This window comes from Schistocerca cancellata, chromosome 3, assembly GCF_023864275.1.
Source record: "Schistocerca cancellata isolate TAMUIC-IGC-003103 chromosome 3, iqSchCanc2.1, whole genome shotgun sequence".
NCBI classification, from domain to species: domain Eukaryota; kingdom Metazoa; phylum Arthropoda; class Insecta; order Orthoptera; family Acrididae; genus Schistocerca; species Schistocerca cancellata.
This window is the reverse complement of record NC_064628.1, coordinates 717476699-717620877: the sequence shown is the minus strand read 5'-3', so window position 1 is coordinate 717620877 and position 144179 is coordinate 717476699. Positions and strand designations below refer to the sequence as shown.

General features: G+C 40.5%; 1 protein-coding gene and 2 non-coding genes across 7 annotated transcripts; 1 reads left to right on the top strand and 2 right to left on the bottom strand.

Annotated features, from left to right (window-relative positions):
- Positions 1-40516: 40516 nt before the first annotated feature.
- LOC126178659 (U6 spliceosomal RNA) lies at positions 40517-40623 on the bottom strand. The gene has a single exon (XR_007536543.1). It is a non-coding gene; the product is annotated as a U6 spliceosomal RNA (small nuclear RNA).
- Positions 40624-40629: 6 nt separating this feature from the next.
- LOC126178667 (U6 spliceosomal RNA) lies at positions 40630-40732 on the top strand. Its single transcript, XR_007536550.1, has one exon. It is a non-coding gene; the product is annotated as a U6 spliceosomal RNA (small nuclear RNA).
- A 9117-nt stretch (positions 40733-49849) lies between these two features.
- LOC126175729 (calcium-independent phospholipase A2-gamma-like) lies at positions 49850-128631 on the bottom strand. Of its 5 annotated transcripts, XM_049922672.1 has the most exons (10): positions 128095-128507; positions 127085-127490; positions 102313-102450; positions 100965-101119; positions 92230-92348; positions 91945-92150; positions 85885-86076; positions 72455-72656; positions 50813-51111; positions 49850-50579 (listed from the first exon to the last, which is right to left on the bottom strand). In XM_049922672.1, the coding sequence occupies exons 1-9, from the start codon at positions 128148-128150 to the stop codon at positions 50855-50857; spliced, it is 1731 nt and encodes a 576-aa protein (XP_049778629.1). In that variant the 5' UTR covers positions 128151-128507; the 3' UTR covers positions 49850-50579; positions 50813-50854. The 5 variants fall into 5 exon arrangements, with proteins under 5 accessions (XP_049778629.1, XP_049778632.1, XP_049778627.1 ...); XM_049922675.1 differs by lacking the exon at positions 128095-128507 and adding an exon at positions 128514-128631 and having other exon boundaries at positions 49850-51111; XM_049922670.1 differs by having other exon boundaries at positions 49850-51111.
- Positions 128632-144179: the final 15548 nt, after the last annotated feature.

Genomic DNA, 144179 nt, shown 5'->3' with positions numbered 1-144179 from the left:
TGATCCAGTTGCGGGATCTACTAAAAATAATGTCTTAGGATGGATCACTGTTTATACACAGTATGGTCCCTCATATTTTTGGAAAAACTTCTGGGTCTCTTTCTTCGGAGTCGAGCTTTGAAGATGTTTTATAAGGACAGGTCATCGATTTGGTATTGAGATTCTACAGCTTTTTCGTTATGCTTACTTACTCTTTGTTGCACTTTCTCAACTAAATTCTTAGAAACTATTTCTAATTCACTTCATAATTGACACCCAGTTGTTCAAGCCAATTAAAATATTTAATTAGAGGTTCGCATATAAAAGGTTTGTCTATAACTTCTAAAAGTGTCATCCCAGTCAATAAATGGGGCAACTCATTTTTGTTGCCCACAAAGTATGGCAGTGAATACGACATAATTTTACAATTTCCTTCATTACTTGTTAACATGGGTTTGACAAAGGGTTATACTTGTATATTAACACTTGTCAAATACCTTCCCATGCTAGGAATTCTCTAAATTCATTACTGACAAATTGTGGTCCATTATCCATAAGAAACCATTTTGGTTTACCTACTTCTAGGAAGTATTGTTGTAAGCAGTGTATAACTGTTTGTGTAATTGCTTTTTTAATGAGATATAGTTTAATATATTTTGACCAGCATTCTATGAAAACCAAAATATATGTTACTCCTCGCTTTCCTTGTGGAATTGGTCCAAAAAAGTCTGCTGCTGCTGTGAGGTCGTGTAATGACTTAGGAATAATAGGATACATTTTGTATTTCACATGAACATTATTCAGTAATAAAACTTATTCATATGGGATATACATTTTTTGATTCCAAAGCGTCCATACCCTGTGTGAACATACCGTTCAAGTTCGTCTTCCATTACTTTCGGAATACATAAATGCCAATGCTGTGGTGTTACGCTGTCTCTCCAAAACAAACTACGATTTATAATTTTTCATTTTTCTAATTGATTAAGAGGTAATGAATTCTGGATACACACAGAGAATATTTCTGTGAAATAGGGATCATGACAGATATTTTCTGTTATTCTTTGAGCCATTTCCTTTACTCTGATGATCGGATATTCTGCTGACATAAAATTAATAGGAAAAATAACATCAGGTCCTTCCGTATGTTTCAGTTCTTCCATTCCTATGGGTAGCTTAGACAAAACATCAGGTACAATATTTTCAAAACCTTTTACGTACTGTATCTTAATATCGTACTCCTGTAGGAAAAGCATCCATTGCATTAGCCTACTGTGTAGTAATCAACTACTCATCAGAAAGGATAAAGATTGATGATCTGTATAACTATGTATTTCTGATGCCCATACTAATGTTTGAAACTTTTGAATACACCACACAGTAGTCAATAGTTCCTTTTCAGTAGCTGTGTAATTTAGTTTGTGCTTATTTAGGGTATGGTTAACAAAAGCTATGGTTCTGTGTTCTACATTACTCAGATCCCATTCTCCTTGGAAACGTTTGGCAGCAATACTGTAATCAGATGCATCTGTTGAAATTTTAAATGGTTTGCCCATAACTGTATGAGGTAATATGGGTGCCTCAACAAGCGCTCTTTTAACGTTTTCAAATGCATCATTTGCACCTTGATCCCAAGTCCATGGTACTCCCTTCTTTAATAAACATAAAATTCTTGGGTCATTTAAATCTTGACCTCATACACATCATTGATAGTATCCAGCCATACCTATAAATCATTTTAATTGTCTTACATTTCTGGGGTGTGGACATTCTTTGATAGCTTTTATGCTTTCAGGGTCTGGTCTAATTCCCTCTACCCCTCCAATATGCCCCAAGAACTTAAGTTCTTGGTGCTCAAAAAACGATTTTGACAGCTTCACCATAATATCTTTCTCTTTAAATTTTTTCAGAGTCTTGCATAAAGTTAGACAATCTTCTTCCCAAGTAGCTGATATTATTAGAATTTCATCTACATACATTAACAAAATCGTTCAATAAGTCTCTTCCTAGTGCTTCATCTAATGCATATATAAATACAGACATAGAGATATTAAGTCCAAATGGCAATACGATGAAATGATATGATTTTCCATCAAATAAAAAGCCTGTATATTTTTTGGATTCTGGATGTAATTTTATCTGCCAATATCCCATAATCAAATCCATCGTGCTAAAGAATCTTGCCTTTTCAAATTTGGACAACAATTCATCGATATTAATCGGTCGGTCTCTCTCCGTCTCTATACATCAATTCAATGTACAAGTGTCTAAGACTAACTATGCACTGCCTGTAGCTTTCTTTACCATGACCAGAGGATTATTCATCATACTTGAACTTCTTTCTATAATATTATTATCAATCATTTTGTTAATCTCATCCCAAACTGCTTCCTTCAAACTCAGCAGTATTGGATACGGTTTGCAAAAGAATGGAGTGTCATCTTTGATTTTGAACTTACAGGATACAGTCGCTGATGTTACCTGGACAGAAAACAGTACTTCATACTCCATTAAAATTTTATATAAATCTTGCCTTTGTTGATCGGTTAATACCTGGGATTCATTAACTTTGTATAATATTTTTAAAAATATGTTATTAACTACAAAAAGTTATATAGAAGGGTAATTAATCTAGCAAAAGTATTAAGTAATGACAGACTAATTAGGAAGTCAGACAATAAATTAAGTACCACATGGGAAATTGTTAAAAGAGAAATAGGAAAAAGCTCTAAATAAGAGGATATTGTACTTAAATCTAGTGACAACATTGAAATAAAGAAGGAAATCTTGCCCAATTGCATTAACAACTACTTTCTAAGTGTACCTGATAAATTAAGGAAGAGCTTTACCAAAGAAGAGAAAACAACACTAAAAGTAGTCAGTATCATAATAAGTCCCACTAATAAATATGAAATATTGAAAGTAATTAATGGTATGAAACCCAAAATGTCTGCAGGACTGGATGAAGTGCCAATGACAACAATGAAAAAAACCACCTCACAAATCTTGTAACCACTGGTACATATTGCCAATTTATCATTCAGTGAATGTATGTTACCCCAAAGGCTGAGAATTTCTAAGGTTAAACCATTATTCACAAATAGGGATACACTTAAGATAGAAAACTATGGACCTATATCCCTCCTTCCATCTTTATCAAACATTTTTGAAAAACTGATGAAAATTAGACTCATAAGATACTTTGACACTTTCATTCTTCTAAACTGTAATCAAGGTCACACACAGAAATAGCTATACAAGGCCTATATGGTAGAAATTCTTAGAAATTTAGACAATAACAAATGTGTAACAGGAATCAACCTAGATCTTTTCAAGGCCTTCGATAAAGCAGATCATCAAATTCTCCTTGACAAACTGGAAACAATAGGCATCAGAGGAATTGGGAGGAAATGGTTTGAATCCCATCTCCAAGATAGAACTCATGTTGTGGAACCTGCAAAAAATAACGTGGGTATCTGATGCTAAGAAAGTGGCAGTAGGTGTCCCTCAGGGTAGTGTTCTTGGTCTCCTATTATTCCTAATCTATATAAATGACATTGAAAGGACCAACAGATCATAAAAAATTATGTTATTTTCAGATGATACAAGTATAATTATAAGTGATGACAGCAAATCCTTATTCACTACAGCTGAAAAAGTTCTGAAGAATGTGCAACAGTGGTTTTACACTAATAAGTTAACACTCAAGTTAAATAAAACAAATTACATACAGTATGGTAAAGTAAATGACAAGGATGATCACCATTTTTCACTGAGTGACCATGAAATGGAGAAAGTCTGGTCCACAAAATTTTTGGGCATGTACATTGATCAGCTCTTGAGCTGGAAGGACCATGTCACATACATATCCAAAAAACTCAATTCAGCATGTTTTGCACTGAGAATAATTTCTAGAGTTTGCAGTGAAGAGTGTAGAAGATTAGTATATACAGCTTATTTTGATTCTATTATATCCTGTGGAATAATATTCTGGGGTGCAACTAAATGTCGCTTGAGGGAAGTTTTTAAATTACAGGAAAGGGCCATTAGAATTATTACACACAGCGCTCCACAAACACACTGCAAGCCCTTGTTCATGCAGCTAAACATACTTTCAGTACCATCTTTGTGCATATTAAAAAGCATACTGCATACAAGAACACACTTGAGTAGTTTACATGTAAATTCAGATCTTCATTACTACAGTACACATATCTGTAAGAATCTGCATCTGGAAAGAACAAGAAACACAAAAACTCAAAAACATGTGAGCCACTATGGAATAAAGCTTTATAATGCTCTGCCACTCTGCAGCAGGGGTACAGAAAATAAAGGAAAATTTAAGTCAGAATTAAAAAGGTATCTGATAAATAAATGTTTTTATAGCATAGAGGAATATTTTGAATTCTTAAATCACTAACTGATAGTTGCATTGTCAATAGCAAGTTGTTCTCATTGTCAGTTCTATGTCTCGTTTATATTCTTTTAACTCTAAATTATGTGTAATATGTGTTTTCCAAAATGTACTAAATATATATAAATTCATCGCATATGGTATCTACATCTACATTTATACTCCGCAAGCCACCCAACGGTGTGTGGCGGAGGGCACTTCACGTGCCACTGTCATTACCTCCTTTTTCTATTCCAGTCACTTATGGTTCATGGGAAGAACGACTGTCTGAAAGCCTCCGTGCACGCTCGAATCTCTCTAATTTTACATTTGTGATCTCCTTCGGAGGTATAAGTAGGGGTAAGCAATATATTTGATACCTCATCCAGAAATGCACCCTCTCAAAACCTGGTGAGCAAGCTACACCGCGATGCAGAGTGCCTCTCTTGCAGAGTCTGCCACTGGAGTTTGCTAAACATCTCCGTAATGCTATCACGATTACCAAATAACCCTGTGACGAAATGCGCCGCTCTTCTTTGGATCTTCTCTATCTCCTCCGTCAACCCGATCTGGTACAGATCCCACACTGATGAGCAATACTCACGTATAGGTCGAACGAGTGTTTTGTAAGCCACCTCCTTTGTTGATGGACTACATTTTCTAAGGTCTCTCCCAATGAATCTCAACCTGGTACCCGCCTTACCAACAGTTAATTTTATATGATCATTCCACTTCAAATCGTTCCTCACGAATACTCCCAGATATTTTACAGAAGTAACTGCTACCAGTGTTTGTTCCACTATCATATAATCATACAATAAAGGATCCTTCTTTCTATGTATTTGCAATACACTACATTTGCCTATGTTAAGGGTCAGTTGCCACTCCCTGCACCAAGTGCCTATCCACTGCAGATTTTCCTGCATTTTGCTACAATTTTCTAATGCTGCAACTTCTCTGTATACTACAGCATTATCCGAGAAAAGCCGCATGGGACTTCTGACACTATCTACTGGATCATTTATATATATTGTGAAAAGCAATGGTCCCATAACAATCCTCTGTGGCACGCCAGAGGTTACTTTAACATCTGTAGAAGTCTCTCCATTGATAACAACATGCTGTGTTCTGTTTGCTAAAAACTCTTCAATCCAGCCACACAGCTGGTCTGATATTCTGTAGGCTCTTACTTTGTTTATCAGGCGACAGTGCGGAACTGTATCGAACGCCTTCCGGAAGTCAAGGAAAATAGCTGGTTGGTTGTTTTGGGGAAGGAGACCAGACAGCGAGGTCATCGGTCTCATCGGATTAGGGAAGGACGGGGAAGGAAGACGGCCGTGCCCTTTGAAAGGAACCATCCCGGCATTTGCCTGGAGCGATTTAGGGAAATCACGGAAAACCTAAATCAGGATGGCCGGATGCGGGATTGAACCGTCGTCCTACCAAATGCGAGTCCAGTGTCTAACCACAAGGAAAATAGCATCTACCTGGGAGCCTGTATCTAATATTTTCTGGGTCTCATGAACAAATAAAGCGAGTTGGGTCTCACACGATTGCTGTTTCCGGAATCCGTGTTGATTCCTACAGAGTAGATTCTGGGTTTCCAAAAATGACATGATACGCGAGCAAAAAACATGTTCTAAAATTCTACAACAGATCGACGTCAGAGATATAGGTCTATAGTTTTGCGCATCTGCTTGATGACCCTTCTTGAAGACTGGGACTACCTGTACTCTTTTACAATCATTTGGAACCTTCCGTTCCTCTAGAGACTTGCGGTACACGGCTGTTAGAAGGGGGGGGCAAGTTCTTTCGCATACTCTGTGTAGAATCGAATTGGTATCCTGTCAGGTCCAGTGGACTTTCCTCTGTTGAGTGATTCCAGTTGCTTTTCTATTCGTTGGACACTTATTTCGATGTCAGCCATTTTTTCATTTGTGCGAGGATTTAGAGAAGGAACTGCAGTGCGGTCTTCCTCCGTGAAACAGCTTTGGAAAAAGGTGTTTAGTATTTCAGCTTTATGTGGGTCATCCTCTGTTTCAATGCCATCATCATCCCAGAGTGTCTGGATATGCTGTTTCGAGCCGCTTACTGATTTAACGTAAGACCAGAACTTCCTAGGATTTTCTGTCAAGTCGGTACATAGAATTTTACTTTCGAATTCACTGAACGCTTCACGCATAGCCCTCCTTATGCTAACTTTGACATCGTTTAGCTTGTTTGTCTGAGAGGTTTTGGCTGTGTTTAAACTTGCAGTGAAGCTCTCTTTGCTTTTGCAGTAGTTTCCTAACTTTGTTGTTGAACCACGGTGGGTTTTTCCCATCCCTCACAGTTTTACTCGGCACGTACCTGTCTAAAATGCATTTTATGATTGCCTTGAACTTTTTCCATAAACACTCAACATTGTCAGTGTCAGAACAGAAATTTTCGTTTTGGTCTGTTAGGTAGTCTGAAATCTGCCTTCTATTGCTCTTGCTAAACAGATAAACCTTCCTCCCTTTTTTTATATTCCTATTAACTTCCATATTCAAGGATGCTGCAATGGCCTCATGATCACTGGTTCCCTGTTCTGCACTTACAGAGTCGAAAAGTTCGGGTCTGTTTGTTATCAGTAGGTCCAAGATGTTATGTCCACGAGTCGGTTTTCTGTTTAATTGCTCGAGGTAATTTTCGGATAGTGCACTCAGTATAATGTCACTCAATGCTCTGTCCCTACCACCCGTCCTGAACATCTGAATGTCCCAGTCTATATCTGGTAAATTGAAATCTCCACCTAAGACTATAACATGCTGAGAAAATTTATGTGAAATGTATTCCAAATTTTCTCTCAGTTGTTCTGCCACTAATGCTGCTGAGTCAGGAGGTCGGTAAAAGGAGCCAACTATTAACCTAGCTCGGTTGTTGAGTGTAACCTCCACCCATAATAATTCACAGGAACTATCCACTTCTACTTCACTACAGGATAAACTACTACTAATAGCGACAAACATGCCACCACCGGTTGCATGCAATCTATCCTTTTAAACACCGTCTGTGCCTTCGTATGAATTTTGGCAGAATTTATGTCTGGCTTCAGCCAGTTTTCCGTACCTATAACCATTTCAGCTTCGGTGCTTTCTATCAGCGCTTGAAGTTCTGGTACTTTACCAATACAGCTTCGACAGTTTACAATTACAATACCGATTGCTGCTTGGTCCCTGCATGTCCTGACTTTGCCCCGCACCCTTTGAGGCTGTTGCCCTTTCTGTACTTGCCTGAGGCCATCTAACCTAAAAAACCACCCAGTCCAAGCCACACAACCCCTGCTACACGTGTAGCCGCTTGCTGCGTGTAGTGGACTCCTGACCTATCCAGCGGAACCCGAAACCCCACCACCCTATGGCGCAAGTCGAGGAATCTGCAGCCCACACGGTCACAGAACCGTCTCAGCCTCTGATTCAGACCCTCCACTCGGCTCTGTACCAAAGGTCCGCAGTCAGTCCTGTCGACGATGCTGCAGATGGTGAGCTCTGCTTTCATCCCACTAGCGATACTGGCAGTCTTCATCAAACCAGATAGCCGCCGGAAGCCAGAGAGGATTTCCTCCGATCCATAGCGACACACATCATTGGTGCTGACATGAGTGACCACCTGCAGATGGGTGCACCCTGTACCCTTCATGGCATCCGGAAGGACCCTTTCCACATCTGGAATGACTCCCCCCGGTATGCACACGGAGTGCACATTGGTTTTCTTCCCCTCCCTTGCTGCCATATCCCTAAGGGGCCCCATTACGCGCCTACATGTTAAAACAGCATGTAAAAGAACAACCCATTAATTCAATGTTTTAATTTTCAACATATTATATAATGTTAATTTTATGTGTCTGATAGAAATTTGTAATTTTCTGCTGTGCATATTCTGGACAGTATTATGAAAATTCTTATATCATGTACATGATGCAAAGGATGATATTAAATGAAATGAAATGAAATATCAGTTCAGTGTGTTCCTTGGGCCACATTATTGATCTTTATTGACAATTGTGCTGTAGCTGTTAATCGTAGACACTGAAACTCAGTTGTTTGTTTTCAGATGTAACTATCTGTCACTAATGGTGTCCAACATCTTCTGTCCCCTCTACCAAAGTTTCGTCAAAGTTTGAGATGACTTTAAACTCTAATAACCAATCTAAGCCAAACAATACACCTCTATTAATATTCTCAACTATTAATAATGTTTGATGAAATAATATATTTCCCATACTGCAGTTCACTTGAGTTTCATATTTCACAAGTTTACTTTTGTTCCTGTTATACCGAATATGTGCAGTCTAGTCACTGGCAATAACAGTAAGTGCTGTTTATTCTGCAGCAAGTTAAAAAATGCATTTGAGATGAGTGATACCTCACTTCCCGAATCTATAAATATGTTAATCTCAGAAGTTTCCACTGTCCCTGGTATTATAGGCTGTGGGTTATTAGTGGCTGAGATTGGTTCTTCAAGTAGCAACCATTCCTTTGTGGGTATTCTGTGTGTAAAATTAACATACTTATATGGAATAAGGCCTCCTAATGTATCTCTACGACCTGGGCCCCAGCCCTGGATCCAGGTCGAACAACATTTTCCTCATTATTACCAATTACAGGTTGGTTACCAAAACGAGATACTACCTTCCCTTTTTGTGTTCTTTGGTTACTCAGTGCAAATTCTTGAGAATTTACTGGATCCAAATTTGAATGTGGATTCTTCTTTTGATAATTGCCATTCCAACTTTTCTTATTGCACTGATGTACTTTTGCTATGTTTGCCTCCTGCTTTTTAAAGTTATTCCTACCATTCCTTATATAGCTTGAACTTTCACCTTGGTGTATAGTTTTGTTGCGGTCCTTATTTATCGCATCAAGTGTGTCAACAAAAGACAACAACTCATCTATCATTTTCCAACCACTACATAAGATGTCTTTTCTCGCATAGATGTGCAATCGTCTAATTAAAATACATACCAATCCCTCTTCTTCCATTGGCTTATATAAATACTTTGCTTGTATTAAATGTCAATTGAAATATTTCCTCATAGTACCCCATGTATTATTGTGATATTTTGGGTCCCATAGATCTGATATCAACTTTTCTTGGGCACTGGTAGGCCAGTATTTCTCTTTAAATTTCTTTTGAAAGACCTCCCAAGAGGAAAAATTCTCAATATTGACAATTGTGCTGTAGCCCATTCTGAGGCTTCCCCTAGAAGGTACCCCACAGCAAATTCGATTTTCTTAGAATCTTCCTAATTTTTTGGTAATACTTTGTTAAATCTTTTTAAGAAATGGGTCGGTCGTACATCTCCGTCCAGCTCAAATTTAGGGAATTGTCTAGATAACCCTGAATTAGCCCCCCATTGTAAATCAGTCATAGCTTCACTATTTGACACCACATTAGATGATGTTAACCTTTTTTCTACTTTATCCTGAATAAGCTTGAATTCTCTCCGCAGGTCGTCTATACCCTTCCTGGTATCACCAAGTTCGGAAGACAGAATAGGCAGTACATTTCCAGAGGTTATTCTCAACTTTTCGATCTATAAATTCTTCAAATTGTTCCTCCAAACTATTTCCATTTATGACATCAGAGTACGTTATTTTCTCTTTGAAATTTCTTTCTACATTATATACTCATGTACTGACACCTGTAATTTGTGGCTGAATAATCAGTATTAATTCATTATTCTTATCTGCACTCTCTTTCAAAGTATTCAATCCCTGCTTTACAGCATTAAACTTAACATTGCACTCATTTTCAAAGGATTCTAACTTTTCATTAATTTCGGATTCCACATTATTACATCTGTCTTCAATGTTAAATTCTAACTTTTTTGATAAATCTTGGAAATTGTCATTCTGTTTCTGAATAAGGTGAGTAAACATTTGATTTACATGAGTGGTCAAGTAATTAGTCAATTTGTTCTTTAAATCTATTTTTAAATTCTCTACTCTTCTATTTAAAGCATCAAATTCAGTCTTAAGAGCACCCATACCTTCGCATAGATTACTAAATTCTTTGCTTTGCGAGTTGGCTTTGGCATTTAGCATACCTATATTTGTCGCTTGATTATTTAGAGTTTCATTCTGGGCATTCAAAACTTTACTCTTTGTATTTAATTGTGAATTTAATGAGTTTAACTTAAATTCTGAGCATTTAATTGAGAATTTACCAAACTTAGAGTCGCACTCTGAGCTTTGATTAAATTTACCAACTCAGCCCAGTCAGGTGTTTCTTTGCTAAGTCTCATAGCCATAGGGGGTTCTAGAGTGTCCTCAACTTGTTGTTGTATATTGTCCATGTTTTTATAGGCTTTAGCCCTAGTAAGCATTTAAAACTAACTTCAAATACTATAATTACACAATAAAAGTTCACTCAACAGGATGTACCACTTCGAACCAAAGTAATGAAGTTTTGTTTCATGCTCACCCAGCGTAAAAGTCTCATTGTGTAAGTGAACAAATATAGAGGCAGGTCAGCACAGGTGAACAGCAGCTGGCACCGGCGGCGTCGGATGTAGGTTGGTTTCCACGTCTGCATCTCCGCAATGTGTACAAGAGTGGTATACTCCCCGCACTGGATCTTCTTGGTTGAAGTGTTCTACGTGTATTTCTTCTTACACGAATGCGTCAAAATATTCTTTGCTGTTTTATAGTTGTGAATTTTCCATGTCTTCACTATTTTTCATTCAAATTTTGCTTCATTGGATACTTGAACATATTCCAATGCCTCAGAGTAAATGCGTTGTCGTGTTATGGTTGATTGCTAGGGCAACACGTAACAACTTCTTCTCTAGTTTTTGACTTAAATTTCCCGCTTTCTCTGGTCCTTTCACACAGGTCACCACATTCTAACATTTTTTATGGCAATTTGAAGCATCAAGTAGATGTACAAACTTCCCATTCCATTTATAGAGGTGACTTACTTGAGATTCACAGACGATCTTCTTTGCTGGCTAGCTGGCTCCTGGTAAACTCTCTTGACTTCGTCTCCGTAGAATGATGCTAGGTATGGGAATATTTAAGCCTCTCTCTTTACTTGTGAAATAAGTAGATATGCAAACTTTACTTTTCGGTAACCAACAGTATATTTGAACTCAACACAGAATAAAATTCTTACTTTTCACATACATATATGACTTCCAGTAAGTCACTCACTCCCTCCAATGTCAGAAACAAATTTAATTACATTTATAAAAGAGCTGGCTTAATAACCATGACTCTACTTCACATGAATCATAAAATAGGTCTTGCCTCTACCAACGCTGGATTAAGAGTTTACAAGATTACTTTTTCAACTGTTCTTCTTTGACATGACAATAGTCAGAGACACAATAGGCACAGAGCTGCATAAAAACTCCATGGTTCTTCCTCTAAAACATCTATGGATTGCCTGACAAGTACTTGTCGGTGCCGTTCAAACGTCGTGTCTACTTTCTTCTCGTGGCTGACTTTAAACCTGCACACACAAACATGTGATCTGCAGTAGGTAGAATTTTACCATCCCACACTCGTAGCTAGAATATCGTGTGTGCGAGACAGTAGAAGGCTGAGTGGTTCTAGAATTTACACAGAAATTCTCAAATCACTACAATAGCTCTTGGAGATTCCATACTTATTGTTGTGGTTGGCAGGAGAGCCAACACCGTTTTACTAAAGGAGGCCGAAATGCACGCGTTTTAGCTCACGCAGGCTGGCGTGAGGTCTGGAACATGACAAGGAAATTAGAATTTAGAAAAAACGGACATAGCTGGTGGAATACTTAACTTTAATCCATTAATGATGAACGTCCGTCTTGACGGTACATGATTCACAATATCAATAGTAACTGAATATGGCACCTTGCTAGGTCGTAGCAAATGATGTAGCTGAAGGCTATGCTAAACTATCGTCTCGGCAAATGAGAACGTAAGTAGGCAGTGAACCATTGCTAGCAAAGTCGGCTGTACAACTGGGATGAGTGCTAGGAAGTCTCTCTAGACCTGCCGTGTGGCGGCGCTCGGTCTGCAATCACTGATAGTGGCGACACGCGGGTCCGATGTATACTAACGGACCGCGGCCGATTTAAAGGCTACCACCTAGCAAGTGTGGTGTCTGGCAGTGACACTACACTTATCAACTGATTTTCTTGCAACAAAATGTTTGCATTAACATCAGCCACATTTGTTTCCAAGGCTCTCCCTCTTATAGCATTGATAAGGTCTGCCACCGACTTCCTTAATAGACATTTGAAACAACAGAAAATGTGTTCTTTTAGATACTTACAGTAATATTATCTTAAAAAGATGGCAAAAACCGAATATTTTGCAAAAATGAAGTTGAATGATATTATTTATAAACCTGACATAATAAACACAATAAATCTGACCAAGAACCAACTGAATATGTTTCCCTGTGGGTATTTACAGTAATATTTTCTTGAAGATGTAGAATTAAACACACTATACTGAAAAAAGCTGTGCATAGTGATCTCAAATATTAACCTACAGTAACTTAATGGTATCAAACAATGGAAATTCCAAATAGAAATATCAACAATGTAGAAAAAGATAGGTTGCTACTTATCATAAAGAAGACATGTCAAGCTGCACACAGAGACAATTAAAAGACACTCACATATAGCTTTCGGTTGCAGCCTTGTCAATGAAGAGGACACACACACACACACACACACACACACACACACACACACACACACACACACAAAGCAAGACCTCACGCACACACAGTCACCAACTTCAGCATCTTGGATCAGTTTGCAACATCACGTAGCATGTAAGCAGCAACCCAGAGATGGTGAGGAAGTGGCAGAGTAAGGGGAAGGGATAGTAGTGCATCGGTGGGGAGACAGACAAAATTCATAGCAGTGAGCATACAGAATAAAATGGAGGTACTTTTGTCACAAATTGTATCACTTTATTAACACAAAACCAGTACACAATATGATACAAACATCTCAGTCACAAGTGCACAGTAAGACAGTAGTGAAACAGAAAGACTAAGAGATACACTCATTCATTGAGATCATTCAGTGAGATCAGTTTGGCATGGCCACATCAATTTTGGTAGTCAGTATGATGCCACAGAGTGTGGAGCATCAATGACTGGATGGGAGGGGCGCCCTACTCCAGAACGTAATCCTGCAGGGGTGCTGGAGGGCAGAGAGGCCTGCTGTAGCAATACTTTAAGCAGGTGACTAGATATCAAATTCCATTGTGAAGGTCAGATGTTTGTCCTTGTGAGGCCACATTGGTATAGGTGGATGCAGTTGCCAGTTGTCCTCTTACTCTTGGTCCCCCAGTACCCAAGCTGGCTTGAGATGCTAGATGGAGACTATTGATCATTTATCATTAAGCAGGATGGAGAAGATTTGTTCAATGCCTTAAGCATGAAAACTCACCTTACACAGTAAGCATGATGAGGCAGCATACAGATGTGAGTAATGTGATGTCTGGATGGTAATGCTTCAGTCCTATGCTAACTGTGACACATCAATGCTGCCACCATGGGTCAGTGCCACCTTCCAACCAATCCGTTGCTTTGAGCGTGGTACGCAGTTGTGTGCAAGAGTTGCACTTCACACAATATACACAGTTCTTCAAAAAGAAGTAATTCAAGATTAAAAATTTAGCACAGCATTGAGGTATCAAAAACAAAAGGGAAGCTTGCGCAGAGCAGAATCAATGAAATGCTGCCAAATCTGTGCCACCTTTTTGAATCCAAACAGCATGTACAAAAATTCAAACAAGCCAAAAGGTAATTATAACCATCTTTGGAATGTCTCTATGGCTTAGTATCTGTAAGTAATCAATTTTTGGCAGTTTATAACACTGAAGACTGAAGCACCTGATAATGAACGAGAGAATCTCTTATATTCAATATAGGATACCAGTCGGGAATGGTTCGAACATTGAGGACTCTGTAATCTCCACATATCTAAACTGTACAGTCTTTTTTCTGAACCAAATGAACTGTGGAAGCCCATGTGCTGTTGGAAAGATCTATGATTACCTTTGTTAACAATTCATCTATGGCAGATTTCAGTACCTGTGACTTGTTAGAGGACAGTCACTGTGCCTTGTAAAAGATGGGAGGTCCTACTGTAATTTCAGTTCTATGCACTGTATCTCTCTTAATGTCATGGGTGGTAAGAGGTTGGGAAGCACTAAAAATACATGTATGAGAGTCTCCATTCCTGAGTGTATTATCTCTAAGCTGTCGGTGTGTTGTTGATGCAGAGGGAAGTTTGTTGTAGAGGGTAGACAGCATCACCCATGATTATATCAGCTGAATGACTCAGTATTGGACGGTTTGCAAAGCTTCTCTTTGAAAACAACATGTGCTCTCATCACCTTTAGGATTCACCAAGTCTAAATCCAATAAAGCCTGGGTGAGCAATCCATCAACATATCTAAATTCATTGTCATCCTCGCAATTGTTAATGAAGTTTCCTAACCTCATCTGTAGGTTCCTCGTGTTTCCTCAAATTCCAATGAGGATGAAGTCCTCTAATGACAGTTAATGTTGCTAATAAATATATGAAGTTTTTAATGATGAAACTGATGTTTAATATCTGCCAGTTTGATGCATTCTTCGCTCAGTATCTCCTCCAACCCAAGACATTTCCTTTTGGTGTCCATGTGTAGTTTATTAGCTGCACCCAATTGATCATTAAGTGAAGACTGTAACTGCTGTAGCTTGCACACAGGGGATCTAAATGCTTCTGCAAGTTGTAGAACAGTCCTAAACAAGGTCTTCTGATCATACTCTGATGCTATCACTGTCTGTTGAAGAGCACTCCTTTTCTCTCAAATGACACAAGTGAAAATAGTTCCCAAAACTGTCCCTAACAGGGCATCATTCACATCTGCTTGTATGGGGGTCCACATAAGAGACTGACCATTTCCAACATCAATATTGTGTACAGAAGAGCCATAAGTTGAAATAATCAAATGATTTGCCACCTTCACTTGAGGTGAGAGATCTGCAGCATGAGGAAGGATAATGGTGTTTTGAATCTTGCTGATCTCGGAATCTGGGTCAACCAAAAAATATTTGTTGGTACTAGTATTCAAGTTAGAGGTGAATTTTGTGGACAGATGTTGATTCAAATGGCTCTAAGCACTATGGGACTTAACATCTAGGGTCATCAGTCCCCTAGACTTAGAACTACTTAAACCTAACTAACCTAAGGACATCACACATATCCATGCCCGAGGCTGGATTCGAACCTGCAACTGTAGCAGCAGCGCGGTTCCAGACTGAAGCGAACTAGTTTGATTCACATGGTTGGAGTTTTGGCTTACTTTCATAATATCACAAACTCTGATGCCTGATGGAGATCACGAGTGGCATTTTGGTGCTTGCGTGGATCAGAGTACTTAATGTGCGGCAGCTCTGAATCGCGTGTGGAACCAGCACCATCGGGCGATCTATTGGTACTGGTAGCACCCTGAATGGTGAGTGGTGATGGTTGGTTTATTTTTGTCCACTGATTGTGCTGCATCTAAGTTGCCAGGAGTCACCGATGTCTGGTGGGAGCAGTGGAAGTCTTGAGATGCCTTCAGTCCTGCTCAGCCACTGCCCACTGTGATGAACATCAAGATGCCTTAGACAGCTCTGTAGGTATCACGTCATGAAACACAGGATGCAGTCTGCTGTGCTTGGTAGTTGCCTGCTATGTTGAAGCACAATATGGCTGCCGAGAACACATTCCATTCGTGACTGCTGGGTCGCAAGAGTATTCGTCTTGCAACATGAAAACATAGTCTGCCATCTGTAATTTAGCCTCTGGTGTGAGTCCTCCATTACACATTAAGAGCACTTGAACCTCTTGAGGCAGTATACTTGCTCATTGGCTTGCTGAGTATTGTTTGATATCAATGTAGGATCCATCAGAATTCGTTGATGGCACCAAAACTGTGAGGGTGTCTGTCCATTCCTGTGCTCCGAGATTTGTTGCTCATGTGACTTGCACAGTCTTTGAAGTAATGCTATCTGTCTCAGATTTGTTAAAAGCAGGTGGTGATAACAAAACATCACTGATAACAAAAGAATACTCTTGTATGTGACACAGTAATGCAGAGTATTCTGCTGTATTCTCAATAATGTTGGGAATGGAGAACACCAAATTTACAATGGTGAACCAGGTTTGTGGTTTCAGTAACACATGCTGATCAGCAAAAACATTGCTGGAAAAGTGTGCATTTGGCACTAACTGAGTTGATCTGGGGCTACCGTTGGGCTAACCCTATCAGTCGGCCATGATGAGGTAAAAAACCCGGAAATCTTGTGGTGTGGTTGAGCCAGCCAAGCTCCACCTTGGGTGAGAATGGATTCATCACTTTCAAAACCAGAGCAGAATCTCATGTTGAATTGAATGAAATGTCCTGTAGTGCACACAGGTATCAGTCTTTGTTGCTTCTCTGTCACAGGTTAGTCAATCAGATCCATGGGAGACAACACAGAATGTCACCATTAAGACTGTACATAAAATATCATATTTTTTTCCGAAAAATATTGATGTATATTGGCAATATGCAATATATTGTTATCAAAATGGTAATATTGAGTACTGATATTTTTATTTTACATTGTATATTTATTCACAATTTTTGGTAAATATTTGACATTGTTCTTCTGAAATTGTAGTAGAACATAATTTTACTTTTGCTGTGTGATGGAGTCTTACTACTTTTTGAGTTTTCATCATTTCCAATCTTTCTCTTTGACTGTGTGAATCAAGTACATGTGGCACAAAGAAAGTAGTCCAATTGCACTGGAGTGTGACAGTGTGCATGGAATAAGAAGATTTCTGATGTGAACAAATAGTACACCAGTTGTGTTGAAAAACAATTTTTAACACAACTAGTGTGCTGTTTCTTTACAGTGGCATTTTAAAAAAACAGTTATCGAAAATGATGAACAAAAATCTAAATGATGACGAGAGTGGTCTTCGCAGAGGGTGAAGACATGTTAGGGGAAATGCTAACATAATTGGCACTTGGCTCTACCAACAGAAACAACAGCATTTAGCTTCACCATGCAATTTTGGCACTGTAGTTGCTAGGTCACTGGCATTGACAGAAATGAAAAAAACAGGGAAGTTGACATAAATAAAGTGTTCCGGACAAACCCAATATGTGACAAAACCGAATGATGGACCCATTAAACGGCTTTTATTGTCCACTTACATGTGATTGCCGTTGGTAACAAAGTGGTTATCGCCAAGTGTTTCATGTTCCTTTAAATTATTGCTCTAAGGGGGGTAGGCAGGCTGCTAGGTTGTTGATGTACAGAATATCTAATAATAAATCAATACTTAAATGTACAGCACTAAAACTCGTAGTATATTTACAGTGTGCAGCTGATATTTTTATAGGCTGGTACGACGATATGTTTTTGGTTGATATATTGATCCTTTTTTTTCGATATATTGAGAGCCAATAATGACTTTATTATTAGATATCGATATATCGGATTCCCGATATTTTTAAAAATATCAACAGCTCTAGTCACCATATGGACTCTACATACACATTTACATTTGTGAGAAGAAGGTTGTAGCCAGTTTCACTAGCAGCTTCATACTTGGGTGGCTCCATATTTGTAGAACTAGGCAATCTGTGAGAAGCACAATCAAAAATGGCGAAAGGTCCTAATAACCTTTGATGGTGATATCTATTGTCTCAGTGGGAAGGTAGTGCTGCTTGTTTTGTGAGTTCATAGAAAATATATTGTTGTCATGAGTCGTGAATGTGGGAACTTCGCAGTGCTGAGTATGCAGATAGTGTCACCGTGAATTGTACCTCTTTATTAATACAAATCCACACAAAAAAATACAAGACTTCAGTCATAAGAGTGTACAGCGAGACAACAATGAAACAGGAATACAAAGACAATAATCAATACAAAGAGACACACTTGTGCATTGTTGTATGTGTCAATTCTATATGTCTATATCAATTTCAGGGGTCAATACCACCACACACTCTTTAGTCAGCAAAATGTAATGTTTCTGCACAATCAACAACATGTTTCAAGTGACCCAAACTTTACAGTGATTTGAAAATCAATATTTCCAATACATAACATGAGTCCAAAATTCTTTCGTTGTTCAGTGGTCATTGAAGACGTAAGAGAAGTTATAATTTAAAAATAAACCATGTTTACACTATTAAATCACAACAATTAGTGGTCACTCCTATTTCACTAGCATTTTTTGCAAATTTTCTGATCACTTTTAAATATTTTAAGCTAGTACTTACATTGATAATAAATTGTATCCTTTAATTTGAGGGCATCAACAGACTATCAAGTAAATATTGTTCAAGTTGCAAAACGTAATTATGGCCACCCATTGTTGCCAGCACAAAACAAAACAAAACACTACTAAACTGTTGCAAGTTACCCTGCCATCTCAAGTCTCTCCTTTTATGGTACTTTATCAATATGAATTGATGGACTGACTGATTTTTATTCGGTCCCATTTGATCATACACTCCTGGAAATGGAAAAAAGAACACATTGACACCGGTGTGTCAGACCCACCATACTTGCTCCGGGCACTGCGAGAGGGCTGTACAAGCAATGATCACACGCACGGCACAGCGGACACACCAGGAACAGCGGTGTTGGCCGTCGAATGGCGCTACCTGCGCAGCATTTGTGCACCGCCGCCGTCAGTGTCAGCCAGTTTGCCGTGGCATACTGAGCTCCATCGCATTCTTTAACACTGGTAGCATGCCGCGACAGCGTGAACGTGAACCGTATGTGCAGTTGACGGACTTTGAGCGAGGGCATATAGTGGGCATGCGGGAGGCCGGGTGGACGTACCGCCGAATTGCTCAACACGTGGGGCTTGAGGTCTCCACAGTACATCGATGTTGTCGCCAGTGGTCGGCGGAAGGTGCACGTGCCCGTCGACCTGGGACCGGACTGCAGCGACGCACGGATGCACGCCAAGTACCGTAGGATCCTACGCAGTGCCGTAGGGGACCGCACCGCCACTTCCCAGCAAATTAGGGACACTGTTGCTCCTGGGGTATCGGCGAGGACCATTCGCAACCGTCTCCATGAAGCTGGGCTACGGTCCCGCACACCGTTAGGCCGTCTTCCGCTCACGCCCCAACATCGTGCAGCCCGCCTCCAGTGGTGTCGCGACAGGCGTGAATGGAGGGACGAATGGAGACGTGTCGTCTTCAGCGATGGGAGTCGCTTCTGCCTTGGTGCCAATGATGGTCGTATGCGTGTTTGGCGCCGTGCAGGTGAGCGCCACAATCAGGACTGCATATGACCGAGGCACACAGGGCCAACACCCGGCATCATGGTGTGGGGAGCGATCTCCTACACTGGCCGTACACCACTGGTGATCGTCGAGGGGACACTGAATAGTGCACGGTACATCCAAACCGTCATCGAACCCATCGTTCTACCATTCCTAGACCGGCAAGGGAACTTGCTGTTCCAACAGGACAATGCACGTCCGCATGTATCCCGTGCCACCCAACGTGCTCTAGAAGGTGTAAGTCAACTACCCTGGCCAGCAAGATCTCCGGATCTGTCCCCCATTGAGCATGTTTGGGACTGGATGAAGCGTCGTCTCACGCGGTCTGCACGTCCAGCACGAACGCTGGTCCAACTGAGGCGCCAGGTGGAAATGGCATGGCAAGCCGTTCCACAGGACTACATCCAGCATCTCTACGATCGTCTCCATGGGAGAATAGCAGCCTGCATTGCTGCGAAAGGTGGATATACACTGTACTAGTGCCGACATTGTGCATGCTCTGTTGCCTGTGTCTATGTGCCTGTGGTTCTGTCAGTGTGATCATGTGATGTATCTGACCCCAGGAATGTGTCAATAAAGTTTCCCCTTCCTGGGACAATGAATTCACGGTGTTCTTATTTCAGTTTCCAGGAGTGTATTATGTAAAAGTGTGTACTTGTAATATATGACAGGTCAACTTAACCTAATATCTTAAAATATTTGACCTACATGTTACAATATAAAGCATCAAATTGACAATACATACATACATACATACATACATACAATGCATACGGTACATATTTCTCTTGATTAACATTTAGATCTTAAAGTCAATCACATACAACAATATCTTCAAGTGATTACAGCACATATACACAAGTAATAATAGCATTCCTATTCTTTACACATATACTCCTTTACACTATGAAATTCTTTTTCAATTAAGTAATGCTTTAGAAGTTTCTGGAGTGTCTTTTGACTAATACTGTCTTTCAGGGGTGCCAACTTATAAAAAATATTGGTGGCATACTGGGGGTCTTGCCCTGGGCAATTTTCTAAATTTTAGGTGAAAAATGATATGGTCCTACTCAAGTCTGGATTATCGTTAAGTAGGACTGGGAGTGGTTAATTCTCAGACCTGTTGCGACCAAACACATGATTTAAACAGTACATACGTGCATAAAACTAGAAAAATGTAATCAACCAAGCAACAAGCCCAGAATACTACAACTGATGGCTGTAAGCTACCAGGTAAATCTGCTGCAGGTAAGACTATTAGATGCCCAGAATTATTTTACTTTTTAAATATTAACAGATGTAGATAAAGAACTACAACAAGATAAACATTGAAGCAACAAGTAGCAGGTGTTACTATCTCACTGACAACCAGACCTGCTGCAACCCAACATACACATACACAAAAGGGGCTTAAACTACAACAATATATATTAAAAAAGCTAAAACTATGTAATCATCCAAGTCGCAAGCACAGAGTACATCTGCTAGTGGCTGTAAAACATTTGGTAATACCAGTATTTTCAACTGTACACTGATTGAACACTCAACGGCACTCTGTTGAAAGGGTCTCTTGTGGCTTGCCATTAAACAAATTGTGATTCAACGGTGCATGTTAATAACAACAGGAAATATCAATGGTGCTCTGTTGAGGGGTATGTAATCTTGCCAAGTTATTAATAATCACAGAGCAATGACATATTTGGTAATAACAGTAATTTCAACTGTATGCTCATTGAACACTAAATGTCGCTCTGTCAAAGGGTTCCTCTTGTTGCTTGCCATTAAACAAATTGTCATTCAATGGTGCATTTTAACAACAGGAAAATTTGGGGAACACTATGAGAAGGCCACGACATGAATCCCCAAGATGCGAACTTGCAGATCAAGTTGACAATATACCATTTAATGGTGAACACACACCCACAACACAGGCAAATTCAAACTGTCAAATGGTGAGCGTCACTCTACCAGGAAGCAAAACAATCCCACTCCCGAAACGTGGCCATCCACGCAAGCCACCTGCCACCAGCTGCCCACACACTAGTACGTCCTCTATCTCCAAAAGCCGCCAGCGATCACACGCTATGCAAATGACCCCCTCTGGCGATGCGCCAGAGGAAGGAGAACACGGCTCAATCTCCTCCTCCAAAGATGAAGTCGGAGGGGGGTTCTGATGTTAGGAACTTCCTTATTCTGTATAAGAAATAGTAATAAATAATAATATTGATGCTGTCACTGTTGGTTGGTATTATTTACTGGCAAAGTGCAACCTAACACTAGATTGCTATCCTGTGCAGCCATTTTTCAGTATGACTTGAAAAGAGAGAGAGATTATTAATTGATAACCGATGAGTCAGTTCTCGACTGTTTTCAGGAGATGTACGAATTGATTACACGAAGGGGTTTTCTTGATTGACCTTTTGACCCGGATTGCCTTCACACAATCAGAATCTTTGATGAAAATACCTAAGGGACCTATTTGAATATGAAAATGGAAATGAAAGCAAATTAGTGGAATTTCGCAAGAAAAAGATTACCAGATCGGAAACTGAACACATTAGTGGTCTCCCAAATACAATTGAGACACCGTGATAAAGAATGAACCTGTAACAGAGCTCATATACATTTGAATATCATTTTTGGTTAGTAAAAGAAAAGAATAAGAAGAAAATTACTACAGCATAAAATATTAATACATTTTGAACAAATTAGCTTTAAACTTCTAGACATTGACAAATACACAATAAATTCATGACTTACATCTGATATTTATTTTGTACATGGCACAGTCCAATAATCGTTGCTCTGTCAGTCCATTCCTTCTTAAAATTAAATGTCCTTGCGTGCACGTAAATACATTATATCTTCACCTGAGTTATCGAAATGTTTGTTTGCCATTTCACATAACTTTTACACAAAATAAAAATACAACTTGTGGCAATGCTATGTAGTACGTCTTAACATGTCAGTGGCCAAAAGTGCAAGGGATAATGAAGTCTCTATAATATTTCTTAACAAGTGATAGATTGTTCTTTCCTCTGTTTTGCAGCTTCTTGCTATCAAGTGCTGCGGCAATTATTTTAAATATCTGCACCCAGCAGGTCATAGTGTTTATTTAGGGTATTTAAACACTGGACACATGTTTTGGTATAGGTGCACATTAAAAAAAATATTTCATCTCTTTATTCTCATGCTGTGATGCTTAGCGTTTTTACGAACTACAGTTCATTGGCTGTCCTTTTCTTTTATGACAAATATCTCATATGTATCTGAAATCCAATAATATTACAGGGGGAATGGCAGCTTAGGCTTTAATTTGACTAACATGCACCTGAATGAACCTATTGTTAGCAAGGTTTTTAACCAGGAAGTTGACCGGACCCAATTGCTTGCAGACCTGGAATGGACCAATAAAACGGGGGGCTAACTTAACAACACTAGGTGCTCACTTGGTTACATGGGCATTAAAGTTACATAAAAAAACCTGATCCCCTACCTTTATTCAGACTGGGACCCTACCATGGTTATAGTGCTGAGCTTGCTAGAGGTGTGCTCGCTTAATACTGCGCCTAGTGTTCTCCCAGTTGTGTTTAATTTGATGCGGATCCAAATTTGCTGGTAAGAGGTCTTTGATATTCCACAGATTGGCTAAGGGAGTATTAATTGGTTAAGGAAGCATGCGGGAGGCAGGGGTAGCAGCGGAAGCCTCATGCTGAGCAGTGTTAAAAGCAAGATTGAGCCATGGCAATGAAGAATCCCACCTGCTCTGCGCGTTGGAATGATAAATAATTAAGGCTGCCTTTAGGTTCCAGTTAACACGCTCAGCAAACGAAGGCTGAGGATAGTAAGGTGTGGTGGTAACATGTTTGATGGCATTATTAAAGCAGAACCTGTGAAACCCTTCTGAAATAAAGCCAGGTGCATTGTTGTTAACCAGGGTCTTAGGGGGACCAAAGAGGGTAAAAACTTTAGTAAGATGGTTAATGGTGCTGCACATCATAATCTCACTGCACGAGGGAGGAGCCATGTGAAGCGGCTAAAGGCATCCACGATGACCATAATATAGCAGTTCCCATTCTTGGTCCTGGGTAAGGGTCCCACGTGATTGAAGAAGACCTTATCCATGGGGTAAGTTCTTGGTCGGATTGCAATAATCCATGATGAATGTTATTTCCTGGTTTCCCAGTTTTACAGGCCTCACATTGCTTAACTAATCGACAGACATCCTTATACATCGGGGGCCAGGTGACATGCTGGCTTATTTTGGCAACTGTTTTGGCCACCCCTAATGTCTGCCTAGTAGTGAAGTATAAAAATACTTAAAGGTGGGCTGAACAGCACTCTGGGGCAAGCAACTCCAATCCTGATTGGACCTGCCGAACCACCGACATAGGACTCCTCTGTGTAAGATACAACAGTGGACCTCCAGGCCCCAAGATGGGCTCCTGCAACTGTTGCTCTTTGAGGTTAACAAATAGTTCAGGGATCTCAGACAGGACAGTTCCAATGAGGATAGCATTCTGGTAGGTGTCCTTCTTAATATCTTCCCCGTTCTCCTCAAACATGCAACTCGGCGCATCAGTGATGTGGTTCTTGGCCCCTTTAATATGATGAATCTTAATAGGAAAGGCCAATATGCATATCGCCCACCTAGCAATATGCCCAGTTTTTCTGGGCCTGGCTAATACCCAGCTTAATGCCTGGTTATCCGTCTCAAGGTAGAACTCCCTATGCTCAAGATAGAATTTAAACTTCTCGAGGGTGAACAAAACAGCCAGAGCTTCACATTTGTACACAGAGTACTTCAATTCAACCTTGGACAGACACCTAGAGGGGAAGGCAACAGGGCGTCCATCCCCTTCAATTTGCTGCAGGAGGACGGCAGCAATGCCGGTGCTTGACGTGTCTGTCTGGACAATGAATCGGTGACTGAAATCAGGGATGGCCAAGACTGGGGGTTTGGTGAGGGCAATTTTCAGGGCATCAAAGGCAGCTTGTTGGCTCTCTCCCCAAATAAAGCTCACCCCTTTCTTGCGTAAGTTGTTAAGTGGGGCAGCCAGCTGAGCGAAATTTGGCACAAACTTCCTGAAATAATTGGTCATCCCGATGAAACTTGCAACGCCCGGTGGGTGGGGGAAAATTTCTAAGACTGGTGGTCCACTCCTGATCGATGCAGATTCCTTCATGAGAAACCAAATGCCCAAGGAAGGAAATGTATTCTTTGGCCAAGGTGATCTTGGATGGTTTAACTGTCAGACCAGCACCCTGAAATCTCTCCAGAATGGATTCCAAATGATTTAAATGCTCATCAACGGTCTTACTGTAGATGACAGCATCATCCAAATAATTATAAAGGAATTCAAACTTGATATCACCAAATACACCGTCCAACGGGTGAGATAGAACAGTGGCTCCAGTCGACAATCTGAACGGCCCTTGGTTAAACTCAAAAAGATTCCAGTCGGTACAAAACCTGGTAGCCTTTTTGGATTCTTCCACCAATGGAATCTGATGGTATGCCTAATTCAAGTCAAGGACAGTAAAATACCTAGCGCTGGCAAACCAGGTGAAGTGCTTATGAAGGTCAGGAATGGGAACGGACTCCAGAACCACCTTCTGGTTAAGTTGCCGGCAGTCGACAACAGGCCAGTATTCTCATCCCTGAGCCTTCGGGACTAAGAACACTGGGGAAGTGTAAGGGGAGGTAGATGCTCTGATAAACCCATCACACAACATAGCTTCGACCTTCTGGCATAGGATCCGCATTTTAAGAGTGGATACCCGGTAGGGGGCTTGGCGCAACAGGGCCTCATCAACCAAGTGAATTCTATACTCTATCCTACTGGTTATTTCCAATCTGTCGGTAAGAACATCAGGATAACGTTGGAGCACCTCGAACAGTTGTTGAGCTTTGGGCCTCTGGAGGTCACTGAGCTGAAACTCAGATGTAACCTCGTTGACCAGCGATGGGCATTGCTGACTAATCTCACAGGAACAAAACCCTATTTTCTGGTCACGGCAAAATTTAAAGAGAAACGTCCTGCTGTTGACGTCAAGGATAAGTCCAGTGTGCTGAATAAAATCGCAGCCAAGAAACAGGGTAACAGGAAATTTTCTCACCAAGAGTAGCTGTACCAGCCAGGAAAAATCCACCACAGACAACTTGATCCAAACTTCTCACACCAGAGGCAGCCTTTGTCTGTTAACTGTTCGACACCTCTGAAAAGTGGGAGATGGGGGTGGCAACTTACAGATCCTATGAAATTCAAGATACCAGTCCAGATCAAGCAGCGACACAGCGCTTCTGGAGTCAAGGAGACCACAAATGGGCTCCTGCTTGAGTAGAGCACAGACAAAGGGAAGTTTCGAGGAATTAGTTGTTCTGACATGAGCACAGCCTTTTAGTAACCTAGAACAATTGTCCCCCCCCCCCTCCCCTGTTTCCTCTGGCGCCATCGACCTCTTTTGGCCCCATGCTGCTCGGGGCAACTCCTGACGAGATGGGTGTCAGATCCACACCTGAAACACCTCCGATGAGGCAATTGTGCTAGCTCAGAAGAAAATTCAGGTGCCCTGATTGCGGCGCTAGTAAGGCCTCTCTGCTCATCAGCAACCCTAAGGGCCTCTATAGAGGTAGCCATCTCAGATAAGTGGGAGTAGGTAGTAGGCTTCCCAGCGAACTGAGCCCTTGATCGATCCTCAGGTTTCATCCCCTGCAGAATAACCTCCACACTACACTGTTTGGCAACCTTCATACTTAAGGCACATTCAGCAGTACAAACTCGGTCGATATATTGTACTAACGGTTCAGATGGTCCCTGAACACGCCAATAATACAGGTGCTCCAATTTGTTGCGGGCGTGCAGTGAAAGTTTAGATGTAATAATAGTCCACTGGAGGCAGTCAAGGGTAGGTCATTCTCGCAGTACTTACAAGAAGATCCCAGACAGGGTCCCCACACTTAGCGGATACAACAAACACAAAATGGTAGCTTCTGGCACCCCTAACGCCTCAGCATGTAACTGGAGACACATGACCAACCAGATAAAATGTTGAATTTTGTCAATACTGTCAATGGCGACCTGGGTGACATATCGGAGAAAATGCATGACCGGGTTGGGCAATATGGAAAATTGTACGATCACCTCTCCCTTTGGTACACCTGCATAACTTCGAATTCTTCCTCTATCCCAATAGTACTGACTTGGCTTGTAACTGAGTAATTCTGCTAGCTAAATCATCTCTCTCTTCCATGGATTGCTTATCGGTTTGCATGGAGCTAAGATCACCTGATCTAGCCTGCCAGTGACAAAGTTAGGCCTGAATTCTCGCCCTTTGTTTATGAGTGACTTGAGTACTCACCAAAAAATTCAAGCTCTGCTCAAGCTGGTCAACAGCCTGCTCAATCAAAGGTATAACTTGGTCAACCTTCCCCAGGATGTCAGGAGAAATAACAATTGGCACGTCTAATGTAGCCCACAACCTATTTACTAACTCGGTTATGGTCCCCTGGGTTGTCTGTTGATGAATGGCGAGCTCATAATGCAGATAGTCAATTTTTAAGTATGACAACCCTGGACAGCTCCTGGCGGCCATGCTCGTATGAAACCCAACATGCTCCACTCGTAACCCGGAAAAAACCACGTTCTGCTACCATTGATTAGGTCCTACTCTAGTCTGGATTTATTGTTAAGTAGGACTGGGAGTGGGAGGGCTAGGCCAAGTTCCAGGGGATGAAGCAATACAGGCTCCGGCAGAGATAGCGGGTGGTGCGCCTCCAAATAGGCAACTCTTTCAATGCACATACATGCCAGAATTACAGGGTACAAGATCATGGTTGCGTGTAGAACATCAGAAACCAATGTTGGCCCTGCAATGATCAGAAATACCGACGTTTCTTGTCTTCCCAAGCCTTAAATTGTAAGAATGTATATAAAAGGATATACCAAAATTATAGTCACTATGCAATCAAACCAACAACCGGGGCACAATTCTCAATAATGATAGGTTAATTCTCAAACGTGTTACAAAAATTTAAACAGTATGTACATGCATAAAACTAGAAAAATGTAATCAACCAAGCAACAAGGCCAGAATACTACAGCTGATGGCCGTAATCTACCAGGTAAACCTGCTGTGGATAAGACTATTAAATGCCCAAAATTATTTTACCTTTTAAATATTAACGGACATAGATAAAGGACTACAACAAGACTATCATTGAAGCAAGAAGTAGCAGGTATTACTGACAACAGTAATACATAATCTCCAGACCTGCTATGACCCAGCATATGCATCGCTTTCGTTTGGTAAGTCAAATCATCTTTGTATATATATATATATATATATATATATATATATATATATATATATATATATAAACAAAGATGATGTGACTTACCAAATGAAAGTGCTGGCAGGTCAACAGACACACAAACGAACACAAACATACACACACAATTCAAGCTTTCGCAACAAACTGTTGCCTCTTTCCTGATGAGGCAACAGTTTGTTGCGAAAGCTTGAATTGTGTGTGTATGTTTGTGTTCGTTTGTGTGTCTGTCGACCTGCCAGCACTTTCATTTGGTAAGTCACATCATCTTTGTTTTTAGATATATTTTTCCTTCGTGGAATGTTTCCTTCTATTATAACTATATATATATATATATATATATATATATATATATATAGAGGGAAAAGAACACAAACATACACACAAAATTCTAGCTTTCGCAACCAACGGCTGCTTCGTCAGGAAAGAGGGAAGGAGAGGGAAAGACGAAAGGATGTGGGTTTTAAGGGAGATGGTAAGGAGTCATTCCAATCCCGGGAGCGGAAAGACTTACCTTAGGGGGAAAAAAGGACAGGTATACACTCGCGCACACACACACACACACACACACACACACACACACACACACATATCCATCCACACATATACAGACACAAGCAGACATATTAAAAGGCAAAGAGTTTGGGCAGAGATGTCACTCGAGGTGGAAGTGCAGAGGCAAAGATGTTGTTGAATGACAGGTGAGGTATGAGTGGCGCAACTTGAAATTAGCGGAGATTGAGGCCTGGTGGATAATGGGAAGAGAGGATATATTGAAGGGCAAGTTCCCATCTCCAAAGTTCGGATGGGTTGGTGATAGTGGGAAGTATCCAGATAACCCGGACGGCGTAATACTGTGTCAAGATGTGCTGGCCGTGCACCAAGGCATGTTTAGCCACAGGGTGATCCTCATTACCAACAAACACTGTCTGCCTGTGTCCATTCATGCGAATGGACAGTTTGTTGCTGGTCATTCCCACATAGAATGCATCACAGTGTAGGCAGGTCAGTTGGTAAATCACATGGGTGCTTTCACACGTGGCTCTGCCTTTGATTGTGTACACCTTCCAGGTTACAGGACTGGAGTAAGTGGTGGTGGGAGGGTGCATGGGACAGGTTTTACACCGGGGACGGTTACAAGGGTAGGAGCCAGAGGGTAGGGAAGGTGGTTTGGGGATTTCGTAGGGATGGACTAAGAGGTTACGAAGGTTAGGTGGACGGCGGAAAGACACTCTTGGTGGAGTGGGGAGGATTTCATGAAGGATGGATCTCATTTCAGGGCAGGATTTGAGGAAGTCGTATCCCTGCTGGAGAGCCACATTCAGAGTCTGATCCAGTCCCGGAAAGTATCCTGTCACAAGTGGGGCACTTTTAGGGTTCTTCTGTGGGAGGTTCTGGGTTTGAGGGGATGAGGAAGTGGCTCTGGTTATTTGCTTCTGTACCAGGTCGGGAGGGTAGTTGCGGGATGCGATAGCTGTTTTCAGGTTGTTGGTGTAATGGTTCAGGGGTTCTGGACTGGAGCAGATTCGTTTGTCACGAAGACCTAGACTGTAAGGAAGGGACCGTTTGATGTGGAATGGGTGGCAGCTGTCATAATGGAGGTACTGCTGTTTGTTGGTGGGTTTGATGTGGACAGACGTGTGAAGCTGGCCATTGGACAGATGGAGGTCAACGTCAAGGAAAGTGGCAAGGGATTTGGAGTAGGACCAGGTGAATCTGATGGAACCAAAGGATTCCTTGAAGCTCTGCCTGGACATCAGGAATGGGATTACCTTAACATACTTTGTATGTATATATATTAAAAAACAAAGATGCTGTGACTTACCAAACGAGAAAGCGCTGGTAGATAGACACAATAAAAAACACACAAACACACACACAAATTTCAAGCTTTCGCAACCCACGGTTGCTTCGTCAGGAAAGAGGGAAGGAGAGGGAAAGACGAAAGGATGTGGGTTTTAAGGGAGAGGGTAAGGAGTCATTCCAATCCCGGGAGCGGAAAGACATACCTTAGGGGGAAAAAGGGACAGGTATACACTCGCACACACACACATATCCATCCGCACAGATACAGACACAGGCAGACATATGTAAAGGCAAAGAGTTTGGGCAGACATGTCAGTTGAGGCGGAAGCACAGAGGCAAAGATGTTGAGTGACAAGTGATGTACGAGGGGCGGCCGCTAATTTCAAGTTGCCGCCCCTCGTACATCACTTGTCACTCAACAACATCTTTGCCTCTGTACTTCCGTTTGATTCCCGGCTGGGTCGGGGAATTTTCTCTGCCCAGGGACTGGGTGTTGTACTGTCCTCATCATCATCCTATCATCCTCATTGACTGCAGGTCACCGAAGTGGCGTCAAATTGAAAGATCAGCACCCAGCGAACAGCCTGCCCGACAGGGGGGCCCTAGCCAAATGATTAAATAAATAAAATTAATACAATTACACAATGATTACTGTAGGCAGTTCACAGTTTAAGGTTAGATATATATCACAACAATAATACAATTTATCTTGTTTAATATTTTAGGCATTTCACAACATTGAATTAGGTATGTGTGCTTGTCAAACAGCAGATACTTAATCAGTGTACTTTGGATAAATAAAACTGACAGTATGATAATTATTATACAAAATACAAGGTAACAATATGATGGAAATTTTAAGTTTTACAAATTCGTCTTAATTGGTAGAGGAATTTGGTTACAGAGAAAACAACTATAGACAGGCACAAAAGGTTTAGAATCTTTAGTTCAAGAAAATAATGACTACATGAGCTCCATCTGCTTCTGATGGTACATTTTTGGTTTTTGAATATAGTTTGACCACAGAATGTGATACCCCAGATTATTATTCCATACATGATCACACACTGCAAATGTGCATGTTACATCTGTATCACTGTTTCTCTTTAAAGCTTATGTTCAGTAACTGTAGCATATAACAGAAAGATGACTGATTAGTTTCTAGAGATTGGAAATGTATTCAATTTTAAATCATTCTGCAGATATATACCTAAGAGTTCCATACTCAGGCAATTTTAAGCTTTTGTTATTTGTTATTAACGATTTGTCATTTGTTTCCTTTTGATGGCACATGTGAAAGTTCATGGCCGTAGTGTTAGTTTTTAACGTGCGCACGCATGCACACACACACACACACACACACACACACACACACACACACACAAAACAAAGTGTGTTAGTTCTGTTTAGCCCTTTCACTAAGTACTGCTGTCAGCTGTGAATACAGTTTTCTGTTTTGCATGAGTAAGAGAAAGAGGATTGTCATTAATGTAGATCCTTGCAGTTCACCATATTTTATCAAAGAGTTTTCTGATGAATATGTTGTCCTTTTTATCTTTCCAGTGGTTGTGTCCTCTTTAAGAACAACTTTTTGTTTCTGGTTAGTAAAACATGATCTAACTGAATAATCTGAAATACCTTTAATTCCCCCACACACTTTGGACAGGCCCAAAAATATTTCAGTAGCTGTTTCCAATTCATTTATTGCTTTTAGATCTCAAGCTGACCACCACTGGACATTAACATTGTAAAGAGACAGTTATAAATATGTTTGGAGTGTTTTAATGATTTAGCTGTTCCTAAGAATAATAAATATATTTGGTGGAAACACGCCATAAATCAGACAACAAGCTTTTTAACTTCATATTTATTGCTCTAGAGGTGTGTCATAAATTTCTTTTCTCCAAAGAGAGAGAAAACTTCAAAATGATATGATTCTCTGCAAAGGGACTGTCATTGAATTTGTTGTTGTTGTTGTTGTGGTCTTCAGTCCTGAGACTAGTTTGATGCAGCTCTCCATGCTACTCTATCCTGTGCAAGATTCTTCATCTCCCAGTACTTACTGCAACCTATATCCTTCTGAATCTGCTTAGTGTATTCATCTCTTGGTCTCCCTCTATGATTTTTACCCTCCACTACTAAATTGGTGATCCCTTGATGCTTCAGAACATGTCCTACCAACCAATCCCTTCTTCTAGTCAAGTTGTGCCACAAACTCCTCTTCTCCCCAATTCTGTTCAATACCTCCTCATTAGTTATGTGATCTACCCATCTAATCTTCAGCATTCTTCTGTAGCACCACATTTCAAAAGATTCTATTCTCTTCTTGTCTAAACTATTTATCGTCCATGTTTCACTTCCATACATGGCTACACTCCATACAAATACTTTCAGAAACGACTTCCTGACACTTAACTCTATACTCGATGTTAACAAATTTCTCTTCTTCAGAAACGCTTTCCTTGCCATTGCCAGTCTACTTTTTATATCCTCTCTACTTCAACCATCATCAGTTATTTTGCTCCTCAAATAGCAAAACTCCGTTACTACTTTAAGTGTCTCATTTCCTAATCTAATTCCCCCAGCATCACCCGACTTAATTTGACTACATTCCATTATCCTCCTTTTGCTTTTGTTGATGTTCATCTTATACCCTCCTTTCAAGACACTGTCCATTCCGTTCAACTGCTCTTCCAAGCCCTTTGCTATCTCTGACAGAATTATAATATCATCGGCGAACCTCAAAGCTTTTATTTCTTCTCCATGGATTTTAATACCTACTCCAAACTTTTCTTTTGTTTCCTTTACTGGTTGCTCAAATACAGATTGAATAGCATCAGGGAGAGGCTACAACCCCGTCTCACTCCCTTCCCAACCACTGCTTCCCTTTCATGTCCCTCAACTCTTATAACTGCCACCTGGTTTCTGTACAAATTGTAAATAGCCTTTCGCTCCCTGTATTTTACCCCTGCCACCTTCAGAATTTGACAGAGAGTATTCCAGTCAACAATGTCAAAAGCTTTCTCTAAGTCTACAAATGCTAGAAATGTAGGTTTGCCTTTCGTTAATCTTTCTTCTAAGATAAGTTGTAGGGTCAGTATTGCTTCACGTGTTACAACATTTCTACGGAATCCAAACTGATCTTCCCTGAGGTCAGCTTCTACCAGTTTTTCCATTTGTCTGTAAAGAATTCGCGTTAGTATTTTGCAGCTGTGACTTATTAAACTGATAGTTTGGTAATTTTCACATGTGCCAACACCTGCTTTCTTTGGGATTGGAATTATTATGTTCTTCTTGAAGTCTGGGGGAATTTTGCCTGTCTCATACATCTTGCTCACTACATGGTAGAGTTTTGTCAGGACTGGCTCTCCCAAGGCTGTCAGTAGTTCTAATGGAATGTTGTCTACTCCTGGGGCCTTGTTTCGACTTAGGTCTTTCAGTGCTCTGTCAAACTCTTCACGCAGTATCATATCGCCCATTTCATCTTCATCTACATACTCTTCCATTCCCATAATATTGTCCTCAAGAACATTGCCCCTGTATAGACCCTCTATATACTCCTTCCACCTTTCTGCTTTCCCTTCTTTGCTTGGAACTGGGTTTCCATCTGAGCTCTTGATATTCATGCAGGTAGTTCTCTTTTCTCCAAAGGTCTCTTTAACTTTCCTGTAGGCAGTATCTATCTTACCCCTAGTGAGATAAGCCTCTACATCCTTACATTTGTCCTCTAGCCATCCCTGCTTAGCCATTTTGCACTTTCTGTTGATCTCATTGTCGAGACGTTTGTATTCCTTTTTGCCTGATTCACTTACTGCATTTTTGTATTTTCTCCTTTCATCAATTAAATTCAGTATCTCTTCTGTTACCCAAGGATTTCTACTAGCTCTACCTACTTGATCCTCTGCTGCCTTCACTATTTCATTCCTCAAAGCTACCCATTCTTCTTCTACTGTATTTCTTTCCCCCCTTCCTGTCAATTGGTCCCTTATGCTGTCCCTGAAACTCTGTACAACCTCTGGTTCTTTCAGTTTGTCCAGGTCCCATCTCCTTAAATTCCCACCTTTTTGCAGTTTCTTCAGTTTTAATCTACATTTCATAACCACTAGATTGTGGTCAGAGTCAACATCTGCCCCTGGAAATGTCTTACAATTTAAAACCTGGTTCCTAAATGTCTGTCTTACCATTATATAAACTATCTGAAACCTTCTAGTATCTCCAGGGTTCTTCCATGTATACAACCTTCTTTCATGATTCTTGAACCAAGTGTTAGCTATGATTAAGTTATGCTCTGTGCAAAATTCTACTAGGCAGCTTCCTCTTTCATTTCTTAGCCCCAATCCATATTCACCTACTACGTTTCCTTCTCTTCCTTTTCCTACTGTCGAATTCCAGTCACCCATGACTATTAAATTTTTGTCTCCCTTCACTACCTGAATAAGTTCTTTTATCTCATCATACATTTCATCAATTTCTTCATCATCTGCAGAGGTATTTGGCTTATAAACTTGTACTATTCTAGTAGGCATGGGCTTCATATCTATCTAGGCCACAATAATGTGTTCACTATGCTGTTTGTAGTAGCTTAACCGCACTCCTATTTTTTAAATTCATTATTAAACCTACTCCTGCATTACCCCTATTTGATTTGAATTTATCTTAGGCAAAACTGAGGCCATTCTGCTGACAGCGTGTGAACGGGATTTATGTCTTGAAACATTTTTTTTTTATCTGTGGAGGTGCTTTCCAACAGGTTGGCTTGCTGCCTAATTATACAGCAGAGACAAAAGCAGCTCACGTTTGCTCTACTTTTGTCAAATCTCTGCTACCACTTATGTCTCTTGTTCTATGTGCACATTGGGATCTCTGTTATTATTAGATTAACTAATACTTCTTAGCTGAATACTTATCCAGTCAGATCACAGGCCCGATGATGACATGTGGCATGTTACTGGCTTATCACGGGGTGTTCCTCTGTGCAGTCATTGTTCAATGGCTCCATAACTGTGACTCAAGCACAGTCACTTAGTTGCCCTTGATTGCCATTCTCCAAAAAGGCAGTTTCCAAAATGAGTACTGAGTGTTGACCCTTGACCTTATTTTTTCGGGAACAACCAGTTTTTATCATCATCTCCAAGCTAACACAATGCTTTTAGTATCCGTCCTATGTCCATGTTATTGCTGACATTGTGCCTTATGGCTACGAATCTTTCCCTTGTGGATATCGAGGCTGTGGGACTTTTTCAAAACTAGGATATCACTTTGCTTGAGTGGACAGTGCATCCACTACCACCTGCTTGGCTGACAATTTTTGTCACCTTCCCACATTACAATTATATTAGTTTATGCAGCCATGACAACTGAAAAAATCAAAAACAATTTAATACAATCGTTAAAGTTACTTAATTGGATGGATAAAAAATTTACTCACCAAATGGTGGCAGAACACACAAATAAAAGACTGTTGTAATTGGCAAGCTTTTGGAGCCAGTGGCTCCTTCTTCACGCAGAAGGGTTGAGTGGGAAGGAAGAAGAGAGAAGGAAAAGGACTGGAGAGGTCTAGATAAAGGGAAAATTTCTGGAAAATCACCCAGAACTGTGGGTCATGGGAGACTTACTGTGCGCGACGAGAAGGAAAAACTGTTAGGGACTGCATCGGATGAGATTTGAAAACCTGAGAGATCAAAGGTGCAAGACAGGGTAATATGCAAGACAGAGATTACTACTAAAACATTGTGCATGAGTTAATAAGAGTGAAAAGCTATGTGCATTGTACGTAACAGAGGTGGGATGGGGCAGTGAAAAATAGACAGGAACGACAATGAAAGATGTAGAAAACTAAAACAGACTAATGCAAAGAATAGTTACAGTGAATAAATCCTGAGACAGAAGAAATTAACGTAAATTATGGCCAGGTGGGTGAATGGACCTCATTTCAGGGCATCTTTACCATATGGATTCATGGCGAGGCTGACCTGCTAAAATTCCTGGAATCTCTGAATTCCTTCTCCCAGTTATTTTTCACATGGTACTATTCCGAATCCCATGCCACTTTCCTTGATGTTGGTCTCTTCCTCACTGAAGGCCAGCTACACACTTCTGTCCACATTAAATCTACCAACAAACATTACATTCTGACAGCTGCCATCTTTTCCATGTCAAACGTTCCCTCCTATGCAGCCTTAGCATCCGAAGCAAACATATTTTTTCGGATGCTGAACTGCACAGATGGGAACTAGCACTACAACATGTCCTTGGTTCTCACCACCCACCTGGCCTTAATTTACATTAATTTCTTCTGTCTCAGGATTTCTTCACTGTAACTACTCTTTGCTTCAGTCCATTTTAGTTTTCTACTTCTTTCATTGTCGTTCCTGTCCATTTTTCACTTCCACTCTCCCAACTCTGTTACATACAATGCACATAGCTTTTCACTCTTGTTAAATCATGCAAAGTGTTTTAGCAGTAAGCCCTGTCTTGCATATTACCCTGTCTTCCACCTTTGAGCTCTCAGGTTTTCAAATATCGTCCACTGCAGCCCCAACAGTCAGTCTTCCATTCTTATCCCATATGGTAAGTCTCCAGTGACCCACAGTTCTGGATGATTTACCTGATATATACCCCTGTTCCTAGACCTCTCCAGTCCTTTTCCTTCACCCTTCTTCCTTCCCTTTCAACCCTTCTGCCTGAAGGAGGAGTCACTGGCTCCAAAAGCTTGCCAATTACAAGTCTTTTATGTGTGTGTTCTGCCCCCACTTTGTGAGTAGATTTTTTATCTATCCAATTAAATAATTTTGTCAATAATTGATTGTTTTTGTTGTTAATTATTAAAGTTAAGTAGATTTACATCCTTGAATCACAATATTTTAACAAATTATAGAAAGAGTGGCTAATAAGGTACTTATTTACTTTGTCTTTGGGTATATATGTAGAGTGCCAACCAATATATAAAATCTAAGCATGATAATGAGAGATTACTGATGGCATGTGACAATGTATCCCATGAATAAACACTTAAATGACTTGAACTCTATACAATACAATCAAGTAGGTAAATTTCTTTGGATATGGACTAGAGTTAGGGTGCATTGTGTGCTACATCAACAGAACACGACTACAATATATGACATAGATAAAAATGGTACTTTCTTAGTTCACATTTATGTTTTGTGTGTGTGTGTGTGTGTGTGTGTGTGTGTGTGTGTGTGTGTGTGCAATATATGACATAGATAAAAATGGTACTTTCTTAGTTCACATTTATGTTTTGTGTGTGTGTGTGTGTGTGTGTGTGTGTGTGTGTGTGTATGCTGGAAGGTAGCGGAATTCCCCTTATTATTTGCCTGTCTTTCTGCATTACACATTAACTGAGATACAGGTGAATGCTCAGCCCAAAAGTTGGTTTGACAATGGATTGCTTTACTACGCATGGTTCTATTGGAGGTGGTATGATATTGTCTTCTTCCAACATTGAAATTAACTTACCGAATAAAGGCGAAAGAAGCAATAAGGGGCTGATGAAATCCTATGACTTATTAGAGATTGAACCCCAGAGATCTAAGAATTTGTAGTCTGACAGTGTGCTACCATACCACACTCATTAAATACAGAGTATGACAATGTATATGATGCTGATCACTACTCACTAAACAGAATAAGTGCTTAGCAGCAGACAGTCCAGAAGAAAATGCTAGTTGTTAACAATATGAATTCGTATAGCTGAAGACTAATGCATGGAAAATTCTAGACAGCTTTTATCCAGTGGTGGAAGTCCAACGAATGATGATAAAACAGTGCATTCGGTATTCCACAGCAGCCTCAGTGCCAAGGCTGATTTTCTCAAGGCAGAAATGTATTATATTCTCCATTCCAGGAAATTAAAATGGAGCAAAGTCCATTCCAGGCAATTAAAGTGGAGCAAAGAATATATATATATATATATATATATATATATATATATATATATATATATATAAAAAAATAGAGGGAAACATTCCACGTGGGAAAAATATATTTAAAAAGAAAGATGATGAGACTTACCAAACAAAAGCACTGGCAGGTCGATAGACACACAAACATACACACAAAATTCAAGCTTTCGCAACCAACGGTTGCCTCATCAGGAAAGAGGGAAGGAGAGGGAAAGACGAAAGGATTTGGGTTTTAAGGGAGAGGGTATGGAGTCATTCCAATTCCGGGAGCGGAAAGACTTACCTTAGGGGGAAAAAAGGACAGGTAAACACTCGCACACACACACACACATATCCATCCGCATATACAGACACAAGCAGACATTTGTAAAGGCAAAGGCCCAAACTCTTTGCCTTCACAAACGTCCGCCTGTGTCCGTGCATATGCGGACGGATATGTGTGTGTGTGTGCGCGAGTGCTCACCTGTCCCTTCCCCCCCCCAAGGCAAGTCTCCCCGCTCCCGGGACCAGAACGACTCCCCACCCTCCCCCCCAAAAACCCAAATCCCTTCATCCTTCCCTCTCCCCCCCTCCCCCCCGACGAAGCAACTGTTGGCCGCGAAAGCCTGAACCCCGTGTGTATGTCTGTGTGTCTATCGACCTGCCAGCGCTCCCGCCTGGTAAGTCTCATCATCTTTCTTTTTAGATATATCCCCCCCACGTGGAATGCTTCCCTCCATATATATATATATATATATATATAATAGAGGGAAACACTCCACGCGGGAAAAATATATCTAAAAAGAAAGATGATGAGACCCACCAAACAAAAGCGCTGGCAGGTCGATAGACACACAAACAAACACAAACATACACACAAAATTCCAGCCCCCGCAACCAACGGCCGCCCCGCCAGGAAAGAGGGAAGGAGAAGGAAAGACAAAAGGACATGGGCTCCAAGGGAGAGGGCAAGGAGTCACTCCAATCCCGGGAGCGGAAAGACCCACCCTAGGGGGAAAAAAGGACAGGCATACACTCGCACACACACACACACATCCATCCACACATACACAGACACAAGCAGACACTTGCAAAGGCAAAGAGTTTGGGCAGAGATGTCAGTCGGGACAGAAGTACAGAGGCAAAGATGATGTTGAAAGACAGGTGAGGTATGAGCGGCGGCAGATTGAAATTAGAAATTAGCGGAGATTGAGGCCTGGCGGATAACGAGAAGAGAGGATATGCTGAAGGGCAAGTTCCCATCTCCGGAGTTCTGACAGGTTGGTGTTAGTGGGAAGTATCCAGATAACCCGGACGGTGTAACACTGTGCCAAGATGTGCTGGCCGTGCACCAAGGCATGTTTAGCCACAGGGTGATCCTCATTACCAACAAACACTGTCTGCCTGTGTCCATTCATGCGAATGGACAGTTTGTTGCTGGTCATTCCCACATAGAATGCATCACAGTGTAGGCAGGTCAGTTGGTAAATCACATGGGTGCTTTCACACGTGGCTCTGCCTTTGATTGTGTACACCTTCCAGGTTACAGGACTGGAATAGGTGGTGGTGGGAGGGTGCATGGGACAGGTTTCACACCGGGGGCGGTTACAGGGGTAAGAGCCAGAGGGTAGGGAAGGTGGTTTGGGGATTTCGTAGGGATGGACTAAGAGGTTACGAAGGTTAGGTGGACGGCGGAAAGACACTCTTGGTGGAGTGGGGAGGATTTCATGAAGGATGGATCTCATTTCAGGGCAGGATTTGAGGAAGTCGTATCCCTGCTGGAGAGCCACATTCAGAATCTGATCCAGTCCCGGAAAGTATCCTGTCACAAGTGGGGCACTTTTGGGGTTCTTCTGTGGAAGGTTCCGGGTTTGAGGAGATGAGGAAGTGGCTCTGGTTATTTGCTTCTGTACCAGATCGGGAGGGTAGTTACGGGATGCAAAAGCTGTTTTCAGGTTGTTGGTGTAATGGTTCAAGGATTCCGGACTGGAGCAGATTCGTTTGCCACGAAGACCTAGGCTGTAGGGAAGGGACCGTTTGATGTGGAATGGGTGGCAGCTGTCATAATGGAGGTACTGTTGCTTGTTGGTGGGTTTGATGTGGACGGACGTGTGAAGCTGGCCATTGGACAGGTGGAGGTCAACGTCAAGGAAAGTGGCATGGGATTTAGAGTAGGACCAGGTGAATCTGATGGAACCTGAGGAGTTGAGGTTGGAGAGGAAATTCTGGAGTTCTTCTTCACTGTGAGTCCAGATCATGAAAATGTCATCAATAAATCTGTACCAAACTTTGGGTTGGCAGGCCTGGGTAACCAAGAAGGCTTCCTCTAAGCGACCCATGAATAGGTTGGCGTACGAGGGGGCCATCCTGGTACCCATGGCTGTTCCCTTTAATTGTTGGTATGTCTGGCCTTCAAAAGTGAAGAAGTTGTGGGTCAGGATGAAGCTGGCTAAGGTAATGAGGAAAGAGGTTTTAGGTAGGGCGGCAGGTGATCAGCGTGAAAGGAAGTGCTCCATCGCAGCGAGGCCCTGGACATGCGGAACATTTGTGTATAAGGAAGTGGCATCAATGGTTACAAGGATGGTTTCCGGGGGTAACAGACTGGGTAGGGATTCCAGGCGTTCGAGAAAGTGGTTGGTGTCTTTGATGAAGGATGGGAGACTGCATGTAATATATAATAGAAGGAAACATTCCACATAGGAAAAATATACCTAAAAACAAAGATGATGTGACTTACCAAATGAAAGTGCTGGCAGGTCGACAGACACACAAACGAACACAAACATACACACAAAATTCAAAAATGTGGAACGCTTCACGATTTTGCGTGTCATCCTTGCGCAGGGGCCATGCTAATCTTCTCTGTATCGTTCCAATTTTAGTATATGTACTGCCGAAGCAAGTACAAACACTTGCTTCGGCAGTACATATACTAAAATTGGAACGATACAGAGAAGATTAGCATGGCCCCTGCGCAAGGATGACACGCAAAATCGTGAAGCGTTCCACATTTTTGAATTTTGTGTGTATGTTTGTGTTCGTTTGTGTGTCTGTCGACCTGCCAGCACTTTCATTTGGTAAGTCACATCATCTTTGTTTTTAGGTATATATATATATATATATATATATATATATATATATATATATATATATATATATAGAGAGAGAGAGAGAGAGAGAGAGAGAGAGGGAAACATTCCACGTGGGAAAAATATATCTAAAAAGAAAGATGATGAGACTTACCAAACAAAAGCGCTGGCAGGTCGATAGACACACAAACATACACACAAAATTCAAGCTTTCACAACCAACGGCTGCCTCATCAGGAAATAGGGAAGGAGAGGGAAAGATGAATGGAATGAATTGGAATGACTCCTTACCCCCTCCCTTAAAACCCAAATCCTTTCGTCTTTCCCTCTCCTTCCCTCTTTCCTGATGAGGCAACCGTTGGTTGCGAAAGCTTGAATTTTGTGTGTATGTTTGTGTTTGTTTGTGTTTGTTTGTGTGTCTATCGACCTGCCAGCGCTTTTGTTTGGTAAGTCTCATCATCTTTCTTTTTAGAAGATATATATATATATATATATATATATGGTTATAATAGAAGGAAACATTCCACGAAGGAAAAATATACCTAAAAACAAAGATGATGTGACTTACCAAATGAAAGTGCTGGCAGGTCGACAGACACACAAACGAACACAAACATACACACAAAATTCAAGCTTTCGCAACAAACTGTTGCCTCATCAGGAAAGAGGGAAGGAGAGGGAAAGACGAAAGGATGTGGGTTTTAAGGGAGAGGGTAAGGAGTCATTCCAGTCCCGGGAGCGGAAAGACTTACCTTAGGGGGAAAAAAGGACGGGTATACACTCGCACACACACACATATCCATCCACACATATACAGACACAAGCAGACATATTTAAAGACAAAGAGTTTGGGCAGATATCTCTCTCTCTCTCTCTCTCTCTCTCTCTCTCTCTATATATATATATATATATATATATATATATATATATATATATATATATAATAGAGGGAAACATTCCACGCGGGAAAATATATTTAAAAAGAAAGATGATGAGACTTACCAAACAAAAGCGCTGGCAGGTCGATAGACACAGAAACAAACACAAACATACACACAAAATCTAGCTTTCGCAACCAACGGTTGCCTCGTCAGGAAAGAGGGAAGGAGAAGGAAAGACAAAAGGATATGGGTTTTAAGGGAGAGGGTAAGGAGTCATTCCAATCCCGGGAGCGGAAAGACTTACCTTAGGGGGAAAAAAGGACAGGTATACACTCGCACACACACACATATCCATCCACACATACAAGACACAAGCAGACATTTGTAAAGGCAAAGAGTTTGAGCAGAGATGTCAGTCGGGACGGAAGTACAGAGGCAAAGATGATGTTGAAAGACAGGTGAGGTATGAGCGGCGGCAGATTGAAATTAGGAATTAGCGGAGATTGAGGCCTGGCGGATAGCGAGAAGAGAGGATATGCTGAAGGGCAAGTTCCCATCTCCGGAGTTCTGACAGGTTGGTGTTAGTGGGAAGTATCCAGATAACCTGGATGGTGTAACACTGTGCCAAGATGTGCTGGCCGTGCACCAAGGCATGTTTAGCCACAGGGTGATCCTCATTACCAACAAACACTGTCTGCCTGTGTCCATTCATATATATATATATCTTTTTGTTTTGTATTAAAATTAGCAAATGACAATTTGGATTATCTTTGTATGTTTACAATTTAAAATACATTTCATAACTGAACTGTGTTAAATTTGCTGAAGCAGATACTGCAAAGCAAGCTGCCAAAAAGATTTAAAAATAAGTGAATAAATTTAGAAGCTTTTCATACTATGTGTTAAATGTTTCCATCTACAGTGAAATAGCTGTCAACTCTCAAATTAGTAAAAGTTTAAAGAACACTTAATGTTCATTTTTACGACTACATTTCTGAACTGGGCATTGATGGGTGCAACCTCCTGAGATGGGGATGGAAGATCTTACATCACTGCCAATGGAAAATGGAAATGCCGTGTGGCTAGGGCCTTCCGTTGGGTAGGCAGTTCGCCTGGTACAAGTCTTTCGAGTTGACGCCACTTCGGCAACTTGGGCGTCGATGGGGATGAAATAATGATGATAAGGACAACACAACACCCAGTCCCTGAGTGGAGAAAACCTCTGACACAGCTGGGAATCGAACCCAGGCCATTAGGTATGACATTCCGTTGCGCTTACCACTCAGCTACCAGGGTGGACATCACTGCTAATGCTATAGAGTGAGTAAGTTAGACCACCTGATGTTGCTTGCTTATGTGAGCAACTGACAAGCATTTGTTACTCAAGATAGTGGGGACCCTGATCTTGCTCAATTGTCTTCATAAAAGCACAAACTATATCAGTTCAATAAACAAACCATTTTCATAACTTATTAAGGTTTTGGTAGTTCTGTGTATATATTATTTACAGAAATCTTTCAAAACTGAAGCATTCTCTCCTCCTTTGGACACGGTAGTTGGTTAAATACAGGGAAGCACAGAAACTGCACCTAAGTGGACACAACAAAAGATTAGTCCCTCCCACCAAGAGGCACCACATCTGTATAATGAAACACAGCCTCTAACCTTGATAGTGGCCACAGTTCAGCGAGAAAGAGTGCCCACAAGTTTTTTTTATGTATGCCGTATCCATATGAAGCCATTAATTGATGATAAGATCCCTTACAGCTACCAAACTGCAAGGATGGTGATTACCAGAGCACTTGCCCGCGAAAGCCAAAGGTCCCAAGTTCGAATCTCGGTCTGGCACACAGTTTTAATCTGCCGGGAAGTTTCATATCAGCGCACACTCCGCTGCAGAGTGAAAATCTCATTCTGGAAACATCCCCCAGGCTGTGGCTAAGCCATGTCTCTGCAATGTCCTTTCTTTCAGGAGTGCTAGTTCTGCAAGGTTCGCAGGAGAGCTTCTGTAAAGTTTGGAAGGTAGGAGACAAGATACTGGCAGAAGTAACGCTCTGAGTACTGGGCGTGAGTCGTGCTTCGATAGCTCAGATGGTAGAGCAAGGCAAAGATCCCGAGTTCGAGTCTCGTTCCAGCACACAATTTTAATCTGCCAGGAAGTTTCATGGTGGTTACAATGGTTCACCAGCTGTTTCAAACTGCCCCAAACAATTTCTGTTTGATTAAGATCAGGTGATTAGTGGACCAGTCAAAAGGGTGCCAGACTGTTCATCAAAAAAGAAACAAATTAAAAAACTAACATCATAGTTCTTGTCCACAGAAATCTAAATGATTAGATCCAAGTCACTGTATGAAAAACACTGGCAAAACACCACACAACCACCTGCAGGCTTAACTACACACTTTTTACAGCAGGCTGCTGGTGCACTCGACATTTTTCATCATTTGAAAAAAGGCAAAAATCTTGACTTCTAATGTCCAATTTTTGTTGTTTGGCTCACCGAAAACTGCAAAAAATGGCCTTCTAAAAGATACCAAACTCCAAATGTCAATTGGATGCAGCTCTCTTCACTATGTTCACTCTGGAATGGTTGAATTGAACCCAAACAGATAAACAGCAGCAATTCCTGCTGGGTTTGAAAAGGATTGTACTGTGACCACTGTCTCCAGTACCCACTGTTAGGATCTCTTTGTAACCACTATTCTTATACTGTGTTACACAGCAAAGAATGTTACACTATCGCTTGTAGACAGTGCAAAATCAGGATGGATACTCCTACAAATTGGGCAACTACAGTACACTCGCAGTATGACCAAATCCAAACAACAGCTTCTTTTCGTTGCTCATCATGTCTCCACACTTTATTGTGCCGATTCCATACAATTTACTGGCATATTCACAACACTTCAGTGCCACGACTTGTGACCACCCAGTAACAGCTCTACACTATCTACAATGCTCCATAGTGACCAGTGTAAATTAATTAAAGGAGCAACTAATAATATTTATCCTGTGAACTTGTATCTACACTCTGCAAATCACTGTTTCGTTCATCGTTGAGGGTACTTACGTGTTACGATATATTGAGGTTTCTTCCTGTGCCACTGATATATGGAATGCAGGAAGAATGACCACATTAATGACTCTGTGCATGTTGTAATTAGTCAGGTCTTGTCTTTGTGGTTCCTACAGGAGTTAAAGAACAGCATTACGGAATCACCAAAATCTTCTATAACAAATATTTACTGAACAAAAAATAGTTTAAGGTAAGCGACCATCTTCAAGTCAAAGAAATGTTATGTATTGCTGTAGTGATTCCTAGATTACTCACTTCGTACTAGTTCTTAAAACTTGGTGAGTTGTTTTTCTCCATCCACATCTGTCATAGTACAATTGGCATCTACTTTTAAGTGTATGCCAGTTCAGGTCTTCAGCACTTCCATAACTTTTCCATAACCCAAAAACCTCTATCTCTCATGCTGCCCTTTTATGTATATGTCCAATACCTCCTTTGTCGTATTTGATATGGGTCCCATACAACTGAGCAATGTTCTTGAATGGGCTGCAAGTGTCTTTTGTATGTATATTTCTTTGTAGACTGAGTGAATTTTCACAGTACCCAACCAACGAACCAAAGTCTGTTATCCACTTTACACACAACTGAAGCAATGTGAATATTCCACTTCATATCATCACATATTTCAAACCTAGACATGAAAAATCCAGGATGCAATAACGAGAATGCTATGAAAAGGATAGATTGCTACTCACCATCCAGAGGAGATGTTGATTCTTCCCGCACTCCATATTTGAATAGCAAAACGTCAATAGATGGTAACAGGAAGTAACCTCAACCATGCTCTTGACAGTGATTTTCAGAGTGTAGAAGTAAGTTCACCGGAATAAATATTAGTTGCACAACAAAAAGATGGCTAAACATTTGAGCTTTTGCCAAAACACCTTTCTTCTAAAGTACAAAACACATTCACACAAGCACAGCTCAAACACATATGACCACTATCTCTGGCTGCTGAGGCCAGACTGTGTACAGCCAACTGCACCAAATGGCCAAAGCAATTCCCTCAAAACCAACAAACCCTGCCTTGCAGACCTACCATATTTACCACATCCTCAGAAACTCACTCCCACCACCATACAGAATCTAGAACCTAACAGACCACAAACACAGTCGTAAACCTTTCCCCCAAAAGCCTTAGTTTCACGGAAGTACAGTATCACTCCTTCCCAAACGCCTTGCCTTTTGCCCACTCATACACAGATTCTCCCATCAGGTGCAATTGGCTGTATGCTCTCTGGCCACAGTGGAGAGACAAGTGATCACACATTTGAGTTGTGTGTGTGTGTGTGTGTGTGTGTGTGTGTGTGTGTGTGTGTGTGTGTGTGTGCGTGTTTGCGCACGCGCATTTTATTTTAGAAGAAGACCTTTTGACCAAAAGCTCAAGTGTATAGCTGCCTTTTTGTTCTGCCTGTTTGCAACTCAGTGTCTTCCCTACATGGAGCATAGCACTCTAGCCTTTTCCTAATGCATACTTGCATACTAATATTACAAATGTGAAAGTAACTGTGTCTGTTACACACTTTCATGACTAAACCGCTGAACCAATTCTGACAGAATTCGGTATGAAAATAGCTTGAATGCTGAGAAAGAAGATAGGCTACTTTAGAAAGTGTGTAGTACAATGTATTTATTGATCTGAAGAATATAATGTGAAATATAGAACAATAACTACTCTTTGAAAAAGCTATGTACTCTTTGTCTTTTGAACTTCATCATACCTATGAAAATACTATTATTCTTCTTCGATATGTTGAAGACAATATGATACAACATAACAAATACAATCCTCTAATCTGTTTACTCCACACTAATACCAGTCACAAAACTGTCACATTTTAGCCACTGAGCATAATGCATCTTTTATAAATCCTTTATTGTGTTCAAACTGGTGTGAACAGCTCATGTTCACATGGTTAGCATTGCTGTTTCACAATCATGTGTTCCCAGGTTCAATTCCCGCCCAGTTTGGTTTTTCTTTATGCTTGCTTCTGGACATGTGTGTTGTCCTCATCATTTTATTATCACTGATGTGCAAGTCACCGTTGTGGTGTCAAATAAAAAGACTTGCACCAAACTCCTGAACATCCCAACTGAGGACTCCCAGCCAATAAAGCCATAACCACATTTCATTTCATTTTACTGATACGCAAGTGCAGCTGTGAGCAACATCCAGAATACAATGCTTATAGAATCCTCAATGTGTTTAATCTATGCCGGTCCATAATTCCATACTAATATCATAAATGCAAATGTAACAATGTTACATTTTCACGACTAAACCATTGAACTGATTATGAGGATATTTGGTACGGAGTAGCTTGAACGCTGAGGAAGACAAAAGGCTTCTTTGGAAAGTTTTATCTGTATGAGTATTGTTACCATTTTTAAATATGGTATACACGAGTGGCATGCACACGAAACTGGTTCGATGGCCGGCGTCTCAGTGTCTATAGATTACTCTGTGACATGGTAAATACAATGTTACTGTGTGCATGGTTTATGATATTGAATGCCTACACCACATGGCATAGCTGGAGAGTTTTGGTGGAGATAGAACAACAAAATCACATGGTAATCCCAAGAACCACATTTAAAACTATTACTATAAACCTCACAAACATCTCATTTAACACATAGTTCGAAGAGAGCTCAAGTTTGCGAAAGTTAATCAGCTCAATCAAACTTCAGAGCAATGTCTGCCAAAACTCGGCTGCCGAACATCAGATGGCCTTAAGAGCTACAAAGGCATTAGATCAGTCACAAGCCTGTCACATTTTAGATGCATCTCTTACAGCTTCCAAGATGCTTGAAGACTCACAACAATGGCACCATTTAAAGGCTGTATGACTAACAGAGAGTCGTACCTCTACATGTGGAAAGTGAGAAGTTTTTAGTGAGACTGCATCTGATTACGATCTGTTAACTGACTGAGTTAATCATAAATTAGGCATCAGAGGGGGATAGATCAAAAAATGTAGGCACCATAATGCATTAAAATGGAGGGGAGAAATGGCATATATTGCTCTGGTGGCCAATTCTTACATCCAGTACTAGGTGAGCCAGAGAAACCCCTAAGACGTTTATTTCTGCATGAATGTAATGAATCAAGGCATTTTTTTTTAAATATAGTTAGAAAATATAATTCATGCTTTCAGATCCAACAAACAGCAAAATAATAGAAATGCTTTTATTATGTAACTACATACTGGCACTGCACACATTTTTTATACATACATCTCTACACTACTACGAGGGTTGGAACTTAAATAGTGGCAATTATTTATTCACAACTGATACAAAAGAGTTACATGTTTGCACCTGTTACTGTCCTTCAAAGTAGTCACCAACATTGTGTATCACCTGTTGCCAGTGATGGGGAAGGCATAGTATACTGTTAGCAGAGCCTGTTCTGTTGATGGTGCATATGGAGCAGTCTAAAGTTATGGTTTTTCTCATGTACAACTGTGATGGTGTTATCCTAACGCATTACGTTTCTCCACAGCAGACCGTCAATGCACAGTATTACTGTTTGTTATTGGTGCATCACCTGCGACCAGCTTTGCGAAAGAAGCAGCAACACTTTCTGCGCAACCCACCCATCAGTTTGCACGACAATGCACTCAAGCTGTGGCTGCTCTGTTCGGTCAATGGGACTGGGAAGTACTGTACCATCCACCATACTCATTGGACTTAAGTCCTTGTGACTGATTTGATTCCGAAGATGAAGGAACCACTTTGTGGCATTTGCTGTTCCAGAGATTCGACAGGCCGTTGACCGCTCCATTCGCACCATCAAAACAGAACACGCTCTGCTAACGGTATACTACACCTACCACATCACTGGCAATGCATCCTACATGGCGCTGGTGACTACTTTGAAGGACAGTAGCAGGTGCAAACATGTAACTCTTTTGTATCGGTTGTGAATAAATAGTTGCCACTATTTAAGTTCCAACCCTCATATATTCATAGACAGCTCATAAAATTACTAGCTTACTTATAATCACTCATAACACAAGTACTAATATGAGAATGAAGCAGTGGCTAAAAGCTAGTATTGTAATATTTAACACCCAGGTGTTTGTATGAGTTCACTGATTCCAAACATCAGTCAGTGATATTGTGGACATTGGATACTGCATTTCCATGTCTTTTGAATTATACAATTTCATATTTTTTACACTTGAAGCAAATTGCCAATCTTTGAACCAATTTGAAACATTACTAAGATTGAACCAAATAACACTGTAGTTTCTTTTTCATATAATGTTCAGTACAGATAACTGCATATCTGCAAACAGTCTAAGGTTACTATTAATATTGTCTACAAAGTTATTAATATACTTCCTTGGGGGTGGGGAGGTATGTGTTCATGGCTCTGTTAAGAAATCCTTAGTCCACTCAGAAATTACACCTGATGCACCATATAATTATAATTTCATTATTAAGCATTCATGATGTACTGATTCAAATCCTTCTCGGAGGTAAAGAAATTCTACACCTACCTGACTCCCTTCATCTACCTCATTATGTGTGAGCTCAAAGTATTTTCTACAATTCTACAACAGACTAATACACCTATTGCTGCTTTTAGCAGTTAGTCGCTTGTCACAGAGCAAAAAATGTTTCAAAGTAGCCCACTGCATTTGTGACCATGTGAAGCTGCAGGTAATATGAAAAATGTATACATTAATTAAATAGTTAAATTTAAAACAGTGAGAACAGTATGAACTTTAAGTGAATGCAGATCAAGCAACACTATAACTTCTGTACACCAGTGAATGTACATGGAGCAAGTATCAAATTGGTTCAACATATATTCATTCAAAACTGTCAAATCTGAGCAGCAGCAGTTCAGAGAATCCCATCTGCTGCCAAATCCCATACCATGATGTTTCTGGATAGCTTACTTTGTGTACTTGATGGCAGCAGCTTATACAGATGTGGACTTTATCTGCCACAGACTAGACAGTAAGGTTCATTGGTTACAACTAGTGCACGAAGAAAATGTTGTTCAGTGAAACTCAAATTATACAACTGGACTGTATTACCACACAGGAACAGAAATCAAAACACAAAGAATAAAATCTCTTTCATATATTTATTGCATTATAAAAAAATACAACATTGCACTAAAAATCAGCTGCCCTTTGGTATGAAATACTGCTCAGTGGTAATGGAAAAGCTATCTTTATATTTGTAAATGTTTATATACATATGAATTACTGTTTATCACAAAACAACAAATTAAAATAATGCCATATTGAAATTTTATCATACATGTACAAGGTGCACACACTAGCCAACTGCTACAGAACTAGCTGCTTACATCAGACACAATATTTTAACTTTCAATCACGCACCAAGTTCCATTCCAACAGGTATTAACATTCAGTATACTCATATTACGGAATACAAGTTTCTTATTAAGTATTCACAAACATATACTTCAGCTTTTGCCATGAAAAGCTAGCTTACTCAATGACACAGACAGACTTTGAAGCATACATAAATGTAAATTATTTTAGATATCAGAAACACTTAAAAGATTGTTCATTCTATGGAATTGAACCATGTCAGACACAACACAAAAATGTATCACAGAAATGAAATGACACTGTAACAGCAAGAGACAGAGCTGTCTGTTAAATCTTTTCGATCAGTTAGAAAATTGTAGAAATACTTGTTCTTAACAGTTTTATTTTCCTTGAAAGTGTTATTTTTTTAAGTAGCTCTGAACTGACCATATAAATTTAGTTCTATGCATAATACTTTAGGACTTCCGAGGCACTGCATGCCTCTATGGCGAACACTGAAATAGTAATAAAATAAGGCATAAAAAAAGAAGGCTGGCATATGCGATACTTTAATTACTGACGCAATATGCGTACGTCAGGATATACGTGCAGCGAAAAAAAGTGAACATTTAATTAACTAAGTCATAATGGCAAAAATAAAAAAAATTAAATGCCTAAGGTGGAACACTAATTTGAAATAGCCAAATAAATTCAAAGTGAGAAACATTAATTTGATCATGTTCACTACCTGAGATATAATCACATATTCCATGGAATTTCTTGGATACTGTTACTTGATACCTAATAATTCTCTTTTTAAATTAATCCAATCTTGGCACCATTGCCCAAATGTTTTTGCTGCCATAAGTGCCTTAGCTGCCTCCTGGAATGTCTCTTCATTTCGTCGAAAATACATCTCTGCATCCATTTCCAACTGTGCTATTTTGGCTGGATTTATTTCAGCCATAGAGACCATTTCTGTTAAATACGGATTGAATCTATAATACACATTTCCCGGCAGAAGATCATTCAGCATTGTGTGAACCGCTGAAAAGGAAAGGGATGACAGTAAATACTTGTTCAAACTTGTGATAACAACTGAAAAATATAAGCTACAACTTTATAAACATTTTCAAATATTAATAAGAATGTCCATGTGCTTTGAATTTTATGAGTCTCTTTCTTTTAGTTTCTTTAAATATGTCAGTTTACTTAAAACACACAAATATGCCAGTTTATTTAAAAAATAGTGTAGAGAAATTATCAACCAGTTCAGTTGGAAAAAATGAGCAGTCGAAGAAGAGAGGGGACTCTCCGACTAATTCAATGGAATCATAAATAATCACTGAAAAATACATCTCTGTTTTGTGGGAAAGAATTCTATTTTGTATCCCTCTCCTGCATCCAGTTTCCCAATATGCACAAAGTTTGTTGAATCATTTAATTTGACACTGCTTGATGTAGAAGCTGCATACCATATTGCAGTCCAGGTTTATAAATTTGTCAATACAGAGATCTGAGTGCTCTACTGCAATGAGCTAAATGTTCTATGGATTATTGACATCACAGCAGGCGTATCAGGCAGAAAAAATTCCTTGATACACTTGTTATAGTACTGAAGTGTATATCTGAAGTATCAGTAACTGGTTACTAATTGCTACAGCATGGGAGCACTGTAACAAATGTGTATGAAAAGGCCGTATGCAAAATCAAGGTTTTTTTGGGGGTCTTGGTGCTCAGTTCCTATTTCACCAAGGAAAATGGGGTAAAAAGTTTTTTGTTTAGACCAGCCTAGTGGCCATTTGTATAGCCATTGGAACATTTGCCTTCCTGTAGCTATGTTATAGTACATTAGGCAATGTTTGAATGACAAACCAGACCTGGCACCCAGGAAAATTGAGTGAATTGCTTAATTCCTCTTGCAAAAGATTTTAATTGGGCTGAAATTACAGTTCAGCTAATGGCACCATTTTTATGTGCCCCATTCAGACTTTACATACAAAAACAGTCACCACTAAATAACTCTGGACTGAAGCAAGACTGATGGTTCAAATTTGAATTTGACCCATCAGTGTATCGAACCTTGGGTTAAAGTAAGTTTTAACCATTTGAAAAAAATCTTGCTCTGTTTGGATTTATGTTCAAAAACACATTTTTCAGGAGGTTTTTGAAGCGCGTCACCTCTATACCCTAAACTTATATGAATCAGTTTAAACATTGCACAAAAATAGATAAATGGATTAAGTCAAAATGAAATTTTTTCATCCAATAATCTTTATCCATTGTCAAGATATGAAAGTTTAAATTCTAACTAAATGTAGCATGCAAAATTCGTTCTTATGTGAACTGAATGCACAGAAGCAGGTTAAAGTGAATCAAATACATGAGAGATGCATTCTGACAATACAATTAAAAACTTGCTTTCAAAAATCTAGCTTCATTCAGATTTTACACGAAAAAACATGTTTTCTATGAGTATTTTTGCACGCACCACTTCTAGGTTTCAAACTTGTGCAAAAACGGTTCAAATTTTGTAAGAAGATAGACAAATACATGTAATTAATTGTCTCCACGTTATTTCCTGAAAGCTTTATCTGTTGCCATGATACAGAGGTCAAAAGTTGCACATAAAATCCAGTTTTACACAAATTGCTCATGCTGAGACAGTTTACAGTGTTACAGCTGATGATAGAAAATATATTTTTACAGTAACTGTAAGAAGCATTTGCCAAAAATCTTTCCTCATTCAAGTTTTACATGCTAAAACTCATGTTTGCACATGAAATTGTGTTTTATAGAAAACCACTGCATTTTAAGCACTGCATTGGTTATAATTTTAAAAACTGGTTATTACAGTTGATTATCATTTAGTTGCACTACACACCGGAAGCAGCTACTAGGGTAGCAGAGTACGTGTGGCGTGCACACGGGGGTTTTTTAGGTTGGAGGGACCCCCCCTTGGGCGAAACGATAAAATACCTGACGGCTTACCAGAGAGGACATTATCATCGTTGATAAAGAACGTCCGTCCTCAGAGACCAAAAACAGGAAAAGTTAACGTAATATTGGTAAACTGCAGGAGTATCCAGGGCAAGGTTCCTGAATTAGTATCTCTTATTGAAGGAAATAGTGCGCATATAGTATTAGGAACGGAAAGTTGGTTAAAACCGGAAGTGAACAGTAACGAAATCCTAGACACAGAATGGAATATATACCGCAAGGATAGGATAAACGCCAATGGTGGAGGAGTATTTATAGCAGTAAAGAATTCAATAATATCCAGTGAAGTTATTAGCGAATGCGAATGTGAAATAATCTGGGTTAAGCTAAGTATCAAAGGTGGGTCAGATATGATAGTCGGATGCTTCTATAGACCACCTGCATCAGCAACCGTAGTAGTTGAGCGCCTCAGAGAGAACCTGCAGAACGTCGTGAAGAAGTTTCGTGATCATACTATTGTAATAGGGGGAGACTTCAATCTACCAGGTATAGAATGGGATAGTCACACAATCAGAACTGGAGCCAGGGACAGAGACTCTTGTGACATTATCCTGACTGCCTTGTCCGAGAATTACTTCGAGCAGATAGTTAGAGAACCAACTCGTGAAGCTAACGTTTTAGACCTCATAGCAACAAATAGACCGGAACTTTTCGACTCCGTGAATGTAGAAGAGGGTATCAGTGATCATAAGTCAGTGGTTGCATCAATGACTACAAGTGTAATAAGAAATGCCAAGAAAGGAAGGAAAATATATTTGCTTAACAAGAGTGATAGGGCACAAATCGCAGAATATCTGAGTGACCACCATCAAACGTTCATTTCTGAGGAAGAGGATGTGGAACAAAAATGGAAAAAATTCAGAAACATCGTCCAGTACGCCTTAGATAAGTTCGTACCGACTAAGGTCCAAAGCGAGGGGAAAGATCCACCGTGGTATAACAATCATGTACGAAAGGTACTACGGAAACAAAGAAAGCTTCATCATAGGTTTAAGAGTAGTCGAATCATAGCTGATAAGGAAAAGCTGAACGAAGCGAAAAAGAGCGTAAAGAGAGCAATGAGAGAAGCATTCAACGAATTCGAACATAAAACATTGGCAAACAATCTAAACAAGAACCCTAAAAAGTTTTGGTCATATGTAAAATCGGTAAGCGGATCTAAATCCCCTATTCAGTCACTCGTTGACCACGATGGCACCGAAACAGAGGACGACCGAAGAAAGGCAGAAATACTGAATTCAGTGTTCCGAAACTGTTTCACTGCGGAAAATCTTAACACGGTCCCTGACTTCAGCCGTCGCACGGACGCCAAAATGGAAAATATTGAAATAAACGATATCGGAATTGAAAAACAACTGCTATCACTTAGTAGCGGAAAAGCATCCGGACCAGACGAGATACCCTTAAGATTCTACAGTGATTATGCTAAAGAACTTGCCCCCTTTCTATCAGCAATTTATCGTAGATCGCTGGAAGAACGTAAAGTACCTAGCGACTGGAAGAAAGCGCAGGTCGTTCCCATTTTCAAGAAGGGTCATAAATCAGATGCGAATAATTATAGGCCTATTTCGCTTACGTCAATCTGTTGTAGAATAATGGAACATGTTTTGTGTTCTCGTATTATGACGTTCTTAGATAATACAAATCTCCTTCATCATAACCAACATGGATTCCGCAAACAGAGATCATGTGAAACTCAGCTCGCCCTATTTGCCCAAGAAATTCACAGTGCCGTAGACACTGGCGAGCAGATTGATGCCGTATTCCTGGACTTCAGGAAGGCATTTGATACGGTTCCGCACTTACGTTTAGTGAAAAAAATACGAGCTTACGGAATATCGGACCAGGTTTGCGATTGGATTCAGGATTTCCTAGAAGAAAGAACACAACATGTCATTCTTAACGGTTCAAAATCTGCAGATGTAGAGGTAATTTCGGGAGTACCGCAAGGAAGCGTGATAGGACCTTTATTGTTTACAATATACATAAATGACTTAGTTGACAACATCGGTAGCTCCGTGAGGCTATTTGCAGATGACACGGTTGTCTACAAGAAAGTAGCAACATCAGAAGACTCGTACGTACTCCAGGAAGACCTGCAGAGGATTAATGCATGGTGCGACAGCTGGCAGCTTTCCCTAAACGTAGATAAATGTAATATAATGCGCATACATAGGGGCAGAAATCCATTCCAGTACGATTATGCCATAGGTGGTAAATCATTGGAAGCGGTAACGACCGTAAAATACTTAGGAGTTACTATCCGGAGCGATCTGAAGTGGAATGATCACATAAAACAAATAGTGGGAAAAGCAGGCGCCAGGTTGAGATTCATAGGAAGAATTCTAAGAAAATGTGACTCATCGACGAAAGAAGTAGCTTACAAAACGCTTGTTCGTCCGATTCTTGAGTATTGCTCATCAGTATGGGACCCTTACCAGGTTGGATTAATAGAAGAGATAGACATGATCCAGCGAAAAGCAGCGCGATTCGTCATGGGGACATTTAGCCAGCGCGAGAGCGTTACGGAGATGCTGAACAAGCTCCAGTGGCGGACACTTCAAGAAAGGCGTTACGCAATACGGAGAGGTTTATTATCGAAATTACGAGAGAGCACATTACGGGAAGAGATGGGCAACATATTACTACCGCCCACATATATCTCGCGTAATGATCACAACGAAAAGATCCGAGAAATTAGAGCAAATATGGAGACTTACAAGCAGTCGTTCTTCCCACGCACAATTCGTGAATGGAACAGGGAAGGGGGGATCAGATAGTGGTACAATAAGTACCCTCCGCCACACACCGTAAGGTGGCTCGCGGAGTATAGATGTAGATGTAGATGTAGATTACATTTAACAGTGGCTTCAAATCATCAGAAAATCTTTGGACATGCAAAACAATGCATGTAACAAACCAGAATTATACACAGCCCTGTACAAAATGATACACTGTTTCATCAAGCATGCAGAAAATTAAAAAAAATAAGCCAAATTTACTGTAAAAATATTTTTCAGAGGAAAAGATCACCTTATTTCTGAGCAATAGAAAATATTTTACTGCATTTTCTCCTGAAACTACTACATTATCTTGTAGAAAATTTATTTTCAGGCAAAACAAGCTTATGTTAACCAATTTTTGTACAGGACTGACATATCATGCGTGCCTGTTTCACAGTTCTTCTGCTTATTTCAGCCAATCATACTCATACTCAATTGGGATTGTTTTTTGGAACATTTTGTGACAAAATTTTCACACGAGTTTTTCTAATGGCAGTTTCTTAATTTTCAGTTTTTATCATGACAAGAATTTTAAGATAAGAGATAATAACAAGATTTATGCTTTTTTCAATAGTTTATTATTTGTTGCAATATAGTAATCTTTTATGTAAGTTCATCTATATATGTGGTTGTGTAGTAAGTTTATCTACATAATGTAAACTATTTTGCCATTATTTTGTGCACTGTATTAAGTATTTATGGTTATTTTTTGTATGAGGGCTATTCAGAAAGTAGGGAATGTTTCGGCATTAAAAAAAAAAAAAAAAAAAAAAAAAATACATACAAGAAATACATTTTATATATACATCTGAAAGAGCGACTGACATACTACTATTTCACATAGTCACCAAACACATTGAGGCACTTATCATAGTAGTGGACAAGCTATGAAAGACCTTCATCATAAAATTCTGCCACCTCAGACTTCAGCCAGTGAGACGCACCCACCTAAAGTTCTCCATCGTCATCAAAGTGTTGCATTGCAAGCCAGTTGCTTGGGAAAAAAGTGGAAATTGTTTGGTGCAAGATCAGGGTTGTAGGGCGGATGAGGGAAAATTTCCCATTTGAATGAATTAAGGAGTTCATTAGTGCAGTTTGCCATGTGAGGTCAGGCACTGTCACGCAAGAACAAAATTTTGGACATGAGCTTTCCTCAGCGTTTGTTTTGAACTGCTCTTCTAAGGCTGTGCAAAGTTTGCCAGTACTGCGTAGAATTTATGGTTGCTCCACTTTCAAGAAAATCAATAAAAAGCACACCTTGCCTATCCCAAAACACTGTCGCCATCAACTTCCTTGCTGACAAGGTTTGCAAACATTTTTTTTGTTTTTGGGTGGGACCTTGTGTGCCCCCACTCGGTGGATTGTAATTTTGTCTCGCAATTGACGTGTTTCATTCAAGTCTCGTCACTGGTTATGATTCAATCCAGTAATGAATCACCATGTTTGGGGTAGGCCTCCAGAAATGTCAACGTTGCCCCATTCACTGTTCTTTATGGTGCTCTATAAGGAGAAAGAAAACTGGCGTTCTATGGATTGGAGTGTGGAATGTCAGATCCCTTAACCGGGCAGGTAGGTTAGAAAATTTAAAAAGGGAAACAGGTAGGTTAAAGTTAGATATAGTGGGAATTATTGATGTTCGGTGGCAGGAGGAACAAGACTTTTGGTCAGGTGAATACAGGATTATAAATACAAAATCAAATAGGGGTAATGCAGGAGTAGGTTTAATAATGAATAAAAAATAGGAGTGCAGGTAAGCTACTACAAACAGCATAGTGAACGCATTATTGTGGCCAAGATAGACACGAAGCCCATGGCTACTACCGTAGTACAAGTTTATATGCCACCTAGCTCTGCAGATGATGAAGAAATTGACGAAATGTATGATGAGATAAAAGAAATTATTCAGATAGTGAAGGGAGACAAAAATTTAATAGTCATGGGTGACTGGAACTCGAGAGTATGAAAAGGGAGAGAAGGAAACATAGTGGATTAATATGGATTGGGGTGAGAAATGAAAGAGGACGCCGTCTGGTAGAATTTTGCACAGAGCATAACTTAATCATAGCTAACACTTGGTTCAAGAATCATGAAAGAAGGTTGTATACATGGAGGAATTCTGGAGATACTAGAAGGTATAAGATAGATTATATAATGGTAAGACAGAGATTTAGGAACCAGGTTTTAAATTGTAAGACATTTCCAGGGGCAGATGTGGACTCTGGCCACAATCTATTGGTTATGAACTGTAGATTAAAACTGAAGAAACTGCAAAAAGGTGGTAATTTAAGGAGATGGTACCTGGATAAACTGACTAAACCAGAGGTTGTACAGAGCTTCAGGGAGAGCATAAGGGAACAATTGACAGGAATGGGGGAAAGAAATACAATAGAAGAAGAATGGGTAGCTCTGAGAAGTAGAGAAGGCAGCAGAGGATCAAGTAGGTAAAAAGACGAGGGCTAGTAGAAATCCTTGGGTAACACAAGAGATACTGAATTTAATTGATGAAAGGAGAAAATACAAAAACACAGTAAGTTAAGCAGGCAAAAAGGAATACAAACATCTCAAAAAAGAGATCGACAGGAAGTGCAAAATGGCTAAGCAGGGATGGCTAGAGGACAAATGTAAGGATGTAGAGGCTTATCTCACGAGGGGTGAGATAGATACTACCTACAGGAAAATTAAAGAGGCCTTTGGAGAAAAGAGAACCACTTGTATGAATATCAAGAGCTCAGATGGAAACCCAGTTCTAAGCAAAGAAGGGAAAGCAGAAAGGTGGAAGGAGTATATAGAGGGTCCATACAGGGGCGATGTTCTTGAGGACAATATTATGGAAATGGAAGAGGATGAAGATGAAGATGAAATGGGAGATATGATACTGCGTGAAGAGTTTGACAGAGCACTGAAAGACCTAAGTCGAAACAAGGCCCCGGGAGTAGACAACATTCCATTAGAACTACTGATGGCCTTGGGAGAGCCAGTCCTAACAAAACTATACCATCTGGTGAGCAAGATGTATGAGACAGGCGAAATACCCTCAGCCTTCAAGAAGAATATAATAATTCTAACCCCAAAGAAGGCAGGTGTTGACAGATGTGAAAATTACCAAACTATCAGTTTAATAAGTCACAGCTGCAAAATACTAACGCGAATTCTTTACAGCGAATGGAAAAACTGGTAGAAGCTGACCTCGGGGAAGATCTGTTTGGATTCCGTAGAAATATTGGAACATGTGAGGCAATACTGACCTTACGACTTATCTTAGAAGAAAGATTGAGGAAAGGCAAACCTACATTTCTAGCATTTGTAGACTTGGAGAAAATTTTTGACAATGTCGACTGGAATACTCTCTTTCAAATTCTAAAGATGGCAGGGGTAAAATACAGTGAGCGAAAGGCTATTTACAATTTGTACAGAAAGCAGGTGGCAGTTATAAGAGTCGAGGGACATGAAAGGGAAGCAGTGGTTGGGAAGGGAGTGAGACAGGGTTGTAGCCTCTCCCCGATGTTATTCAATCTGTATATTGAGCAAGCAGTAAAGGAAACAAAAGAAAAATTCGGAGTAGGTATTAAAATCCATGGAGAAGAAATAAAAACTTTGAGGTTCTCCGATGACATTATAATTCTGTCAGAGACAGCAAAAGACTTGGAAGAGCAGTTGAACAGAATGGACAGTGGAGGAGGAGGAGATTAGTGTTTAACGTCCCGTCGACAACGAGGTCATTAGAGACGGAGCGCAAGCTCGGGTTAGGGAAGGACGCGGAGTGAAATCGGCCGTGCCCTTTCAAAGGAACCATCCCGGCATTTGCCTGAAAGGATTTAGGGAAATCACGGAAAACCTAAATCAGGATGGCCGGAGACGGGATTGAACCGTCGTCCTCCCGAATGCGAGTCCAGGGTGCTAACCACTGCGCCACCTCGCTCGGTAATGGACACTGTCTTGAAAGGAGGATATAAGATGAACATCAACAAAAGCAAAACGAGGATAATGGAATGTAGTTGAATTAAGTCGGGTGATGCTGAGGGAATTAGATTAGGAAATGAGACACTTAAAGTAGTAAAGAAGTTTTGCTATTTGAGGAGCAAAAGAACTGATGATGGTTGAAGTAGAGAGGATATAAAATGTAGACTGGCAATGGCAAGGAAAGCTTTTCTGAAGAAGAGAAATTTGTTAACATCGAGAATAGATTTAAGTGTCAGGAAGTTGTTTCTGAAAGTATTTGTATGGAGTGTGGCCATGTATGGCTGTGAAACATGGATGATAAATAGTTTGGACAAGAAGAGAATAGAATCTTTCGAAATGTGGTGCTACAAAGAATGCTGAAGATCAGATGGGTAGACCACATAACTAATGAGGAGGTATTGAATAGAATTGGGGAAGAGTTTGTGGCACAATTTTACAAGAAGAAGGGACCGGATGGTAAGACATGTTCTGAGGCATCAAGGGATCACAAATTTAGCATTGGAGGGCAGTGTGGAGACCAAGAGATGAATACACTAAGCAGATTCAGAAGGATATAGGTTGTAGTAAGTACTGGGAGATGAAGAAGCTTGCACAGGATAGAGTAGCATGGAGAGCTGCATCAAACCAGTCTCAGGACTGAATACGACCACAACAACAACAACAACAACAACAACAACAACAACAATAAGCATTTTGGCCACCCATCATGCACATAATTTGTGGTAGCCTAGCTTTTGAGTGACAATTTCAAACAACAAAGTCCTTGAAAGTTGTGAAAAAGAAAGCAAACGCTCCATTATTGTGAAGCGATGGTTTACACGAATCGTTTCATCAACTTTAGCGACAAGATCATCAGTCACAATGCTTAGGCATCCACTCTTCTCTTCATCACGAACATTGGTTCGGCCATTTTTAAACTGAATGCATCATTTCCAGATGGAACATTCACTCATTACATTGTTTCCGTACACTTCGCACAGTTCACGATAAATTTCTATAGGTTTTAGATTTTTTGCCAATTGCAGCACACATTTCAAATTTGAATATCTAAAAAACCAGATGCACAGAGACGTTCTCACTGTCATGGATGGATGCCAACTGAGTTGCCGAGCATGCACATACAAAAATATACGCGATCAGCACATGCCTAGCGGTGTCAGATGGAAACATTCCCTACTTTCTGAACAGCCCTCGTATATCTGTGTATAGTGTCTCATGCATATATGAATAAAATGAGTGCAACTATAAAACAACAAAATAAAAAACAATAGAAATATGATAAGGTGCAATCGATGTTGATGTGGCAATCTCAACGCCGACGTTTTTGAGATTCCCGATTCTCACGCAATTTGTCTGCTATTGATGTGCGGTTTAGCCACGACAGCAGCTAAAACACCTACTTGGGCATCATCATTTGTTGCAGGTCATGGCCGACGTTTCACATGTGGCTGACCACTTCCTGTTACCTTAAATAACGTAACTATCTGGTGAACGGTCTCGACACTTGGATGATGTCATCCAGGATACCGAGCAGCAGACATAGCACACGCCCATTGGGCATTTTGATCACAATAGCCAAACATCAACATGATATCGACCTTTTCCGCAATTGGTAAACGGTCCATTTTAACATGGGTAATGTATCATGAAGCAAATACCGTCCACACTGGTGGAATGTTACATGATACCACGTACTTATACGTTTGTGACTATTACAGCACCACCTATCACAAAGCGAAAAAAGTGGTCAACTAAAACATTCATATATACTACACGAATATGTAATAAAAATGGGGGTTCCTACTTTAAAAATGCAGTTGATATCCATTTGACCTATGGCAGCACCATCTAGCGGGCCAACCATTGCGCCATCTGGTTTACCCCTTTAAGCTAGACAGGTTTCGTTCTTTGTAGTTTTTTCGTTTGACGCTTATATAGTGAGATATTTGGCCTGGTCACGATCAATGGACCACCCTGTATATCAGTGTTGTATGAGAACTTGTATACACAATAGGAGTGTATGCACTGGTAGTATTTAATGCTATTTTCTCCATTTTTTCACTAAATAGTCAAATTTTAAGTAGAGCCATAGCTTATTGTTGTGGCTTGTTGCCTAGTTTGTAGTTTCTTGCGTGTCCCTCACACTTGCACCGCATGAGTCAAATGTCACATGATTGTTCAAAGAAGCTTGATACTGTATTGAACACTGCAGCATATTTGGAAAACTTGGGCCCATTCGTACATGAGTATCGTTCGCCCAGCCCTAGATTAAGTGACGAACTATGAACTAGTCGCTACAAAAATATAATGCCCTCCTTAGAAATTGACAATTTTGTGAAACACAGGAGGAAATGACATTAAGTTCTATCTACTTACAAATTTAGTTGTGTCTGAAATGACTGCAATAAATGTTCATATACATGTACAGATACCAAATAAATACATCTATGCTGTTTTTTAAGTAAAGGTAACATTCAAAGGAGAAAATATTTTCCTTCAAAAACCATTACTTGATTCTGAATCCGCATTAAATTTTATTTAGTTATGGAGAAATTAATGGTTTACCAGGTGGGTTTCAAATGAGAAATTTGGTCGGTGTACACATTAGAATATTGCATAAAATCATTACCAGCTTTTAATCAGCTTTAGAAAAAGAGAATGACATTCAGATGAAACAAGAAGGAATATTAATCCAGAATGAAATGTTTAACAAATGAACTAAAATGTATTAAGCTGACTGTAATTTTTGTCACAAGAATAAATTACAGCAGAAAGACCTATTGTGGAGATAGTACAAACAGATGTCATTAGATTTTGGAATGAGCGAAAGATCGATAATTGGACTGAATAGTGATTGCGACTTTTATTCATGTATTAGTTGCTGTTTGTAAATATGACCTGCACCCTAGAAGATACTGCCATCCATGTTTCACCGTTGTTCAAGCACAGCACTGCAGAAAGTTGGAGGGGAGGCAGTGACCGAGCTTGGCTGAGAAATATGAGAGCCCTGGGACTGTTGAACAGGCAGAAATTTTAATGTGCAGCCAACCAAGGGAATGTATACCATGTGCTTTGGCTTTTTATGAACATCTACCAAGTTTAAATTGCAATTTTCCTGAATCCATATGCACTAGGAATCAAACTGACTTCAAAATTGGACAAATACTCAACAATAGCTTACATGTTTGCAGGAGATGCTGAAGTCTACACGGGGCCACTGACGTACTAATGTTTTTTCGTACAGCAATGTTGTCAATGCTCACCACGATGTATGACAGTAACGATTTGGGGTGTGTCAGCTGCTAGTTCTACACAGCCAATGAGAGAGTGGCGGGCAAATGGTATGTCTGGAAGCAAGACACACTTAACATTCTCACATCAGTTCAGAGGTGAAATCTGCTGTGTGTTCAGAAAAAACCAGCTACATTTTCAGTTCCCACAATAACCACAACTTCAGAAATCGCAATTTATTTGGAAGAAATGGCCAAATATTTGTGACAATGGAGATATAACTTTCACAGTTGTCCTGTTAGGATGATAATTAAAAACAAAGATACCACAGATGACAGGCAAAGTAAACAAAAAAAAGGCAGTGCAGGTAGAAAAAAATGTTAAAAAATCTTTGTTATTTTATTTCTCCTTGCATTATAAAAAATATAAATTAACAAATGGCATAAATTTAGAGCAGGTGTAATGTTAACTTTTTGGACAGATCCCTTAAATCAATAAAAGTTTGTAACTTTGATTAGCCAGAATATGTTAAAAATAATTTTTTCACAATGAGGCCCTTAAAAAAAGGAGGAGGAGGAGTTGTCTTATTTTCAGGGTCGTTTTATACTTAGGTAGATACAGTAATAAAGTTAGTAGGTTATTAACCACCAGCAATACCGCCACCTCGACAGCTGCCACCCATTCCATACCAAGAAGTCCCTTCCTTACAGCCTAGCCACCCATGGTCGTCACATTAGCAGTGACGAGCTGTCCCTCTCGAAATATACCAAGGGTCTCACTGAAGTCTTCACAGACCATAATTATCGTCCCAGCCTTGTGCAAAAACAAATCTCCCATGCCTTATCTCCCCAGTCTCCCACCACCTCCGAAAGTCTTACTGTCTGGTCACAGTGGAGCATTCCCCTCGTAACTCAGTACCACCCAGAACTGGAGCAACTGAATTACATTCTCCACCAGGGTTTCGATTACCTCTGGTCCCTGAAATGAGAAATATCCTGCCCACTAACCTTACCAATCCTCCCACAGTTGTATTCCGCAGTCCACTGAACCTACATAATATACTCATCCATCCATACACAACCCCTACTCCCAACCCCTACCTTGTGGTCATATCTCTGTAATAGACCTAGATGCAAGACCTGTCCCAAACATCCTCCCACTACAAAGCGAGGTGGCGCAGTGATTAGACACTGGACTCACATTCGGGAGGACGACGGTTCAATCCCGCGTCCGGCCATCCTGATTTAGATTTTCCGTGATTTCCCTAAATCGCTCCAGGCAAATGCCGGGATGGTTCCTTTGAAAGGGCACGGCCGACTTCCTTTCCCGTCCTTCCCTAATCCAATGAGACTGATGACCTCGCTGTCTGGTCTCCTTCCCCAAAGAACCCAACCCCATCCTTCCACTACCACCTACTCCACCCTGGTCACAAACATCAGCTATCCCATCAAATGCAGGGCTACCTGTGAAATGGGTCATGTGATCTACAAGCTTAGCTGCAACCACTGTGCTGCATTCTATGTGGGCATGACAACCAACAAGCCGTCTGTCTGCATGAATGGCCACCGAAAAACTGTGGCTAAGCAACAAGTGGACCACCCTGTTCCTGAGCACACTGCCCAACATGGCATCCTTCATTTCAATGACTGTTTCACCAGCTGTGCCATATGGATACTTCCCACCAACACCAGCTTTTCTGAATTGTGCGATTGGGAACTTTCCCTGCAATATATCCTACATTCCCAAAACCATCCTGGCCTCAACTCCGTTAGTCACTGACCTCACCCACACAGCCGCTTCCCTGATCTCATTCCAGAACTACAGAGCCATCATTCCACTATTGCACCCATTCTTTTTACTTCTCTCCTTTTCCGATCCCCCCCCCCCCCCCTTTCTCCTTCTCCCCTAGCCTCAGGCATACCTCCCGACTGCACATAAAAGCTGCTTTACCCTCTCTCCACCTCATCCCTGCACGCTCCCCAGCAGTGCTTTACTGTCCCCCCCCCCCACTATCATTCCCCCTCCCTGCCCCAGCATCCTCCTTAACCCCACCCAGTTGCCACTCGTATCATGCATGGGTGCTGCAGCTTGCAGTGTGGCTTCAGTTGCCAGAGATGGCAGTCGTGTGTGTGTGTGTGTGTGTTGCATTTGCACGAGTGTGTTTGCATGTCTGTTGTCTATCTTTATGAAGGCCATACTGGCCGAAAGCTAATTTGTGACAGTCTTTTTGTTGTGCCTATCTGCGACTCAGCATCTATGCTATATGGCGAGTGGCAACTTTCCTTTTCATAATGTAATAACTGTTGCTGACGTTAATGGAATCTCAAGCAAAAAAGCAACATTTATTTTAAAAATAAACAAATATATTCCACGAAAATCAATCAGGTCTATGCTCACATTCTGATGCAGAGGTAGAAGACACAGCTCATTCTAGAAACTGATAAATGATAGCAAACCCCACTACAAGATAATGGGTAATTTTTTATGTAAAAGTAGGACAAAAACTGTGGAACAGTTCTTCAGGCTGGGTATAATACCAGAAATGACAAGATGTTATAAATTAGAAGAATTTACTGAGAAAAGCCATACGTTTTTCTTCAACATGAAAACTAATAAGAAGGATCAAGAGGGACTAAAAATGAAACTGATAGTATTGTATAAAATAAGAGAATCCTACAGCAGGAAGCTATAAATGCAGATTATGAGTATTTACTATAAAGTAAGAAGATATTTCAGATTAAATTATGCAACTTCTTCGACATATTCAGAAATAAATATGATCTCAATCAACAATTGCGGCAGTTATAAAATTAAAGTATTTGGGCATACAGAGAAAGACGTTACAGGTAGAAAGAATGCAAAAAGAAAAGAAAATATGAAATCAAACCAGACAGCTGTTAACGAGAAGATCAGAGTTACAAGTAAATGCCAACAGTAACATTAGATTATGCTGACTACAATAGAACAACTGGGAATGTTTTCAACAGAATGTAAGGAGATACAATGGAAGTTTGATACAAGAAACATCTGTAAACAATAAAAGTATAATTAAAATAAAACAAACAGTGAGTGAACACCACAGTATACCACTTAACAATGTACATGGTACAGAAACTAACAACATGGATAAAATTACATACCTAAATATTTCTTTAAATTTTGAATTTCTTCAAGAAATGACTTTGAAATAAAGACAATAATGACCATCTGGAAGTTACAGCAGTTGAGATGTACATAGCAATTGGAGATATAAAAAATGGAAAGGTGCTGGGAAGTGATGATGTTTCTCTAAGAATGGTGAATGCTCTAGAGTAATGTACATAAATGTCTGTGGTGAAAGACAATTAGTTTAAACTGGGACAGTGCTGAAATTGTTCTACCTCACAAGAAAGAAGACAGACAAAAGAAATAAAAACCTATAGATTGATCAATGTTATTTCCTAAATGTTCAATATCTATATCTATGACAACAATGTAAGTGTCTTTCAACTGTCTGCAAGTTAATGTGTCATCTATCCAACCCCCATCATACCCACAGTATTCCTCCTCGTCCACCACTCGTAGCAGCTAAACCCTGTCTACCTGACCTTTTCACTTTGCCACATTCTTCAAACTCCCTACCAACTCTCCACCAAATTGAGAGCCAAAACATTCCCGTAATACTGTTGTTAACCTTTCCACCAAAATCCTCAGCTCCACAGAAGTTTCAGTCCTATCCAAAGGCCTCACCCTTAGCCCTGCACCCAAATTTAACCATGCTGAACTTGTCAAGGACCCACTCTCCTTCTCCCGATCCCTGCAATAGTACTATCCCGGAGTGGAACAACTGAACCACATTCTTCACCAGTGCTTTGATTACTTATCATTGTGGTCTGAAATGAGGGATGTCCTACCCAAGATATTTTCCACGACTGGTGCTCCGTCGCCCATCCAACCTCAGGTGCAAAGCCTGCCCAATCCACCCACCAGCACTTCCTATTCCAGTACTGTCACAGGTTTATCCTACCCCATCAGGGATCACACCACCTGTGAAAGCAGCCATGTCATTTACCAGCACTGTTGTAATCATTGTACAACTTTATATATTGGTACGAATACCAACCAGCTGTCCACCAGGATGAACGGCCACCGCAAATTGTGGCCAAGAACAAAGTAGACCACCCTGTGGCACAACATGCAGCTGAACATGGCACACTTGATTTCAATGGCTGCTTCATTTCTGAGTCATTCTCTGCTCCTGAAGTTCCTGAACTTAGGGTAATATACTGTTCCGCACTCTCCACCCAACAGTTCCATGCCCTCTGTCCACCACGTCTTCCATATTCTCATCTCCCAATGCTGCCCTCTGCCAAAACACCCATCCATCTTTCCCCCCACTCTCCTATTTTTCTCTGTTTTCCTCACCTCCCTGCCCCACAGCCTCCTGATGCTGAACCTGTTAGCAGAGTTGTCCCTGCACACTCCGTCTGACAGCGCTCCTCTCTCTACCCCCTGCCCCCCATACACTGCTATCCCTTCCCCATACGACAGCTGCATTCTGGTCCGACCTGCGGGAGTTGATTGTCATGTGTGCATCAGGTGTGCTTGCTTGTGTGAATGAGTGGTGTGTGTTTCTTCTTCTGATGAAGGCTGTGACCAAAAGCTTAGGCGTATGTGTCTTTTAATTATGTCTGTCTGTAACTTAACATGTCATCTTTATGGTAAGTAGCAATCTATCCTTTCCTTACATATTTAATATTATGAAAAGGTTGAGTTGCAGACAGGCACAACAAAAAGACAACTAAACAAGTGAGCTTTAACCCAAAAGCCCTTCATCCACCCTCCCCCCACACACACACACAAAAATGGCTCTGAGCACTATGGGACTTAACTTCTGAGGTCATCAGTCACCTAGAACTTAGAACTACTTAAACCTAACTAACCTAAGGACATCACACACATCCATGCCTGAGGCAGGATTCGAACCTGTGACCGTAGCGGTCGCGTGGTTCCAGACTGTAGCGCCTTTAACCGCTTGGCCACCACGGCCGGCACACACACACACACACACACACACACACACACACACACATAAAGCTGAGCATTTGTAAGAACTACTCCCAGGCCCTTGCACTGAAGTGGGCCAAATTTGATAAACTAACTCCTGATAGGATCAACATTTTGGGGTGGGGGACGGTTCATAATATGTAGGTTGGAGCTTAAATAGTGGCAACACTGCTGTGGAGACACTATGCAATGGAATTTACTATTGCTGCTGATAGTAAATGTTGACATACCTACCTTACCTGCGAGCAAATGGACTTGCTTGTCCCATGTCACTGGCATGCGCACCATCGAGGGAAAAACAGTCACTTGTGAATGAGCGGCCTAATGTAACGGTGTCAGAACAGGCTCCGCTAACAGTATACTACGCCTTACACATCGCTGGCAATGGGTTCTACAGAACGCTGGTGACTACTTTGAAGGACAGTAACAAGTGCAAACATGCAACTCTTTTGTATCGGTTGTGAATAAATAGTTGCCATTATTTAAGTTCCAACCCTCGTATTCCAGCTCTAGTATTTATGGATGTAGAGACATGCATGTTTTTAAGCCCGTGGCATATAGTTGCTCTGAATGATAGGTGTGTTGCGTATGAATAGCATCAACCTGCCTTATCGACCTGCTTTGCAGGGCAGCCTACACATCATGGGGCACACAGTTTTTTCAAACCCTTGATGTATAGGCTGTGCTGCACAAGAAGCATGTTGGGGGAGTACACCAGCCTGCTTTACTGACATCTTTTACAGGGTCTACACATGTGGATGTGGGTGGTCATGCCAAGGGGAAAGGTTGATATGGATAGAGGACAAGATTTGAGAGGAGGGAATGAGGGGCTGATCTATGGGGAAGAGGGGGCAGGCAGTGATCAGTAGGGATAGTTGGGGCAGGAGGAGGTACAAAAATGAAGGAGGGGAAGGAGGACACACACACACACACACACACACACACACACACACACACACACACAGAGAGAGAGAGAGAGAGAGAGGAGCTGAGACATAGGAGGAAGAGATGGACAGGCAGGGAGGTGAGGAGGTAATTGGCAAAGAGAGAGGGCAGGTGGAGAGAGACCAAAAGATGTGCGAATTATAAGTGACACACATGTACAGAGGCACAGAAACAGAGAAAATGCTAGTATCCACTAAAATTATTACCAACCACATAGAAACTAAATAATATTTTAATCTAGCAAAGGTCTGTGCATGCTTTAGATGCAGGTATCACACAATGGACCACTTTCAAAGTCATGGGCAAAATTATGGAAGGAAACAAAAGATTATGAATAAATGCTTTTTTCTGAAATACACACATTTTGAGAAAAGTTTTCACTCAGTTTCAAGCAAATCTGTACTGGCACCATAGGGAAAGAAGGCATCAATTCATTCTAAGTTATCACATTGAGGAATGAATGCATATAAGATACAGCTTCTACATATTCCATCTGGATAGTGGGAAACTCAGAACTGAGGAAAGTCCAGCGAAGTGATTCCATACCACCAAATATGTTCTCAACAGTCTCTGACAACATTTTCAGATCCTCAAACCAGGCAAATGAAGAAGGAAACACAAGAAGGAAACACATTAATTAAACACATCTGAATCACTCTCAGTTTGCTGATTACACTGCACTTTTACCCTATGACAAACATAGCCTTTCATAACAATGGAAGAGCCTTATAGAGCAAGTTTGTAAGTAGGACAAAGACTCAGTTATAATAATATTAAAGTAAAGAACAATATATTCACTGAAGAGGAAATAATACAAAATTAATAATCATAGAACCAGCTGATGAGCTTTTGTATTTAGGAAAGCTGAAGAAAATGATGAGATGGACAGCAAAAAATAAAAATAGCCTGGAATGGTTTAGGTAAACAATATACATTTTTCCAAAACGTAGCTTCCAACATTTCTACAAGGGAAGTTTGCAGTCAGTGTGTACTATCTGTTTTGACCAACAGCAATGAGGCAATGGTCTTTAAGAGATAGGAAAGTAATCAAGTTGAACAGAGAAAAGACTGGACTGCATGGCAAAATTGTGACTAATGATAATTAAACAGAGGTATGCAGAACTTGTAACCAGGTGAATAGGTGGAAGGTGGACCACGAAATTTCTTTGCTCACTCCAAAGTGATAAGAAAACACTGTAATGATACCCTTTCCTTTTCATAATTGTTATTCCATTATGGATTTTCAATTGTTTGATTTAATCTAATTGAAGGTGGATTAATGGCATTAGAAAAACATGAAGGAGCAACATAAATACATCTCTAGCTGCTGCTGCTGCTGCTGATGATGATGATGATGGTGATGATGGTGATGAATGTTAGCACAATTTTGTTCCCTAATTTTGTAACAAAGTGATATCTGTGAGATTCTTTTTGTTCTGGGCAGCTGTTCATGACTTTTCCGAAAGACAGGAACTATCTGTAATATTTTCTAATCACATGGATGCTGCTTTGTTTCATTAACCTGAAGTAGAATAGGGACCATGTCTTCTGCATATTCAAAGCAAACTGACAGTTATCCAAGTGGGTCCAGTGACCTTCCTTTATCAAGTGACTCCAGCTGTTTTCCCACCTCTCTCTCATGCATTTCTGTCTCTCAAGAATCTGTCATTTCTTTGACCATGCAGCACCCAAGAGTATTTGGGCCAAACTCATCTTCAAACATATACTTAAGGATGTATAAAAAGAGATCTGTCAACTAGAACTTTCACTGCCTATGTGCAAATAAGCATTAATTTTTAACAGTATTTAACACAGAACTACCAGAACAAGCCATTCCACATCAAATGAGTAATCTTGAAATTCAAAGTGATACAAATAGAATGTCTGGAACTAACTGTAATTTATGGCAATGGAAATATCATAGCCCAAATGTAAATAATGATTTAGAAAACAGATCACAGCTAGTCTCAGGCACACAATATAATCAACATTCAGAGGCAATTTATGTGCCTATTAATGACTTAACATTTAAAGTGAAGGCAAATAGTAAATTATTATGGATAATACAGAGGCATCTTTTTGATTTCACTTCTACTATGGCTTGTACACAGTGATCTTAATAAATCTGTGCTAATGTACAAAAATATGTGCAACTACCTGCTGTACATGAACTGTTGTGCTAACAATAAGTCCCAGTTTCTATAATTTTTATTAACAAAATATATTCAAAACATTGTGGGGAAAAGAAACTCAATCTCTCTAAGTTGAATAGAGGGTGGTAAAAAGAAACACATGAAGTATCAATTACATCAATGTTCAAATACTGTTCTATGGTTACATAAAAATGCCATAGATCCCAAACTAGTCTTATAGTGCCCATGTATCCCACTAATAGAGCTGTATGGGTGTGACCTCAGACAGATATATCAACAGTCAATACTCATTAGCATAGGAGGGTAAATTGAAACTGCAATAATAATCTTTGTTGATCAAACATTGACTTGGTGAATAAAATCTTCCACACTGGCAGTTAAAATACTTTTATAAAAAGTCACTATCTGCTTGGCATCAATAGAGATGCATCTTCAGATGATAGGTATTTTAAACAGTCGTGTCACAAAGTGACTGCTTACAGCCAAGTCCTATCATTCATAGATAAAAAGCAGATAGAACTTGGCTCTAAGTAATCACTTTGTCATGTCATGAGTGTTTAAAAAAAACTATCACCTGCTCTCTGCATCTCTATTGGTGCAAAACAGTCAGTGACTTTTAATAAAGTATTTTAACAGCCAGTGTGGAAGATTTTATTTACCAAGTAGAAATTGGGCTGCGGTTGTCCAACTTTTTAAATAAAGTAAACACTAACTTGTTCTATAAATCTTCGACTCCAACTGCATCATGGAACTTTGAATATGTAGACACTGTTAAATTTATCTTACATCACAAGATCAGAGGTATAAGCATTTGTTAAATTCTCATATTGGAAAGAAGAAGAAAAGAAGTTCAATACTCAGCAGTGACCATTTCCCTGTCCAATACTAATCATTTTGTCTTTAAAATAGGTTCTCCCTCTTCTCTCTGTTGTTATAATTATGAACATGTTGGAAGGATAAGTCTCTCTTCTTTCTTCATATTATCTCTTAAAAAGTGGAGAAATGAACGATGGACGCAATAGCTAAAAATATCTTTTGGGTCCCTTACTTCTCCTCTACCAGTTACTCTGATGCTGCAAAAAGGTGTTAGTCATCTTTCTTTCTGGATTAAGATACTGCCAATTACTGTGTAACTAAAGCATAATTGAGACTACAATGGCCAACCATAAATACCTTTCTACAATTTTAAAGTAACATTTTCTTAAAAATGTGCATGTTATTGTATAACTCAAGTAACAATACAGCAGAAAATAAATATGCATTGTTACAAACCTTCAGTGTCTGTAGCACTGTCTAGAATTTTCAAGAACTTTGTTTTCCATGACGATGACAATGATTCCTCTTGAATTCCTATAACTGGTTGACAACGGCCAGTACCAAAAGAAATTATGCACTGAATAGGAGAGCCAGGCCACAGGTGTCGTGCCTCATGGACAGCCACAGCACATGGATTATTTACGAGAATACCACCATCCTAAAAGTAATGCATATATTTATTAGAGTATTTAGAGTAGAAATGTAATGACATAATGGAAAAAAAGCACAAGTAGCAGAAATGGCCAGTCAACTAGTAAGAAAATTTTATGTGAGCACATTAAATTGTCATGCTTGTTCTGGGGTACTTCAAGATGGATCTGAGTGAAAATAAGTAATATCCTAAATAACATCAATATTTCTTGTTTATGTTATAATAATAGAAGAGACAGGATGTAAATGAAAAAAAAATGACAAATAAGAATTACTGCAGACTACTACACAAATTCAGCTGACTGAGGCACATAGTCATAGGTAACTGTAAAAATTTTTTTTAAAGCTTTAAAAGACTTCTTTTTTTAGGTTAAAGTTAGTACAGCTGCCACTCGCAACCCCCCCCCCCCCCCCATTTTGCCACTGCCACCCACTGCCCCCCCCCCCTCCTTTTTGACTTTGTGAGTAGTTAGCAAGGCTATGGCTGATAAGTGCTGGAGTAAAAAGAGTGACGCCTAGGAAGAGGTAAGATATTTGCGGCCAGGTAGGAAATGTGGAAGGATGAAGAAAGTTTCCTATCAAGCATAAGCCCCAAGAATTTCACAGGTTCAGTGAATGGAAGTGCAACAGGCCCAAGATGTAAAGACAACGGAAGAAACCCATTCCCCCACAGAAATTCATACAAATGGTTTTGTCAGTGGAAAAGCAAAAGCCATTGTCGATGCTTCATTAGTAAAGACAATCAAGACATCACTGAAGGTGCCGCTCAAGGATACAAGTTCATGAAGAACTGCAATAGATTGCAATGTTGTCAATTAAAAGGGAACCGAAGATGCCTGGCAGGAGACAGTCCATAACAGAGTAAAATGTAAACGTCGTGTGACTAGGGCCTCACTTCGGGCAGACAGTTCGCCGGGTGCAAGTCTTTCGATTTGACGCCACTTCTGCGACTTGTGCATCAATGGGGATGAAATTATGATGACTAGGACAACACAACACCCAGTCCCTGAGCTGAGAAACTCTCCGACCCAGCCTGGAATCAAACCCGGGCGCTTAGGATTGACATTCTGTCGCGCTGACCACTCAGCTACCGGGGGCGTACACCATAACAGAGTTAATGGCTATAGCAAAGAGGAAGATGCTCAGGATGGAGCCTTGAGGCACCCTCTTTTCCTTGATAAAGGTGTCCAACAAGGCTGAAACTCTGTTTTTAAAAATTCCTGAAGGAACTGGGACAGGCAACCTCAAAGCCCAAAGTGTGTAGAGTAGGATACCAGTCCTGCAGCAGGTGTAAGCTTTCTTCAAATCAAGAAACATGGCCACAGTCTGGTATTTTCACAGAAAACTGTTCATGAAATAGGTTGACAAAGTGAAGAGATGGTCAACTGCAGAACGGCATACACAAAATCCACACTGTGCAGTGGGTAGTAGATTGTGAGCCTTGAACCACCATGAATCATACGTTCTCACCTTGAAAACACAACTGGTGAGAGAAATAGGGTGGTAGCTAGAAGCAAAGTGTTTGTCCTTATTGGGGACAGTGGCTGCACACCAGTGTCTGGCAAATGTGCCATCTGCGATTGTACATACGAAGGAGAATGTGTTTGCCTGCAAAAGAGAGGTGCTGCAACATCTGAAAGTGAATATTGTCTGGCCCTGGGGTGGTGGAAGATCAGGATGAGGTGAGAGCATAGTCAAGTTCCCTCATAGTAAGGGCGGCATCATAGCATTCATGATTTGAGAGGAGCAGGAAGGATACCACCTGAGCCTCCTCCACTTGTTTTTGAGGGAGGAAGACAGGGTGATGGTAGGTGGAGTTTGAAATCTTCCAGAATAGATGCTCAAGGTGTTGGAGACAGCAACAGGATCCACAATCATATCATCTGCTATAGTCAGGCTGGAAATCAGGGAACGAACCTTGGTCCCAGAGAACCAAAAGAGGTTGCCCCACACAACAGAAGAGAGAGTGAAACTGTTAAAACGACTAGTAAAGGAAATCTAGTTAGCTTTTTTGGTATATTAAACAATGCAACGACACTGCATGTGCAACTGTTTATAATGAATACAGTTCGCCATCACAGGATGACAGTTAAAAATGCGGAGAGCATGTCTCCATATGCGAATCACACCTTGGTTCACCTCAGTCCACAAGGAGACCGGGACACGGTGTGGTAAAGTAGTAGTGTGAAGTGCAGAACATTCTCCGGTGGTAAGAAAAATGTTCATAAGGTACTTTACCTGGTCATCACAACTGAGAAAATGTTTGTCAAAGGCCCCTGGTAGAAATAAGGTCTCCAGTCAGCCTTAGAAAGCTGCCAACTGGGTTTACATGCAGGTGGATTGAGAGTCACCAAACGGATAGCACAATGGAAATGTCTGCTTGAGTACATGCCAGAGAAAACAGACCACTCTAGATGACGGGCAAGCTGGGCAGTGCAGAATGAGAGGTCCTGATGGGAATAGGTGTGCATGGAGCCTGAATGGAACATGGGTGCTCCAGTGTTAAGATAGATGAGGTTGAGCAGGTTAAGATCTGTCAAGAGGGAACCTCTCAGACAGGTCCTTGAAGAGTACCAAAGGGGATGATGGGCATTAAAGTCACCGAACAGCAAAAATGGGTGAGGGAGCTGACCAGTAAGCTGGAGTCAGTCTGACCTGGTGACAGCTAATGAAGGAAGGATGTAGACACAATAGGTGAAACGAGGAAGGAAAATGAGGACTGCAACAGCTTGCAGCCAAGTGTTCAATGAGATAGTCTGATAGTTTGGCTATGGATGAGCAGCATGACCCCCCCTCCCCCACGAGATGGAAGTTGTCATGATGATACAATTTTGTTTCTTGGAGGAACAACCAGGCATTTCAATTCCAAGAGTAGCCTTAATTCCTCCTTGTTGGATCTAATGCCATGAATGTTCCACTGGAGAAGAGTCATAATCGGGAATGGGGAGGAGGGGACAAATGAAGGGCAATCACCTTGGTGGCTGCTGAGTGTCAGCCTTCGAAGATTCACTGCTACAGGACACAAGAGGCTGGAGGATCCTGCTCCATGAAATCTATGTAAGTTTCAGAATTCTCCCTGGGTCAGCCTGCAGGCTCTATGGAAAGAAATTGGGGTAGTGTGCACCAGCAAAATGGAGATCAGCTGGGTGAGAGTATCACATGGCGCCACTGTTCAAGAGGATCTCCAAGTCGGGGAATGAGAGAACCGTTTGTCTTTGTTTGATTTCTTAGAGCCTTTATGACTGGCAGACGAGGACCCAGACATTTGTTGGTTGGAGAGACGTAAGAAGTTTTCGCGGGAGTGTTTCTTTTGTCCTTTATGGCCTGCCAGTTGTGTAGCAGGTGATTTCAATGCCAAGGGCAAAGATTTGGTGGCTTGTCGTGCAGCTGTAGGAGGAGACTGAATGTTACTATGATACTGGGCGATTTCAGAACTGCAATACTGAATTGGTAGTCGCAAGTCTGTGTGGCCATGTCCCTCATGGAGTGTGGCATAGCAAGGATGGTACTATAATTGTCAAATGGTAAAAAGCAGGGCTTTTGACTGGCCAACAACTTGTGTGTGACAGGGTAGGGTACTTTTTCCTTCACCCAGATCTCCTGGATGTCCCACTTATTACAACTGAATCGCTTAATTCAGAAGTGCCCTATATGCATCTGACATTGTTTTGAGAGAAGTGTAAAAAACTGTTTTAATATTTTACGGGGCATTTTCTTAACAGTTTGCAGTGATCATCTGAGATATGCAACTATGAACAATTATCCTGATTTATTCTGTACTCAAATACTGTATGCATTTATTGACCAGAGCTGAATATGTCTCTTGGTCATATGGCTTTTCAGAAATAAGTGAGACATAAAAATCTTAAAACCTTTACAGCACACACAAAAAAAACTGTCAATAAACATATAAGTAAATGTTAGAGACAATGTTTAAAGAATTCACAATATCTGCTCATGAAAACAAATTGTTAATCAATAATGAATATCACGAATAACACATCATCTGTGTCTAGTGCTCCCACAGCAGTTGGCCACTGACGAAATGTATTTCAGAATTCTAGGTTGTGTTCTTCTTGCACTATGTAAGCAGCCAACTTCTTTACACCTATCATCATCTTCACATTGGCAGGAATGTAGTCATCTGAGTAGGCTTGAACAGATGGGAAGTTGGCACTGGATCAAGAAACTCCAGGTAGTCATAATCTTAATGGGTATTTAAACCACTGATCATACTGCAGGCTGTTACAGACCCAAATACCTCATCGCTGATGACAAAAATGATGAAATGTTTAAACACTCAATGCTACTTTCAAGTCCCTTTGTGATGTAACTGTCTCTAGAGAACGAGTTGTCGTCCTCTTGTAAAGTCCCATCCAACATAACTTGAAGTCAATGGCTTCATCTGTTGAGACAATCTTTATGGAGAATTGTCTTCTTGTACTAGATGATATGATCAGTTCAACATATTCCACAACAGTTTATACTCTGTCAGTTCTTTGCAGTGATCTCTTGATTGTGCCAAAAGCTCTATCAAAAGGTAAGACTGAGTGTCCCCTGATAAGAAAGAATACCTCTATTGTCCGAAATTTTCCAGCATCCACGAACGCTTGACACATCCTTATTAAACAAATGATTTTTGTTTAGTGCTGAACAGTTATCACAAAACAGGTGTATAATTTTTATGTCTTTGGGATGCATGTGGTGATATGGTGATACAAGAAAGTGTGCACTTCATTAGGACCTTTGTGGGTAATGAAATGCCATATTGTCTTTCAGACTGTGAATGCCAAAAACATTAACTGTCCGCTACCAGAGATAAAATAGGCCTTGAACAGGTACTCTTGGCAGATGAAGATTCTGCATGAAGTCAAATCTCAGACTTGAAATATGTTTATTTTCTTTACAAAGCCTTTCACTTACATTGAAAGTAGTATAAAATTTCTCGACTCTTCTCTCGTGCACCATCAAATCGCACACAGCAGTCCATCAAGACATCTCATTGAAACTTATGTTCACCATTAATTGTTCAAATTCACAACATGCATCTACATGTGGTCTGCCGAAATGAAGGTCAAAATCCTGGTTAAATATTTTCACATAATAGTCATATTTGATTGGAGAAAGGGAATTCACTTCTTTGAAAAGCTCATACGTGATCTTTCTATTCGGTCAGCACTAAGTAAGGGTACGCTTTACCGCCACAATGAGACCCCTTCATCAGAAATGATGGTATGTGCTCATCAACTTTGGCAATTTCAAGTACTGATATTGAATTACCACTTATACATCATACTTTCCTCATACATCTTTAGGGCTTCTTCCAAGAAGCAAATGTCTTATTCTTCTCACCCTTTTTTCACCAACTTCAAAAAAGGTTAGAAATGCTTCTCTGCAAATCTGGATACAGTTTGTTCCCACCATACAATGGTATTTGAAAGAATTTGCTTTTGCATTTCTTCCTTCCCTTGGTCTATGTCATTTTACTTTAATGCCAGTATTAGGCTCTGAAGGTAAATATCTTGTTCATCTTTACTATTAAGATCCAGAACATGTCCGAGCCTTGATAATTGATCATCTTGACCAATGGATTCAAAACACTTAGAACTCCATGTTCAAGGCTGTCCGAAAGATTTTGCTGATATTGGCTTACCTCGATAATCATTATGCTTCTGTCCCTTTAGTTTAACTGTTTTGATTACATTTCATTCATAATGCTCAGGATAACGTACAACTTTCCTCCTCCTTTCCTTATGGAAAAGTTCAACTGCACAATCAGATTCTCTCATATTGATAGAATATAAGATACTATGAGGACACAGTATCACATCCTACTGCTTGCTCTACAACAATGACTTTGAGGCAAACTATAGATGCATTACCTATATCATTCTCCTGCCTTTTCTGACAATGACAGCATCTCACTAACATACATTGAGTTATTGTTCAAAAGTGTTGAGAGCAAAAATGTCCTATGTTCTGTACATGGGTCTCTTTTGAAATTAATGAGAATTTCTCCACTGTATATTGCAGCTATCTGATAAAATGTGGAGGTCCTTTCTACACTCGATGAGTCAACCCCTAAAGAACAAAAAAATGTACATAGCTCAAAAGTCATAAAATCTGAGTTAGGGTCCTTCTGAAATATAGGATTCAATTGTTACAGCAGGAAGAAGAAGGTGGGCAATCCCCCTCGTGAGCATCTCTACCAGAACACATTTGGCTGTGTTTTGACAGGACATGCAAGTATGGTTGTAATGTTGACACAAGTAGCAATGCATCAGGTTTGGAATGTACGGCTGAGGTGAGGTGACTTCATAGCCTGCCTTAATCTTCGATGGAAACACTACTCGACCAAATGTGAGAAAAAGAATGTGTGTAGGCACTAAGTTTGTATCAGTCTTTTTCATCACTCGACGGACTGCAGTGGCGCCCCAATCAGAGAGATAATTTTGGATTTCCCCCTTGGTCAGGCCAAGGAGCAGCCGAGTGTAACACCATGCAAAGAATTCAGCATACGACACGCCTGGACACGAACACGACAATCTTGGAGGAGCGAAGCTGTAAGCAGTTCTTGGGCTTCCAAATTACAATTGGTCTCCAGAAGCAAAATCACAATAAGTAAGCAAGAGCAGGGTATCACAGGGCCTGCAATGGCATCAACACCTTTCTGAATAATAAACAGAGTAACTGTAGCAAAAGACCGACCTCCAACCTCCTCCGGTACATGACACCACGAGGAACCGAGGTGCAACTGGGAGAATTGTTAAATTTTTAGCCTCATTCTGTTTATGTTTAGCGGATGTTGACTGAGATGAAGATGATTGGCTCACTGTGAAAAAATCCCCCATGATTGCCAGCATCTTCAATGGCATGCTCCTGCCAACTGGGGGCCACCCTCAGAAAGGGGGGAGGGGGGGGGGGGGATCATCCGCCTTTAGGTGATTGTTCACACCTCAAGTCACACCTCCCAAAATCCTGACAGAGGGACCATTGGCAATTGGAAAGGTAACAGTTCAGGCAGTCACCCCTCCTGGCCTGGCCTGTACCAGGGAGTATGAGAGAACCCTACCTGTTGACCCGGGGTTGGGGCTTACACATAACTTATCACCTGTTACATGTTATACACATGGGCCAGTCTTCAGGAGCACTTAGGTAGGAAGAAAAATCAAAGAGAGACCTCAAATGGCAAAACAGAGCAAGGGGAAGAGACAGAGAAGAAAGAAGTAGACGAGAGGCACTATTCTGATGCCGGGCTGCCAAAACTTAAGAATGCATTCTCAAAAATATTCAAGACACATTCGCCAGAGGGGGGGAGGGGGGAGGGAGTAGGGGGCGATTAGTAGGAGGATGGACACGCATCATGCATTAGGCTGGGGACCAGTGGTAGCCAAGCATGAACTCACCAAAGAGTGGTGAGCCCCCTGGGGAGTGCCTAAGATTTGCAATAAGCAACTATGGATTGAATTTACAGATCATCACGCAGTTCCTTGGATGCATGCAAGAAGTAATCTAACTAGCATATGCTTATATGCATTTATTAATTCACTGAGTTAGAGTGAACTAACAGTGGATATGTCTGCTTCATGAAAGAGAGAGAGAGAGTATACAGTCATCAATATAAGGTGACAAGGCAAAAGGAAGTCTGAACTATTTTTCAGGTAAAATCTCTCATTATCATAACAATATTAAATAAAACAGATATTATCTAAAGTGATGTATAAGAAATCCACAAATCTTGTGCAGGAGTAAATTAATGTAATGGGAATAACTTTCATATGCGATTATCCAAACAAATAGCAAACATAAAATTGCACACATGATAAGAGTGTGATGATTTAATACAAAAGATAGTCCACTAGCACAGTGAAATATATTAGCTACAGAAAAAGAAATAAAGTAAAACAGAAAGTAATTTCAAAATAAAATGGTTGAAATGGAGAGCAAAGTTCTTGCTGATTCTGGAAAAAAAGTTTAAGTGTATGGAGATGATTACAGTTGTGTGCAGAGAAGTGTCAATTGATATTTTAAATGCTGTGATTTATATGTAGTAAAACTATCATAGACAATCTGTATAATAAATATAAAAAAAGGTTTCTGTAAACCAGACTCCAATTAATAAAATCAGAAGTGAAAATTAGGGGGAATGTTATTGGAATAGAAGAGCTACGTTCTCATATACTTTATTAGTTATGACCCAAAGGGCCATTAAATGTAAATAATTTGATGGTAATTAAAAACACTATGTCCCAAGTTGCTGTAATTAGTTTAGGATGGTTTACATAACATGTTTCATCTTACCAGGGGCATAAGAAGTGTGACATGACATTTTTAGGATGATATGTCCCACTTCCAAGCTTCCATGACAACAAACATGTTTGTGACATTTATTAGGAAGTAAGTGTCGGGATATCCAACTGTAGGGGAAGGGGGGGGGGGGTATTATTATGACACGTGCATATGGAAAACATCTTAAACCCATCTCTTCTGCAAGATGGGATGTCAAGTGAGGGTCACCACCTGCGGTGTGGGGCCACTTGTTTCTTGGTGTCATGCTCTGAAGACATTTAGAAGACAAGGAGAAAGAGAGGAAAGGTCATGGCTACAATAAACACCACGACAAATGACTGTCCAATGGCTTATGTAAAGAGAAACTTCTTGTCATTATCTTGTACAAGCTACGTATGTACAAGTATTGCCACCCCAATTAGTGTTATGAGATTGTGTTGTTGTAAAACAAAGTGTGAATACAGAAAGTTCAAAGTTCAGTTGTTTATGTAACTCATGTAGCTTGGACGATGCTCTCTTTCAGCAACCATTCACACAGAATGAGTGGTAGTCCTGTGGAGACTGCTGGACTACAGATATGCGGCACTGACTAGCAGGTTCACCTCAGTAAACATTACGAAAGGTGACCACATGAATTTTTTAAAAATAAATCTACTGATATCACACATACGAGGGTTACAGATCGCACACAAGAAATGTAACACTGATGCCATACCAAAAACTACTGATGTTCATTTCCACTAGTGGTCAATTCTGAATTGCGTAGGGGTGAGAATTCTTAGCAACAACGAAATTAAGCACATGGGCTTCTGCAGCCTGTGGCGGGCTTACTGAAATCCTCATCACTTAAAAAACTTAAAATGCTAAAATAACTGACATTTCAGCCATGTCACAATGGTCTTCCTCAGAGCACAGACAAATTTAGCTGAAGGAGGGTGCGCCAATGTATTGCATTTCTAAGGTCGTCATAAGATCACCACTGTCAATATTCTTAGATTTCATTGAATCTAAATACAAACAGTCAGTGCCAGTAGATAGGGAGGCCAGTAGATAAGGCATACTATGCATGGGTTACATGGCACACAGGTAATTGGTAGGCCACTACAAACTGGTGATAAGCTTATATGGACCGTGTGTTCCAGCTGTTAGTTGCAGTAAAGCAGTGCCTGTTCTGTACATTTTGCTTGCTTAGTCATTTGTGCTAGTGTCTGGTGAGACACTGCTATGCGATCGTACTGTATGTCATTCTGAGAATTGCTCGCAACCAGAACAATGAAAGCCTTTGGCTATTCTCTCTAATGACGGTAAGCTGCTTCAGTATTTCAACTGCCTCTCTCATTTTGTCATTTTGTAAGTGCATGTCCATCACATTGATGCTGAAATCAAAAGGCCATGAAAAAGTAAGAATACTGCAAAAAGTGAAATATCCAAACATAACACTATACTGGAAGAAAGAGTCACCACAGAATATCCGGGAAGAATGACTCAATGATTATCCAGGCTGATAGATACACTCACCTACAGAGAACACAGGTGAAATCTGACTGAAGATAGTTAACTAAGACTCTGAAGATAATTGACTAAGAAACGAGCCGTAATCAAAGACTCTAGAATTTATCATGACACAGCCAGAGGACTGATTATTGAAGTCTCTGCGCAATAATTTGTGAATATTTAAATCCATAAGGAAAGCTATAGAGAGTGTTACAAAAAGGTATCGCCAAACTTTCAGGAAACATTCCTCACAAACAAAGAAAGAAAATATGTTATGTGGACATGTGTCCGAAAATGATTACTTTCCATGTTAGAGCTCATTTTATTACTTCTCTTCAAATCACATTAATCATGGAATGGAAACACACAGCAACAGAACGTACCAGCGTGACTTCAAACACTTTTTTACAGGAAATGTTCAAAATGTCCTCCGTTAGTGAGGATACATGCATCCACCCTCCATCGCATGGAATCCCTGATGCGCTGATGCAGCCCTGGAGAATGGCGTATTGTATCACAGCCGTCCACAATACGAGCACGAAGAGTCTCTACATTTGGTACCGGGATTGCGTAGACAAGAGCTTTCAAATGTCCCCATAAATGAAAGTCAAGAGGGTTGAGGTCAGGAGAGCATGGAGGCCATGGAAATGGTCCGCCTCTACCAACCCATCGGTCACCGAATCTGTTGTTGAGAAGCGTACGAACACTTCGACTGAAATGTGCAGGAGCTCCATTGTGCATGAACCACATGTTGTGTCGTACTTGTAAAGGCACATGTTCTAGCAGCACAGGTAGAATATCCCATACGAAATCATGATAATGTGCTCCATTGAGCATAGGTGGACGAAACTAAAATGAGCTCTAACATGGAAATTAAGCGTTTCCGGACACATGTCCACATAACATCTTTTCTTTATTTGTGTGTGAGGAATGTTTCCTGAAAGTTTGGCCGTATCTTTTTGTAACACCCTGTATGCTTAGGCCTATAGCTGATGGGATCAAATCAGCTACATACAATCTGGTGAAGTGTATGGTCAGAAAACTATGTCACCTTGTGGAACACACAGAATATGCAGAAACATATGTGAACAATGTAGATAACTTATTCGCGATTAGTACATAAGAACAGAAAATTGACTTAATGATAAGCTTTGACACAAAATCTTTCACCAAAAGATGAGGCTATTAACATTCTTCATGCAGGAGTACTCACTGATTTTGTACCTGATGCAATTACATTTGTCATCAACTTACTTCACCTAGTGTCATAAATATTTTGAACAAATGGCTAGAGTGACAATGGAATCCACTCTCTGTTCAACAGCAGTGCGTATCTTCATGGAAACTTACAAACAAATTACATTAAGTTCCAGTTAGTCCAAAAGATACTTTGTGACAATATTATACAATGTGTGGACTGCTACTCACCATATAGTGGAGATGTTGAGATACAAACAGGCACAATGAAAAGACTGCTAACCAAGTGAGCTTTCAGTCAAGAAGGCCTTCATCTAAAGTACACACACACACACACACACACACACACACACACACAGGAAAAAAAAATCATGCAAGCACACACCTACAACCTGTGTCTCTGGCCTCTGGCCCACATAAGCACAAACATACAACCACTGTCTCTGGCCACTGAGGCCAGAGACAGTGGTCACATCTGAGTTACGTTTGCATGAATATGTACGTGCGTTGTCTACACGAGTCACAACATATCTTTTCAAACAATGGAAAGTCCAGGATGGAAAAGTGACAGTATTATGAAAAGGGTACAGTGATACTCACCATATAATGGAGACACTGAGTCGCAGACAGGTACAACAAAAAGACAGCTTAGCAGTGTAAGCTTTCAGCCAAAAAGGCCTTCGTTGAAAGTAGACAGCACATGCACATATCATTCATACAAGTGAACTCAGACGTGACCACTGGGTCCAGAAACAGGGGTCGTGTGTGTGTGTTTCGTGCCTGCATGATTTTGTGTGTGTGTGTGTGTGTGTGTGTGTGTGTGTGTGTGTGTTTTGTCCACTTTCGACGAAGCCCTTTTTTGCTGAACATTCAACATCTCCACTATATGGAAAGTAGCACACTATCCTTTTAATAAAACAGTATTAAATTCTGGACTTTCCATTGTTTGAAAAGATATGATGTGATGTGATTAACGTGACTCACTTGAAAAAAGCCAACAAAAATGAAAAAGTTCACAGCAGAAAAACATGAATATCTGACTGCTGGGCTGGAAAAGGATGAGCCAGCCAATATGCAACACACTAAAACTTCCAATTAAAACTTTCGACTGGAACCGGCATAAAACAAAATTTTAAAAGCTTTCTCTCACCTGTGTCATTCTCGTTAAAACAAACTGATGTTTACTATTTGCAGTGTTTGCGTTTTACAATGTACTATGCAATGTCCTTCAAACATGCATGCACGACAGACACGGCAAACAGTATTTACATGCCTAAGACTGGCCACAACAAAAGTAATAAAGTCTCTCCTTGTACGGGAGTCACAGCAATAGCGTAAGTGCAGGACATAAACTCTTGCTGACATGTAGAGATTTGGGTCAGTCCGGGAGGTGTGATCGGATTGCTGAAGTGGTTAAGGTGAACGCTCATGTAAAGCGGGGAAATCCGGGTTTGGGAGAGTCCTGGGCCAGCACAAATTTTCATTTGTCACAAATAAATTGTGCAGCTGAAGTCTAATGGTATTCACAATTCTGAATATGTTTATTCCAAAATGACTTATTTCTACAACTGCCCCGTTGTGAAACCATACTGTAAAGTCTGTTAAAATGTGGCTACAGCATCTCTTTGCTAAATAGTTACAGTCTCAACAGAAACACTGAAATGAGTGAAGAGGGAGCTGAAGAAGAAGTGGATGTTATTGCAAATAATGGATACCTCCCATCCCATCCTTCCTTCACTGCCAGCTTACACTCAGTGTTATCAGTGCAAGCACATCACAGAGTAACTATACAGTATCTATATGTGATTTCTCATGAAGTTTTAGGTGTGCAGATATTTGATGTACCAGTGCTTTAGTTGTTGCTACAGTTAAGTCTAATGAACATGGGCTGAGAACGCATCCAGGCTGGCTATCCCAGTTAGTTTTGTTCACTTCAATAGAACAAACTGTCATCCAACTTCTATCTGAACAAGTGTGTGTTATAAATGTTGCAATGAGACAATGCCAACTATTTGCGCTCCATAATTTTATGAATTTCTGCTATGGAAACAACAAGCTCAACTAATGTGTAAACTGAGTTGTGTGTTTACCAGTTAAGACTCGCCTTAGTAGTTCAATAATATGTGAAAACCAGTGTACATCACAAGCAGTAGTTAGCCTAACTACGGAATATGCACACAAGGTATCACTTATAATCAAAGAAGGTAAGAAAAACAGTAAATGCATTATTGGACATTAATATTTGTGGTGTTCACCTGATGTAAATATTCTCCTAGTTTAAACTCTTCAAAGTAAGATGGTGCTGCTGCAGATGCTCTGACTGCCTCCCACAATGTATGTTTGTAACCTCCTGTATACTGTGAAATTATTCCATATGGCAGAGAATAATTTCTAAATATAAAGGCTTGTACTCGTGGTTGATTAACAATAGCAGAGACGACAGCAATCTAGAAAAAAATGTAAAAGATGACATTACCAATAATTACAGATAACAAATAAATAAATTCAAGGTAAATGGGGTGCACTCTTTGATTTAAATGCAACCTTGTATCTCCTGGGACTAAGCTGAAGGCATAAAGTGGGAAAGTGAAAGGAAGATTATGGTTTAACAGCTAACAACAGGGTAATTAGACCTGAATAGAAGTTCAGTTTGTGGAAGGACGGGGAAGCACATTACCTTAAGCACTTTTGGGAAAACACACAACACAGTTGAACCCCAGCCCTCTGAAACATGCAGAGAAGTAAAGGTGATGGTAAGCAGGGTGGGGTGACATGGATGCAAAAATTACCGAGACCTAACATCAAAAATCTATCATAATTCTTCATATGACAGCCAAAAATGTTACAACAATTTTGCTGAAAATTCTACGGTAAAAAGAACACAGCACGTCTAAAACTACCATTAACTATTGTTTTAGATACATCATTTTGAATGTACAGTGTACCTTCAGCCAGCTAGATAAAAAATAATAACCCATTTATTTTACTTTTTCAACACAACTCCCAATATATTCAGCCTTCTGATATTTCGAAAACAATCAAAGCAGTTCTTCCAAGTGGTTCTGGCACCACTTTTCTTCTGTACAAAACTACCGTCCCACCAGTAGAATCTTCACTTATGCAAACATGGCACAGTCCTTTCATCAAAATTATGACCATACTGAGAGTGCCCAAGAACTTCGAATCCTATGACAGCTAAACTATCCAAAGAAAATTTTAAGTCAATGCGTTGCAGCACTGCCTTTATGAAATCCATATGTTATGATATTGGAAGTCACTGTTAGACTTTCTACTTTCAAGTAAAAAATGAGCACAACACATTTAAAATACTCTTACAGTGAGTAACAGTTAGAACAGAAAACATCCTCTTGTACATAAATTGAGATTTTTCAGACTGCACCAGATGAGCCCCAACCTACAAATACTTGTTTCTTATTCTGTGATTTAATTCCAATATTATATCAGTACAGCCAGTCTTATTCATCAGCAACAATGTTCTGTGTTTGTTTCTTATATTGGAACATTTCCTTCCATATGTTTCCCTATCATTCTCTAACAATGCTGTGTATTTGTTTCTTATTTTGGAACATATCCTGCCATCTGTTTCTACATCATGGAACACAATATCAGCAATGATGAAATCATCTATATTTTTGTGTGTTCTCTCTGTACTGTACAAATTAAAGACGCTGTCAGAACTAATGATTATTCTATCTGGTTATATCCCCCAGGCACCATGGACCTTGCCGTTGGTGGGATGGCTTGCATGCCTCAGCAATACAGATAGCCATACTGTAGGAGCCTTTCCGGTAGATCCTGGGGCAACAGTCTGGATGACTGACTGATCTGGACTTGCAATATCAAGCAAAACGGCATTGCTGTGCCGGTATTGCGAGTGGCTGAAAGTAGGGGAAACTACAGCTGTAATGTTTTCTGATGACATGGAGCTCTTCTGTGTGGTTAAATGATGATGGCATCCTCTCTTGGGTAAAATACTGCAGAAGTAAAATAGTCTCCCATTCGGATCTCTGGGTAGGGGCTACTCAGGAGGATGTCGGCAGCAAGAGAAACAAAACTGGCATTATGGATCACAGCAAGGAATGTTAGATCCTTTAATCGGCCAGGTTAGTTAGAAAATTTAGAAAGGGAAATGGATAGGTTGGTTGGTTGGATTAAAAGAGGGGGAAAGGGACCAAACTACAAGGTCATCAGTCCCTTGTTCTGAATAAAAGAATGCCAGAAGTGTGAGAATAAAACAAATGAGACTCACAACTCAAAACGGAATGAAAGGAAAAATCACAAGAACAGTGAAAGGCGACAAACATGTAAATGGACAAAAGGGGACAAAAAAATCACAGAAACGCAAGAAACGGGATGAAAAGATTAAAACAACAAAGTAAATTACCATGGCTGGCTGACCATGAGGATAAAAAAAAGCCTGCCACTCGGCAACACATTAAAACCTCCACCCTAGAAGCACTAGGGTGGAGGACACAGAGGGAGAAAGGATAAACCCACTCTCACGAATAAAACGTAAAAAATAAAATTAGCGGCAATGAGTCCGGTAACCCCAGATTTCATTGCTGTGCACTCAAAGTGGGGCAGTGCACCAGAACATGAGCCACTGTCAACGGGGCGCCGCACCGACAATCAGGTGCCTCTTCATGGCGCAGGAGACAACCGTGGGTCGCCCAAGCGTGGCCAACGTGGAGCCGGCAGAGGACAACTAATTCCCTGCAAGAGGCCTGCATGGAAGACTTCCACAGATTCATAGTCTCCTTAATGACATGCAGTTTGTTGTGTGTCCTGTTATGCCATTCCATCTCCCAAACCCAAAAAAACCCTACGGCATAAGTCAGAACGCAGGTCGGGTTCAGAGATGCCCATCTCCAGAAGCGGTTTCCACGTAGCCTATTCAGCCAGCCTGTTGGCTAGTTTGTTGCCTGGGATGTCGACGTGTTGTGGGGTCCACACAAACACCACTGAAAGACGGGACCAATCCAGGGTATAGATGGACTCCTGAATGGACGCTACCAAAGGATGGCGAGGGTAGCACTGCTTGATAGCTTGTAGGCTGCTCAAGGAGTCAGTACACAGATGAAACAACTCCCCAGGGTATGAACGGATGTGCTCAAGAGCAGGAGATATAGCTACCAGCTCTGCAGTGAATACACTGCAGCCATCAGGCAAGGAATGCTGTTCAATAATGGCCTCTGTGGACATAGGCGAAGCCAACATGACAATCAGCCATCAAGTCATTGGTGTAAACCATTTGAGAGCAACGCAACACGTCAAGAAAGAGAGGAAGTGACAGCGGCAGGAGTAACTGAATCCTTAGGGTCATGTAAAAGGTCCAGATGAATCTGCGGCCTAGGTGTACACCATGGAGTTGTATGCAGATGGACCTGGATGGGAGGTGGTAAAGGGAAGGACTATAGTTCAGACAGAAGGGATCACACGCGAACCACAGTCGTTAGCCCTGACCTGGGTCGCTGATGTGGGGAGATGAACTACCGCGGATGGAAAAAGGAGACAGTGATTCAGATGCTCAGAAGAACTATGAATGTGTGCAGTGTAACTGGTGAGAAATTGTGCATGTTGGATCTGCAATGTTGGGACTCTGGCCTCCACCGGAACACTGGTCACCGGACTCATTCTAAAAGCTCCCATCGCTAGGTGAACACCACAGTGGTGCACTGGGTAGAGTACATGCAATGCTGAGGGCACCACCGAACCATAAACCAGACTCCCATAGTCAAGGCACAATTGAACAAGGGCTCTGTAGAGCTGCAGCAGAGTAGAGTGATCTGCAACCCAGTTGGTGCTACTCAGGCAGTGGAGGGCATTGAGGTGCTGCCAGCACAATTTCACTTAAGTTAACGAAGGTGAGGTAGCCAAGTCAATCGGGCATCGAAAACCAGTCCTAAGAATCGATATGTCTCCATTACAGTGAATGGATCATCATGAAGGTAAAGTTCTGGTTCCGGATGAACAGTACGATGCCGACAGAAGTACATGACACATGACTTAGTGGCCAAAAACTAGAAGCTGTGGGCAAGAGCCCATGACTGCACCTCGTGGATGACTCCCTGTAGGTGCCACTCATCAACACCAGTACTGGTGGAGCAGTACGAACTGCAGAAATCGTCTGCCTACAGAGACGGTGAAATGGACAGCCCTACAGCTGCTGCTAGTCCATCAACAGTCACTAAAAATAGTGATACACTCAATTCAGAGCCCTGTGGGAGTCCATTCTCCTGGATATGGGAGGAACTACTGGAGGCACCAACTTGGATACTGGAAGCACGGAGTGACAGGAAATTCTGGATAAAAATTGGGAGCGGGCCTCTGAGACCCCACCCGTATAATGTGGCAAGCATATGACGTCGCCAGGTGGCGTCATACACTTTGCGTAGATCAAAAAAGGCATCAACCAGGTCTTGGCATCTGGAAAAGGCTGTTCAGATAGCAGACTTGAGAGACACAAGATTATCAGTGGTAGAGCGACCCTGGCAGAAGCCACCCTGACATGGAGGCAGTAGGCCACGTGACTCCAGGACCCAACCCAATCGCCTACGCACCATACGTTCCAGCAGCTTACAAAGAACATTGGTGAGGCTGATGGGCCGATAGCTATCCGCATCAACCAGGTTTGTATCGGGTTTGAGCACTGGGATGATGGTGCTATCCTGCCATTGTGATGAAAAGATGCCATCACACCAGATCCTGTTGAAGATGACGAAAGATATTTAATCATCTGACTGTGAATCCAATCTGGCCCAGGAGCTGTGTTGGGGCAATGTGCAAGGGCACTGAGGAGCTCCCACTCTGTAAATGGGGTGTTATAGGGTTCACTGTGGCATGTAGTGAACAAGAGGATTTCCCTTTCCATCCACCATTTGAGGGTGTGAAAGGCTGGGGGATAGTTCTCCGACACAGAGGCTCGAGCATAGTGCTCAGGAAACTGCTCGGCAATCGCATTTGCATTGCTACATAGCACACCATTGATGGTAACACCAGGGACAACTGTTGGGGTCTGGTACCCTTAAAGACGTCTGATCTTCGTCCGGACTCGGGAAGATGGCGTATGGCACCCATTCCTCGACACATACCTCTCCCAACACTCCTGTTTCCGTCGTTTTATAAGCTGGTATACACGGGCACATAGCCGCTTAAAGGCTGTCAGATGCTCTAGGGAGGGGTGTCGCTTATGAGGCTGTAGAGTTCATCGACACACTGTAATTGCCTCAGCGGTTTCTGGTGACCACCAAGCGACTGTCTTTCACTGGGGCCAACATAAGGAGCGAGGGATCGCGTTTCCTGCTGCAGAAACGATTGTTGTAGTGACCTGCTCAACCATGGTTGGTTGGTTGGTTGGTTGGTTGGTTTGAGGGATAAAGGGACCAAACTACAGGGTCATCAGTCCCTTGTGTAGTGTAACATTGCACTACAATACTTTTTTATACATTACATGTGACTGTACAATACATACAGAAGCCTACTACAACAAGCTCTAAGCAGGTAAGCAGGCAGCGTGTTACACAGGAAAAGCATGTAACAAGGCATCAGATTATAAAATACAAATTTTTAAATGTCTCTCTTAAATTGTATATGAGCTTGACAAGTTATGCCACATTATGCCTATTGGATTGTTTGGTTCTGAAACTGCATTACTGATATGTGTCATACTGGTACATTACAAAAATATGTCTACTACAGGAGGAATGAGGATCTAAAGTAACACTATCATGTATAAACTATACCACTGCTAACAATGCATAGCTATCTTAGTCTGGCTTTTGGTGCTCTTGAAGTAGTTTTGGCCCTTATAAAATTCAGATAAGAGACAAGATGGAACAAAATGGAATTCTGCATTGTGAAATCATAAGAACTGAAAACAAAGTGATCAAAAAAGGACAATGGTAGACTCATATGGCCTCCACTGATACACACTACTTTATTAATTATCTTATGTTGCACTGGTATGCAAGAAGTTGGAGTTTACAATATATTTAATAAAACTCAATGGCTTCAGCTTACAATTTTATAACGAAAATTATAGAAAGCCAATCATCTCTTCTTATTTTCCCTTTCCTTGTGTTATTAGTTTAAAATTGCTCCTCTCACACTTGACAAGACTTTCACTCTGAAATCTGAAATTTATATTTAGTTTTTAAGGAAAATAACATGTAAATCCTATTCGACAGGGACAGTAAGATATGAAAATAAAAAGAAACAACATTAATAAATTTTGAACATTCAATTTATTTACAATTTTTATTTTTATTATAAAGCCACATTAATCTTCTACATACCTTTGGACAATTGGGACTTCTTGAGGTCTTTATAAGCTGTGTATCTCCAATATAATTTTTCAGCAGTTTCTCCCACAACTCAGTACTGTAATAGGAGTGAGACCATACTAAGCTGCTGGTTCCCCAAATAGGATTTTGGGTAAAGATTTCTGTACTTAGTTCTTTATAAAGTGTGGATACTTCATCTAATGGTTTTCTTTGGGCACCTAAAATCAAGAAAAAGCCATTAATAACTGTAGAAGCAAGTGCAAAAACACATCAAAAAGTATTATCTAGTATACATACCAACAACACAAGCTAGTATAGCACCTGTACTGACACCACAGACGAAGTCAAACAATTCATATACACTTTTCCCAGTAAGCTCTTCCAGTTTCTTGAGCATCTCTATCACAACAACACCTCTGAAAAAATGGGTACAAGATCATTAGTGGGGCTTCAATTATGTCATGTATAAAAGTAATCTTTCCATCTCTGACGTAAATGGGTGATATAAACCTGTAATAACTATAATCATTTATGCTATTTGTTGAAAATTGAAACAATGAGCCTTTGGCTGTGTGAAATACAGGTTAATTCATACGAAAAAAGCAACCAGAGCAAGCAGCTACAGTTAACAATGCGCTGTTAGCAGTTTCAAACCGACAGGTTCATCATTACACAGTAGTTAAATGTGTACAGCCTTCTGAAGACCAACCCATCAGTTTGAAACAGATAAAAGTACTATTTGTTCTTAATAAATAACATTATTAACTGTGGCTGGTTGTTGTTTGCACTTTTTTTAGAATTAGCCTGTACAATTATTTATTTATAAAACAGTCAAAGAAGGGCACAGTGAGCCAAGAAGAACAGCAAACCAATCATAGGACACCTGGTGTCAGATATAATACTAGTTATAAAAATAATTTCTTCATAGGCTTTCAGAATGATAAAACATAATACAAACTGTTAAAATACGAAAAACCTAAAGACAAAGAAAAAAATCCACTACTCAACTGCACTGGAAGGAGAAACTGGAGGTCATCAAACAAAAATATAGCTCGAAAAAACAATCAAATTTTTTATACAATATACTGCATCCAATGAGAAGCAGCAAGAAATCTGGAGTGAGGATAAAGTAAAAAAAAACAGACCTGATAGTGAAAAAATAATGGTACATCACTTAGAATAATGGAAACTATTACTGTTTCATCCACGAAAAATCGGAATCCATATTTGAGACCATGCTTGACACACAGACTGACTCTGCAGAAAATTTCCAGATGTAAGAATGTCTCATCATAATGCAAAAGTGGAATTGCTGACACACTCAGTACAATGTGAAAAAATTCACTGATCCCTTTGCCACGCACTTTATTGTGAATAGCACAGTAATCACGTAGATGTAGATGAGCATCCTCAAAGATGGAAGATATGTGGTGGATTTATTACAAAAGAGCAAGAAATTTTGAACTGAAGGTACGAATTAAGGTAACTTGACACCATCATTGTAAGTGATTACAGTAATTTGTAGTTAAATTGATACTGATAACATTTTCTGTCAAGTGTAACCTGCAATGTTCACATTTAAGGCAGAGAAGTTTGTTAACAGGTATGACAAGTTGTTAGAGTTAGTTATTCTTGTAATTCTTTTGTCTTCTTTTTTCCAAAATTTGAAGTGTCAGTACATGATAGGTATATTTGATTGCACATTATTAGTTAAGACTGTATGCTGGGACAGGATTCAAACCCAGATCTCTGAATTTTGGTGGCAATGCACTACCAATTACACAAACCATGCATTCTCAGAAACGAGCAGTTGTTTGTTGGGTACTGTCTTATGTGATTAGGGTGTCTCATTTCATTTAAATAGCTAACAAGGAGTATATTACATTAATAACACTACCTCATTTAAGAAATATGGTATGCACTCCACTTAAAAACTCAGCTGAAGGAAATTGCGATGCTGTGCAGGTACTTAAGACCATTCATTATTAGACAACTGAAATACAAATTTTGCAAGTTTTGGCTCTTGACTGAGTTTTGATAAAATTCATAGTGTAGTGGCAGACCACATGAAGTACTTAAACAGAGACGGGCATAATTCATATAGATTTCTGTCTACAAAAGGATTCCAATAAATACACTATTCAAGAAATTTTATCCATAAATAAATTGTTGGCAAAAAAGGTTTTTCTATCTCTGTGACTACAAATAATTATTTGTTATTTATTGTTCATAACGTAACTAGTAGATAGTGTCGGAAGTTCCATGCGGCTTTTTGCGGATGATGCTGTAGTACACAGAGAAGTTGCAGCATTAGAAAATTAAAGTGAAATGCAGGAAGATCTGCAGCCGACAGGCACTAGGTGCAGGGAGTGGCAACTGACCCTTAACATAGACAAATGTAATGTATTGCGGATATATAGAAAGAAGGATTCTTTATTGTATGATTATATGATAGCGGAACAAACACTGGTAGCAGTTACTTCTGTAAAATATCTGGGAGTATGCGTGCGGAATGATTTGAAGTGGAATGATCATATAAAATTAATTGTTGGTAAGGCGGGTACCAGGTTGAGATTCATTGGGAGAGTCCTTAGAAAATGTAGTCCATCAACAAAGGAGGTGGCTTACTAAACACTCATTCAACCTATACTTGAGTATTGCTCATCAGTGTGGGATCCGTACCAGATCGGGTTGACTGAGGAGATAGAGAAGATCCAAAGAAGAGCGGCGCGTTTCGTCACAGGGTTATTTGGTAACCGTGATAGCGCTACGGAGATGTTTAGCAAACTCAATTGGCAGACTCTGCAAGAGAGGTGCTCTGCATCGCGGTGTAGCTTGCTCGCCAGGTTTCGAGAGGGTGCGTTTCTGGATGAGGTATAGAATATATTGCTTCCCCCTACTTATACCTCCCGAGGAGATCACGAATGTAAAATTAGAGAGATTCGGGCGCGCATGGAGGCTTTCAGACAGTCATTCTTCCCGCGAACCATACGCGACTGGAACAGAAAAGGGAGGTAATGACAGTGGCACGTAAAGTGCCCTCCGCCACACACCGTTGGGTGGCTTGCGGAGTATAAATGTAGATGTAGATGAAATAAAGTAGAATACCACCACATTTTCTTCCTTAACTTGAAAAGAACTGGGTCACATATAACCAGCTTTTGTTCCTGAAGTTCAGTGTAGTTTCTGTTTGATGCTTTATTAAGGCTTTGTAAGGAAGTGTACACTGGTAGCTTAGTGGATAATTTCTTGGCTACTAAATTAATGGCCTGGGTTCAATCCCACCCCCCGTTGGTTTCGGGATTTTTTTCTGTCACATACCACTTCTTTCCCCTCTAACAATAGGGAAAATGTTCCTTTATAGGTTCCCCCCGTAACCGGCTGGGTAAGTCAGTTCTGAGCTTTCAGGAAAGCAATGTCACACCAACTCCAACATAACATGCCAAATAAAGCACTGCATTGTTCAAACCAACCTTTGGGTCAGGCACAGCTTTATTTGCTTTACAGCATAACAAACATAATGTAACAATCCTTCACGGTGACTAAACAGTTCACACTACCGGTGCAACCCAATTCAACTGACACTGCTCTTGGCAATGCTTTCATCTCTCCCGCTCCTGCTAGGTAGGTAAAGATGAGAACGCGCCAACAAACTCTGATCTACAATACCTACCTCAATTGCACGAAGATTGCTAACACTACCAAATATGGTTGTCTCATTGATACAATTACACAATTATCTTGTATTTGTAGTGATATAAAATGAGGAAACAAAGTAAGGACTCAGTATTTGCTAGTTACTACCACCAACATGCTTTAAATTTAACGTCTCCTAAAACAGTATTAGCCAAAGTTGATTGTAAACCTACACGAAAACGTCACAATTTGTGGAATACTATTGGGTGTCCAAACTCATCCAAGATAGTTAAAATTATGTAAGGACTGACTCAGAGTAAGCTCTGTGCTGCAAGCCTTAATAGTTTCTTGAATCGACAAAAATCTGTGTAATTACGTAAGGCTTTGTGACTGATAAATTACATAAGAGACACTGAATCTGACTACATACTGCAGCACACAGGCAACTTTCTATTAAGAAAGAGTCAACTGATGATTTGTAGACTTTTTTTTGCCTTTCTACACCAAATGGTTTCAGCAGAAACTTATCCATAATTTCAAAGCCAATAGTTCACTTATATCACTGTCCATTATCAAGGGGAGTTTTAAAATAAGCTACAGACACATAACAGCCAAAGAAATCTCAAAGAACTCAGGTGAAGCTTTTCAAATTAGGTTCTGACAGGAAAAGAAAATGAATTTTTCGATTCTGTGTGGGATTTGGGATGTGAAGCTGATATGGAGTCACTACAAAGTCATTCACCAAAAATTTTTACCAAATAAGATTATAAAATTTAAAGTCTTATATCTTTATGCTGAAATAAAGGCTACCTCTTTTGTATGTGAAGAATGTATTTTTCTACATGCCTAAATCAAAAGTATTCCAAAATCAAATAAACTTTCTGCCAATACGGCTGGGGTGAGGGGGTGGGGGAGCAAGTTAATCTGAAAACTAATTTAAAAGCGACAAGAGGTAGATTATTATATAAATTACCAAAAATTGGAGCAATAAAAGCCATTGAATTTCAAATTCGTTTATTACTCTTAATGTATTTTGTTTATAGATGGCCAACAAATGTTTTTATTATCAGAAATGAATAATACACTCCTGGAAATGGAAAAAAGAACACATTGACACCGGTGTGTCAGACCCACCATACTTGCTCCGGACACTGCGAGAGGGCTGTACAAGCAATGATCACACGCACGGCACAGCGGACACACCAGGAACCGCGGTGTTGGCCGTCGAATGGCGCTAGCTGCGCAGCATTTGTGCACCGCCGCCGTCAGTGTCAGCCAGTTTGCCGTGGCATACGGAGCTCCATCGCAGTCTTTAACACTGGTAGCATGCCGTGACAGCGTGGACGTGAACTGTATGTGCAGTTGACGGACTTTGAGCGAGGGCGTATAGTGGGCATGCGGGAGGCCGGGTGGACGTACCGCCGAATTGCTCAACACGTGGGGCGTGAGGTCTCCACAGTACATCGATGTTGTCGCCAGTGGTCGGTGGAAGGTTCACGTGCCCGTTGACCTGGGACCGGACCGCAGCAATGCACGGATGCACGCCAAGACCGTAGGATCCTACGCAGTGCCGTAGGGGACCGCACCGCCACTTCCCAGCAAATTAGGGACACTGTTGCTCCTGGGGTATCGGCGAGGACCATTCGCAACCGTCCCCATGAAGCTGGGCTACGGTCCCGCACACAGTTAGGCCGTCTTCCGCTCACGCCCCAACATCGTGCAGCCCGCCTCCAGTGGTGTCGCAACAGGCGTGAATGGAGGGACGAATGGAGACATGTCGTCTTCAGCGATGAGAGTCGCTTCTGCCTTGGTGCCAATGATGGTTGTATGCGTGTTTGGTGCCGTGCAGGTGAGCACCACAATCAGGACTGCATACGACCGAGGCACACAGGGCCAACACCCGGCATCATGGTGTGGGGAGCGATCTCCTACACTGGCCGTACACCACTGGTGATCGTCGAGGGGACACTGAATAGTGCATGGTACATCCAAACCGTCATCGAACCCATCGTTCTACCATTCCTAGACCGGCAAGGGAACTTGCTGTTCCAACAGGACAATGCACGTCCGCATGTATCCCGTGCCACCCAACGTGCTCTAGAAGGCGTAAGGCAACTACCCTGGCCAGCAAGATCTCCGGATCTGTCCCCCATTGAGCATGTTTGGGACTGGATGAAGCGTCGTCTCACGTGGTCTGCACGTCCAGCACGAACGCTGGTCCAACTGAGGCGCCAGGTGGAAATGGCATGGCAAGCCGTTCCACAGGACTACATCCAGCATCTCTACGATCGTCTCCATGGGAGAATAGCAGCCTGCATTGCTGCGAAAGGTGGATATACACTGTACTAGTGCCGACATTGTGCATGCTCTGTTGCCTGTGTCTATGTGCCTGTGGTTCTGTCAGTGTGATCATGTGATGTATCTGACCCCAGGAATGTGTCAATAAAGTTTCCCCTTCCTGGGACAATGAATTCACGGTGTTCTTATTTCAATTTCCAGGAGTGTATTTCAAATAAATATTTTTATCTGAATTCATGTACAATAATTTTTATCTGTCTTTGTTACTCATCATTCGAATAACTTTTACCCAACTCTGTCCATAAGATTGTTGAGATGATGGACATCTGATACAAACAAATACTGGGTGATCAAGAAGTCAGTATAAATTTGAAAACTGAATAAATCACGGAATAATGTAGACAGAGAGGTACAAATTGACACACATGCTTGGAATGACATGGGGTTTTATTAGAACCACTAAAATACAAAAGCACAAAAAAATGTCTGACAGATGGCACTTCATCTGATCAGAATAGCAATAATTAGCATAACAAAGTAAGACAAAGCAAAGATGATGATGTTTACAGTAAATGCTCAATAGGTCCACCATCATTCCTCAACAATAGCTGTAGTCGAGGAATAATGTTGTGAACAGCACTGTAAAGCATGTCTTGAGTTATGGAGAGGCACTGCCGTCGGATGTTGTCTTTCAGCATCCCTAGAGATGTCGGCCGATCACGATACACTTGTGACTTCAGGTAATCCCAAAGTCAATAATCGCACGGATTGAAGTCCGGGGACATGGGAGGCCAAGCATGACGAAAGTGGCGGCTGAGCACACGATCATCACCAAATGACACACGCAAGAGATCTTTTACATATCTAGCAATATGGGGTGGAGCGCCATCCTGCATGAACATTGTACGTTCCAGCAGGTGTTTATCAGCCAGGCTGGGGATGATGCGATTCTATAACATATTGGCGTACCTCTCACCCGTCACGGTAGCACTTACAAAACCAGAATCACGCATTTCCTTTAAGAAAAAAGGCCTGATAACGGCAGATGTGGTAAATCCAACTCATACCGTGACTTTCTCATCGTGCAATGGAGTTTCCATGACCGTTCTAGGATTTTCGGTAGCCCAAATTCTGCAGTTGTGCGAGTTGACAGACCCTCGGAGCGTAAATGAGCTTCGTCGGTCCACAACACGTTACTTAACAAATCATCTTCTTCCGCCATCTTTTGAAACGCCCACACCGCAAATGCCCTCTGCTTCACTAAATCGCCAGGTAACAGTTCATGATGCCGATGGATTTTGAACGGATAGCATCGGAGGGTACGCCTAAGTGCCAACCAAACAGTAGTGTATGGAATGCTGGTGCGACGTGCGACTGCACGAGCGCTGACTTCCCCGCGCATACACGAACCCACTACAGTCTCCATTTCTTCATGAACTGTCTCAGCAGCCTTGTGCTCGGTCGGGCACTATGGGGTCTATCGTCGAAACAACCCGTGGCTTCGAACTTTGAAATCATTCTCGCCACAGCTGCATTTGTCAACGGACATTTACCTGTTCCAATACCCTTCCTATGGCGATAGGATTGTAACGCTGAACTAGCACATTCTCCATTCTGATAATACAGCTTCACTAAAAGCGTCTTTTCAGGCAACGTCAACATGCTGCAACTGCTGGCGCATCTGATTCTCTCTTGCATTACCGCTCCTTTTATACATGCGCAGTCACTGACATTTTGCTGTCCAGCGCCATCTGTCGGACATTTTGGGAACTTTGTTTTTTGTTTGGTTCTAATAAAACACCATGTCATTCCAAGCATTAAGTTTTCAAATTTATACTGACTTTTTGATCACCCGGTACATAATATTCTGCATGTAGTTTAGTGCCAGAGAAGCTGAGTGCAAGATAGGCATCATGTCTGATAACTCTAGATAAAATGCACTCAAGGAATGATATACTAAAAATTTGTTTGAAACAACTGAAGCAAAATCAGCAGTGTTTTTAGTATTACGTGACGTGGATCCATCATTATAACTCTGAAACAAAATTTCTGTAAAACAGTGAGTCAGGAGAGGCAATGGAGCAAATGTGACGGTGAAAATTTTTTGAAACTCATAGTGTATCACCTTGCTGACTATTTCTAAAATGTCAACATAGTTAGTGGCTCTTATAATGCAAAACTGACAGAATGAAGCAGAAACTATGAACATTAATTATCATGAAAGAGCTCATCCAATAGCATGATGCACCTGATCACAAACTGACCGTTGATATGGTAAATGTTCAAGGGGTGACCTTGAAATGTTTCCCCCATCTAGTCTATACTCCAGGACAACAAACTGCAGCATGTAGACAGTGTATACAGTGTACGTGTACTGCAGTTTACACACACATTTCAGTTTGCTCCCCCCCCCCCCCCCCCCTTCAAGACAAACCTATTTATGATAAAATTTACAAATTTCATAAACTGTACCAACTATAATAGATGTATACATACAAATGTTGAACGATTCATGGCACATGGTGGCAATGGCTTGCCACAGTTGGCCAGTATGTCTCAATTACACTCAACCAGAGAATGGAGAAGTTATATTGCAACTCGCTAGTCGTCAGGTGTTCCACTTCAAAATATTTAGTAGATGTTGAGCACTGCGTACACAAAAATAAATTGAAAACTGTTTCTGTTTCAAGAGAAGGGAACGCACACAAAAATGCAAATGGCAGATAAAGTTCTTACCACAAGTGACTTGCCAGTTCTATACACAGGGACGGTGTCATACTTGTTATGAAACAATATAAACTAAGACATAGTTCCATGTTTGCTGCTATTTTGCTATACAAAATACATAATTACAGTGAAGTGTGGGCAGCATAAAACAACTTCACATGAATTCCTTCAACTCTACAAGAACTTTCAGAACACACTATAGTTGTCACACACTAACAGATGAAAGTCACTAATGACACAAACATCCTATTTCTGCGGCTCCAGTCCCAGAAATTTGATTCTTTATATATAAATCACCCCGAACTTCATAAATATCCTTCTCTTAGTGACAAAAGTACAAGAAATATATAGCAAATGTGTGAAAACATTACCTTATACCTCCACCGTCAATTGATAAAATCCTGATTCCTCGACCAGGTGGTGGATCGACATAGCCCAAAATTGAAAGAGCTTCACGAACTGTAGCAAGCGTATTTTCATCTCTAGTTTGTGCACGAAGACGTAACAGGGTTCCAATACCTCCTTCCTAAGTAAAATATGTTTTATTAGATGTCATACAAATAGAAGACAGTTAATGAAGTTTGCTGTTTATACAACATTACTGTTATATGATTTCTTTGGAAGTGCTACATTTCCAAGTATTAAGCAGATGAAGGGCAGACTGGTTGTTAATCAGAGGTCTAGTCTGCAAATGCACAGGTTTTGGGTTTAATCTTTTGTCGGTCACTGTATATTTTTCCTACTACTTAATACTTTATCTCTGGCAAAGATTTGTATGTGTGACTTGTGTCGAATCACACTGTGGTACATAGTTCACATTAAACTGTAGGTCCCCCTGTAACTGGCTGGGTACATCAGTTTAAAAGTCAAGGGATAGAAAGAGCACACTAACTCCAATAGGACCTTGCCTAATGAAAAACTGCAGTGTTCAAACCAACCTTTTGGTTATGCTGAAAATTTACAGCCTAGATCATCTATAAATGCAATACTATTCTAGACAGTGTTATGAAAACAGGTGTGTGTGTGTGTGTGTGTAATTCTGATGAAGGCGCATTTGGCCAAAGCCTTTGTTTGACAGTCTTTTCTGTTGTGCCTATCTGCGACTCAGCATCTCCACTATATAGTTGCATTCCATCCTGGATTTTCCATTGTTCAATATTTTTCTAGACAATCCATAAATTACTTGTTCTCTAACAAATAGCTGACAACATTCCTGAACTGAATCCTCACTGACTTTATCTTTTCCAATTAGTGTTATTCACTTTTTGAGTCAGAACTTAACAATCTACATGTAACTTGATTCCCCCCATCCTTTGTGTGAATGTGGACTTTATTATTTTCACTAAAATGGAGAGTATACAAACCTGTAATCTATAAAGCCATCCTGAAGACTGGCTATACTAACTCTTGACAAATGTTAGTGAAGGAGTAGACTTATAAACAACTTCACACGATCATAGACTACATTATTGAAGGTGAATTTTCAACAGTCTTAGGTGAACACTATGCTCTTGAGTATTTTTAGGCATGTAATAATATTATACATCAACTTATATTAACAACACTAAGCCGCATGATTGATTTACAAGAAGTTATAAATGGTGTCAAATTCAGCACGATGTTTTATAAAATGTAGTCCTCATGAATTTGTAAAGCCTTCTGTGCTGAAGTACAAAAATTCACAAATTAGAAAAAAAGAACAGAGAGAGAGAGAATTACCTTTATAACAAGATGCTTGGCCTCTGGGTACTGATTTAAATGGTTTGTCAAATCTTCGAGTCGTTTATGTCTCGATAGCTCACTTTCGGCTGCGCTTATTGATGCAATCACATGTTTTGTTCTAGATCTCAGGCTAGGCTGCAAACAGAATTTGAAATTCTGGTTGAAGCAAATGATTTTCGAAAATCGGAAGCAAAATGTCCCACAGATACGGACAGAAAAGAATATAAGATACAATAATAATAAATTACTAGACAGATACTTAAGAGTTCATAAGCTTGGAATGACGGGCGCCTGTTTACAAAGTTACACGGAATATGGTGAACACTGAGGAGGTAGAAAGTAATAAAGTGATGGAAAAATCACTAAATATTTTTAAATCCAGAAACTCCAATAATTATGTATGTGTGTATGAGTAGTGTATATTCAACAAGGATTTCTGTAAGTCATTTCACCCATCCAGTAACATTCATTCATGGAACATTAAAACATATAACCGTTGTAATAGGAAAGGGTATTTAAATTATACAAATGGAAAAACAACAGCTTTTCTCATAGTATTTGTATATATGTATATCTTCTTTTTTTTCTCATCTGAACCCCTTTACTATGTCACACGGACAGGGGGGCAGGGGGGAGGGAGTGTTCACATTTTACTTAATGATTGGGCAGTTATTTATGCCAATGGTACAGGCAAATATATGACACAAACTTACAGCCTGCCATTTAACCAACAAACTGTATCAAACAAAACAAACTAGATACATGAAGGACAGAAAAAACGAAGGAATATAATAATTTAAAGAAAAAGCTGTAGTAAAAATTATGAGAAACTCTAAGGCAAAGACAAATGAGCAATTATACAACTTCTTTAATGTTTATCCCTAATGGAGGTGGGGCCAGTATCCTTTCATTTTGAAAATGGGGAACTATGAAATAAAAGAATTGCACAAAGGAAAATACTGGTAAAGATAAAAGAAAGAAAAAGTTAGAACATAGGAATCTGCATAAAACAGGTAGAAAGACAAACATATCCGCACATAAATTGTCTGCCTGATAGCAAATATTCAGTCTCCTTTTGCAATATCAACACAAAAAAAAAAACTTTGCAAGGAGGACCATGGCAGCTGGGATAACTTACTAAAGAACACAGCCTCTGTCACAACAACACCCTTTTCATCCTCTGTTGTTGTTTTATTATTTTTCCTCTTTCTACTGTTAGCCATTCACTTTGACTTTTCTGTATTTTCCCATTCTCTTTCTGTATGGTATGTTGTCTTCCATATATTTAGTTGTCAAATAGGTTTTATGAACACACACACTGTCTGAAACAACTCGCTTGTGCAGCTATTTTGTTATGATCAACATTTCATTTCTTGTTCCACAAAAACTTTTTCGTTTATATTAAATGCAATACATTCTTGTCCTAAAACCTCTGTAGTAGATAAACACAGTGTCACAAATTGAAATGAAAACTTTATTTCTACTTTCCACAGCCAGTACATACTCTATAAATTGAGCAATTACAGTACACCTCACAAAATGATGTGAAATTTCAGTCAGTTGCAACTTTTCCAGGATGTTTACAGACTCCACAGAAAATCAATTGTTAAGCAAGCAAAACTATCAACATAACAAGAAAGGATGACAAATAATATGATGGACACACTTTCCAGACACCATGCACACTGAACCGCTGCTCGATCAGTCCCTTATTCTGCTCTGATGATGCAACGCCCTCCAGCTGTGCTCTCGGCGGCCCGCTCACGCCACATCACTTGGCTCGCATCATCGCCTGGTGCATTTCGTTGTGGTATGTGTGAACAGCATAATTCTTACTACGCATTCATTGTCAGTGTTCTGTCATGATTCCTTTGACAAGAGAAATGCCACTGCATTTTTCTGCCCTACCTTCCCAAGCTGCTCCCCTCGAGGTACTTCTACTGACTACTGATGCCGGATGCCTGGTTTGTCCTCCCAGTATCAACAATTGAAATATTGTGTGGAGTGGAGTGTAAATAGCACAGCAAAGTGCAGTGCGGGCCAGGAGTACCAAGTGGGTTTATTGCTAGTACACGTCCGGCTGTTTTGGCATACCCTTTGCCACCAAGCATGCCATTGAAGTGGGTTTTCCTGACAGATAAGGCTGAACAAAGGCTGTAAGCCACTCAAGGTCTGCCCTGTCCAGAGACTTCAACCCGAGCAAGGGCCTTCCTTAATTAAGTGGTATTAATTCACTGAATTTTACTGTAGTCATTATCTTTACAAATAATACCTCGGAACCAGCCCTTAAGGCTCTTCCAAAATATCCCAGTATTTGTTGTCATCTTCCTTAATCAGCACACCTTTTAGGCACATAGCCCCTTACAAGTACAGGAAGGAACTTAAATCATACATTCACTGGCGACCTCCTCTAAACCAAAGTGCTGAGTCTCACTATCAAAACACTGGCTTTTCTTTTTTATTATTCTGATTAGCACACCCCACGTGGTCATGAAATCAGTTCCCATTAGGTCGGCCGGATGCATCCAGCTCGCATCCCCACCCGCCCCTTGCCTTCTGCACACCTCCTCCACCCCTCCATACACACTATCCTTCCACATGCATCACCTCCCCCCTCCCCCCACACCCCTCCATGCATGCCCTCCCTTAACACGCACCACTGCTCCCCTCCTGCACCTCTCCCTGCTCCCCTCCACATACACGGTGCCCCCGCATGCCCTGCTCTTCAGCTATTCACCGCACCCCCAAGAAAAGTGATTACCATAAACTCAACACTCAAACCATCGCTGACCACTATCCAGTCCAACTCCTCTGCATCTACAACACTGCTATCTTGGGAGCTACTGTCTTTAGTTGTGGTAAACCCTACTACACACAAATCTCAGCTGCCTCAGCGGACATTGAGAAAACAGCCATAATCACACGTTTCAATCTGTTCAAGAGTGTATTCATCACATTCAGTGTCCGCAACATTCGGCGTCTACAATGCTGCAGAAACATAGCGAATTTTAGACAACATCCTCCAGGGAGCACCAAGGTGTTTTACCTACATAGATGATATCATCTACTCCAGAGATCCTATTGAACATCCAACACCTACACGAAATTTTTTCCTCAACATGGGAAAATGTGTTTTCTGGGTGAGCGAGGTCAAATGCCTCAGGCACTTAGTCTCTGCTGCCGTTTCCCACTCCCTCCTCGAGACAGTACAAGCAGTAGCATACCTTCCACACCCTATTACATTCAAAGGCCTCAGAAGATTCATGGCCACGGTCAACTTTTTCTGCTGCCATCTTAAGGACACTGCTGCCAGCCAAGAGTCCCTTATCACAGCACTCCATGGCGATAAAACAAAGGCAACAAGCTGGTCAGCTGGCCCCAGGTCATGATCAAGGGCTTTAGAAAAACAAAGCAGGACCTCACCAATGCGGCTCTCTGTTGTCCCCCACCCACCCTAATGGCCCCCTCACACTAGTGGCAGATGTGAGCCAGACAGCTATTGGGGCCATCCTGCAACAATACATGGACAATGTCTGGCAATCGATCACCTTGTTTTCGTCCAAGCTACCCAACTCACAGCGCCGCTAAACCATATATGACAGCGAGCTGCTCACAGTCCACAAAGCCATCTGCTATTTCCGATCTTCAGTCGAGTATGTGTCTTTACGATCTTCACAGACCACTGCCCACTGCCACTTGACAATTTAGGCTACATAGTAACATTGCAGCAGATTGCCTTAGCCGCTCTTGTGTCATCACCCAACCCTTACACTACAATTAGCTGGCCACTGCTCAAAGACGGGGGCCCAGAACTAGCCCACACCCTTCAAAATGCAGACTTGGGCCTCAACTTCCAGCTAAAATCCGTACCCAGCTCTGATCGTAACATCTGGTGTGACGTCCTTATGGATCCTTCACAGTCTGACAGTTCCAACGATCTCCCCCACTCTTTCTTCCCTCCTGCCTCCCAAAAACCAGTATTTGACATTGTCAACGGCCTCACACACCCAGGCATCCACACTTCTGCCACTCTCATGAAACAATGCTTTGTCTTGCCGGGCATCCAATGTGACTGCAGAAACTGGGCCTGGGCCTGTGTCACATGACAGTGCACAAATGTAAGACACTGTGTTCACTCCCTTGCGTCCACCTGCCCCCCCCCCTCCCCCCCCCCCCCCCCCACTGGTTCACGCACGTTCATATATCCGACATTTCAGCTGAAACTGTGGCTGCAGCCTTTGTTTGAAACTAGGTGTCCCATTTTGATTGCCCACGCGTCATAACTAAAGACTGTGGATGCCCATTCACCTTAGCCCTCTTCCACTCAAACAGCTACCTGAGGCTCCAGTTTCCACCATACCACCAGCTACCACCATGCAGCTAACAGCACTGTGGAGCAGTTCCACGGTACACTTAAAGCAGCCGTCACAAATTAGTCTTCTGAATGGTCCACTGGCCTGCACACAGTACGCCTAGGCCTGCGGATTGCACACAAAACCGGCCTGGGAACTTCTGCTACCGGGCTGGTACAAGGACAGTCCCTCGCCATTCCTGGTGATTTTTTGGAAGCGATCCTGCTCCCACCTGACAGTACCATCCCAGGTTTTGTGCAGCAGCTCCAGGGCTTCATGGCCCAGCTGCAACCAACACCTCCGCACCATCATAGTGAGCCTTCACCCACCATGACATCACAGCATGCACACACATCATGCTTTGGCTGGAAGCTTACCAGCAACCACTCTGCCCTCAGTATTTGGGCCCGCACTTGGTGTTGCAACATGGAGACAAGACATTCTCCATTTGCCTGAATGGGGTCACAACAACTGCCCCCCCCCCCCCCATAGACAGGCCTACATCCTAGAGCCCCCTCCAGCCAGTGAGAACAGAACCATCGAGGTGGAGTTGCCACCACCTGCCACCAGTCCCAGACACAGCACCATCAACACTACACCGAATACAATGCAGGCCAACAAGGTCCCCTCCGCTGTTCCTGATGTGCCACTGACCGACGCCAGCGCCAATGTTGTGTCTGACACACCACCAGCCAACACCGCCTCTGGTCCACCGCCAACTGACTATATGATTGAGACACTCCCCAGTGCCTAGGACCCTTATGTCGCCACTGCACTACCCTGTGTGTGTGTGTGTGTGTGTGTGTGTGTGTGTGTGTGTGTGTGTGTGTGTTTGGGCTTACGGCTGCTCAACATCGAGGTCATCAGTGCTCTGACACACATTAAAAGAAACGAATGTCGACAAATTTAGTAAAATGGAAGCATACACACAAAGAAAATGAGAAAAGATGCACAATGCTGTATAAGAAAATAAAATGTGAGGAAAACGAGAAAGGAGCGTCAAGGATGCCACAAGAAATTGTCACTGGCTGGCCACTTATGTAAAATATGGGCGAGCCAGTCTTCCTGTGAACAAATTAAGACACTCTCCCTAAAATCTTGGTAAAAATATTGGACAAGTCACAGAACTTTAAAACTTTAACCACATTTGTTTGAGCATTTCCTAAAAGAGATGGCATATCTGCCAGCAAGTCAGCCATGGCCTGCTGGTCAGAAAATAAAATGCAGTCCAATAAAACGTGATACGCAGTGACCTGGACGCCACAAGTACCACACATTGGAGGGTCTTCTCGCCGGAGCAGGAAGCCATGCGTCATTGGACTGTGGCCTATCCAAAGACGAGTGAGAACCTCAATCTGTCTATGGGGCTGGAAAGAAGTACCACACTCGCATTGTGGGCTTGACTAAATGGAGCTTATTGTCAGTCATTTCCAACCACTCATCCTCCCACCAATGTATGACTCATGAGCTCAATAGTGAGGTGAGTGCGTGCAGGGGGATGGCACACTGAAATACTTGCAGACCGAGACAGGCCTCGTTGGCTGCAAGATCTGCCCTTTTGTTCCCAACAATGCCGACATGCCCTGAAACCCAGCAGAAAACCACCTCCTTCCCCAAAAGCTGTAGATGGAGGAGGGCGTCCTGGATGTTCTGAACAATTTTATCTGCTGGATACAAATGTTGCAATGAGTGAAGGGCACTTAGTGAATTGGAACAGACAAGAAATTTAGGATGGGAAGAGCGTCTCATCTGCTCCAGTGCCTGCAAGATCGTAGACAATTCTGCATCAAAGACAGTGAATACTTGAGGCAGTCTGACCTTGAGGACATGATCTGGAAAAACAACAGAGCAACCAACAGAAACTTCCTGTTTTGACGCATCTGTAAAAACAGCTACATAGTCTTGGTGCTCGGATAAAATGGCAGAAAATGTTGCATTAAAAACGGTGGCAGGAGTGCAATCTCTCTTGTAATGCACCAAATCTAAAATCACTCTGGGCCTCTCTAGTTACAAGGGTGGCAGTCAGTTAAAACCCTGGATATGGGGCTGTACGGGCTCCACACCAAAGGACTCCAGCACATGTTGCACACAGATCCCTAACGGCATCGTGGCTTGTGGATGGTTGGAAAAAAGGAGCTCCAGAAGCGGACGAGCAAAAATATGGTGAGCGGGTGAATTGAATCTGCAAGAAACTTACAAGCCTGCTGCACCAACAGGAGCTGACACCGGATAGTAAGTGGCAGTTCTCCCACTTCAGCACAGAGGCTGGGTATGGGACTAGTCTGATAAGCGCCTGTGGCCAGTCAAATCCCGGCATGGTGGACAGCGTCAAGGATCCGCAAATAAGAGTGCCTCGCTGACCCATACACCGTGCACCCGTAGTACAGCTGCGAATTCACGAAAGCCTGATAAAACTGAAGAAGACGCGCCCTGTCTGCTCCCCAAGATATGTGGCTAAGGCACTTGAGGATGTTCAGTGCCTTCAGGGTTCTGGCTTTCAAGTCTCGCAGGTGTGGCAACCATGACAATCTGGAGACAAAAAAGAAGCCCACAAACCGCACTGTCTCTAAAATGTAGGACAGTGTCCCCTATGTGCAAGACAGGCAAATTAAAAGTATGACGAGAATGATTAAAATGAACACACACACACACACACACACACACACACACACACACACACACACACACACACACACACACACACACTTATTGGCAGAAAACTGAAAACTTGTCTTTTGCAGCCCACTCCTCTAACGGCTGCACTGTTAGTTGCAACTGTCAGCTCACTGTTGCAACACTGGATGAGGAACATAAAACAGCCAAGTCATCCACAAATAAGGAGCACTGTACTGGACTCCTTTCCGTAGATGTTATACTGTTGATGGCTATGGCAAAGAGGGTAACACTTAAAACACTGCCCTGGGGAACATCATTCTCCTCCTCAAATCAATCAGACAGTGTGTGACCAACTCGGGTCCGAAAAAACCACTGAGACTGGAAAGACCGAATGAAAATGGGGAGGTAGCCACAAAAGCCCCATTTATGCAGTTGTGCGAGAATACTGTGTCTCCAAGTAGTATCGTAAGCCTTACTAATATCAAAGAATATGCCAACACAGTGATGCTGACTGAGGAAAGCCTGCTGAATAGCCACTTCTAGGTGGGTCAGGTTGCCAACAGTGGACCGAAACATTCGGAATTAAATGACAAGTATATCAACAAACTGATGGAGCAGCTATGGGTAGCCTCTTATCTCCCATAGTTGCTAGTCAATTTATGGAGGACTTTGAGGATAGAGCATTGAGGACAGCAGTCTTAAAACCATCATGTTTCTGGAGATACAATGACAAAATCATTTTAATATGACCACATGGAGCTGCCATCCATAACTATTATTGGAACATTTTAATTCCCTTCAATCCTACTAATAAGTCTACAATGGAAATGGAGCTTAATTGGATGCTCCCATTTGTGGAAGTTCTTGTCTACAAACAAAACAGTAATCTGGGGCATTGTATTCACCACAAATCTATGCATACTGATGATGTTTGGTTTGTGGGGCGCTCAACTGCGTGGTTATCAGCGCCCGTACAATTACCCAATCTTTGCTCAATCCAATTTCGCCACTTTCCGGGATGATGATGAAATGATGAGGACAACACAAACACCCAGTCATCTCGAGGCAGGTGAAAATCCCTGACCCCGCCGGGAATCGAACCCAGGACCCCGTGCTCGGGAAGCGAGAACGCTACCGCGAGACCACGAGCGGCGGACGTCTATGCATACTGACTGGTATCCAAGATGTGACAAACTGTTACCCACCATATCAATGCAGAGGAGTAATTACAATGCTGATGCAAACAATGTATACCATATTTGATAAAAGAAGCTTACCTGAATACTTAAGTCTATATTTATAAAGAATGTATCCTCTGAGATGCATACCACTCATGCTTTGGAGTTCAAACCATCACCGTAAGTACATCAAAATGAACCTATGTCAGTCGCTTCCCTACAAACATGCTGAGAGCATATCATTCAAAACAGGGAGCATTTTAAGAAGTTTTAACATCAAGATGGGGTTCTGTCTGGCAGCCAAGATTAGAATTCAATTGGGTTATATTAAAAATTCTGTGACTAAGGAAGACTGGTGTTTATGATTCCATTCTGCTGTGATAAAGCATTCACTGGTCAGACTATTCATACTGCTGAGGACAAGTGTGCAGAACATAGCCGCCATGCTAGCTTACAACAATCTGAAAGGTCTGTGGTGGCAGGACATTGCTTAGCTGAGAGACATGCAATAATAATAATAATAATAATAATAATAATAATAAGACACAGGGGGCTGCTACCATTTCCCATTACCAGGACTCTGTTCTCACAAAATGAACCGAAATTAGGTTAGCTGATAATCTTATTAATAGGGACGAGGGCAATCATTTGAGCAAGTTGTCGAACCTTGTGTTGATATGCATTAAAACATGACAGTCTTTGATTTAATCAACATCACCACTGCCAGCACTGCTCTTGCTCTTTGCAGTGGGGGCAGCACTCACTGCACTTGGCACGTGTACGAAATAGTCTTTGCTGGCCTTTAAAGGGGCATAGGCTCCAGCATGGCATCAGTGCAATGCCATTCAGCAAAAGCAGCATCTCACCTCAAAACAGTGGCCAGTTGGGCTCTCAAATTATAGTACTGACATGACTGCAAACCCAAGAAGAGTATCAAAAGTTATTTTGCCAGGAAAACCTACAAAGGAGTGCCTTCGCCCTTCGGATGCCAGGTCATCTCTGAGATGGTTCTGCAATCTCTCCCTTACAGGGGGAAAGGCTGCTGAATCCTCTGGATACCATATACGCCACAGCCACCAACCATGAACTTCCACACAACACAAAATGCAAATTCCTCTCAGCCATCTGTCACTATAAATAACCAGTCAATAGATACCGACACTGTTTTCAAATTCCTAGGTCTGTGGGTTCAAGATAACCTGAAATGGAATACACATACAGGAAAGGTAAATGCCAGGATTTGTACTGGCTGTTATGCATTGAGTGTACTGAAAACATGTGCTAGCCTGAAAACATTAACCAGTGCATACTACGCTTATATACAAGCCCACCTAAAATATGGTGTAATATTCTGGGGAAATGCTCCAACTGCTCTGAGCACATTCAGAATCCAGAAGAGAGCATTGAGGATTATTAATGGGAGCAAACCCAGAGACTCCTGCAAACCCATCTTCAGAAAGTTAGAAATCCTTACACTGCCCTGCCTCTACGTTCTTGAGACTCTAAAATTCTTCAGAAAACATATAGTGCCAACTGACCCCAGAGTCGTAAAAAAATAATGAAATACATGAACACAACACCAGGAAAAACGCAAACCTGCATGTTATACGTACAAATACTCAACTGTGTAAAAAGGGAGTTTTCCACATGGGCCTCCAACTGTTCAACAATCTTCCCACTAGTATTAAGTCCATCGAAGACAACATAAAATTTAGCAAAGCCGTGAAGTCATATTTGTTGTGTCACTGTTTTTACTCTGTAAATGAATACTTAGCACAGTAATCTTGCTGTTTGTGCTAAATTGAAAACATTGAGCAATATAATACATTAGAATACTATAGGCTTACATTAATACATGTTAACAATGTTAAATGACATTTTCCGACATCTGCAACACACTGTGTACCATCAGATCACATGGAATAAATAAACCTTATACAGTATGTTGCAGGTTGCCACAGCTCCGGTGTGCACATGATACTTTCTTTGGGGATTAGATGAAAACAGTCTGTATCAACAGACACATACTGAGTCGTTTTCAACCAAACGTCCAATAGCTGCCATGGCATAGTGTGATGCCAGCCTTGCTTCCACTAATGACGCTTCCACTGTGGCATTACCTCACTTCCATGAGTTACTTGCCTCCCTTGGTTTCCTTCTGTCAGTCAAGTATTTAGGTCACCGCCTGACTGCTCTACAGGCTTAAGCCATCTGTGCCTAGCAGCTCATCAACTGGAGTTCACACTACCACGCCAACAAGCAGTATCTCACCACAGCATTCATCAACTTCATTCATCCTTGAACACCCTATCGCTCACTGCTGCCTGTGGCCTTACGGACCTCATCAGTGTATGAACATTTCAGTGCAACTGTCAGTGACTCACTTTTCAGCCTGCACCAAGTAGTGTGACGCATATCCCAACAAACTGTGTTCTTGTATTCCGTTCATTAGACTTAATAACACACAATATTCCTTCACTACCTGGGCACTTCAATCACAGCATGTTCTTCCCCTAAGTCATGAACACTACACAAAGAATCTCAGGAAATCAAATATTACTCGAGACAGATTTCTTTCAGTTCATAATGTTAACATTACCAAACTCAAGTTTCATTTTACATCTGAAGAGCCTGCAGACCAGACACATCCTTACCTTGCAGAATGCTTCACAGAACTTCTGACACTTCCCAGACCCAGAAATTTCCATAAATTTAAGCTATTAGGTCATATAGAATAATTGAAAGCAAGGAGGCTTATTAGTGATGAGGACTTCATATGGAAATATAATTCAAGGAAAAATTGATGTCCTTTGTGAGAGAAGAAAATTTTATCTCATCAACATATGTGACTCAAAAATAATACCTTCTGTAGTACTTTCTGATAATCACTGAAGTAAATACAATGGAACATGATGTTACCAGATAATTTATGCATCTTTCAAGACTTTTGTCATCATTTCATTGGTCCAAATTAGAGGATGTTTGCCCAGTTGCCAATCCCTATGCACTTGCTGTTGATGAATGTCCAGAAACATCAGATGGAAGAACTTATCAATTTTCAGAGGTGTGAATGTGCCCAGAAGAAAAAATTATAGTTTTCCATTTTGCAAAAATGTAATAATAATAATAATAATAATAATAATAATAATAATAACAATATAATAATTTCTAGTACTATCCCTTTCCCTTTATGTGACATTCAATGTAATGGTGAACCATATTTTTCTACAAAATAAAGTATAAAAAGGTATTCATTTTTTCCTGACTTGATGGTTTTACTTACAGTTATGAATACTTTTGTCTATAATCCTTATACTTTATAATGCACTACCACCAAATTTCAAATAGTTAATATGATAAAAATAGTATTTTATTGTCAAAATGTTAGCCAATGTCATTTTGTGCCATTACGTGTGGAAATAGTTATTTCACACAGTGAACTTCAATTTGCATTTAGAAATGCTAGTGCTGTGTGCCAAGCTTTTATTGCCTTGAACTGACCATACAGGATGCAATAGAGAACAATACAGATCATTTTCCCTTCTAGTACAGTATGTTTTTGGTACTTGTTTGTCTCAAACTCAAACAATTGTTGGAAATAAATTTCATCAACAATAAGTGTGCACATCAACCAATAAATAAAATGTGGTTGTAAAAAGTCCTAAATGTTTGAACTAATGCCTTCAAAATATTTGTGTGGGAACGTCATACATAAATTTAGTTATTCTCTTTTGTGTATGGCCTATACAAACAGTTACTCCAAAATATTGCCCCATAGGACATCAAAAAAATGGAAAAACAAAAATACTAACTTCCTAATTTTTATGCTGCTCAGATGCCTATAATTCTTTCAGAAAAAGTAGCTGAATCTAAGCAATGTCGCATGGCAGCTAGTAGGGACCTGTAAGGTACTCCAGTGAAAACTGGAAACTGTTACACCCAGGCATTTGTACGAGCTGACCAATTACAACTATGACTCACTGACACTGTAGTCACTGCATACAACTTTTTTTGTCATTTTGTGAAGTGCAAAATTTTACACTGTGAACATTTAAAGCAAGTTGCCAAGCCTCACACCAGTTTGAAACATGATCTGACTGGATATTTTTGCAACAATGCAAGAAAAAGATGGTGTGCTACTACCCATAAAGATGACATTTTAAGTAGCAGACAGGCACAATTAAAAGACACTTACACATTAGCTTTTGGCTGGCCACAGCCTTCATCAGAAAGAGACAAAGAAACACATACTATTCAGTCACACAAATAAGCATACCTCAGGCACACGTAACTACCAACTCCGGCAGGTCGGACCAGTCTGTGCTTGTCTGCAACTCAATGTTCATCCTTAATGTAAGTAGAAATCTATCTTTTTCCTTACATTGTAGACATCCAAACCTGGAGTTTCTATTGCTGGATATTTGTGCAGTTCTTTCACATGATACTTCAACACAGATAACTGAATAATATGCAAAAAGTTTGATGTTACCATTAATATTGTTCTGAACAATCATTACATATAACAAGAACAGCAATGATCCCAAGGCACTTCCATGCAACCTAAAGTTACTTATACATCTGTGCATGATTCTCCACCTAAGATAACATGCTGGGTCCTTCCCACCAAGAAATCCTTAATATAAATACAAATTTTGTTTAACATCCCATATGGTTGCAATTTCATTAATATTACGAGGCAGTCAAATGGAAACAAGACAGATGGAAAGAAACTAAATTAACTATTTATCATTTCAAAACGAATCACCAAAAATGTTAATATGTCTACCCCACTGTGAGACAAGATAGTCAATGACTTCAGGGAAAAATGACTTCGGTAGCCTATACGATTGTACACAGGCACTACTTCATTCAAAATGAACTGACAGCTATGAATGTCTTTCCCCGTGGCTCCAAAACTATGGAAATCACATGGAGAAAGTTCAAAACTGTATGGGGGATGCATAAAGGCTTCCCAACTGAAACGTCTGCAGCACAGTCAAAATGTGGATGGACCAAGGCCATTTCTATTACGCTGAAGAAGTTTCACTCTGAAGCCCTTACACATCCACCTAGTCCTGATCTCTCCCTGTGAGATTTCCACATTTTTAGTGTATTGAAGAGAGACATTTGTGGCCATTGACTTGGTTGGGATGAAGATTTGCCTGCCTGGGCAAAATCATGATGCTGTCGGTAATCTCAAACATCTTTTCATGAAGGAACAGACTGTCTTGGCCCACAATGGAATAAATGTTTTAACAGTGATAGTGATTACTTTTGAAAAAAAAAAACAGTTAATGTACTTTTTTTCCATCCTCATTTTCATTTGACTTCCCCTTATATATTTTGGTGTAGCAACTGAGTCAAATGCTCTTTGAAAGTCAAGAAATACTGCGCCATACAACTGCTTGACCCATGATTGTCAGATTGTCAAGTGGAAAAAGTGAAGTCTAGTTTCATGCAATTGATAGTTTTGAAATCCATGCTGGATGGCACTGAGGAAGTCATTCTGTTGATAAAGTTAAATAGGCCTATTGGCCATCCAGCCAGTTTCCTTTTAATTTCACTGTTTCTCTGAATTAAATTCTACTTTTTATACAATTAACGTATGTCATGCAATATTATGACTGTCACAGCCTTCGCACTCTGCAGTAACTGAGTAGGTAGTTGCTTTCACAACACTTCCATTCATTCAAGAAGTTCTCTTCCAAACAGTCTTACACATTTTCATACAAAAGGGGAAGTAAAGGAAGTCAACAAGGAAGTCAACAACTATAGGCTAATTACCACTTCTGGTCTTTTCAAGAAAATTGAAAAAAAAAAAAAAAAAAAAAAAAAAAAAAAAAAAAAAAAAAAAAAAAAAGGAAATGTCTCTTATGTAGCTTCTGTGTAGATCACAGAATGCAGCTGAATAAATTACTGCAATATGGTAGAAGGGAAAAATCACAAACTTTTCTGACAAATTTATGTAGTTGAGGGACTGTAATTTCGGGTTTCATTAGGGTTTGTTTGTTTGTTTTAGTGTACAAAAACAACTAGGGTCATATGCGCTCACATCAGAACTGTAGAACATGAAGACAGAGGAGTTAAAAATGACTACACGTTAATCCCAAACAACAGAAGAGAAAACAGCTAAAAAGACGGACGCGGAGAAAAGTATATACAATACGCTATAGAGAAACGGAGGTCCTGAACTAAAAATTAAATGGCTGACATATTGTTACAATAAATAAAAAGTAAAATGCGGTTGACAGCCTGCGTGTCATTTGCAAAAACTGTCAATAATTCAGATGGCAAACACAAACAATAACATAAGCAGTAAAAAAAAAGGGGGGGGGGGCATTCTGTCAGGAAATGGCGGACTGTCAAAGGTTGAGCGCAACGAGTACAAAGTGGCAGAAGAGAACCACTTAACAAATGGAGATGGCTAAAAAGACAGTGCCTGATACGCAACTTAGCTAAAATGATCTCCTCATAGTGAGAGGGCCAAAAGGAGGTTGTCCAAGCCGCTGGGAGAGGCTTAATAACCTGGAACTTGTTCCCATGAAGTGAGGGCCAACTGTGATGCCAAAGTGTCACCACTTGTTGACATACAACACCACAGATATCAGCCTTGGCAGCAGCGTCAGTGGCCTCGTTTCCTGTCAGACTGACATGAGCAGGAACCCACATAAATATTACAGTGATTCCATCAAGAGTGAGCAAGTGACAGCTTTCTTGGACCCGTTGCACTAACAGATAGATGGCATACAGCACACAGAGTCTTTGAAGGGCACTGAGAGAGTCAGAGCTGATGACGCAGTTAAAAAGCCTGTGTCGTCGGAAGTACTGTGTGGCCTAATACAGGGTGAAGTGCTCTGCTGTAGATACTGAACAGTGTTCCACAAACCAATACCAAAAAACATCAGTGCCAATGATGAAGGCACACCCGACACCACGGTCAGCCCAAGAGCCATCAGTGTACACAAAGGTACTATGGTGAAGTTCCGTGCAAACGTCGTGAAACTGAAGATGATAGAGTGAGGCTGGAGTAGTGTCCTTAGGAAGTGAATGAAGGCCAAGCTGAACATGGGCCGCAGCATGAAGCGAAGATGGTGAAGGGTTTACACCCACTGGGAAAGTTGCACGTAACATGAAGTTAAGCTGCCAGAGCAAGAGCCACAAGCAAACTCCATGGGGTAACAGAGAAGAGGGACACGCCCCATACTGGCGATCAAAGCAGTCATCAAAGGAGGAGGCATAGGATGGGTGGCAACACACAGCAGACAAATGGCATGCATATCTGCTGAGGATAAAGTCACGACGGTAAGACAGTGGTAGTTTAGCAGCTTCTGTAGACAGACACTCAACTGGGCTAGTGGAAGGCACCAGTGGCCAAATGGATGCCACAACGGTGGATACTACTGAGAAAGCGTAAGAGTTACAGGTGTGCAGATGTATGAACGGAGCACACGTAGTCTAGTTTCAAACGGGCAAGGGACTGGCACAAACAGAGGAGGGTAGTTCGATCTGCTCCCCAGGAAGCACCATAGAGGACACACAGGACACTGAGGGACTGCGTACAGCAGGCTGCCAAGTAAGACACTTGGGAGGACCAAGAAAGTTTGCTATCGAGGGGGAGCTCCAGGAAATTCGTAGTTTCAATGAATGGAACAGCAACAGGGCCAAAACATAAACACGGTGGCAGAAACCAACTGCATTGCCAGAAATTTATACAAATGGTTTTGACAGTGAAAAACTGAAAGCATTGCCGATGCTCCATGAGCAAATCGATCAAGACATCGGTGAAGACGGCATTCAATCAGACAAGTCCACGGAGAACTGCAGTAGATGGCAAAATCATCAACGAAAAGGAAGCTGGAGATGTCCAGTGGGAGACAGGCCATTACAGGGTTAATGGCGATAGCAAAGAGCATGACGCTCAAGGCACACTGTTTTCCTGGATAACGGTGTCCAGCACGGCAGAACCCATACGTACCTTGAAAACTCGGTCTTTTAAGAATTCCTAAAGGAAACAAGGCATGCGGCTTCGGAAGCCTGTCCTCCAGCAGGTGTCGTAGGCTTTCTCCAAATCGAAAAACATGGCCACAATCTGGGATTTCTGCAGAAAACCATTCATGATATGGGAGGACAAAGTGACAAGATGGTCAACTGCAGAGGGTTGGGTTGTTTTGGGGAAGGAGACCAGACAGCGAGGTCATCGGTCTCATTGGATTAGGGAAGGACGGGGAAGGAAGTCGGCCGTGCTCTTTGAAAGGAACCATCCCGGCATTTGCCTGGAGCGATTTAGGGAAATCACGGAAAACCTAAATCAGGATGGCCAGACGCGGGATTGAACCGTCGTCCTCCCGAATGTGAGTCCAGTGTTTAACCACTGCGCCACCTCGCTCGATGTCAACTGCACAATGGCGCATTCAAAATCCACACTGTGTAGTGGTTAGCAAATTGCAATACTCTAGCCACCATACCAACCGGGCATGAATCACATATTCCATCATCTTCTAAACACAGTTGGTAAGAGAAATAGGCCGGTAGTTAGGAGAAAGACCTTTGTCCCTACCAGGCTTAGATATGGGTATGACAGTGGCTTCATGCTAGATTCTGGGAAACGTGCCCTCTCTCCAGAAGCGGTTGTACTTATTAAGCAGAAAGTATTTGCCTGCAAGAGAAAGGTGCTCAACACCTGAATGTGAACACGTCTGGCCCTAGGGCGGAGGATAGAGATGAAGTGAGAGCATGATCTAGCTCCCTCACTGTAAAGGCAGCACGACTTTGAACAGAGAAGGGTATCGCCCGAGCCTCTTCCACTTGTTTCCGATGGAGAAAGGCATGGTGATAGTGGGAGGAGCTCAAACGTCCACAAAACAGCGGTCCAAGGTGTTGGAGATAGCAATAGGGCCCACGATGACATTGTCTGCGACTGTCAGGCTGGAAATTTGAGAATGGATCTTTGTCCCAGAGAGCCGTCATACAAAGGAAGTGGGAGTGGAACTGTTAAAAGAATTAGTGAATGAAATCCAGCTAGTTTTTTTGCTATTCGGAAGAACACGACATTACTGTGCATGCAACTATTTATAATGAATGCAGTCTACCATCATAGGATGATGGTTAAAAATGCAGAGAGCACATCTCCAAGCATGAATTGTGTCGTGGCACACCTCTGACCAGGACATGGCGTACTAAAGAGGAAGTGCGAGGAATGGAACATTTTGCGGCAGTAAAGGATAACGTATTTAAGATTTTTACCTGGTCATCACAACTGAGGAAATGTTGTTCATCGAAGGTCGTCAGAGAGGAGTAAAGCCTCCAGTCAGCCGTAGTAAGCTGCTATTTGGGTGTGCACATAGGCGGGGTAGGTGTCAGCAAATGGAGCACACGGGAAATGATCGCTGACGTACCTATCAGAGAGAACGGGCCACTCGACACATGGGCAAGCTCGGCAGTGCAAAAGGATAGGTCCAAAGGGGAAAAGGTACATGTGGAGTCTGAAATGAACATGAGTGCTTCTGTGTTAAGACAGTTGAGGTTCATTAAACTGAGAAGGTCAGCCAAGAGGGCACCTTTCGGATAGGTTCTGGGAGAACATCAAAGGGGATGGTGTCTGTTAAAGTCACCAAGCAGCACAAAGGGGTGACTTAGCTGCCCAATAAGCCAGAGGAAGTCTGGCCTGGTGACATTGAATGAGGGAGGGACGTAAATAGTACAAAGGGAAAAATCAAGTGAGGAAGGAAAAGGCAAACTGCAACAGCTTGAAGGTAGGTAGTCAGGAAGATGGATTGACTATGATCATCATTCTGTATGAGCAGCATGACTCCCCATGAGCCATCTTCAGGGGGAAGGTCAAAAATTCTGCTCATGTACTGTTGTAAAGATGTTATGTTGCAATGATGTAATATTAAAAAACAGATCGGCAAGAAGTGCAAGAGATCGTGAGGATGCAATTTTGTTTCCTGAAGGCAGAGGAACAAGTGGACACTGCGATTTTAAGAGCAGCCATAAATCCTCTTTGTTGGATCGAAGACTGCAGAAGTTCCATTGGAGAGTCATGATGAGGAAAACATGAAGCGGTGTCACCTCGGCAACTGCCAAGTGCCAGCTTTCAAAGACTCGCTGCTACACGGCACAGTGGCGGGAGGATCCTGCTCCATGAGGTCAACAGAAGCATCGGCATTCTTGTGTTGGCCTGCAGAGTCCAGGGCAAAAAACGGTTGGTGGTACGGACCAGTGACACCGAGGTTGGCTGGGCGAGGGTATCATATGGCGACACCATCAAAGACGATCTTCGAGTCAGCAAAGGAGAAGACTGTTTACTTCTGTTTGACTTCTTGGAGCCTTTCCGGTTGGCAGAGGAAGACTCAGATGATGATGGCTGGAGGGACATATAATATTAATGTACTTTACTATTAATTCTAGACACATGAGCAGCGGCCACTACTGACTTTAAAATTCTAATCTTTCTTGGACATCTACTTATTGTCCGCCCCCCCCCCCCCCCCCCCCCCCCCGGTAGCTGAATGGTCAGTGTGATGGATTGTCAATCCTCTGAGCCTGGGTTCGATTCACCGGCTGGGTCAGGGAATTTTCTCTGCCCAGCGATTGGGTGTTGTTCTGTCGTCGTCGTCGTCGTCGTTGTCACATGTGTGTGTATGCGAGTGTATACCCGTCCTTTTTTCCCCCTAAGGTAAGTCTTTCCGCTCCCGGGACTGGAATGACTCCTTACCCTCTCCCTTAAAACCCACATCCTTTCGTCTTTCCCTCTCCTTCCCTCTTTCCTGATGAGGCAACAGTTTGTTGCGAAAGCTTGAATTTTGTGTGTATGTTTGTGTTCGTTTGTGTGTCTGTCGACCTGCCAGCACTTTCATTTGGTAAGTCACATCATCTTTGTTTTTAGGTATAATTTTCCTACGTGGAATGTTTCCTTCTATTATAACCATATCATATATATCTAAAAACAAAGTAGATGGTAAGACAGAGATTCAGGAACCAGGTTTTAAATTGTAAGACATTTCCAGCGGCAGATGTGGACTCTGACCACAATCTATTGGTTATGAACTGTAGATTAAAACTAAACAAACTGCAAAAAGATGAGAATTTAAGGAGATGGGACCTGGATAAACTGAAAGAACCAGAGGTTGTACAGAGCTTCAGGGAGAGCATAAGGGAACAACTGACAGGAATGGGGGAAAGAAATACAATAGAAGAAGAGTGGGTAGCTCTGAGAAGTAGAGAAGGCAGCAGAGGATCAAGTAGGTAAAAAGACGAGAGCTAGTAGAAATCCTTCGGTAACAGAAAAGATACTGAATTTAATTGATAAAAGGAGAAAATACAAAAACGCAGTAGGTTAAGCAGGCAAAAAGGAATACAAACGTCTCAAAAATGAGATCGACAGGAAGTGCAAAATGGTTAAGCAGGGATGGCTAGAGGACAAATGTAAGGATGTAAAGGATTATCTCACGAGGGGTAAGATAGATACCGCCTACACGAAAATTAAAGAGACCTTTGGAGAAAAGAGAACCACTTGCATGAATATCAAGAGCTCAGATGGAAACCCAGTTCTAAGCAAAGAAGGGAAAGCAGAAAGGTGGAAGGAGTATATAGAGGGTTTATACAAGGGCGATGTACTTGAGGACAATATTATGGAAATGGAAGAGAATGTAGACGAAGAGGAAATAGGAGATATGATATTGCGTGAAGAGTTTGACAGAGCACTGAAAGACTTAAGATGAAACAAGGCCCCGGGATTAGACAACATTCCATTAGAACTACTGACAGCCTTGGGAGAGCCAGGCCTAACAAAACTCTACCATCTAGTGAGCAAGATGTATGAGACAGGAGAAATACCATCAGACTTCAAGAAGAATATAGTAATTCCAATCCCAAAGAAAGCAGGTGTTGACAGATGTGAAAATTACCGAACTATCAGTTTAATAAGTCACAGCTGCAAAATACTAACACAAATTCTTTACAGACGAATGGAAAAACTGGTAGAAGCTGACCTCGGAGATGATCAGTTTGGATTCTGTAGAAATGTTGGAACACGTGAGGCAGTACTGACCCTACGACATATCTTAGAAAATAGATTAAGGAAAGGCAAACCTATGTTTCTAGCATTTGTAGACTTGGAGAAAGCTTTTGACAATGTTGACTGGAATACTCTCTTTCAAATTCTGAAAGTGACAGGGGTAAAATACAGAGAGCAAAAGGCTATTTACAATTTGTACAGAAACCAGATGGCAGTTGTAAGAGTTGAGGGACATGAAAGGGAAGCAGTGGCTGGGAAGGGAATGAGACAGGGTTGTAGCCTATCCCCGAAGTTATTCAATCTGTATATTGAGCAAGCAGTAAAGGAAACAAAAGAAAAATTCAGGGTAGGAATTAAAATCCATGGAGATGAAATAAAAACGTTGAGGTTCGCCAATGACATTGTAATTCTGTCAGAGACAGCAAAGGACTTGGAAGAGCAATTGAACGGAATGGACAGTGTCTTGAAAGGAGGGTATAAAATGAACATCAACAGAAGCAAGAAGAGGATAATGGAATGCAGTTGAATTAAATCGGGTGATGCTGAGGGTATTAGATAAGGAAATGAGACGCTTAAAGTAGTAAATGAGTTTTGCTGTTTGCGGAGCAAAATAACTGATGATGTTCAAAGTAGAGAGGATATAAAATGTAGACTGGCAACGGCAAGGAAAGTGTTTCTGAAGAGGAGAAATTTGTTAACATCGAGTACAGATTTAAGTGTCAGGAAGTCGTTTCAGAAAGTATTTGTATGGAGTGTAGCCATGTATGGAAGTGAAACGTGGACAATAAATAGTTTATACAAGAAGAGAATAAAAGCTTTCGAGATGTGGTGCTACAGAAGAATGCTGAAGATTAGATGGGTAGATCACGTAACTAATGAGGCTGTATTGAACAGAATTGGAAAGAAGTTTGTGGCACAACTTGACTAGAAGAAGGGATAGGTTGGTAGGGCATATACTGAGGCATCAAGGGATCACCAATTTAGTACTGGAGGGCAGCGTGGAGGGTAAAAATCGCAGAGGGAGACCCAGAGATGAATACACCAAGCAGATTCAGAAGGATGTAGGTTGCAGTAGGTACTGGGAGATGAAGCTTGCACAGGATAGAGTAGCATGGAGAACTGCATCTAACCAGTCTCTGGACTGAAGACCACAACAACAACATTTTTCCAGATATAATTTTTTCAGCACAGGTTTATTCAAAATTCAGTATTCTAGGTTTAAAAGTCCCTCTCAGTGTTATTTCTGAATTTAAATATAGTTTTCTTCCAAACAGTTTTTTTTAAGTGGTAGTATGTAATACAGGTGTTTGTCTAAAAAAGCAATGGAACACTTGGTACAAGAATGTCAAAAAACCATCAACCCATACTTTGACATATGAGAAATAATATTCTCTGTATGTTTTGGCATTTTTTCTCACATTATATCTTCCTTTTGTCAGCACTGCAACAATCATTTTACTCGCAATAATGTTATGATTATATTATTACTCAGTTTATTTACCAACTTAACATCTATAAGCTTTATATAATCACATGGTAAAATATGAAACTGTTACAATTGTGTAGAAAGTAAATGAGAGTAAACATGAACTTCTGACTGCCATGTGCCAGATCTCATGCTCAGCTCTCTAGCTTTCATAGTAGTGAGATATTACCTTCACTCTGAGAAAACATAGTAACTGATTTAACAGCACATATCACTCCGCCACCCTCCCCCCTGCATTCCACTCACTGTTTGCAAATTAGGCATTCCCCTGCCCCCCCCCCCCCCCCCCTCCGCCTAAAGGGCAATGCTTTTGTGCTTGTTTAATATGGGGTATGGGTTAACAACACAAACAATTTTTGCTATTTTTTATTTCAAATTCTTGATATTTGATCAATTAAAAATTATTTTGTTGTGTTGATGCCTTTAGTGGGTGTCCTCCTAAGAATCAATAAACAGTTTCACTTTAAATACAACCTCACTTAAAATATAACCTTATAACCTAAGTTCTCTAGTTAATTCTCACACTAGAATTACAAAGGAAAGCAGCACACAGACAATTGTATGTGAAACAGGATATTTTTAATTATGCGTATATTGATAAGAACATGAATGTTACAGATAGGCTGATATGTGGTCAGGCAATTAGTTGTCTCCATGTTCTGCAGACCACTATTGCAATCAACATCTACAGCCACACTCTGCAAACCACTGTGAAGTGCATGGATGTGGGTTTTTCCCATGGCATCAGTTACACCATTTGATCAAAAGTATCCAGATACCCCTACATAATGTGGAATTGACCACTAGATGCCTTGAGAGGTGGACCCACCAATATAAAAGGAAGCTGGAAGTATTGTGGTAGCAGTCGAAAAGCACTAGTAGAATGGGTTGGTCACATGAGTTCAGTGACTTTGAAGTCGAGGAAGACACGTCTGAAAGTGTCCCCAGCAGATTCAAGCAAAAGCAAACAATGCACACAGCCCATATTAAGCTCGACTAACAGGCACCTGGATATTTTGATCAGATAGTATATTTGAGATTCTTTCTGTTCCATTCATGTATGAAGTGCATGAAGAATGACTGTTTACATGCTCCAATGGATGCTGTAATTAGTCTAATCTTCTCCTTACAATCACTACGGTAGCGATGCACAGACTTGCTATGATTCACAGTTCATTGTGAATCACTGTATGAAGAAGTGGCTTAAGACAATCATTAATTATCACACTACCATATTATTCACCAGGTATGTGAAAAATAATTCTAAAACTGTCCCATTCTAAATCATACCAAGATATAACAGTTGTGATCTGCATAATGTGCAAATAATTGAATAATTAAATAACTGAATAACCAAATAATTACACATTATTATGAAGCAGAATGTGAGCACTTGTATCTGATAGAGGAGAGATCCTTGTAGCAGTGTATGTGCTAATGTTTCACACTTTTTGTTGCATTCACTTTAAAAGTTGGCTCTGGCTCTTACAGTACTTACAAAACTTTCACATTAGTGAAAAAACAACTGTAGTTTTAGTTAGTCACTGTACTTTGCTGACAGTGAACTTTACTAGGGAGTACATGTACTGTGAAGTCTGAGTTCTGTTCTTAATAAATATCAATAACCTTCAGGACAGTTTAAGACATGGAGAAAAAGTTCTATTTGCTGATGGCTGCAACATCGTAATTACTAATAAAACACCAGAACTCCTAACAGGGAAGACAAATGACACCCTCAATGATGTTTGTGAGTGGGCTGCATATAAAGAATTGACAATAAGCATAAGGAAAACAAACGGCATGCCTTTCAGCACAAACAGGGGCAAACGACTATCACATTGAGCACAGATGATAAACCCACAGATTATGTAACAAACACTAAGTTGTTAGAGATGAACACTGATCTGACAAATAACATGGAATAATTACACAAAGATACTGGCAAAAAGAATGTCATCAGCATGTTATGCTCTCTAGGTTCTAGCAGCAGCTAGTAACAGCCATTGTCTTGTGGTGATACACTGCTCCTACAAGCACTAAATTCTAAGATATGGGATTACTTTCTGGGGATCAAAGACAGAAACATTGCCATAGTTTCAAACTGTAATAAATTAGCTGTGAGAATAATATTTTGGAACAGTAACTGGGCTCATTGTAAAGAACTATTTAAAAAACTGGGTATCCTTAATGCACCAAGTGAGTACATTATCAATTTGTTGTGTGTATCACAGAAAACATTAGTAAGTGTTTCACTAATAGTTTTATCCATAACCATGGAACAAAAGTCACTTTTGGATTTCACTAACAAAAACTCAAAACAAAGGTGTGTAATGAACTGCCCAAAGTGATGAAAAAATTACTTAAATACACTTGTTTGAAATGACAGCTAAATCATGCTTCAAAATCACAGCAGACTACACGAAGATTATTTAGAGGACACCACCACCGACACGTCCAGCGCTATAGTGCACAGATGGTAATGTCTTGTTCTCCTGAGCTCAACATCTCACACAACTCACTTTTCCAGATGGACTGATGTGACGACATTGAGATGTGCACATTCTTGGTGCTGGAATCACCAACAGGCATCCACAGTTTGTGCACTACAAAACTGTTTTTAGTATAAAATATTTTGTGCAAGTTGTTTATGATCAAGAGAACAATGTACAGTAGGAACCAACTTAACGAAGCAGTGCAGATTTGTTGAGACACTGATTTCCGATTTGGGAGAATAGTGTTTGCTCTGTCTGGCCATCCTGATTTAAGTTGCCTGTGATTTTCCTAAATCATTTAGGGCAAATGCCATAACAGTTCCTGCAGCAAGGCCACAGCCAACCTCCTGACCCATTTTCATAAACATACCCCTATGGTTCCATAGTGTTTGTGTATAATAGAGTTATTTATTTTCATTGTAGCATGATGACAAATCTTCAGAGGGCAATAATATGATTTTAATTATTTTACAAAGTGTATAATGCAAACAAGCCAATCAAGAATCACTTACTAGTCTATGCTACACTCTATGCTACATTTAAGCAGTGGCTTTCAGGCTTTGTAACATATTCATGTTATTTACATATATCTGTGCTTATGAATACAGTGTTACTAATTGCCATACCTTTGACATTGCTTTATTGAATGATTTCCATTTTGGCAACACTTCTTGTGACGAATCTGTAATTCGAATTTCATTTTGCTTTTTGTTCGGTCCCTCCAAAACATTTGCTAATTCCTGGGGACTGCTTTCCTTGGTGGTAACCTTCTGCAAACTCTGTGATATGGTCGACGTATCTTGTTTCTTCAGCTGATTTTGAAGTGATGGAATCTTCTGAAGAACTTTCGCCCATTCATTATTCAATACAAATAATAAACCTTTGTTAATGGGTGTCTTCGTTACAAAATCCTTCAGTTGATTAAGCAGTTTCCAATGATTTGTGGGCATGTCCTTCGAGGCAGATTCGAGCAGCTTTTCATTGTCAACTGATGTAGATCTTTCATGAATGGGGTTACGAGTGGCGTATTGTCTGGAAGAAAACAGACAGTGTACCTGTGACCAATCGATATAACGTTAAATATTAAGAGAATAATGTCACCACTACGCAAATTTGACACGAGTATGGAAGTTACAGTTTTCTGCCTGGTAAACGTCATCTGCCGTATCCCAAAAACAATGTATAAGCTCTATTCCATCAATACATGTACCTTTAACCTAAATTAATTACGATATTGTGAACAACTGACGGAAGCGAGGGGTTGGTTCACTGTAACACCTTCCTCAATTTGCTTACAATAAATTTGTTCGCCATGTTTGTTGCAGCAGACGACGTACATTCTCACTGTCAATCGTGATAGTGAGGCGCACATATTTGTGTCATTCGGATTAGATTACACCATTGAGGACGACAGCATATCATCATCCTTCGCAGCACTAGTGACTACTATGCCAAAGTATTTAACCATGTTTCACTAACTTCTGAAGCACACGATTGTTATTAACTACAATCCTGTAAGCATTTCGCATTATCACGCTTACCACAATTTCATGTGAGTAATCTCTTTATCCTATCTCTAAATATTGTTTATAACAGAGTAAATGGATACTGATAGTTACTGCAGAAATACAAATACCTTTTTGACATACAGATGCACTGACTGCACCGAGGAATATTTTTGCTTAAAGACATCTTTACACTGTGCGACTGAGCACAGCAACATCACTTATGCACTCATCGCAACTTGTACACAAGTGCGCTTCATGCTCGCATTTATATTACTGCTCTCCCACCTTTACCTTTCTATTCGCAAACAATCACTGTAGCCAAAAATGTTCGCGTATAGGCCTTGAAACATGTTTACTACTGCAAATTCCGGGCATTCTTACTAAGAAATGGAAAGTCTTTCATTTACAAGAGAAAAATGTGACGTTTTAGAATCTTTCTTGAAATATTTTCTCGCAAAATTTTTCTTGATTAAGTTAATCATGTCTGCACGTGTATATGAAACGGTTTGTGTGTCCCTGTGTTATTTACGGTTACAACGTCACTCACTGACAGCGGATGGCGTGACTGTCTTCTGTAGGCTTGACCAATGAGAGAGCTCCATACGTCTACGTAGGTAGTATATCAAGAACAGGTTTTTCGCAGTGCTCGTAGTTCGTACACTCAGAACTACGCACAGCATTAGAAAAGACGTAGAAGCTACCTGGATTCAAATGACCTCGCTTATCTTCACACACAGCCAAGGGCGGAAGAAAGAAAACATAACATTACACTTCGCCTGCCATTAATAACGCTATTTGACTGCTTGTTGTTGCGACTGGGACGCACAAATTTCCCGACCAGCACAAGCTAATTATTCGGATACCAATGTCGTACGGAATGTGGCAGTATCAGGCTCATAGCCTGGAAGTACAGCAAAATTGCAGAAACAGGGAGGGTTTTATTTGTATCCCATCTCTGTAGCACGCAGTAGTACGTCTGGGTAAATTCAGATCAGTCTCATGCGCAGACATTCAACTATCATCAATAGAATGCGATTATGACATATATGTTACCCATCTCATACGTTTAGAATCAAAGATGTCGACTGGCCCAACTATCAATGTCACTTGGGCGAAAAACCGGACTCAAACTGTGTAACAGCGAGGCGCATAAACGTCCCGTCGACAACGAGGTCATTAGAGACGGAGCACAAATACCCCGACTTTCAGGCACTACTAACAATTCTAAATATAATACGTATTCGCTCAAAAATTGTAACCAGGAAGGTGTCGATGGCACACGAAGTAAACGGACGCCTCATCGCATGCCCGACTGTACCTTTCGAAAACACACAGCTGCGTGGTTTCCATTGTCGTATTGTATCCCCCATGCTGCTGTTTTATGAACATGCTTCAACTTCTGCCCTCTTCTCACCCATTGACTGGCCGTGACTTTGTACTTCCATTCCATGGAGGTGACGGTCCCTCGCGTCCCCCCACTTGTTTGTAACGTGTTTTCATTTGTACTGAAAAACAAATCGCGGGAAGCAGCTGACTTTTATGTGTGTGCATAACGCCGACGACGTTCTCAATTCGTTCAATAACTGGAAATACGAATGGTAAGTAATTTAGACAATAAGTGTATATTTAGAAACTAGTAAATACAAACAATCTGAATGAAGTTACATGCTTGTTAGGTATATTTACTAACTACGCTAACAAGCATAAACATCGACCTTGTAACCTGCCAAAATTTATGTGGCGTTTGTCATGAGACAAATGTGACCCCAACTTATGCATCAATCAACAATAAGCAGATACTATTATGAATTAAAAGGTTTATGTAATTTCTTTGTGGCTTATTGATGTAAATGGTGACACAAAACACTCGTAGATGAAAAGAAGGGAGAAAGATGCTGTGACCTGTTGGCGCGGGAGGTATCCAAAAAGACCGAAACTCCGTGGAGGCGACGATTATACTATGAGCCTGCACCGGCAGCTGAAAGACATGCCGAGCGCCGTTTTTCACAATACTTCAGTATTTAAGATTTTTAGAACCTAAAAGCCCGAAGTCTACTCGTCACAAAACGTAGAGGTCGATTGATACCCCATTGCGTAATACAAGATGGAAGCTATCTGTGGCAGATTTGACGACAAAGTACAATGTTTCACATGAAATGTATTTGTATTTGTGAATACCGATAACCATCAGCTGCATAAACGACGACAATGAATCGTGACGGACAGGGACTCGAACCAGAATTTCCCACTTGTCGTGAGCGGCCGCCTTATCAGTTGGCTATCAGAGCACAAATTTGTCGACATCAGGCGAGCAACTTTCGAGTAAAACGTATCCCCTATGCGGGAATATACATAATGGACGTACGAGTGCAGGTTGTAGACACTTGGCCGACGACACATGGAAGTTTGTGTCTGGCCATAACTTGTGTTCGGGTAGCCAAATGGTAAGCCGACCGCTCACCATAAACGGGAAACCCGGGTTCGATACTCAGTCGGGCACAAAGTTTCATTCTCGTCATTCCATTATACTGCGGATAGTTATCGACATTCGCAACTGCGAATACATTTAACTTATTTCAAACGGCTGTAGTCGCCGCAGTGCTCGTTCCTCCAGACGTGCATGCATTTGCAAAGGAACAGTGCATCGTAAGTCGGCATTAGGCACTGCAATATCGTATATGTGAGTACAATGCTGATGCACGCAGAACTGTCTTCAAAGGCCATAGTTGAACGTGGAGCTCCACATCACACGATCCCTAATGTTCCTATGTTGACCCGACGACATCGTCAATTATGATTGCAATTGGCACAGCATCACTGAGTTTTCACCGCGAATCAATAGAAACGTGTCGCCTGTTGGTCGAATGAATTGTATTTCTTGTTCGCCTTCATCCAGGCGAATGACTACACGAAGCATGTTCTGCGTCACACGTCGAGGCCACACACATTGTTGAGGAACTGTGGGCGGGAATGGCAGGATGTATGAACGTTGGGTTTTCGGGAGGTGGTTGCGACTGGACATCACTGATTTGAGCAGTGAAGACACTAAGCCGCTCACTTTTACCGGCAAGGACGCTTTCACACATGGGACTTGCGGATTCCAGACAAGTTCCCCAAGAAATTTTCGGTTTTTATTTTGAACTGTACTTAATTCTAATAATCTAAAATGAGATGTAGGGTTTTGTTTGAAATGCTGAGGTAGGTTGTAGTGTTTTTGTTCCAATTTAGAGCTGACAATGGAAGTAAATGTGACTCTGAACCACTTGCTAGAAAAACCATTTTCCATGAGAATTCTACAAGAAAAATTGAAACTAGTTAAAAAAAGGTATACCAAAGTCATGGCCATCTAACCTAGTTTCATAGCATGAGGGCAAAAAAGGACATTACGCTAGACATTTTTTTTCTGTTTTGCAATATGAAACTCTTGATTGGTTGACAGGTTCACCTGATTCAAATAAAACCTTCTGTTGGCCATGCTTGTTGTTTTACAGAGAAGAATTGACGTGGAAGGTACATAGCTTTTCAGATTTAAGTCACCTGTCAGTTGTGCAACAAAGACATTCGAAATCACAAAATGACATTCAATCACTTTGGCAATTAAAAATGTTTGGAAAGGACAGAATGGCCATCTTATTAAATGTGCAGCACTGTAGTAACATTAGCCAACACAATGAACAAGTTAAAAGGACAGGGAAAATTGTAAAATATTCTTTGATGCTGTGTGTTATGTAGCTAAACAAGAGCTGCTATTTTGGGGACATAATGAATCAGATCTTTCTATTAAGAAAGTAAATAATGCATGAAGGGAAAGTGAACTAAATATTTTGCTGATGTCAACGAAACAGAACCATTAATAGTTCGTTTGTTCATGTTGACTGCATAGTTCAAGAATTTGCCACTGCAGAGAAGTTGGTTGGCCAGATGTATAATGGAGCATCAATAATGGATGGTCAGACATATCAGTAATAAGGTTGTAACAAGACATCTGAAGGCTCTTCTCACTCACTGCTGAGTCCATGTATTAAATTTGGTTATGCAGCAAAGTATGTCTAACACAAAAAATTTAAAATATATTTGTAAATTCTTCTTTCCTGTGTTTCATTGCTTTACAAACCACAAGCATCCAAACCAGTGTGTCAACAGAACTGTCCCTGCACAACACACTGCTATGTAACAGTGCTGGTTGTTGATGCAGCATCTCATGTTTGTAACACCCCAGTTACAGAAAATCTAATAACCAACCCTTTGTTGTAAAAGAAGTAGGAAAATTAGTCACACAGACAGTGACAGAAGCTACTGAAGACAAAATTTACACTTGTGATAATTTTATCAATAATTTTATCAACAGGAATGTCATGTGAATAATAATATTTATCATGAAATAGAGACTGAATGAAAGAATATGATAGGATATGCAACAAAAACATCAAAGAAAGAATTGCAAAATAAATAATAATGATGGTTAAAGTCCAGATGGTAAATTAGCCAAAGATAACATTTACCATATAAGAGAGTTGCAGCTGCATCGAAAAGGAAGTTCGATGTGACTACAATGTAGCTCGGAAATGGAAATGTTATCTTCAGATACTATCTAGTCGCTCTCTAGTACTATCGCGATCGTAGCATGCATGTAAGCGCTACTAGATTGTTTTAAGCTAATCGGAAGTTTGAAAGTTTTGCGATATAGACTGAAGCATTATTCTGAAGTCATACTACAGCAAAGTCATATTTACCATTAGCAAGACAACGGGATACGTAAATTCGCGACGAAGTTAAATCGTGTGAGATGTGTGATGGGACTTAGCCTTCGTGATACTGAATAAGCACGAACATTCAAGGACACTGAAAAAGAAAGCTCGCCGAGGGAAAGAATTATTAGTCTCGAGTAGGTAACATACAAACGCCAACAAGAACATACAATTATGCCGAGTTGTCAGAAGGATTACTGATGCAAACAGAAGCAATTCCCTGAGTGAGAAATCGGTTTGAATGCTCAGTGTAGGGACAGTTAATTACAAGGAACAATAAAATTGGATTCAAACTTTAATTCTTCGTTTCGCCTACATAATTGAATAGACATTATCATGGGTATTAGTGAAAATTAATCGACTATTAGAATATTATGAAGTGAAAAGTGAATTCATGATTATCTAACAGTGAACAATCATCGATTTGTCCCAAGATTACGATGCATTCTGAACATTGCTTAAGTACATGTTATCTCTGGAATTACGTCGTGTAGTTATTGATCACGTGATATAGCGATGTCTTGACAACGGAATAACAATTTATCAACTTAACATCCTTGCAATTCCATAATGTGGCCATAACTTGGGTGATGGATTGAAGATTCAAAACTTTATATTATTAATATTCAGCATTCATTATCTAACCAGGCATAATAAAAAGAAGAACTACAGTTAGCCAGTTCATGCAAGCTGAAAAGTCTGTCGCGGACTCACAACAAAAGTAAACCATGTGAGGAGTTTGTGTTTTTCTACTAGTTACAGGGTGGCATTGTTCTGGTGTCAAGCAGATAGTAAATGTAGTATTGTGTGACAATTATGGTTATAGTTAGCGTGGTTGCTAGTAAAAGGTAGTTAACAAAATTTACATCATGTCAAGAAGAGGTAGAAAGTTGTGTAGGGACTTCGAAAAAAAACTGTTCCGGAATCCTGTGATGAATTGAGTGAAGTATCAGACCATGAGGAGATCAATAGAACGATTGTCAATGTGGGAATAAAATCTTTTGCTGAGTCAGACAAAATCAACATCCCTAGTGTATCTGCCTCTGGGTTTGCAAGTAAGAAAATGGAATCTGAGGATAATAATTCCTATCCTAAGGAGCAAGCAGTCAACGAATACATGCCGAACATTACACCAACGGGGTCAGGAAATATAGATGTCCTTAGTGCCATATTGGAAAAATTAACTATGTTGGATGATTTAAATACTAAGTTGTCTCATATGGATAGTAAGTTCGCTGAACAGCCAGCGACTTTAAATACTAAGTTTGCTGAACAGCAAGAGACTTTAAAGAAAAGATAGAAAACAAAACAGTAGAATTGACGGAAAGGTGCGTTTAGCTATTGAGAGCACCCAAAAGCAAGTAAGGGGATACGTGACGACCGATAATTCTCTGATAGAGACTTCTGTAACAGAACTTCAGCAAATTAATGACAAAATTGTCGAGGAATGTGCTAAGTATCGCTTGGTCTTCCGAGCAACCGTCAGGAATCAATTCCAAGGAGGAAAATGAACAAATACGTAACAATACGAAATCCAAGTGCGAGAGAAAACGCCCGAGAGTGCAACATAGCATGTATGTAGGTGAACCGTGGGAAATGTACAGCCAGTCAGACGAGGAGGATGATCCTTACGTTCAGAGAAGATGCATTTCGTCATTGAAAGTAGGAATAGAACATAGTATTTTCAAAATGCGACAGTTTGCGACATTTTCGAATGAAAAGAATAACATCAAAGCCAGAGTATTTATCAATTCCTTTTAAAAAAATATTACCCTGTAGTTGAACGGAGTATTATAAACTACAGTTTATTGTATCGAAAGCAGTAGGAGAAGCAGCGTTATGGGCCGCTGAAGTCAGCGAGACCTGCAACAAGTGTTCTGAGTTTGAAAGATTATTTCTAGATAAATATTGGTCCCTGAATAAACAAGAGAAACTGCGGAAGGAAGTATACCAAACAGAATTTTACAACTCGAAAAAGGAAACACTCAGCAGTATTTTGAACGCTATTTGAATAAGACGCGTTATAGGACCGAACCGATTTCGAGTAGAGAAGTGATTCTAATATTTAAGGGCAGGTTACCTTTTAATATTCGAGAAAAACTAATTCATGTTCCCAACTCTGACATAGAACAATTCCTATCAGTAATCGATTCTATCGACATGCTGATGGAGCATGCTAAACAGTGGCATAGTAATAACAACAACTACACTCCTGGAAATTGAAATAAGAACACCGTGAATTCATTGTCCCAGGAAGGGGAAACTTTATTGACACATTCCTTGGGTCAGATACATCACATGATCACACTGACAGAACCACAGGCACATAGACACAGGCAACAGAGCATGCACAATGTCGGCACTAGTACAGTGTATATCCACCTTTCGCAGCAATGCAGGCTGCTATTCTCCCATGGAGACGATCGTAGAGATGCTGGATGTAGTCCTGTGGAACGGCTTGCCATGCCATTTCCACCTGGCGCCTCAGTTGGACCAGCGTTCGTGCTGGACGTGCAGACCGCGTGAGACGACGCTTCATCCAGTCCCAAACATGCTCAATGGGGGACAGATCCGGAGATCTTGCTGGCCAGGGTAGTTGACTTACACATTCTAGAGCACGTTGGGTGGCACGGGATACATGCGTCCTGTTGGAACAGCAAGTTCCCTTGCCGGTCTAGGAATGGTAGAACGATGGGTTCGATGACGGTTTGGATGTACCGTGCACTATTCAGTGTCCCCTCGACGATCACCAGTGTTGTACGGCCAGTGTAGGAGATCGCTCCCCACACCATGATGCCGGGTGTTGGCCCTGTGTGCTTCGGTCATATGCAGTCCTGATTGTGGCGCTCACCTGCACGGCGCCAAACACGCATACGACCATCATTGGCACCAAGGCAGAAGCGACTCTCATCGCTGAAGACGACACGTCTCCATTCGTCCCTCCATTCATGTCTGTCGCGACACCACTGGAGGCGGGCTGCACGATGTTGGGGCGTGAGCGGAAGACGGGCTAACGGTGTGCGGAACCGTAGCCCAGCTTCATGGAGACGGTTGCGAATGGTCCTCGCCGATACCCCAGGAGCAACAGTGTCCCTAATTTGCTGGGAAGTGGCGGTGCGGTCCCCTACGGCTCTGCGTAGGATCCTACGGTCTTGGCGTGCATCCGTGCGTCGCTGCGGTCCGGTCCCAGGTCGACGGGTACGTGCACCTTCCGCCGATCACTGGCGACAACATCGATGTACTGTGGAGACCTCACGCCCCACGTGTTGAGCAATTCGGCGGTACGTCCACCCGGCCTCCCGCATGCCCACTATACGCCCTCGCTCAAAGTCCGTCAACTGCACATACAGTTCACGTCCACGCTGTCGTGGCATGCTACCAGTGCTAAAGACTGCGATGGAGCTCCGTATGCCACGGCAAACTGGCTGACACTGACGGCGGCGGTGCACAAATGCTGCGCAGCTAGCGCCATTCGACGGCCAACACTGCGGTTCCTGGTGTGTCCGCTGTGCCGTGCGTGTGATCATTGCTTGTACAGCCCTCTCGCAATGTCTGGAGCAAGTATGGTGGGTCTGACACACCGGTGTCAATGTGTTCTTTTTTCCATTTCCAGGAGTGTATTATTATTCTAGGAATAACACTAGTAATAACAACTGGATCAGTGGCAATCAAATTAACAGTCATCTTCCAGAATTTAACCAAAATAACGGTAATTCTAAGAGCAGTAATGATGATTTAGGTCACAGACAAAAGAAAAGTCATAATTGGAATATGAACTACCAATATTCAAAAGGGAAATTTCTTTAAACAAAATCACTTATTTTGAGGATTGAAAAGATGAGAGGCGATTACAAGAGAATAGAAATGAATATATGAACCAATAATACTTGAATAAGAGGAAGAAACTAACTGATAAAGGAAAACTCATAGAATGGCGTTGATGTGTAGAATGTTGTACTTGTGCATAGACTGATAGTACATTTGTGAAGTGGCGATAGACTAGTCATAGTTACCACAAACATTATTAATTAAATGCAGAGACAATGTGCAGAATGAGCATTATGAACTGCAATAGTAATATGTAATCTCATGTTATGTACCAAGAAGAGAAGTTATTTAATTGTTGCAGCATATAGAACAATGGTGATGCAGACATTCTTAGGGCAGATTGTGTTGAGGTGTTAGTGCAGTCTACCAGGAGAGCAGCCACTAGAGATTGAGAGTAACCAGATGAGGACAAGTAATCAGATTGTACTTGCTGCCATATACGGTCCAATGCTTTGGCAGCTTCGCCATGTTTGATGGAGGAGAAGAAACTGGCTTCAAACCAGGCCATTTCTGCAGCTTGCATGGTCTGGTGAGGATGCAGCGTCATTGTGGCGATGCGCCAAAAATAAAATGAAAAATGAATTATTCATAAGACATTAACCTTAAATTAATTTTATTGTACAAAAACCATTGTAATGATTTAAATTTTGTATGTATATATGTATGTGTTTGAATGTGCCAACAATAAAAGCAAGGACATTACCTGGTTAGGGACGTTGAAGCAGGAAGTCACATACCAACTTCATCGTCCAGGGGGGGGGGGGGCTTTGTAACACCCCAATACAATTACAGAAACACTAATAAACAAACCTTTGTCGTAAAAGAAGAGGGAAAATTAGTCATCTTGACAGTGACAGCAACTGCTGACGACAAAATCTACACTTGTGATAATTTGATCAGCAGGAATGTCATGTGAATAATAATATTTATCATGAAATAGAGACTGAATGAAAGAATATGATAGGATACGCAACAAAAACATCAAAGAAAGAATTGCAAAATAATTAATAATGAAGGTTAAAGCCCAGATGGTAAATTGCCCAAAGATAACTTTTCCCACATAAGAGAGTTGCAGCCATATCGAAAACGAAGTTCGATGTGACTACATTACAATGTAACTCGGAAATGGAAATGTTAGCTTCAGCTGCTCTCTAGTCGCTCTTTAGTACTATCGCGATCGTAGCATGCATGTAAGCGCTACTAGATTGTTTCAAGCTATCAGAAGTTTGAAAGTTTTGCAATATAGCCTGAAGCATTAGTCAGAAGTTATACTAAATCAAATTCATCTTTACCGTTAGCAAGATAATATGATACGGAGATTTGTGATGAAGTTAAATCGTGATGGGACTTATCCTCCATGATACTGAATAAGTATGAACATTCAAGGACATCGAAAAAGAAAGATTGCCGATAGAGAAACAATTATTAGTCTCGAGTAGGTAACATACAAACGTCAACATGAAGAACGTACAATTATGCCGAGTTGTCAGATGTTGTCGCCAACGACAGGATTACTGATGCAAACAGAAGCAATTCCCTGAGTGAGAAATCAGTGTGCTTGCTCAGCGTAGGAACAATTAATTACAAGGAACAATAAAATTGGATTCAAACTTAAATTCTTCGTGTCGCCTACATAATTGAATAGGCATTTTCATGGGTATTAGTGAAAATTAATTGACTGTTAGAATATTATGAAGTGAAAAGTGAATTCATGATTATTGAACAATGAACAATCATCGATTTGTCCAAAGATTACGATGCATTCTGAACATTGCTTAAGTACATGTTATCTCTGGAATTACGTCGTGTATTTATTGAACATGTGACGTAGCAATGTCTTGACATCAGAATAACAATTTATCAATTCAACATCCTCACAATTCCTTAACGTGGCAATGACTTGGGTGATGGATTGAAGATTCAAGACACTATATTATTAATAGTCAACAACCATTATCTAACCAGGCATAATAAAACGAACTACAGTTAGCCAGTTCGCGCATGCTGAAAAGTGTCACGGAATCTCAACAAAAGAAAACCATGTGAGGGGTTTGTGTTTTTCTACTAGTTACAGGGTGGCGTTGTCATGAGAGACGGACGCCATTCCACATCATACTGACTGGGGCAACCATCTCCACCGAGTCGTGTCAACTCTAAGGAGACACAGACGCCACATGTTCTAACTCCTCCCATCGATAACTATTCATTTTTCACATTTTATCCCTCTTTAGAAAAAGATTCTGCCCAGAACAGACAGAGAGAGCAGTCATGCGTGTGTGTGTGTGTGTGTGTGTGTGTATGTGTGTGTGTGTCTGTGTGTGTGTGTGTGTGAGTGATTGTATGAATGTGTTTGCGAACTTTGCTTCCTTTCTGAAGAAGCCTGTGGCCGAAAACGTACCTGAACACTCTTTTCATCATGCCTGCCTGCTGCTCAGTGTGCTGCACAGTATAGTTTCTCCCACGTGATGTTTATTGTAAATAATTCACTGCATTTCAACAGGAACAATGATGTACATAATTTTAACATTAATAGAAAAATGACATTCATTCTGCCACTTTTAGGCTGTGTGTTGTATGAACAGGCGTTAAAACGCCTCAACCAAAGATTTTGATCACTTACCCATTCATATGAAGTGCTTGACAGACAGCAAACTAAAGTTCAAAACTTAACTAATAAGGTTTCCTTTTGACAAATGCATCTATTCTGCAGAAGACTATACATTATTGTAATAAGTAAACGATGATGGGTAGGAATTTGACTAACATCTGTCTGTCTTTAATTTAAAGAAGAAACTAATAAATGATCTGCATGGAGGCATATTTACAAAAAAGAAATTGATGTTAATATAAAATAATTTTTTGTGCATCATTACGATTTACTGTACAAATACTACATGCAACGTGAAATTAACAAATTAAGTAACTAACTGTCGATATATCACAAAGCATAGTACAAACTTATATACTTTGAAAACATTAAAATAAAAGTTGAAAGTAAAATCAAGCTGATGAAGTAGATGCAGATTCCAATTGTGTATTTGGTTATTCCTGAAAAACCAATAGAGGTGCTGGCGAGACAGATTCTGGAAAAAGAAGCAAATAGGCTACTGTTGGAAAGGTAAGCCTACTTGTTACACAGATTAAGCTATATTACTAAAAATAACTTACGTACATGTTAAAGCAAAATATCAGTTTTGAGGGGTCTTCAGCGTTTGAGGACCATGCCCTTTATAACATCCAATGCATTGCACAAGTCTGGAACACGTTTTTAACATGTAAAATGCTTTATTGGCCACACACTGAATGACACATCTTAGGTAAAATTTTAAAGTGAGAAGATGTGTAAATTGAGACTAATGCACTGACATTTCAATACTACAAGAACTCTATTCTGTACAAAAGTAAACCTTTATGCAGCCTGTTTCTTTGACATTTCAATAATTATTTACTTTTTTGATGTGCACAAGATGCAACAGCATGCCTTGCTTCTTTCCTGATTGCAGACGTGTGGACTAACGAGGAACACGCACATATTTTTTTTGTGAACATGAACATTAAAAATGTTGTGCGTATGAGTTGAAAGCAGAAAACCTGACATATGAGAAGCAGTACCAGTAAGCAAACAAGCTGTAGTTTTTGAGTTCTATCTTCATTTGCCATCGATACAAATACAGTAGAAAAGGAATTAAATGCACATAGAAAGCATCTTTTTCACATCACATCCTTCATTTTTGGTTATTAGAAACATATTAAGAAAAAGCAAGTTAGATTAATGACGCTAAATGTGACATATTACTTGGGCGAATATGCATTCAAGAACAGAAAAAGTCGAAAATGCCTTCCTTCCACTAAATTATTCGTGTAAGCACTGTAATTTTTAGTTTTTAAAAAGCCCTTGCGTTCACACGACAAAAATAATGATCAAGAATCAGTCATAGTCTGCTGATGCTTTGGGCTATTTAAGATAGGGCAGGCCCTGCCCACTCTGGCTATTACACATAGCAAAAGATGGATCAAATGATCATATCTCGCAAATTTCGGTAGATAATTTAAAATGGACTTCAGAGTGAGTAAAATATTTTACGTTGGAAAAGGAGTAAGATGTATATAGTTGCAGCTTACGCTTATTTATTTTTTTTTTTGAGCAGGAATACTAGTTGTTTAGGTTGAGTGTAAATTTCAATACGCCATCTTTACATGTACAACTTTATGTACATTTAAACTGCTCAAAATACTGGGAGAATGCAAAGTCAATGAAGGAAGATAAGTCGATTTGTAACCTTGTAGACATTCTAGACTACCGACATGATATAAATACCAAGTGGTATACCACATTGGCATTCCATTAGAGACTGCTTATACAAGAGGCCATTGGGTATTTACGTGCTGTATTACAGTTTTGTGCAACAGCAGTATGATGATTCATTACAACTTGTGTTTCGTTTCAATGTTTCATTAACATTCTTAAAAAATGAAAATCATACAATTCTTCATTGTGTCTGCTTCTTCACATTTAACCCTTTAATGTGCTTTTTTGTATTAAATATTTTTGTGCATAGTGTTATGGCTGTAGATGATGGGACTATTAATTAATTATTGAATTTTATATGTTGCAAAGAATTTTATATTATCAGACTTGAGTTCCTTTTTATAATTCAGTCTATGTCACTCATTTCACTTAATCCCACAAAATTTAATTCACTCTTAGTTTAGGGTGTGAGTGTTTCTTCTTTTATGTGAATATTGTTGATCATTAAGTTAGGTAATTATTTCTGGTGTGAAAAATTAATGCCTTGTTGATTAATATAATCAGAAGACTTCTATAGCAAATGCAGGTATGCCAAGCTCCATAAAGTTGTTGATGGATGTGGCACAATTGACAACAATTGGTTTCCACAGTATCAATTTAAATAAAATCTTTGTAGGTGTAAGACCACATCATTATAAAAAATTAATTAACCAAAAAAAGGTGTGCAATAAAAACATGGCAACTACACTGAAAGTACCCACTTACTAGTACTACTAGTACTATATAGAAATCCATATCAATTTTGAATGCACTAGAATCAATTAACAAAAATTATAATGCATTAATTTCATTATTATTTTTAAAACGTTTTTCATTCCTAAAATTATCATCTTTATACTAATTAAAATCTTTAGCAAGAATATTAATATAATTAACAAAAAATTTTAGTTACAAATTTACTACTCCAAACACTGTTTTTTCGGTAAAATTCCTTGTCTTGTATGGAGAAATCATGTGTAACACTACACAGGAACTTTTAAAAATTCCCCGCATTTGAGCAGCATTCAAACTATGAAATTAATGATTTGTCTCCACTCACCTGAGCATTGGGCTGTCTGCACAAGGCAAAAACTGTTACTTTAATTTCATTTGTATCTCAAGCAGCACACATTCTAAATGATAGTATCTGACTTAAATAGTCGAAGTTTAAACTGTGAAACTCGATGAAAAAAATTAATTGAAAAAATTGTTTACAAACGTTTTGTCACTCGAAATATGTGGTAGGTGCTAATCTTTTAAAATGAATTTTAACCATTAAGACAGCAATAGCAAACCACTTAAACAGCAATAACATAATAGTTTAAACCATTAATGTTTCTTAAGAAATAGGCAAAATATGCTTAAAACGTCGTAGTAACTTTTACTATGCTGTTAATATCTCAAAATCAGAATTTAGAACACTACCTTGTGTGCAGCATGTTGACTGTAGCTGTGTGACAAAGCAGGGTCTACTGTGTGAATGAGATGGAGATAAGGAAGGGGGAGCGAAGTGGAAGACCCATATCAGCAGCGCCCAGCTCAAACAGCTGAAAGATCTGCCAGAGGTCGGATGTCTATGAAGCAGCTGCCACATGGGCAATTAAATAGATCGCTTTTTCTCTATTTCTAAGCTAATTACTGACTGAGTTTAAAATTTAAAATGCTAATATAAACTGCACTAAAAAAGCTATCCAGAAAACATGTAATGAATAAAATCTGATGCACCTACTAATATAAAATTTTCGGTAAGTATTCCAGTGTTGAGAATCCCACATCAAATTTTTCTTCCTGTACATGGCTATAGAGAGAACTGTGTCTTTTAGTACCTTATCGTTAAAGGTACCCACAAATTTCACTGATGTCTTTTGACCTCAAACAATAATTTTTCTGTGTGTCATGTTAATCACATGTATAGTATAATTAGTTATTAAATTATAAGGATCTGTATCAAAATCTCCTTTCAGTTGAGTAACTCGTTTGAAATTGAGAAAGCGTCACAAGCTTTCTAATAATTATCTGGTTGCTCTAAATTCCATAATTCTTGAGGAAATATTTCTTTCCTTCCGTTTTTCAAATATGTATTACATAGCTTTATGTGATCATGTAGTGCTGATCCAGGCAATTTGACGTTTTTTCGATTTGTTTGAAACATGACAAAAATAAAATAAGGTATATCAAATTCTATTGAGTAATACCAATATGTGAGGTCTCGTTCAAAATTTTCTTGTTACTTAAACCAGCAACTTCCACAGTTTATTATCCATAGAAAGATACCGGAATTTTAGAATTTTAGGTTTTCCAGCATATTGCCTCGTTTTGAAGCTCATAATTCAGTTCAAATTTAACAATAGGTACACGAATTTCCATAGATTCTACTATAATTTCACCTGCTTTTGGAAATTCAACTCCAGCATTATTGTAGTCATCCCATCTAAGAAGAGTATCTCCAGTCCTGGAATTCTAAGTAAAAATTACGATAAGATCACCTTACCATAAATTTTCTTTATAGTCTTTAAAGGAACCACCACCCATATTCAGTGGATAAAGCACTTCATTTTTTTACTCTTTACTTTACCATTATTAAGTAATGTCCTTCCATTCTTGTTTTATCATTAAGAGATGAAGTCAAATACAACAAAACTGATGGCGAAATAAAGTTTATTTCCTTTCTATATGGTTATAAACTCAAATAGCTTTGCCATTTTGATTAGATTTTCCATCATAAGTTGGATAGTCTGTATCATCAGCTCCAATAATACAGAAGCTCATGTACAACTGAGCATGATTAGGATGAAGCCATACATATTTAAATTTTTTTTAATTTATCGTTCACAGAGTATGAATAGAACTAAGAGCTCTCAGTCTTGTTCATTTAATAAGGATAAAATTTTATTGCATCATTTCTAAAACAACTGTCACACATCTCAATTAAATTATCATTTGCAACAGTGAGTCATGAATTATTGTTCCACCAAAATCAGCATTAGGCTTGAATTAAGCAGTAATATTTGTTTCTCGATGAAAGTGATCAGTATGCTTCACAAACATTCCATCAGCTAAATTAAAATTTATGTTGCATAATTAAAATAGAATAATTTTAGGAACATCATTAGCAACAGCTTTTTTATTAGCTTCAATAATCTGACCACTAAATCCGAATACTCTTCCAAAACTGTCTGTTATATCTGTATATAATTTATCATTACACTCAATAAATTTAAATTTCACCTACTTTAATGAAATAATTCAGATTTTTTGAATGAATAAAGCATTCCAAGCTATTCATACTATATTGGCCAACAGGAATTTATATCATTTCTCCATCACAATATAATCTAATATTTTTCGA

Bases quoted from the DNA above. Each gene is read 5' to 3' on its own strand.
- LOC126175729 (XM_049922670.1), bottom strand. From the start codon at position 128,150: ATGTCTTTAAGCAAAAATATTCCTCGGTGCAGTCAGTGCATCTGTATG. The intron at 92,151-92,229 runs GTATGTATACTA...TCTTGATTTTAG, and splicing joins TATACTAGCTTGTGTTGTTG to GTGCCCAAAGAAAACCATTA. The intron at 86,077-91,944 runs GTATGTAGAAGA...ATTTTTTTCTAG, and splicing joins GAAGTCCCAATTGTCCAAAG to ATTGCTGTCGTCTCTGCTAT.